The 121853-nt window shown below is 31.9% G+C and overlaps 5 protein-coding genes and 1 long non-coding RNA gene across 8 annotated transcripts; 3 read left to right on the plus strand and 3 right to left on the minus strand.

Moving 5' to 3' along the window:
• The first annotated feature begins 2857 nt into the window (after nt 1-2857).
• LOC132727880 (uncharacterized) lies at nt 2858-38315 on the plus strand. 2 transcript variants are annotated; one of them, XM_060713471.1, is made up of 3 exons: nt 2858-3071; nt 19062-19149; nt 35791-38315. In XM_060713471.1, exons 1-3 carry the CDS (start codon nt 2973-2975, stop codon nt 37107-37109), a joined length of 1506 nt encoding a protein of 501 aa, XP_060569454.1. In that variant the 5' UTR covers nt 2858-2972; the 3' UTR covers nt 37110-38315. The 2 variants fall into 2 exon arrangements, with proteins under 2 accessions (XP_060569454.1, XP_060569453.1); XM_060713470.1 differs by lacking the exon at nt 35791-38315 and adding an exon at nt 25843-30694.
• Nucleotides 13982-16467, minus strand: LOC132727862 (uncharacterized). Of its 2 annotated transcripts, none has more exons than XM_060713450.1 (3): nt 16088-16467; nt 15245-15358; nt 13982-14721 (listed from the first exon to the last, which is right to left on the minus strand). In XM_060713450.1, exon 3 carries the CDS (start codon nt 14718-14720, stop codon nt 14316-14318), a length of 405 nt encoding a protein of 134 aa, XP_060569433.1. In that variant the 5' UTR covers nt 14721; nt 15245-15358; nt 16088-16467; the 3' UTR covers nt 13982-14315. The 2 variants fall into 2 exon arrangements, with proteins under 2 accessions (XP_060569433.1, XP_060569434.1); XM_060713451.1 differs by having other exon boundaries at nt 13982-14735.
• On the plus strand, nt 16725-17658 carry LOC132727886 (uncharacterized). The gene is made up of 3 exons (XR_009625404.1): nt 16725-17018; nt 17187-17286; nt 17496-17658. It is a non-coding gene; the product is annotated as an uncharacterized LOC132727886 (long non-coding RNA).
• Nucleotides 38316-47460: 9145 nt separating the features above from the next.
• On the plus strand, nt 47461-64978 carry LOC132727875 (uncharacterized). The gene is made up of 3 exons (XM_060713464.1): nt 47461-47898; nt 60331-60418; nt 63308-64978. The coding sequence occupies exons 1-3, from the start codon at nt 47788-47790 to the stop codon at nt 64903-64905; spliced, it is 1797 nt and encodes a 598-aa protein (XP_060569447.1). The 5' UTR covers nt 47461-47787; the 3' UTR covers nt 64906-64978.
• Nucleotides 64979-92541: 27563 nt separating this feature from the next.
• Nucleotides 92542-101650, minus strand: LOC132727865 (guanylate-binding protein 2-like). The gene is made up of 5 exons (XM_060713454.1): nt 101231-101650; nt 100481-100758; nt 99908-100129; nt 98574-98670; nt 92542-97412 (listed from the first exon to the last, which is right to left on the minus strand). The coding sequence occupies exons 1-5, from the start codon at nt 101640-101642 to the stop codon at nt 97090-97092; spliced, it is 1332 nt and encodes a 443-aa protein (XP_060569437.1). The 5' UTR covers nt 101643-101650; the 3' UTR covers nt 92542-97089.
• Nucleotides 101651-102132: 482 nt separating this feature from the next.
• On the minus strand, nt 102133-110612 carry LOC132727869 (uncharacterized). Its single transcript, XM_060713457.1, has 14 exons — nt 110551-110612; nt 109793-109909; nt 109513-109641; nt 109249-109329; nt 108959-109075; nt 107951-108073; nt 107639-107752; nt 107030-107152; nt 106682-106804; nt 105874-105993; nt 104780-104887; nt 103993-104180; nt 102714-102841; nt 102133-102261 (listed from the first exon to the last, which is right to left on the minus strand). The coding sequence occupies exons 1-14, from the start codon at nt 110610-110612 to the stop codon at nt 102133-102135; spliced, it is 1662 nt and encodes a 553-aa protein (XP_060569440.1).
• Nucleotides 110613-121853: the final 11241 nt, after the last annotated feature.

Raw genomic sequence — 121853 nt, forward strand, 5'->3', positions numbered from 1 at the left:
AGTTTGATACGACTGAGTCAAACATGTGACCTCTAGTGTGTTATAAAGATTTTTCCATATTTGGGCAATGTGACCTAATTTTTGACCGGACACGACCCATATTCAAACTTGACCTAGAAATCATCAAAACAACCTTCCTGACCAATTTCCAGGAAATTTGGATCAAAACTGCAGCCACTAGCGTGTTAAAAAGATTTTTCTATTTTTAGCTCCTGTGACCTAGTTTTTGACCGGACATGACCAATCTTACCACTTGACCCAGAAAACATCAAAACAACATTCTTGACAAATTTCCAGAATATTTGAATCAAAACTGCAGCCTATAGAGTGTAAACAAGCTTTTTCTATTTTTAGCTCCTATGACCTAGTTTTTGAACTGAGATGACCCATCTTCGAACTTGACCTAGAAATCATCAAAACAACCTTCCTGACAAATTTCCAGAATATTTGAATCAATACTGCAGCCACTAGAGTGTTAACAAGCTTTTTCTATTTTTAGCACCTGTGACCTAGTTTTTGACCGGAGATGACCCATCTTCGAACTAGAACCTAGAAATCATCAAAACAACCTTTCTGACAAATTTCCAAAATATTTGGATGAAAACTGCAGACACTAGAGTGTTAACAAGCTTTTTCTATTTTTAGCTCCTGTGACCTAGTTTTTGACCGGACATGATCCATCTTCGAACTTGACCTAGAAATAATAAAAACAACCTTTCTGACAAATTTCCAGAATATTTTAATCAAAACTGCAGCCACTAGAGTGTTAACCAGCTTTTTCTATTTTTAGCTCCTGTGACCTAGTTTTTGACCGGAGATAACCCATCTTCAAACTTGACCTAGATATCATTAAAACAACCTTCCTGACAAATTTCCAAAATATTTGGATGAAAACTGCAGCCCCTAGAGTGTTAACAAGCATTTTCTATTTTTAGCTCCTGTGACCTAGTTTTTGACCCGAGATAACCCATCTTCGAACTCGATTTAGATATCATCAAAACAACATTCTTGACAAATTTCCAGAATATTTGGATGAAAACTGCAGCCACTAGAGTGATAACAAGCTTTTTCTATTTTTAGCTCCTGTGACCTAGTTTTTGACCGGACATGACCCATCTTCCAACTTGGCCTAGATATCATCAAAACAACCTTCCTGACAAATTTCCAGAATATTTGGATGAAAACTGCAGCCACTAGAGTGTTACCAAGCTTTTTCTATTTTTAGCTCCTGTGACCTAGTTTTTGACCGGAGATGACCCATCATCGAACTTGACCTAGATATTATCTCAGCAACCTTCCTGACAAATTTCCAGAATATTTGGATGAAAACTGCAGCTCCTGTGACCTAGTTTTTGACCGGAGATGACCCATCTTCGAACTTGACCTAGATATCATCAAAACAACCTTCCTGACAAATTTCCAAAATATTTGGATGAAAACTGCAGCCACTAGAGTGTTAACAAGCTTTTTCTATTTTTAGCTCCTGTGACCTAGTTTTTGACCGGACATGATCCATCTTCAAACTTGACCTAGATATTATCTAAACAACCTTCCTGACAAATTTCCAGAATATTTGGATGAAAACTGCAGCCTATAGAGTGTTAACAAACTCTTTCTATTTTTAGCTCCTGTGACCAAGTTTTTGACCGGAGATGACCCATCTTCGAACTTGACCTAGAAATCATCAAAACAACTTTCCTGACAAATTTCCAGAATATTTGGATGAAAACTGCATCCACTAGAGTGTTAACAAGCTTTTTCTATTTTTAGCACCTGTGACCTAGTTTTTGACCGGAGATGACCCATCTTCGAACTTGACCTGGAAATCATCAAAACAACCTTCCTGACAAATTTCAAGAATATTTGGATGAAAACTGCAGCCACTAGAGTGCTAACAAGCTTTTTCTATTTTTAGCTCCTGTGACCTAGTTTTTGACCGGAGATGACCCATCTTCGATCTTGACCTAGATATCATTAAAACAACCTTCCTGACAAATTTCCAGAATATTTGGATGAAAACTGCAGCCTCTAGAGTGTTAACAAGCTTTTTCTATTTTTAGCTCCTGTGACCTAGTTTTTGACCCGAGATAACCCATCTTCGAACTTAATCTGTATTTCATTGAGACAAACATTCTGACAAAGTTTGATGATGATCCAATCAAAACTGTGACTGCTAGACTGTTAACAACCCAATTATTAGAGTGTTAACAAGCTTTTTCTATTTTTAGCTCCTGTGACCTAGTTTTTGACCGGAGATGACCCATCTCGAACTTGACCTAGATATCAATAAAACAACCTTCCTGACAAATTTCCAGAATATTTGGTTGAAAACTGCAGCCTCTAGAGTGTTAACAAGGTTTTTCTATTTTCAGCTCCTGTGACCTAGTTTTGGACCCGAGATAACCCATCTTCGAACTCGATCTGTATATCATTGAGACAAACATTCTGACAAAGTTTGATGACGATCCAATCAAAACTGTGACTGCTAGACTGTTAACAACCCAATTGTTGACGACGCACGACGCACGACGACGGACGCCGGACATAGCCCCATCACTATACCTCACCTTGACCACTTCGTGGTCAGGTGAGCTAAAAAATCATCTCCCGTTTGAACTTACTTCGGTTAAGCGAAACTAAATTTGGATTTTTTTGTGAAATGAATTAATACATAATAATAATACATTAATAATAATCCAGCCATTTTTTCTCATAATTTTGTCTTTATATACTACCAAAAACATAAGTCGAGCGTGCTGTCTTCTATGATACACTTTGTTAACTATTCGAATATCACTCCCATAAAAATGAAATATGATATTATAATATTGAACTAAATTATCGACCGGTGCATATTTTAAACGCAAAGCAATAGCTATTTATTGAATGTCGACAAGTAGAAATAAAATAATCGGTTTTAACGTTTTTGTAAGATAGTAAGAAACAAATTTACCAAATGTTTTAGGATTGTTATGGATTATTATATCACTGACTCGTTTCCTGAAGTTGTGTCTTGCTATGGAGGTGTTGAATGTGTAAAGTCGAGAGCAGTACAAGAAAACGATATATCGGTAATTAACAAGTTTTACATGCTTTTTTACGCTATCAAGTATTTTCAGTTTTGCCGTATTGGGATTCTTATTTCTGTTAGTGGAGTTACGAGGGGTGTTCAAATAAGAATGCAGCTGGGTCCTTTTTCAGAAGTGCTTAACAAACAGTGCCAAAATAATAACCTCAATCCTTCAAAATACTCACTACCATGTGATATACAAAGTTTTAGTCTTTTAATCCAATTTTCAAATGCGTCTTCATAATCTTTTCGAGGTATACTGTTCAGACACTGGGAAAAAGCCGAACCGGGTGAGGAAGCTCGACAACCTTGTTCCGTTTCAGATATTCTCGTACAATGAATGCTTTGTGTGACGGAGCATTGTCTTGCAACAACCTGACACCACGGAGACCAGTTGATGGTCGTCGGTTTTTGAAATATTTCTTTAATTTATGAAGGACCTTGCCTTTGCAAAACTTGGAATTTACAGATTTACCATTTGTACGTCAATTTGAATAATAGGGCCTTGATTGGAAAAGAAAATTACATACATGACCTTTTTGATGCTCATGGTGCAATTTGCTATGCAAGGTGTTTGATTTCCTTTGGTTGCCCATATTTTGTTATGTATCTTTCGCTTGGGCTCATAAAAGTAAACCCACGTCGCATCGCCAGTGATGGTATTTGAAAAAGATCGATTGTTGTATTTAGGGAATTGTTTCAACAATTGTTTGGAGATTCCCTACCCGATTTTTTGGTCTTTTGTAAAGACATGGGGTAACCATCTGGCACTTATCCATTTCATTTTAAATCATGTCTCAGAATTGTATGAGCGCTCCTAAAGAGATACCAACGCATTTAGCTATGTATTTAGTTGTAAATCTTGCATCAGTAGTACTCAAATCCTTTACTTTTTTCAACCGTTTTCGGCGATATTGCAATTTTCAGGCGGCGTGCATGAGGTGCATCTTTTACTGAATCCACACTACAATTTCTTACACCACCGTGTGACACATGCAAAAGAAAGTTCAATGTTCCCATAAACACGACATATCTCATTAAATATGTATTTCGCCTGTATATCAAGGATACAGCGGTTCTTGATATAGAACCGTATTTGCAAGTGAAAGGAAACACAAGTAGAAAGCGTTAATCGAGATACTAAACTGATTTACAATTGAGGGCTTACACAACCATCTATGCGATACATGTACATAGTTCCTGCAAAACGTGGTTAAAAGCGAGATATTGGCCTAGTTGCATTCATATTATCAAATATCATAATCCGAGGCAGATGGTCAAAAGGAACATCCAAGTGCAGCGGGAAGAACAAGCCCCGCACTTTTCACTAAAAATACAAGATCAATACATACAGGAATGTCATCCAGTGGGTTACCGTTCATGGACAGAAATTTTTCAAAACAATACAATATAACGAACAAGTTATATAAGCAATAACATGTTGATGACCGGTGATATAGTCAGTGCCCTTCTTCATTTTCTCTCTCCTTCTGAAACATGAAAGTTAATATCATTGTATGCGTTGCGAATTATGACGTTATTTTCGGAGATCTACAGTAACATTAATTTTGCTATGTCTCACTCAACTTAGACACCACACTTACAACAATCATATTGTTTTATATCCAGGACGCAAAGCTCTTTAGAGGATAAGATTAACAACAAGTAGAGATTTTGATGCTAAAGCATCAAGTCGCCGGATAAAAAATTGATTGTATTATCATAAATATAAGAAAATATAAGTTTAATGGTTCAAGTATAAAAATAAGAGGAACAATGAGTTGAGTAATGTTTGCCACTGAGGCTTGTATGGCAAGTGCTATGCTGGTAATTCTTCTTGTAATTATACCATAGTTGTACCATACATTGAAATCCGTATAGGTTACTAGTTCAGATTCAGATAATTAGTAATTACCGACAAATAATTACCGATCATCGAATATTTGCAAAGTGACTAAGAAAATATATATGTTTAATTATTACATGAAACAATACAATTTTACTGTAAAAGTGTTGTACATCATTATTATGTGCTATAGAAAAAATATATAATTTAGTTGAAATCAATACACGTATTCCAATCGTTACATACGATATATAAAATTAACGTTTAATTGCCTTTCAGTGCGATAAACTATCAACACAAAGATAGTTTATTACTTTTTTCTATGTATCTAATACGATTCCGGACCCCTGACGTCATACCGTTTTGGAAACCTGCGTGACGGAAACCGACGGAATATACCGAAATCAACGATTACCATTATATATTTCAATAATGTGCCTCTTAAGGCAGCACACCACACTAAATGAAGCCGCAGCTTCGAATGGCCAGGGAGGATTTCATGGATATAGTGACTATTGTGGATTTAAATGACTGGTTGTCTTTAAAATGCATTTTCAGCATGAAATTTGTTTTTGTGACATGTAATATGATCATTGGCAAATTCGAAAACATGGTTGGAAATCACATGCCTGATAATTATTGATGTCAAGGTCGCCATTGTTTGTAAACATTGCTTTTAAACAGCATGCTCGGTGAAAACAAGTAATTTTACAGGGGGTACAAAACTTTCAGCAATAGCAAAAAATCTACAAGGCCAAGCACCTATTTCTTTGTGATATTTTGCATGCATAGGGAGTTTGCTAAAGCAGTGACAGAGTTTTTGTAGACCGTATATTTGCAGGTATTTTTTGCCGGAGGGACGAAAAAATGTTATTTTGGGTCTCGGACCACTATAGATTTTTGGCTTTTACGGAATGAATTGGATTTTTTTTTAACTGCGTGATTGTTGCACATGGGATGATTTCATTACAGATTTGCAATGGTATGACATATATGTTCTTAACAAAATGTGTTTTCTTTTTCCAGGTTGTGTAGTTTGGGATCAGATTTATCAGACATATTGCTTGTAGGACATTGACGGCAGAAACTTGAAATTTAGTGTGGAGTGCTATCTAAGCATAATATTATTTTGGGATGTTCAACCTAAACTAAACAATTGAACTTTCTTGTCGAATGTTTGACAGAAGGGGCCAAGTTAAACCCTTTACCAAGAAGAAAGGAAAAGGTTTTGAAAATGTATTTTTAAAGTAAACAGGTTTCTCTTATGATATAAAGTATGAACCTGATTAATGAAAAATAACTTATGTAATTATCTGTACAAAATTACAATGATTTACATCTTATCAGTTACCACCATTAACAAATTACCTGTCTTATCAGCAATCTGTTACTATTAATAGATTTTATAACGATATACAACATATATAAACATGTAGTCACGTGATTCTTACGAAACACCAAGGAGCATTTGTTTATAATTAGATAAAATAATGTAATATAAAAGGTCTCATAAAAATAAACAACCAAATAATTCTAAAGAGTCATTTCAAATATCATTCATGATTTATTTATTATAAAATAGCAATGCTTGACACATAGAAAAAAGTAATAGTATCTCTAGTATTCAATGACTGATCCTTGGGGATACGTTATTGATTCATTTTATGAAAATTGTAATGTTGCTTTTTAAGACGTCAATATGTGCATATTTCATTCCACTGATCAAAGTTATCATATGTTTGATTTTTTGTGATTACTGAAAAATAATTGTTGTCTTTAATTGTTCAATGATTGATATGCTTTTATTTTCAGATTTTAAGGGCTTCTCCTACCATAGGTATAATATTAAACTATTACAAATATAGTCGCCGATTTCTACCGGCGACTAATAAATACAACTCTTACCAAATTAAACTTCTTAAAGACCAACTACGCCAAAAACGATATAACATCAAAAAACCTTTGCTTCTTATGCACATTGGTATCCAATACTGTTATATTGATCTAGTTTTTTGTATTGTAGTCAAATATCATTTTTTTCACACTCTGCTACTTGTTTGACGAATTATTAGTCGCCGGTAGAAACCGGCGACTATATTTGTAACAGTTTAATATTATATCTATGGTAGGAGAAGGCCTTAAAATCTGAAAATAAAAGCAAATCAATTACTGAACAATTAAGGACCACAATTATTTTTCAGAATCTTAAAAATTCGAAAATAAATTAACGTTGCTAAATGAAATGAAATATACAAATATTGACATCTTAAAAAGCAACATTACAATTTTCATAAAATGAATTAATAACGTATCCCTATGGACCAGTCATTGAATTTAGGGATACTTTTACTTTTTTCTAAGTGTCAAGCGTTGCTATTTTATGATTGATAAATCATGAATGATATTTAAAATGACACATTTAAATTATCTGGTTGTTTATATCTTATGACACCTATTATATTTCATTATTTTATCTAATTATAAACAGATTCTCCCTGTTCTATTGTAAGAATCACGTGACTACACGTTGTATGTTAGTGTTATAGAATCTATTAATAGTAACAGATTGCTAATATGACATACTAGTTGGAAAACGGTATGGGGGCTAATTAGATGCAAATGTATAAATAATTACAAAGTTATCTTTCATTAATCAGTTTCATATTTTATATCATTAGAAAGGATTAGTACATTAAAGAATTAAATAAATTTTCAAAACCTTTTCATTTTATCTTGGTAAAGGGTTAAATTTTGCCCTTTCTGTCAACGTTCAAAAGTTTAGTTTAGGTTGAACATCACAAAATAGATTTATGCTAAAGAGGCACATTTATTGAAATAAATAGTGGTAATTGTCGTCTTCGTTATATTCCGTCGATTTCCGTCGCGCAGGTTACCAAAACGGTACGACATAAATTATAATATTAATGAAAACTAATAAAATATCTTTTTGTTAATATTTTATCGAACTGAAAGGCAATTAAACGTTAACTATATCGTATGTAACGACAGGAATATTGATTTCAACTAAATAGCTTTTTTTTTCAATAGCGAAAAAAAAAAAAAAAAAAAAAAAAAAATAGTTTTATGAAAACTGCAAAAGGGATTTTGAAAAAAGATTCGAATTTGGCCTACTAGGTCACAACTTCGCCCTATACTTACCACCTGTAGGCCATTGAGCAATATTAATTAATTTAATATCGAGATATATACTATCAATAAAATCTTTAGCATAAATCATAATAAGTTACGTAAACTAACGTACGAAATACTTGCTTAATAATCATAGCAGTTCCTTAACAATATTGCTAAGCAAGTTTGCTTCATATATGATGTTTTATTGCGAATAAACAGTTACTCAACATAAATTGTTCCTCTTTTCTTTATACCTGAACCATTAATTAAACTGATTTTTTTTTATATTTATGATAATATATACAGTCATTTTCTATCCGGCGACTTGATGCTTTAGCATCAAAATCTCTACTTGTTTTACATTTCCCAGCAGGCACTCGACGTTGTTTCAACGTTGAAACAACGTTGAAATATGGTCGTGACGTTGTTCAACCAATATTCAACTATGGACGACCATACGGATATATTGCCAATGTATATACAACGTTGATTCAACGTTTGTTTATGGTCGAAGTTTTACATTTAGTTTAATCATTATATAAACTTTTATACCACTAATTTTGTGATATTATTCCTTTATTGAATTAGTCTGTAAGTGATTTTTGTCAGGAAAATTTGCGTTACAATCTTTTTCCGTATATTCAAAAATAGCGCTTATAAACAAATAAAGTTGGAAATAATTTTTCACTTTCTATTAACGCTTTAAATATTACTTAATATCTTTTGTTGTTTGTTGTTTTATTTTTTAGTTCTTTATGAATAATATTAATTAATAAATACCCTTTTATAAAAATAACGCTGGTCAGGGGAAGTAATTGTTGCGGTCGATGATTTTGTTTGTTGCCTATGATTATCGTTCGTGCAAATGGTGGCCCTGTTTGGAAAATTTGAAAACAACACGATTGGCAATTCATTTGGATTTTGAAGGTATTACCGTTTTGTTTTACTTTAGTTTACTGATTATTTTCTAAAATATTATTATTTATTCCATAAATTCTACTTTAATTTACTTTATGTTTGCACCTGGCAAGACTCAGCAGTTTATTTATGTCAAGATAAAATAGAACAAATACCAAATTGGATGAAAATGTCCAGGCCCAGAGGGCACTGGACTGTTTATTTAAAAAACAAGAAAGAAAGGCATATAAAGCTTATATAAGTAAAAAACATGACATAAAAGTTGGACAGCAATTCGTCCTGTACATATAAAAGTAACATGTAGTAAAACAAACAATATTAAAACTAGGCAAGGAGTTGTGGTGGGGTGGTGGCGGTAGAGTGAAACAATTTTCAGATAACAATTTTGCGTGCGACACCTAGTGGTGAAAATTTTCTATGATCCGAAAGATAGAATTACACCGAAAAGTGTTTAAAAACACCAGAAATGCCTTAAATGTGCTAAGATGTAAAATAAGATGAAACTGTACAAACATAAATCACTTTTATACTGTTCCACTATATAAAGTATAATTTTTATGTTTGCACCTGGCAAGACTCAGCAGTTTATTTATGTCAAGATAAAATAGAACAAATACCAAATTGGATGAAAATGTCCAGGCCCAGAGGGCACTGGACTGTTTTATTTAAAAAAACAAGAAAAGAAAGGGCATATAAAGCTTATATAAGTAAAAAAACATGACATAAAGTTGGACAGCAATTCGTCCACCACTGGTCCAACCAAAGAGACTTGACAGGCGCAAATTTAGACGACAAAGAAATTTAAATTGTATAGATGCCTACCACTTTCCCAAACCACCAAAAAAAAACAAATATATGTTACAGCAAAGTTCTAGAGAAAGTATATAACAATTCTACATGAGAATAATCAAGCAAAATCATAGTAGATAACACTAATGTGGAACAATTTGGAATTCCTATCAGGTTACATATATGTAGTCATAAAGTGTAACTAATTTATATATATATATATGTATAAGTAACATGAGAAAGTAAAATATTTACAGTTATAACAAAGCTATTTACAACAAAATGGGTATTAACAACTGTATTATTTTTAAGGGTAAACTTGTCACATGAGCAAAGTGCTTGAAAGTAAAAAACTTACAATATAGAAGTTAACAGGGGTAGACCCTGCCACTAGCAGGTCTATTATTAAAACACTTTCGACTAGATAAATTATTATGAGGCTTATTAAAGCGATGTTAGACAAAAATATTGTGATTTTATTTACTGGAATAATAGTGAGACAAATTGTCAGACTAGAATTATGTTGACTAGTTATGATAGTAAAAATTTACAATACATAAATATAAAAAGCAATAAAATAAATACAAAAGTACAGATCTTAGGCTCAATAAGGAGCAATTGAAGAAGCATTGCAAATGGATTTCATTTTGACTAGCAATATTTTGAGTATGTATATAGTTGTAAATAATTAGAAAATGTTACAAAAACCAGCATCAAGATAATTGTGTCACACCCCAATGACACAATAAGCAAATACATATTAACAAAACAATTGTCACTTATTTGTGTTTGCCCAATGACACAAAATGCACATACGGAGTAAAACCAAGTCCCTTTAATTGAATCACACTAATGACACACAAAGGCGTTTGTACATGAATAAAAGCAACGTTATTTGTTTGTATCACACCCCGATGACACAAAAAGAGTAATTACACAATACTAGAATAAGATTAATATGATCGTGTCACACCCCAATGACACACAAAGTCATATATATATACATGAACAGAAACTGTCATTTTATTTTGCATCACACCCCGATGACACAAAAAAGTAATTGCACAATATTAGAATAAGAAATAATATGGTTGTGTGCACACCCCAATGACACAAAGGAAAGCAAATAGACATAAAATGAAACACCCATGTTTGTGTCACACAACCCCAATGACACAGAAAGGCATTTAAATATGGGTAAGGCAGCAGATAGGATTTTTTTGATCAAGAAACAGGATTTCTTACATTAGCTAGTCTGATGTATCTTTTAAAGGCATTTTGATTTCCATCTGCCCATTTTGCATAATGGTTTGTTCGAGGGATTCCTGACAAAAATAGCTTGTGTACATGCCCCTATCCTAAAGCTGTGGAGATGATAATACTGACGGCTGAAGGGGTTTTTCATAAGTTAAGTAGGTTTTGAAAAAAAACCCCCCACCCTTTGGAAATTTTTTAAATAAGGGGAATAGAAGGGATTTTTGAATGAAAATAAAAAGAGGGGCCAATCACGGGGGCAACCCGATTTGGGCAATTAAACCTGTGAAGTGAAATTTAAAATTTTGGCAAAGAATTTGGTTTTTTGTAAAGTGACCATCAAAAATTTGGGTTTTACCTCTTTTTTTAGTCTTTTTAATTATGTAATTTTAAAGATACATGGGAAATTTGGTCAGAGAAAAACATGAAATTTAAATTTAATTTCTTTGTTCACTTTCCCTTAAAATTTCTTGGAAGAAGTTCCCATTCTAAAGAAAAACCAAATTTAATTTTACCCGTTTTTATAGCTTTTTTTTTTCAGAAAATTTTATCCTACATATTGTCCCTTTAAAGAATTTTTGGGCAACACCAACAGAATTTCTTTATGGGAATTTTAAACAGAGGGGCCAAACGTTGACAAAAAAGGGGGTTAGTTTTTTTCACCCCAGGGCATTTTTTTTTTAACAATTAAATTTTATCACAAAGGGGGGAAGGGGAACCCTCCTTGGTTTTGGGGGAAAGTTTTGCTGAAAAAGTTTACTCTAATTGAAAGTTTTGGGTTTTTTTGTTCTTTTAAAATGGTAAATAAGCCAAAAGTCAAAAAAGACCAATGGGCAGGGGAAAAAAGGGGATGTATGGTTGAATTATTTATGTTTGGAAATCAAAAAATTTTTTCCCAAAGAACCCGGTTTTAAAATTTCTTTGTTCTGGTAAAGGGTTCCCCCTTTTCCCAGGAAAGGGGCCGCCTAAACCCAAAAAACCTTTTTAAAATTTTCACAATTCCACGGAAATTTTTTTCCTTTTGGGAAAAGGGCTTGTGGGATTAGGTTTTTGATGAAAGGAACGGTTAAGGGGTTCTTTGATTTTTAAATTTTTAGATAAAAAAATTTTTACTGATTAATTTTAAATTTGATGAACTTTAAAATGTTTTTATTTAAAACAGAAAATTGTATTTGAGGGCCCTTTAAAAAACCTTAAATTTTAAACAGTTTCAAACATTATTTTTGTCTTTAAAGTTTGCTTGTTTTTTAAAGAAAATAAGGACTACAGAAAGTTTTCAACTTATAAAAAAAGAGCATTCGGGCCTGAAAAAAAATGAAACCAAAATTTTTTCAAACTTTAATGCTATTTTGGAAAAGAGGTCAAGATTAATTTTATATGGAGGTTTGGGTTTTTAAAGGGGGAAAACAGCCCCAAAGTCCATTAAATTTTAGTAAAAAAAATTCCGAAAGCCCCTTTTGAAACCCCCGGGCTGGAAATTGGGGAAAAATTTTAGTTTATTTATAAAAAATCTGTCACTCCCCGGTTTTAAGAAGAGTGCAAACATTGAGTTAATCAATTCCATTATCTGGAACAGCAAAATTGAAATATCCAGTGCCCTGGCTTCACAACCATGTTATTCATATTGTAGAATGTAAGGTTGATGTTTCACAAATTTAAATGCCCAATTAGCTTTTTATCATATAAGACAACGTCGTTAAGAAAACAAACTAACCCAGGTTTTAATTGACTTCATAACAAACAAGCAAAGTTTAAAATTGAACTCTTTAAATTTAATGAATCTGTGCAATTCCCTTAAAGAAGTAAACTTCTTTTGTTTCCTGTTATGTTAACATGTAAGTAAGGATCTTAGGGCTTTTGAACTTTGTTCTGAAGGAAGTGTTTGACTATCAGGAACTTTGGTATCAATCAATCAATTACCATGTACTTCTACACAGGTAGAAAAGGTAATACACCGTTTTTAGCAATGTTTGATTGGTAAATTCAAGTCTTTTGCCAGTGACATGAATTTATTCAATGAGTTTAAAACATTCCCCAGTATCAGCAGAACCCACAAAAATGAAATCGTCTATAATGTGTGATACTTTTTGTACTTCACATTTTGTTTTCAAAATCCACTGTAAAGAACATGAAAATTTTTTCAAAATATAGCTACCGAGGAAGAAGCTCCCATAGGTAGTGCTGTATCAAAATAAAATTTATTGTCAAATGAAAACCCCAATTTCCTGAAATCTAAAGGAGACATAGGGATAACTCTGTATGCATCTTTCAATATCAGCCTTAGCAATTTCACAATTGTAACCCGAAGATAGGACCAATTTTAGCTACATCATCAAATAGTTCTAAACAAACCTCTGAATTATCTTTGGGAATAAAATGAGTTAACTGAGGATCCCCATGAGGGGTAAGATAGATCATGTATGAGTCGAAAGGAGTTAGGGTCTTTCTTAGGGACAACACCTAAAGGGGAGCAAACTAAGTCATGGAATGGTTTAGTCTTGAAAGGCCCTTTTAATATTTTGCTTCAAAATCTCAGAGGATAGCTTGTGCGAACAAAATCAAGGTGAGTGCTAACAGAGCGGTGGTTGTTGGCTGACAATGCCGGGACATAACCGACAGTACCTAAACTAAAGCCGTAAGTAAAACCATCAATTACCGATTGTTTGAGATAATAACCATCAAGATATTGTTGTAGGGGAGGATACATTTATAGGGGTTGATACCTTAAAGCCCTTATTACTTGGCTGTGTTGTCACCTGTTTTGATGGGTTGTTTGAATTTCTTAAAATCAAGGTGGCAGGAGATGGCTGCATGCTGTCCTTCACAGTTTGCACATTTGTGACTGACAGAACAGGACTTTTTTGAGGCAAGAGGATCTTTTTTGAAATTCCCAACAATAACCTTTTCTTTGAAAGATGTGGGGCGGGAGGTATTTCCGAAAGGAAAAATGGTTGTTGTTTTGGACTTTTGTGATTGGCTGGCTTGTCAATTGAGCAAAAAAGGAATGTTTCAGTATGGATTATCCCCCATGGTTGAGGGTTGGTTGCCCTTAGCTGCCTAAACTTAGTGTCGTACAGCAACCAGTTAATCAGTAGATTGGGCCATTTTTTGAATAATAGACATATATTGGAAGAGTTGGCTACTCTCCAAAGGGTACTTGCAACAATACACATCGGCGTATTGTTGAAAGGCTCTAGACCAAGTTAGTATAGTGCTTATTTGTTTCTTGGACCCCTCCTGAATAGAGGTGACCGTTCTATTTCCAGATTCCTGGATAGTGGTGGGTTTTTGATATGTTTTTTTTCTCTAAAATAAAGAACCCCCAGATCTACAAAATTCCCGATTCCATATCTGCTGCCTTAGTTTTGAGTCTATAGGCGGATGGACTAGACTAAAAGATCCTAGATCCACCGAGTTGTTACTTAAATCGAGGGGAACAGGTCCAGAATCTATGGTGCTTAAACTAACACCATCCTCACTAGTGTCCATTTGGTCATGGTTAGTGGACATGGATTGGACATCCTGGTCTGGTTCAATTTCATAATTGGCCGTACCGTCATCTTTATCCGTGGTAGGCAGTAAATCCACAATTTCCTTGAGCACTTCCTCATCCTTGCTGATGGCAGTGGCGATGAGTTGTGCCAACTTGCTGCTACCATTTTTCTTCTGCTTCTTGCCAGATTTGGCTTTGTTTGGTGCGACTTTGGGCATTCTGAAATGTAATGTCTTACAAGAATTAATTATAGGTGGGAATATGCTGGGATATTCCCACTTTGATATGGTATAAGAATAGTCTACATGTACAATAAGTGAATATAACCAACTGGAACCAATTGTTAAACCAGTGGTAAAAGTGTACTTGTAGAAAAGTATCCAACCAGTGTTACCCGGAAAAATTCACACGCAGGTGATAAAATTAAATAAATAATGTAAATAGTATGGTATAATTGTGCATCCCCAAACAAACACACGCACGTGTAAATATCTGACTAGCAGAATGTATAAACAGGGAGCAAACCATGTTCAAATGGTCAACCATACAACGAATATCCTGGGTATCAACTGGTGGATGTGTCGGTATAAAAAATTAACAATGCCAACTCAGGGCACTAAATGTTGTTAACAGGGACCTTATTAGGATAATGGTCCAAAACTAAACAGAATAGATGAGAATTGTATGGCAACACAATTCATAAATAATGCAACAATGAAAGGCAAATTGAATTATCACTTACTTATCTATGGCAAATCTTTTAATGTTAGTTATACCAAATCAAATCTTTGCATGAAATAAATGTCCCACACAACTATCACTCATTCACTGTTTTGTCAAATTGAGTGTATATAATCTGAAACACAATGTATGAAAAGAACATGTAAAAGAAATACATATACAAATATATATAAATATATACACATGTGAAGACAGGAAATTTATTGTGATAAACATTTTTCAGCCAATAAAATGGAGCCTCTAACTGAAGCATAGTAACGAGGCATGCCCTTTTGGTTGTCAACATGAACACCATCATTTGCAACATAATCCCTAATAAAAACGACGGTTGAAGTTGTTCCGTTTGTGAGTCCAAAAATATTAGGGAAGGCTTGTCTTCACAATATGATTTCAATAACTGATTTGTTGTGTCAGCCTTGGCATTATATACATGGTCACCAGCTCTATGTAAAATTTCATAGATGACAACAACTTGACTACCACGACTAAATATATTTGAACATAAACTGATAATGCTATCCACCAACTGATTTGGCTGCAAATTTGGAATGCATAAATCATTACTTCCAATATCTACAACTGTGCAGTTTATCTCCAATTCATCTACCAAATAAACATCGCACCAAATTGATTTCGCTTTAGACTTTGACGCGACATAAGCTCCGCCCACTCCATGCCAATAAACTTGCACGCGGTCCGAATCTAAATTCAAATTCAACAAACATTTCGTACCACACCATCTCTGGAGGCGCTTTGTAAAAGAGTGGCCCAGTAACAAAACATTCATAACTATTCTCAAACAAAGAGATTAATGAAAAGGAACGATACAAATTATGTAACAAACCCACGCTATCCACGCTGTCCTAAGTAGGTCACTCACGCTCGTCGTTGATGCTGTGACAGTGTCGCCGAGAAAACTAACTGCTTTTTAACCAGAAGCTATTTGCGACTACGTGGTAGATTAAATAAGCTTCCCCAAATAAATAATTATTGAGAATAACTGTTGACGAGCAATAAATAAAATATAAAATAGAGTGAAACAATTTTCAGATAACAATTTTGCGTGCGACACCTAGTGGTGAAAAATTTTCTATGATCCGAAAGATAGAATTACACCGAAAAGTGTTTAAACACCAGAAATGCCTTAAATGTGCTAAGATGTAAAATAAGATGAAACTGTACAAACATAAATCACTTTATACTGTTCCACTATATAAAGTATAATTTTATGAAATAAATAAGAGATATAAACACATGATTGAGTTTATTTGACACGTTTTCGCGACCTAATTGAATGATTTGGGTTCGGTAGGCCTTGTAAGCATGAAGTTATTGATGTCCTTGGCAATTTATGATTTAACAAATCTTGTCTTTCTTTAATTTATTTTTCATATTATTAAACATTTGTCTGTACTATATTCTATTTAGAATTTAATCAATTTTAAAATTGAAACCTATAGAAAGTAGTTCGGCCCACTTAATTTACGTCCCAAGACGATTCGTCAATATATATAACTATGTTTATATTTTATTGATAGTATAATACAGTGTTAATTAGTTTGATAAAAACACATTATAATGATTATTGTTAAGTTAAATAACAAATTTGAGTGTTAAACTTTAAAGTTTAATAGTCGTAAATTTAAGGGGAATAATAAATCTATTTCTATTTTATTATATATTATTTTATATTCTAGATCCTTGTCCTGGCTGAAATTTATAGTATTGCACCTGTAGCCTTGACACCATACATTCAACATGAAAAGGACTGTCAGGTTTGTTAAATTGAAATTTATTCTTATTAATTTATATATTTGAATTTCTTTACTATACAAAGTATAAATTTTTCAACTATTGGATATTTATCTTGTCTTAAAATATATTTTTTTCGGAATATTCCTGTAACATTATTAATATAAAATTTACATGTTTGTTGATTTCAGGATGCTGCCTAAAATGGTCTTAGCTAGAGCCTAGAATGTTAATTTCTTGGGAATATGCTGCAAGGAACTGACGGGGAGCAGTTTTTCTTACCAATCATAGGTGAGACTTTTAAATAGCTTCTTTTTAAAAAGATTTTGTTGTCTTATATACAGTATTTGCTATGTTTCAATTTCTATGCTGTTTTATGATGTAAATCTTAGAGAAAAGCATTTTAAGATAAAGACAAATCACTAAGCTGAGTAATTATATGTATAATTTTAGATTGACCAAGTCACTTTTAACTACAGACTTCTTATTTTTATTTGCAGAAGCAGTAAGAGACAGCCAAAGAAGTACTCAAACACTTGACATACCCAGAAAGATCTAGAAGAAAAGATTGGAACAGATTGTAGCTTAATTGTTAAAACTATTAAAGTGAATTTAAGCTGCACTTGAACTGTATTTTTGAAATAAAATATCTGAAGTATTTAATATTGTCTTGATACTTTGTTAAACTTGGTTACTTTGCTTTATATCCAAAAATTAAAGTATGGTGGCTTTATATCCAAAAATTAAAGTATGGTGGGTTTTCAACGTTGAAATGACATTGAAACTTCAACGTTGTGTCAACGTTGAAGCTGCAACGTTGTATCAACGTTGAAATTTCAACGTTGTTTCAACTTTCAAATCCGAATATAAATCCAAACTTATTTCAACGTTGAAATCTGACCATAATTCAACGTTGAAACAACGTTGATGTGCCTGCTGGGTTGGTACTACTTTCGTCACATTATGAACAAGTTCTAAATCCATTGTTTGAACAAAAAGTAATGCAAATTTTGACAATTCTAATAAAAAGATAAAAAAATCATATCTAGCTAAGACTTAATGTACCTTAAGAAGTACATCAAACGCAAATACTATGTTGGCTGATTTATGCCATCGCATAAATACGAAAATACGAAGTGGTTACTTTGTGGTATTTTCGTGCTTCCGCGGTGCGTAAGCACGAGAAAGTGGCCACATTGTCGTATTTTCGTGTGTTCGTCTGGCGTCCCGCGGAGCAAAAATACATCAAATAACATCAAATAAATCAGCCACTATAAAATACATTTGTTATATCTTTTTACTACAAACAATATGTTGTTATTTTGAACGTTTTATCCGTAAATAAATGCAATATATTCATAGGTTTGCGTCTAGAAAATGACGCTATGACATATTATGCAAATTTTACACGACGATTATTTATACTTTAAGTAGCTTAATACTATCTTTTAAGTCATTTTCTACATACTATACATTTTACTGATTTGTACAATTTCAAATTCATCTTACGACAAAACACAAAACTAAAACAGAACGCTTCCTTACATAAAAGCCTTGACTTTGTTTCCGGAAATGTTTAATGTTTTGAAAAAATCTAAATAATAAGTTTATTTTTTTTCCAGAAATGATTTTCTCAAACCACTGTTTCTGAAACATCAGTATCATCAACAGGATATTGTGATACTTTTTATTGTGTCAGAGTTTGTTTGTTTCTTGTTTTATTTTCTTCCAATAAATTGATCGTTGTTGATACCAAAATGATACAATTTGAATATTTATTACAAGCATATAAAACATACAATTATATGCATATATATAGTTCCCTGAAGCATGTTAAATTTTAGCAAATAACAAACTTTTTAATTGTGTTAATGTTCACTCAACATAATGGTAATCATACATGTGTTTAGTTAACAGTTCGTGCGTTTGCTGTAAATATATATAACTGTCACATTTTTCTGTTTCCAACTTCAGAATATATCCACCAAGTAAACATAATCGCGTCACACTATGCGGTTTCATTATGTGGATTGTCTGATTTATTTAAATACATTTATCAATTACAGGACGAAAACAAGGACTGGGAGAATATTGTTTGTTGCAGTCCTGTACTAGAAGCATGGGCACGCTGGGAACCTGAACTTAAGTATTCAGGTAAATATTTCAGATAGTCAACTTTATGTTGTCGATAGTGTATAAGTTCTTGGAGGACTTATGTACCCTTTCATGCAAGAACTGAATTCATGAAACTTTTCGTGTTTTTTTTTAAATATTGGTTTACTATAAAACATTCAGGGATCTTCTAGTAAACTGTATACAATTCTTCTGAAACCAGTTTCATAAAAGATTAATTGGAAAATAAATATAAGATTACAACGCATGCCATGCGGCAAAATACAAATTATGAATTAGATTTAGAGGCTTTAATAACGGACACTCATTTTCACAATGTACAAAATAAATTTCTATGACGTTACTTTCAGGAAGTATTTGCATTTTTCTTGTTTTTGTTTACTTTTGAAGGTTGAATTGTCATGTTTGCATTGCTACGAAACAATCTGCCTGTCAATTTCTTAATTACAAACGCTAAAAGATGTTGCTTCATGTTAATGATGCGAACATCGTATTACGGATGTTAAATACATAGAGAAGCATGGAAATGATATCATAAGAGAAATATGTGATGAATATAGTTTGAATGCATTCTTTTGAAAATTATATAATCATACTTTTATTCAATTTTAAAAATAGATAGATAGATAACTTCATTCTTTAAAACAATCTTCAAATAAAAAATATAAAGGGCTTAATAAGTTAAATATATGGTAAAATTTGCGTTCGAAATATGCAAGATGATATTGGCCATGTGATTCTTCACGATATCTTATCCGCATATAATTATTTAAGATACGAAATAGAAATTGAAAAATAAAAAATTTAAAACTACAGTTTATAAGCTTTTTATAAATAATTTTTCACAAATTTCGGCAAAAAAATGACAAAACAATAATTACTTGTTACTATATGTATATAAAATTTCTTTCGTGTGCAGTCGCGATTTGGCTGGTAGTAAAAGTTGCGTTTTTTACTCGTTACAATTCCGGAAATAATTTAGCTTTGTATATGATAATTACACGGTTAAAAGGATCAAATTCTCAGCTTTCTTTTGATAGGTACTTTGCTAAATTCGGACCATAAATGACGAAAAAATCTTATATTTGTTCGAAGAGGGCATCATTATTTTTACTGAAGTTTTGACATAATCGGGAGACAAAAAAACAAAACTCTGTGTTTAACTCGTCGTAATTTTCTTCATACTAAACGCACTGAGTTATAAAATATATATTTGAAAAATTCTATCTTTCAGCTTTCTAGAATATGTTACTTTTAAAAAATTGAACAGAAAATAACATGTTGACGGTAATCTAAATAACCAAGGTCAAATATCACACCGCTTATTGATATGTAATCGTCGATAAAAATCAATAACGATCGGCAGTCTGGATGGATTATCTGCCACGACAGCATAATTTACTGTTATTGATTTACTGTATAGAGTTGCGGATACCGTTAATATACGTACCTGGTTAATGTAATAAGAAGTCTTAGGTGTACATAAACATTTTTGATATTCAATTTACACAGAGGTTACATCGGTAGAATAATAGATTCACCGCCCGGATACCAGCTCGGAAATATTGAAAATGGAATACTTTCTCTATGACAAACTTTAGATTTCGGAAAAGAGCAGTACAAATGGAAATAATCACTTTATAAATTCACTCACATGTCTTAAGTGAAGAAGAAATATACAGTACTTGAACTATATTTTGTTTACAATATTTAGATGTATGTGTATGACACAAGTTTTTCTCGTGTATTTTAAGATGTTTATATGTACACAACTACACATGTATACTTTTCTGCAGATAAAGAAACATACTTGTTTTAAACAAGATACAAAAAGTAACTATTTACTTATATTGTATATTAGAAGTCATGTAAATGCATATTTTCTTTCCGATATAAATATTTATTTGATATATTTAACATCTCTTCATAAAGTTGTCTTGTGGAAAATGATATAGTAATGAGGCAAGCAGTTGAAACAATTTGATTACCTTAACCAAATTTTGGCTCATATATTTTTTTCCCTTTATTTTACTAAAATACTGTCCCGTGTAAGACAACTCGTCAAGTATGTCTTTAAAACAAATACATTGTTGTAATGTAAATTCGTAACCATGAAGATTAAAACAAATATATGTAAACTGCTACAACTTCTTCGACATATTGAATACATGTTTCTATATAGACATACTATACTTTTTTGATAGACTTTTTTTGATTTTGTGTGTTATTTGTTTTTTTCTTTGTTTTGTCAAGTTTTGATCGCTTTATTATTTTTTTTTTAAAGATGAATGTTAAAATTAGAAAAGAAAATATTGTGTATACGAATAAAGCATCCATGAATAAATTTATTAATACATTTTACCGCTGAAGCTAACTATTGAACTTAAGGAAAATCGTACTTATTAACTTTTTGCCATTCATGTAAAAGAACAAACGGTATTTCAATATAATCTCTTTACTTATGTATTTCTATCTACTGTTTATACATCTAAGCATGATATATAAAATGTTGATGATAAAATCATTAAAAAATGAACATTATAGACTCCAGTCGGTAAACACAAACTTACAAATGAATCTTTAGTCAATATAATATGTCTTCAACTGAAATATGTACTTTTAATGTAAAAGGTTTAGCATCGACAAACAAGCGTGACCGTGTTCTGTGTTGGCTTAACCAACAAAAAATTTCAATAGCGTTATTGCAAGAAATTCATTATAACTCAAACACTGATGATACAGAAAATTGGTCGGCAAAGTGGAACGGAAAATCTTACTTAAGCGGAAATAGTACAAACAGCTTAGGCGTCGGTATCTTTATTAATACGTCTTGTAATTGTAAAATTTTAGAATATCAAGAAATTATTGTGGGCAGAATGCAACGAATTAAACTAGAAATTGAGGAAAAGGTAATAAATATATTCAACGTTTATGCTCCAAATAACGACGATATCAATTTTTTCAATATATTAGAAACCAATCTTGATAAATTTAGTGACGAAATACTACTAGTTGGCGGTGATTTTAATACTGTTATTAATCATTCTTTAGACAAACTAAACGGTAAAAGTGATACAAATAAACGAACTTCTAAAAAGGTTAATGAACTAATTGATACATTTGATCTTTGTGATGTTTTTAGACTACTTAATCCAGAACGAAAACTTTTTACTTGGCACTCTCATAATAACCCACCAATTTTCTGCAGACTCGACTATTTTCTTTTTTCCACTTATGCTCTCAATTCAGTAACAGACTTCCAAATAAAAACTGGTTATAAATCAGATCATTCTATTGTGATTATGCATCTAAAGTTTATTCAATGTAAAAAGGGCCCAGGATACTTTAAACTTAACAATTCGTTACTTTTAGACACTGATTATCAAAATAAAATAAAATCATCAATACAAGAAATAGTGTCATTTAATGACCAAGCCAATCCAAACGTATTATGGGAAATAATTAAGGGCAGAATAAGAGATGAAACTATCAAATACGCTAGCATTAAAAAGAAAAATGATCTTAGAAATGAGCATGAAATTAATTCTAAAATTAGGGATCTGGAAAAAGAAATTGAGTTAAATACAAGTAATAATATTTTAATAGAAAATCTTAAATCTGAAAAAGCAAAACTTAATGATCTTATTGACAAAAGAATTAAAGGTATCTTGCTAAGAAGCAAAGCTGAATGGGTGGAAGGGTCAGAGAAAAACACAAAGTATTTTGCTAACCTTGAAAAGAAAAATGCTGAACAAAAAATAATTAGCCAACTAAAAGATAATAGAAATAACATTGAAACGAATCAAAACAAAATTTTGACTAAGATTAAAGATTTTTATGAACGTTTATATAAAAAAGACTTACAAATAGAAGATTGCGAAGATTCTATCTTTTTCGCAAATGAAATAAATACTTTAGAACAAAATAATGAATATGTAGAAAATGGTCATCTTACAGAATACGAATGCGGAATTGCTCTTAAAGACATGAAAAACAACAAAAGTCCTGGAAGTGACGGTATAACTGCTGATTTTTACAAAATATTTTGGAATGATCTAAAACAATATCTTATTAGTTCTCTAAACTACTCTTATGATAACGGAAATCTTACGGAACTTCAAAAACAAAGTATTATTACTCTTCTTCCAAAGAAAGACAAAGACACGTTATCAATAAATAATTGGCGTCCGATCTCTTTACTAAATGTAGATTACAAAATTGCGACAAAAGCAATTGCAAATAAAATAAAAACCAAACTTCCAAATATTATCAGTTCAGAGCAAACAGGCTTTATCAAAGGTAGATATATTGGGGAAAATGTTAGAATTTTACAAGAGACAATCGAATATATTAATAATTTAAATGAAAAAGGGTTAATATTTTTTTCTGATTTTAATAAAGCTTTTGATAGTCTTGACCATAACTTTATGAAAAAATGCTTATTGAAATTTAAATTTCCTCAACATATTATAAATTGGGTTGGCCTTTTTTATAAAGATGCTAAATCGTGTATACATAATAATGGTCATCTATCCAGTTTCTTTAAAATAGAAAAAGGCGTGCGACAAGGGTGCCCTTTATCTCCTTACCTATTTATTATTTGTATAGAATTACTCTCAAATGAAGTTACCAAAAATAAAGATATTAAAGGCATTAAGATAGGAAACATTGAACTAAAACAAACACTTTTTGCCGATGATGCATGTTTTATAACTGATGGAGAAAAAAGATCGTTTCTAACACTTATTTCAACACTAAAAAATTTTTCAAATATATCAGGCCTTAAATTGAATAAAGATAAATGTACTGTTTTAAAACTTGGAAGTTTAAGAAATACTCATATCAATTTCTGCAATGACAACAATTTTAAATGGACATCTGAAAAAGCTAGCACGCTCGGTATAACTTTCACTAATAACATAGACGAAATGCTTAATATTAATTTAACACCTAAACTGAAAGAGTTCGATCAATGTTTGCATAAATGGAAACGATGGAAACTAAGTCTTTTTGGAAAAATAACCGTTCGTAAAACTTTTGCAATGCCCAAACTTATTTATCCTCTCACAGTTTTACATAACCCAGACCAAGAAATCATAAATAAAATAAAAAAGCTCATGTTTAACTTTCTATGGGACAACAAACCAGACAAAATATCAAGAGATAAGATTATTCAAGATTACCAACATGGGGGGCTTAAAATGTTAGACGTTGAAAGTTTTATATATTCCTTAAAATGCTCCTGGGTTAAACGCATTAAATTGCAGCAACATTCAAAATGGGTTAAAGTATATGAAAATATGTTAAATAGATATGGAAAACAATTCATATTTAAATGTAATCTAAACATAAAAGATATTGAAAATTTAGATATTAGATCTACATTTTTAAAAGACGTACTCAGTGCTTGATCGTATGCAAACTTTAATAAAGAAATAACTGATGTTGGTAAAGAAATTATATGGAACAACGCGAATATAAAACTAAGTAACAAACCATTTTGTTTTCTGTGAATGGATGGAAAAAGGCGTAATCTTCATCGAACATATATACGATTATAGGAAAAAACAATTTTATAGCTTTAACGAAATCCAAAACCTTTATGGCATAGCCCAATCAAACTTTTAAAACTATCATCAACTCATAAAATGCATACCAAAAGAATGGAAAATAAAACTAAAATCTGAAGGGATACAATACAAAGCTAATAACTACTTAATTGATAAATTAAAACCTCAAATTAAAACTTGCCGATTTATTTATACTATGCTTATTCAAAAGAAAGCAACAACAAACAATCATCAAGAAAACAAATGGGAAGCTGAACTCTCAGGCAACTTTGAATGGAAAAATATATTCTATCAAATCATAAACATAACGATTGATACAAAACTTCGAAGTTTTCAGTATAAATATCTTATGCGTATTTTCCAAACAATGAAAACTCTTTAAATATAATATGGTGGAGTCAATGTTATGCGATCTTTGCAACTCGGCACCAGAATCTAATGTACATCTATATTGGGAATGCTCAAAAATTCAACCATTTTGGTGTCAAATCAGGATTTTTTACAATCAAAATATTCTACAGACAAAACGTTGGTATCATACTAAACTGTCAGTTTGTGTAATGTGAATATTCAAAATAATATGATATCAAACTGCATTAACTATATTTTACTCTTAGATAAATATTTTATATTTAAAAAGAAATACCAGAAAACCGTACCAAACTTCAGTGAATTTTTAAATCTTAGATATAAACTTAGTTTAGAAAGACTCATTGCTGAAATGAAAAATAAGGTCGATGTCCATAACAACAAATGGAGCATATTCACATCATAAACATATGCGACTGGCTGGAGTCTATAAAATATTATTTACACGCTTACTATGAAACGCTTCTTTTCTATTAATGAAAACATAACTATAAATAATTAAAATTACATATATCATGCTCTAGATTACTTTTCCATCTTTACAACCATGATAAATCAGTTTAAATCTACTTAGTCTTTTATTAAAGTTTTTTTTCTGATGTAACCTTTGTTTATTCTTGCAATTAAACAATTTCTAATATGTTTGTAAATTTGTATAATGTATGAAATGTATTGTTTGTACGAGCTGGATAATAAAGAAAATTTAATAATAAAAAAAACAAAACTTTAGATACTACAATATTGCTGTTGTAACTATCAATATACTATATTTTAGTTGACCAAGCTCTTGGTACATTCTCCAGCAACGAAAGAAGAATAAAAATGATCATGAATTATATGAAGGGTCGCGGCATAGAGATCAAACCAGATGACTTGTTTGGATTGATTCGATTAGCAGATATGCTACAAGTTTGTGACCTATATAATTATTGTAAAGAACGTATATCAAATCTTGTGATCAGAAAAGACAACTTTTACAAGATACTCCACGCCTGCGCCTTATATGATTTTCAACACGGACGTATGGATCGATACATTCGAGGAAATTTAAATGAATTATGTGAAGAAGCAGATATTCTAAAGATTGACCCAGAGTCTGTGGAACTTCTTCTTACTGATGAAGAACTTTCATACTGGCCGATGACAAGCAGATTTGGGTTTATAAGAAATTGGTGTAGAGCTAACAGATGTAATAACTACTTTGAAAAATGGTTTGGGTTCTTAGATTTCTACAAAATGGACAAATATTACATCGATTATATTGTTAAAAAAGACTCCCTTGTAGGAATGTCAATCACTTGTTTGCAAAGAGTAAATCAACATCTAAGTGACAGACAAGATGCACCGTTGCCGTTTGTTTTTATCCTGGGCGATGATGATCGTACAGGATCAAACGTTGTTGGGTTGAATCTTGAAGACAAACAACTGTACAGATTTAACTTACCTAATGAAATAATGAAAACAACTAGCGTCCAATGTGTGAAATCCACTGGAAAACTGTTATTCTTCAGTCTATTGAAACGGCGGATATTTACATATGACGTAAATGACGGATTCATAACAGAGAAACGCATTGTCTGGAAGGGAAAGTATCCTGAAAAAATAAGCCATATCTTTAAAACAAACACAAGCTTAGTATTCATTTCGACGGGAGAACACAATGATGTAAGTTTACAGTATCAGAGAAAAGTAAACAAATTTACACGGGGGTCAGTAGTATACCATATGGTAAGCAAAAATGCAAAGGTTCTTAATATTGAACCGTTGATGACATTATCATTTAAAGTAAGCTGTGTGTGTTACAATCAGTCAATGATTCTGATGTCTACAACAACATATTCAAAGAGGAGAAATTTGTACTGCTTTAATATTCAAACAAACAAAATGACAGAAATTAATCTACAAATCAATGAGGAGCAAAGATACGGGCTATTTGAGCAATCATCTGTTAAATGTTTATTGCCAGTGCATGATAAAATTCTCGTTGTGACTGGAATGTCATTTATGTTATTATCATTAAATAAAGATTCAGATGCCTACACTTTAGAGGAAAGGCAATGTCCAAACTTGACATTTTGCTCACAGGGAGCCTCTAAATACGTATTTATTTCTGATAATTTGGTAGAATTGAACGAGCGATATGCACGTATCAGCTATAAAAGCAAGGAACAAACTTCTTTCCAAGATTGGCATACACTTAAATTGAAAAGAATGAAAGATCCTTACTATAAACCAATAGTGTGTGCTTATGTCGAACGGACAAAACCATTATGTCACATTATGTGCCCACATTGTGACCCTGATGCATGGGAAAAGGAAGCTGAAATGATCAGAAAAGAGGAAGAGTTGAAACGAAGAAGCATCTTCGTGGACTACAGCGCGTACGATGAAGAATCTGATGTTTATAGTGATAACCATGATAATGATTACCACCATGATGATTATAATGATGATGATTGGAATCAGAGAGAAATGTACTGGGATGCAAGTGCGGATGAGTTTGTTGAAGCTTGGTGGTAACAGAAACACAGTTTACAATTGAAACTGAATGAATATGAAAATATGTATACATTAAAAATAAGAATGAAGCCTGTTGAGAGCACAGACACTTCGGGTGTGGAGCTCAAAACGCCTTTAAAATCCAAATAAAATGCATATTTGTCAATCCCAGCACATGCACTGATCTTATATGTCAAAAAACTTAATATAAGTCGTTTTGAAAAAAAATCATATTTCAACGTCTATAATTATACACAAGATAAAAATGTTCGCCGGAAAAAATCCGCACCCCTACCGTCATAATCACCATGTATTTTATTCCATTTCCAATATTTTCATATAATCCTTTGGTCCATCGACACAGAAAAAATAATTCTTTACGATGATGGTCAATTTTTAACTTCAACGGTAATATAAACAACGCAACAGCCGAAATAAACACCAAGATTATCGCCGTTTTACTCCATTTACAAAATCTTTCCATGAATTCAACCGTGGCCCCAGCTTTGCCGTGTGCAAAATGCGCTGCGTTTTGAAGATGAGAACCAGTCGGCTATGTTCGGAGCCATTCGGTAATATGTTGGTTCCCTTACTTCAAAGCGGGGCGTATTTGTACACGGCAAAGCTGGGGCTACGTTTGAATTTATGGAAAGATTTTGTAAATGGAGTAAAACGGCGATAATATTGGTGTTTATTTCGGCTGTTGCGTTGTTATGAGAGATAATTGAATGTGAAATATCTGTCACGTATTCTAATCATCATAATCACTATAAGTGCTAGAGTTAATGGTATAGATATAAGGGTCAGAAAATATACGTGTGTGAGTGCGTGTGCGTGTGTTTATTTTACTTATATTACAGTAGTATTTAACATGTAATAGTCAGTTTATTTTGTATATATTCATGTCAAATGTATATCATATCGTACCATATCATTTCATATATCATATGATATGTAAAGCAATTAACAAAATGCATATACTGGTCGGGGAGATAACTCCGACACATAGATAACTCCGAAAATTGATAAATATAATTCTTATAATTCTTAGCTTTTCAACAAATAAACACATTGTCACCTAGTTGCATAGGAACAGGACACAATGAAATGATTTTTCTTAAGTTTGTTATTAACTGTTGAATGTTTTTCAAATAAACTTAACTTTTCATAGGCAAAAACTGCCTCAAAACATTCTTTTACCGAATTACAATAAGGTAATTAGACTTGTATTGACCACAGAACACTAACTAGGATATCATGAAAAAAATTGATGAAACATAGAAGATGTAAAACAAATAATTGGTGCTGATTTTCCAGTTATTTTTATGTAAAAAGTGTCGACTTTATCTACTGTTGTGGTGTAAAAAGACCATGTTTGGTATACCTCATTCAGGACCTTTCATACATAATTTTTGTAGTATAATGAAAAGTCTTTAAACTGAACTTTATTCAGGTGGGTCAATATTTAAAACATACTGGACGATAATTAAGACATGCAAAACATTTTGATTTAGTGTCCACCCATGCAGTATACGTGTATATATTCGTATGATTATGCTAAATAAACTTTTAAACTGTTAATGCTTATACATTTCAGATACCTATCTCTATCAAAATAAACTAATTCACCTGTTGTCCTACCATTTAAGTCTAAAAAAGATAAATATCGCCGCCTAAATCACAATATTTGATATAACCTAATGTAAATTTACATACATGGAGGTATATAAGTATGACATATATATGCATCAACATAAGAATCAAGTAATGTTCCAGAAATAATTAACCAGATAATACCAGATTGTTGTTTTTTAAAGAACATGAATGTATTTCTTGTATACATTTTTAAAGTAAACAGTGAGCCCTCCTCTATATCTATCTTTAGTAACATTTCTTGATTTATTACCACTTAAATGTTCACTAAAATACCCTTCAATGTCTAAATTTGAAGTATCTTTATCAGATATCCATGTTTCATTTAAGCAAAGTATATCAAAACTCTAACTATTTCCTCCTTTGTTTTCTTGAATGTGTCTTCCATGAAATCCTTTTTACTAACTGTCTGCAGTCCTCATCAATATGTTCTGAGACTCCGTACAAAAAGTAAATTACATTTCATTTGTCTCATTTGGAGATCTTCAATTACTGAGTTCATTTTTACAAATCTTTCTTTTATTTCAGCCGTTCCTGTAACCAATTTTCTACATTGACCGTGAATTTGTTTCAAATCGTCTTTTGTTGACTTTATTTCCTGTTTTTTACTCTCAAACATTTCTGAAGAGAATTTACATGATTCTTCTGTCTCACCAACCCTTTTCTCTAAACTTTTTAATTTTTGTTTAAAATCCATAATTTTATACTTATTTGTTTAACAGTTTTTTCCACCGCATCAATTTTATTCACCTTCACTTCAATAAAATTGATATCGTTTATTATTTGTTGTTGATTTTTGATAAATTACTGGACCCACAAAGGTGCATCAACAGACGCTATACACTTATAGGAGCCGCAGAAAACTGCATCAGTTGTGTTGGTGGGGAAACAGTATATTGACCACTATGAGTATGATACATGAACACGTTTTGTAGTGAAGACAGTACAATCATAATTCAAAATAATGGGTCAATAGCTTAACAATAATTTACCGAAAAATATGTATCTTTGAATTTAGTCCCACACCCATTCACATCCGTTTTTGAATAACGAAAGTTTGTAAGTCCGCCATTTTGTTCATTTTCACCATAAGGTGGAAAATTTGCTTTTGTTTTTCTGTTAGTTTTCTTCGTTTTCTAACTCAATCCTTTAGACTTTTCTCTTTTTTGGAGTAAAGATGCAGCCTCCTGCACACCAAATATCACCAACTGAAACGAATAAGTCCAGTTATTACATACTTAAAACACGAAAAATCGCGTCCACACGATTCAAGGGACGTATGATTTTTTGTACACAATTTTGTAATATACTATTGATCATAGTTTTTATCATATTAAATTAATAAGTAATGAATTAAACACGATCAATAAAAAATTGAATAACCTGTGTATTTAGGGATTGAAGTTTTCACACCTTTTTCTGTGCAGTTAAGAAATAATCAAGATATGATCCCTTAATCACACAGAAGATATTTTGATATATGTATATACAAAATGATAGAAAAGATATTACATTGATAAAGTGGCTTTTGATAAAGTGGTTCCCTAGTTATTGAGCGGATTGAAAGTCATTGTGACGGTGACCAACACGCATGAGCGCCCGCAACAACGGTAGTCTTCAACTCAATCAAGTTTAAATGCTTTGAGTCAAATGGTTCTTTAGTTATTGAGCGGAAACAAAGTGTTCTACCAACCGGCTGACCGATTGACATACCGACAGACCGATCGACATTTTCAAAACAATATACCACTTTTCATAATAAAATACATAGAACCTGTCATCTTACATTTGGAGCATTTTGTGTATATCTTTTCCCTTTAGCGAATTTAGTGGTTATGTGTTTTAAAGCGTAAACTGCATGTTAACATTTATTTTGAACTTAAGTTTTGTTTTGGTTTAAATCTTTATACTTCTGTCAAATATTGGCATTCCTCCAATGATAAAAAGGTTATAAAACTTCCTTGTAAAATGCAGATAAGTTTAAAGATTGAACAGATAAAACTACATGTAAGTGAATAGATAAATGCTTTACATGCAAACAGTTAGTTTACTATTTGAATTAATAAAGTAGCTTTCCCACTCCCTTGGGGTCGGTGTTTGCGTCCACATATTTTAAATAAACATGTTAAACTATTACTTTTTCTGTCCTGAGGGATTGATTATTATATTTTGATTTTTCTGCGATATAAAATAAACAGATATAATGAAAGAATTTACTATTTACTCATTTATACGAGTCTTACTTTTCATGATATAAGTCGAGCGTCTTCTCTGAAAACCCTTGTTATCTATTCACAAAAATGAAATCTGATAACAGTGAATTACAACATCGACCCGCTCATAGTTTATGATACGGACTTAAATACATTTACGTTTATTTTATGTTTTCAATGTCGACTAGCAGGAATCAAATAATGTGTTTAAATGTTTCAATAAGATAGTATAAAACAATTATTATGGATTTGTATAACACTATTTCGTTTCCTTTAGTGTCACACCTTGGAGGCTCAGAATTGGTTGCGTCAAGAGAATTGAAAGACAACGATATATCGGTAATTAACAAGTTTTTATATTTTTTCCTATTTTTACGCTATCATGTCATGCTTTTCAGTTTTGCTGTGCTGGGATTCCTCTTGTCTATTTTAGTACGGAAATCAAAGATCTAATCGTAATCCAAGGCAGGTAGTCAGAATGATAATCAGGGGTTGCGAGTTTGAACCTCGCTACTCAAGAAAATTACTGATAATTCGGATTATTTTATTCATCAAATATATTTTGTACTCACACGAATGTAGAAGCTATACTTTACACAAAACTTTACGGACATCATTCAAAATGATAAAGTTTTTGCTTTGTTTGCATATGAAGACAACTACATGTTATTTCTTACAAAGATAACCTACGTACATTTGTAAATCATTTAAGTATCAAATATGAGAGTAAATATAAAACAAGAAAGAGTAAGCCCCACATTGCTATCTACTAACAAAGACAACAAGGTCAATACATACAGGTACAGCACCAAAAAACAATACAATTTAACGGACCAGTTACATATGCAATAACATGTGCATGATCTGTTATATGGTTACACCTATCATCATTTTATGAGATTTAATATCATTGTATGTGTTTCGACTACCTGTACAAATGAGTGGTAGAAAATCACAGTAACATAATTTTCGCTCTCTCTCTCTCTCTCTCTCACAACTGATCCAAAACACAACAATAATACTGTTTTATATTCAGGACGTATAGCTCTAAAGATTAGGGTTATTGATAAATACAAAAATGAGCAACCAACTTCTTAAAGACATATAAATATTTTCTTTATTTTTAAAAACATTTCATTTTTGGTGCACTGTTCCAGTTTCTTTCCAAAAAAGTTACCTTTTTCGCAATCTGCACATTGGGATTTGGTGCGGTTATAATGATTTGTATTTTGTATAGAAGTCAAAATACCCTTTTAGTTTACATTTTGCTACTTTATGACATTTTGTTTTTCAAATTTAAGACTACTTTAATTAGCTCTAAATCCATTATTTAAACAGCAAAGAACGCAATTTTGACAATTCTAAGGTAGAAAAATTTGTTCATATAAAAGGCTTAATGTGCCTTTAGATATACACGGAATATCATGTTGCAGAAGCCTTATGAGGAGGCAGTACACAGCTTTCAATTTTACAAATTAAAAAAAAATTGAAATTAAACTGGATATATGAGCTCCTATGCTATATTTGAATTTTCTGTGGCCAGTATTGTGTTTCAATTATTAAGAAAAAATGATTTTATTTGTGTTTAACCCATACATTTTGAAGGAGTTCCTCTCAGATTCGAATTTATAATTCATGGAGCTAGCTCGGAATTCAGCTCTTCAATTTAAAGCGTACGCAGGAGAGGACTTAAAATAATGAAAAAGGAGGTGTGTAACTCCCTGTTTGGATTAAATTTCAGATTGTGCATTGTTTAGAAAGAAAGGAACACTGTAGCATGTGATTTTAATTATTGACATTGCTATATTTTTATATTATTCAAATAGGTATAATTTGCTATTTTCTCATTAATTTTAAAGACAAAAACAATGGAAAACACAAGGATATGTGCCAGAAAACTCGATGTGGACATTATCATTAATTCGTTGCTGTGAGATAAATATGTATATAAGTAGATATATGTATATATATATATATATATATATATATATATATATATATATATATATATATATATATATATATATATATATATAAAGGGAGATAATTAAATTCAATACAGTTATACTTTCCCCTGCGTGAGATCACTTAAGATACAAGTGTGCAGATAAATTGTTATAGAAATGAGAGAATATATACACACATACCACCACATCGAGATGTCAGTCCAATTACGGCACAGCGCCTAGCAGAACAGTCATGAAAGCATAGCCACTGCTAATCCACCATCACAAAAATGATGGTTTCAGAACAGCTTTATATACAGTCACAAACTGCACTACACATTGAAACAAGCTCAACATTCGTATATAGAGTTTGTTCTCTGTTATCATGTCTCACAAATCAACAATGACATTTTTATTGTCTTCTTCACTGATTGGGACCAGAGAAATATATATCTATTTCCGAAAGTCAACTGGATCCCGTAAGATCAAGTAGATCCGTAGGATACAATGAATATAGACAGATAAAGTATATATAAAGGGAGATAATTAAATTCAATACAGTTATACTTTCCCCTGTGTGGGATCACTTAAGATACAAGTGTGCAGATAAATTGTTATAGAAATGAGAGAATATATACACACATATGTAGGTATGTGTGTATATATTCTCTCATTTCTATATATATATATATATATATATATATATTTTATATATATATATATATATATATATAGTATATGTTGGTTAAGTTATTCCTGCATAAAAACAGAACAGCAACAATAGCGGCAATAATTAATTTGAACTAATTAAAGATCAATGTCTAATGTTATAAAAAAACACTTGACCTAATCATTCCTCTTCCTATGCTCTGCTGGGCAGTAAGTAAATTAAAGCTACGAGGTACTCCAGTTGTTGTGTTTAATTCATTAATATAGTTGTTTGTTTGTATATATGTAAATCAGCACTTAAAATATACAAAGTAAATAACTTTGTGTAGAAATGATTGTGACCAATTTAAAAACTGGAACTCAAGTGTACAATTTTTTTTCATTGTTAATTTTGATATTACCATATTTTATACATAAAACATGCAATGTCTCATGTCAGTATAATGGCATAATTTCTAAAGACAAGTCACCCCCTTATTACTTTTAATAACTGTTTTTATTTGTTTTATTTTCTGTTGTTCTTTTTTTTTAATTTCAATATGATAAACGATACATATAAACTCTTCCATCTCCTAGGTCTGTATCTGACATTCTGTCATCCTCTAAAGTTTATTAATGTTTGACAACGTAAAACCATATTGAATAATAAAATTTAGTAATTGTATCATAAAACTGATACACCTCTATCTGCTTGCATACAGTCAGTTATTTGCCGAGAAGCCTTGAAAACTGTGTATTGCCCCCTGGCTTTGTATATTGCTACGAGCTGTGTTTGATAATCAATATCGTCGAGCGAGATATCATTTTTCCTACGCTGCGAGTAGAAAAATACATGTCCTCAGAAAGCTACTGCAATATAATTATCCCTTTTATAAAAAACCTGTTTACATTTTAATGTAAAGATAGTTTCAATATACTTAAATTCTACAGAGACTTATATTACAGAAAATATAGCTCAGTGCCTTCTATATTAGTAATTTCAGGAACTCGAATATAGCTGTTCAGAAATGAAATTCATGAGTGACGATGATTACATTTAAAAAAAAATAGTATTGGTTCCTGTTTCCAAATGCTACGTAACACATGTACCCGATTAAGATGGATGTTTGTTGCAGTCCTGTACTAGAAGCATGGGCACGCTGGGAACCTGAACTTAAATATTCAGGTAAATATTTCTGATAGTCCACGAATTCGAATTCATGTAATTTGACTTTTACATATTCAATTACAAGAAAACATTAACCAAACTTTTTACATTTTTTTCTGTAACCAGGTTTTATAATCGGAAAGTTAAATTACAACTCGTGCCATGTCCTATGTGACATACTATGAATTTCAATAATGACCTGTTATTTTCAAAAGGTACACAATTTGTATGACGGTATCTCAGCATGTATTTGCATTTTTCTCTTTGTTTACTCTTGAAGGTTGAATTGTCATGTTTGCGTTGCCATGAAACAATCTGTCCGTCAATTTCTTAATTGACAACACATTAATGATGCGAACATCGTATTAGAATTGTTAAATAAAGAAGCATGGGAATAAATGATATCTTATGAGAAATCTGTGATGAATATAGTTTGCATGCATTCTTGCATTTAGTATTTATGAAGTCTTAGGTGTACATAAAACATTTTGATATTCAATTTACACAGAGGTAACCAGCTCAGAAATATGGAATACTTTCTTTAACAAACTTTAGATATAGAATATAGTTGTAATTATCAATATACTATATTTTAGTTGAGCAAGCTCTTGGTACATTCTCCAGCAACGAAAGAAGAATAAAAATGATCATGGATTATATGAAGGGTCGCGACATAGAGATCAAACCAGATGACTTGTTTGGAATGATTCGTTTAGCAGATATGCTACAAGTTAGTGATCTATATGTTTATTGTAAATACAGTATATCAAATCTTGCGATTACAAAATACAACTTTTACAAGATACTCCATGCCTGCACCTTATACGGTTTTCAACATGAACGTATAGATCAATATATTCGAGGACATCTCAATGAATTATGTAAAGAAGCAGATATTTTAAAGATTGACCCAGAGTCTGTGGAACTTCTTCTTACTGATGAAGAACTTTCCTACTGGCCGATGACACGCAGATTTATGTTCATAAGAAATTGGTGTAGAGCTAACAGAAGTAATAACTACTTTGAGAAATGGTTTGAGTTCTTAGATTTCTATAAAATGGACAAATATTACCTCGATGACATTGTTAAAAAAGACTCCCTTGTAGGAATGTCAATCACATGTTTGCAACAGGTAAATCAACATCTATGTTACAGACAAGATGCATCATTGCCATTTGTTTTTATTCTGGGCGATGATCGCACAGGATCAAACGTTGTTGGGTTGAATCTTGAAGACAAACAACTGTACCGATTTAACTTTCCTAATAAAATAATGGAAACTACTAGCGTCCAATGTGTGAAATCCACCGGAAAACTGTTATTCTTCAATCCATCGAAACGGCGAATATTTACATATGACGTAAATGACGGAGTTATAACAGAGAAACGCATTGTCTGGAAGGGGAAGTATCCTGAAAACATAAGCCATATCTTAGAAACAAGCACAAGCTTAGTATTCATTTCGACGGGAGTATACGATGATGGAAGTTTACGGTATCAGAGAAAAGTTCACAAATTTACACGGGGGTCAGTAGTATACCAGATGGTTAGCAAAAATGCAGATGTTCTTAATATTGAACCGTTCATGACATTATCATTTAAAGTAAGCTGTGTGTGTTACAATCAGTCAATGATTCTGATGTCCACAACAATATTTTCAAAGAGGAGAAAATTGTACTGCTTTAATCTTCAAACAAACAAAATGACAGAAATTAATCTACAAATCAATGAGGACCAAAGGTACGGGCTATTTGAGCAGTCCTCTGTTAAATGTTTACTGCCAGTGCATGATAAAATTCTCGTTGTGACTGGAATGTCATTTATGTTATTGTCATTAAACAAAGATTCAGATGCCTACATTGTTAGAGGAAAGGCAATGTCCAAATTTGACACTTTCTGCACAGGGAGCCTCTAAATACGCCTTTACTTCTGATAATTTGGTAGAATTGAACGGGCGATATGCACGTATCAGCTATAAAAGCAAGGAACAATCTTCTTTCCAAGATTGGCATACACTTAAATTGAAAAGAATGAACGATCCTTACTTTGAACCAACAGTGTGTGCTTATGTCGAACGGACAAAGGCATTATGTCACATTATGTGCCCACATTGTGACCCTGATGCCTGGGAAAAGGAAGCTGAAATTATCAGAAAAGAGGAAGAGTTGAGACAAAGAAACATAATTATGACCAACAGATTTTACGATGAAGAATCTGATGTTTATAGTGATTATCATGATTATGATTACTGCCATGATGATTATAGTGATGATCCTTGGAATCAGAGAGAAATGTACTGGGATGCAAGTGCAGATGAATTTGTGGAAGCTTGGTGGTAACAGAAACACAGTTTACAATTGAAACTGAATGAATATGAAAATATGTATACATTAAAAATAAGAATGAAGCCTGTTCAGAGGAGAATAAAATGTATCAGATCCATTAATCTGAATGAGAAAACCTACGGCTGTCAGTAGTCTATGTTTTAAGCGGCCTTCAGCTTTTCTAAAGGTTAAATATGTTATTTTTAGATTTGTCAAAATCAAAGGAATTAAGGTGGAAATTGAAATTTGCCGACAACAATATACAGTGTAGTAGTTTTCCTCGTCGTCCCTTCCTACTTTGTCAGGCATCTCCCATAGTTGTTCGATGGGGAAGAGATCTAGATGTTTTAAATTATGTTTTTATCATTTTTATATGTACGAAAATGATTAATATAATTTGAATAGGGCAAATCGTACACGGTTACCTACAAAATAATAAGTAATTCAGTTTTGCACAAACAATAACAAAAAAAAAAAAAAAAAAAAAAAAAAAAAAAAAAACAAACACACACAAAAAACACACACACTTGTTATGAGATATTATTATATGATCTAAAAAATAAATGTTGTGTTTTGTTCTTTATGGCATATTTCTCGATTAAAATATCATTACTTTACTATTATACTTAAAAGTTAATCCGCAATGATGGGTATAAACTTGAATTACTTTTGTATGCGCAGCGTTCGAGTAGTCGTTGCACGCCTAATACGTGCGTCATTTTTCCCGCGCTTCAACAAGGCAAAAAATTGTAATGTACATTTTGTGTTTTTTTTTAATTCTAAGCCTATTCATATAATAAAACAATTATTGACTAGTGAGCCATTGAATATCATGCGATATTCACCGGCAGCTGCCGGTGAATGTCACATCATATTTAATGGCTCACTAGTCAATAATTGTATATTATTGAATGTACAAAATCCGTCACGCATTCCTACCTGCTTATTTAATCATCAACACTATAAGTGTCAGAGTTAATGACAACATATCAATTCTGATAAGAAGTACGTGGCAATTCTTAACAGCTGAAAACACCATAGACCTTACCTAGTGAGCAACGAAAACAAGGAACCGGAAGAAGAAGAATATATTATATAACGTCGTTTTCCATTGGAAAATCGTGACGTTTTTAAAAGACTATATACACGGCTGCTGTGAAATTATGAAGTAATTTCATGTTTGCTGTATAAATTCGTTATATAAAGATTCTCGAAAGGTTATACATGGTCAGAGCTGCATTACTGGTACTGGTACTGGTACTGCAGTACATACTGCAGCGATTTTGCAAGTACTGGTACTGATACTGAATTACTCTTACAAAATTTTGCTACTACTGGTACTGGTACTGCATTACTGTCTTAAAAAGTGGTACTGCTACTGCATTACCCAGTACTTTTGGTTTTGATAAAATTAAAAATAACATCATTTTTTCTCATTAAATAAAGCTGTAAATTACATTAACTATATTTTATTTTTGTGAAAAAGTAAGTTATCAAATCTAAAGATAATTTGCTGCAATATTCCTTCAAATGTTAACATAGTATTCATCATAAAAAGCACCAAGACTTTAAGTAAAAATTAAATTAAGATAAACAGACTCAATAACTCTTTACCCTAAAATATCCTTATTAAAATCTTTTATTACTTTGTATTTACTAGTAAAAGAGCAAAATAAACACTAATTAATTTCTTCTATTCTAAAAAAATCCCATTTCAAGTGAAAAAAGTGATATTGTTAGCACCATAAAAAGTTGTTATTTACTTTGGTATAAATTGAACAGAGGTGTGAAGGTGTGAAAGGCAACAAAAGACTGTTGTGTTTTAAATGAAAGATGTTTGCATTGTATTTACACAGTTAACTGGTTACTAAACAATTAGATATGACATGAATATTATATGTTGTAAATATTGGTTTTGGTGAAATATGGGTTTTCCCAGCATCTGTTTGTATAGAAAGATTTAAGCCTATTCTGAAACAGAGACTAAGAGACTTTTACATAGCAGAATGGTATATAGATATTAACACGTGTCCTTCGTTATATTTATACAAGGAAATCAAACAAACTTTTGAAATTCCCTCATATCTCATAATATTGAATAACTTGAAATACAGACGAGCAATTGCAAAGATACGTATGGGTTCGCATGATTTAATGATAGAAAAGGCAAGACACTTTGAAAATGCAGTGCCGAGAGACCAGCGAAAGTGTATGCTATGTGACATGAATGACATTGAAGACGAATTCCACTTCGTTTTAACATGTAAATTATATAGAGACATCAGAAAGAAGTATATAAGTGACTATTATTGTAATCATGCAAGTGTTTACAAGTTCATTGAACTTTTAAATTCGACCAATAAAAATGTACTTATCAAGCTAGCATTATATATTCTTAAGGCTTTTAGAATCAGACAATCATTTTTTAGAGAGACCAATTAGTGTTCGAACAGTGAATGTGTACTTTTCAACATAATAGTGTCATAATAGATGACGTATTTACCAAGCTTTCTGTTTTTGTAAAAAAAAAAGAAATATATCAATTCTCGCTGTTTATTATTGTGTGTAGCCGTTGTGTTTTGTGTTTTGTGTATAATTAATGTGTTTTTTTATTTCTGTAACGCATGCTACAAATATGTGTCATATTGTATGTAAATGTCGATGAGCTGTTAATGTGCTTAAGACTAATAAAATATATGTTATGTTATGTTATGTTATTGTTTGTAAAAAGTATGTTAAAACTATAAAGTTGTAAATATGTTATGTTAACTTTAAAGCAGCATGCCTCCAGATTCATCCTAATTTTCATGAAAATTTTGAAAATGTATTTAAAGGTAAAATATTGTTAAATGAACAAATAAAGTACTTGACACATTACAATCGGCACTTAAAATCCACGTAAATTACCAAAAAGAGGTCAAAACATGCATAAATAGCCCCTACTGCGTTAGTAACGCAGTAGAAATATAGTGATAAATACTACAAAATACAGTCATTAAATGCACATAAGATATAAATTATCACTTGAATCTTTAATTTGTTTACTTTTCTCAAAGTTTTAGTAATTTTTTTCCAAGTTTAATTTTCTTGAAATATTTTGGGTCATTTGGAGGCATGCAGCTTTAAAGTAAATTATGATTTTATTTCTTTGCTGAATAATATTTGCAATTATTTGTTTGACACTGTATTTATTCAAACTTTGATGAATATATAAAAGTAATGGTACTGATACTTAATTACCTCACCAAAAAAAAAGTATTGGTACAGCAGTACCGAGCTAAAATCTAGTACTGGTACTGGTAATGGTACTGCATAATTTGCCAAGTACTGGTACTGGTACTTAAGTACTACACCCTTAGTACTGATGCAGCTCTGTACATGGTATGACAGTATATAAACGAAAGTGTGCAGTATAACCCTTGCCTAGTGGCTCGGGTTATTTATTCAGACAGCCGTTTATATAGGGCAATATAACCTATAATTTTTATAACTTATAATATATATAATTTCCGTATACTTTACTCGCGTTGTATTAGTATGTGTTTGTTTCACTTGTTGTGAGTTTACTTTGTATATATTTTTCATTATATTGCAATCTCATTGGTCCAAACAGTAGTCAACAGAACTTTTTATAGAATCATATTCACTGGGGGAAATATCATATTCAATGGCTGAAGTGGATTTTCCCAGTCTAAAAATAGATTGTGACTCAAATCCCATGACCATACAATGTCGTCTGTTAATTACTCGTGCTTATTAAAAAATAAATATCAGTTGCTTTACTATTATAGTTAAAGTTTACTATGAACTTGCGTAGTTGTTGCACGTCTGACACTTCAACGAATATTATACAATTATTTACTAGTGAGCCATTGAATATGATGTGATATTCACCGGCAGATGACATATTGACCGAGGTGATAGCCGAGGTCAATATGACTTTGTGCCGGTGAATATCACATCATATTCAATGGCCCACTAGTCAATAATTGTTTTATTATATGAATAGGCTAAGAAATAAAAAAAATCACTAAAGGTACAACCTTATATACATGTACAAATTTTGCCTCGAAAAAAAGACGCACGTGTTAGGCGTGCAACGACTACGCGAACGCTGCGCATACAAAAGTAATTCAAGTTTATACTTATCATTGCGGTGTAGCCTTTAAATATAATAGTGAAGCAATGATATTTTAATCGAGAAATATGCCATAAAGAACAAAAAGCAACAATTATATTTTAATTAGCACGCGTAATTAACAGTCTACGGTGTATTATCCTCAATCTATTTTTAGCCTGGGAAAATCCAATTCAGCCAGTGAATATGATACTACACGCAGTAAATATGATTTTATAAAAATTTATAGTTGACTACCGTTTGGACCAATGAGATTGCAGCTATATTTAGATCATATAATAAATATATTTGTTCAATGCCTTACAGATATATGGTGCAATATGATATACATGTGACATTATACAATTATTAAACACTTGAATCTTTAAATTTTGATGTTATTTCAAATACTGAAATAACTTTTTAAACATAAATCAATCAATATATATTAATGTGATTATGCTATTGTTAACGGCGTTTTGCGTTGATACCTACCTAAAAATGGTTGAATTGTGATCTATATATAGATTCTTCATTTTTGGAAAATAACTTGTAATTCACACGGTTGTAAACTATAAAACACACAATAGATAAAAAGTAGCAGAGGGGTATATTTTACAGACACGGACGATAAATGCGAGTTTATTTTTTGTTAAAATGGATTTAGAAGACACTTATTCGTATCCATTTGTTTGTGACAAGATATCACCGGACAGCGATAGTACACAATATATCATTTCCACGAAATTGCTAGACTTCCAAATATCGGTAAAGTATACGATTTATTTTGCTCTCATGTTTCAACATGTATTGAAGAATTAGCTTGCTCCAACGAAAATAAATTATTTATTTTATTTAAAAGCTATTAAGCATAATAAACGAAGAGATTAGCCAATTGTATTGCTTTTTTAGATCGGAAAGTACAGGAATAAATTCAAAAATAAATCATGCCTCTTCGCACTCCATATAACTTGAATGAAAGCATCACCTGTTTAATATAATCCATCAAAATGAGCTTCTTCTTTTTGGGGTGGGAGGATGGGATGGAAAAATAAACATGTAAACAAAGCAATACAGTTACCTCGAGTGATTTTATAAGCCTTTTGATAAGTTTATAGTAATCTTATACGCTTAGTTGATGCACGAAAATATCATGCAAGACAATATGTACACAGTTACTACATTACAACATTGTTCAATAGTTGTATCAAGAAAAAATACATTTATTTTCTAATTCGCTTGAAAATGAAATATTTATTCTCTTTAAAAGCTATTAAGCATAATAACAAACGAGAAATATAAGAATTGGCCAATTGCATTGGTTTTATTATATTGAGCAAATAGAACAGAGAAAATAAGAATCCCTAAAGAAAGCCCAACACGGCAAAATTGAAAACTCGGTTTGATTGAGCCTGTTCATGGACGGTACTGTCAAATGCAAACTATCGTCCACGCCCCCTAGCACCGGCTTAAGCAGAATTCAACATTTAACTTGTACTTGTACAATTTTGAATGTTGAAGCATCTGTAGATGAACGGGAACATAGTCAATTACCTTATAATAGTCTAACAGTCAGTGAAACAATTTACAAATCATACCATTGGTAATCAAATATTCATATTTTTACCTCAATTTTTTGACACTAAAAGAATTTTACTAAATTCATCTTTAATATAACCGCCAACGGCCATGTCTCTGAAACAAACGGTCCGGAATAAGTTAGCCGCAGCTGTACCACCACCAGACCGAAGGCTATTAATCCCATTTTTTCTTGTCTAAAACCAATTGCAGAAAACGTGTTAAGTACAATGTTCTGATCCTATCATATAACAATTGATTGACTCCTTTAATTTATAAGAATTTCAGGATTTACGGAAAATAAAATCGTTAGAACCAACCGTGATATTACTCATATCTATAAATCTCACTAAAACATGTCTCTTTATCAGTCCTAGCTATAATACATTTTTTACCTTCATGATACATATCCGCTTTGCTTGACCGGAAAAAACTGAAGAACTATAATTGTCTTAGGTCGTTTAACCCAGGAAATTGTAAAAACCCTGCATAAGCTACAAAGCACATACATAAATTCCTCAAAAACATTTAATTTTAATCTTCACTTCCAAACTAGGCCATAAAAATTATTTAACTTTAAAGGATTCGCAAGTTCTTTTTTCGACACAGAATGTCCCAAAATCTTATGTGCCGCTTCCTTGATTGATATAGCCCAAGTAGAATCCCAAAGGTCGAATCATGAGCCTATTTTACAGATTCTCCAGCAACGAAAGAAGAATAAAAATGATCATGGATTATATGAAGGGTCGCTTCATAGAGATCAAACCAGATGACTTGTTTGGAATGATTCGTTTAGCAGATATGCTACAAGTTAGTGATCTATATGTTTATTGTAAATACCGTATATCAAATCTTGCGATTACAAAATACAACTTTTACAAGATACTCCATGCCTGCACCTTATACGGTTTTCAACATGAACGTATAGATTAATATATTCGAGGACATCTCAATGAATTATGTGAAGAAGCAGATATTTTAAAGATTGACCCAGAGTCTGTGGAACTTCTTCTTACTGATGAAGAACTTTCCTACTGGCCGATGACACGCAGATTTATGTTCATAAGAAATTGGTGTAGAGCTAACAGAAGTAATAACTACTTTGAGAAATGGTTTGAGTTCTTAGATTTCTATAAAATGGACAAATATTACCTCGATGACATTGTTAAAAAAGACTCCCTTGTAGGAATGTCAATCACATGTTTGCAACAGGTAAATCAACATCTATGTTACAGACAAGATGCATCATTGCCGTTTGTTTTTATTCTGGGCGATGATCGCACAAGATCAAACGTTGTTGGGTTGAGTCTTGAAGACAAACAACTGTACCGATTTAACTTTCCTAATAAAATAATGGAAACTACTAGCGTCCAATGTGTGAAATCCACCGGAAAACTGTTATTCTTCAATCCATCGAAACGGCGAATATTTACATATGACGTAAATGACGGAGTTATAACAGAGAAACGCATTGTCTGGAAGGGGAAGTATCCTGAAAACATAAGCCATATCTTAGAAACAAGCACAAGCTTAGTATTCATATCGACGGGAGTATACGATGATGGAAGTTTACGGTATCAGAGAAAAGTTCACAAATTTACACGGGGGTCAGTAGTATACCAGATGGTTAGCAAAAATGCAGATGTTCTTAATGTTGAACCGTTCATGACATTATCATTTAAAGTTAGCTGTGTGTGTTACAATCAATCAATGATTCTGATGTCCACAACTACATATTCAAAGAGGAGAAAATTGTACTGCTTTAATCTTCAAACAAACAAAATGACAGAAATTAATCTACAAATTAATGAGGACCAAAGCTATGGGCTATTTGAGCAAGCAGTCCTCTGTTAAATGTTTATTGCCAGTGCATGATAAAATTCTCGTTGTTACTGGAATGTCATTTATGTTATTGTCATTAAATAAAGATTCAGATGCCTACACTGTAGAGGAAAGGCAATGTCCAAATTTGACACTTTATCCACAGGGAGCCTTTAAATACGTATTTATTTCTGATAATTTGGTAGAATTGAACGGGCGATATGCACGTATCAGCTATAAAAGCAAGGAACAATCTTCTTTCCAAGATTGGCATACACTTAAATTGAAAAGAATGAACAATCCTTACTTTGAACCAACAGTGTGTGCTTATGTCGAACGGACAAAGGCATTATGTCACATTATGTGCCCACATTGTGACCCTGATGCCTGGGAAAAGGAAGCTGAAATTATCAGAAAAGAGGAAGACTTGGGACAAAGAAACATAATTATGACCAACAGTTTTTACGATGAAGAATCTGATGTTTATAGTGATTATCATGATTATGATTACTACCATGATGATTATAGTGATGATCCTTGGAATCAGAGAGAAATGTACTGGGATGCAAGTGCAGATGAATTTGTGGAAGCTTGGTGGTAACAGAAACACAGTTTACAATTGAAACTGAATGAATATGAAAATATGTATACATTAAAAATAAGAATGAAGCCTGTTCAGAGGAGAATAAAATGTATCAGATCCATTAATCTGAATGAGAAAACCTACGGCTGTCAGTAGTCTATGTTTTAAGCGGCCTTCAGCTTTTCTAAAGGTTAAATATGTTATTTTCAGATTTGTCAAAATCAAAGGAATTAAGGTGTAAATTGAAATTTGCCGACAACAATAGATACAGTGTAGTAGTTTTCCTCGTCGTCCCTTACTACTTTGTCAGGCATCTCCCATAGTTGTTCGATGGGGAAGAGATCTAGATGTTTAAAATTATGTTTTTATCATTTTTATATGTACGAAAATGATTAATATAATTTTTTAAGATAAATCGTTTCATATAATTGTCAAAATCAAAATAATTAAGGTGTAAATTGAAATTTGCCGACAACAATATACAATGTAGTAGTTTTCCTCGTCGTCCCTTCCTACTTTGTCAGGCATCTCCCATCGTTGTTCGATGGGGAAAAGATCTAGATGTTTTAAATTATGTTTTTATCATTTTTATATGTACGAAAATGATTAATCTAATTTGAATAGGGCAAATCGTACACGGTTACCTACAAAATAATAAGTAATTCAGTTTTGCACAAACAATAACCAAAAACCCCCCCAAAAAAACAAAAAAACAAAACCAAACACACAAAAACACACACAGTTGTTATAAGATATTATTATATGATCTAAATATAGCTGCAATCTCATTGGTCCAAAGAGTAGTCGACGGAACTTTTTATAAAATCATATTCACTGGGTGTAGTATCATATTCACTGGCTGAATTGGATTTTCCCAGTCTAAAAAGTAGATTGAGACCCATATTCAATGACAATACACCGTAGACTGTTAATTACGCGTGTTAATTAAAAAATAAATGTTGTGTTTTGTTCTTTATGGCATATTTCTCGATTAAAATATCATTACTTTACTATTATACTTAAAGGTTAATCCGCAACGATGGGTATAAACTTGAATTACTTTTGAATGCGCAGCGTTCGAGTAGTCGTTGCACGCCTAACACGTGCGTCATTTTCGCGCGCTTCAACAAGGCAAAAAATTGTAATGTACATTTTGTGTTTTTTTTTTAATTCTAAGCCTATTCATATAATAAAACAATTATTGACTAGTGAGCCATTGAATATCATGTGATATTCACCGGCAGAAAGTCATATTGACCTCGGCTATCGCCTCGGTCAATATGTCATATGCCGGTATGTCATTTGCCGGTGAATATCTCATCATATTTAATGGCTCACTAGTCAATAATTGTATATTATTGAATGTACAATATCCGTCACGCATTCCTCCCTGCTTATTTAATCATCAACACTATAAATGTCAGAGTTAATGACAACATATCAATTCTGATAAGAAGTGCGTGGCAATTATATTATGATACTATTATAGTTAAAGTTTACTATGAACTTGCGTAGTTGGTGCACGTCTGACACTTCAACGAATATTACACAATTATTAACTAGTGAGCCATTGAATATGATGTGATATTCACCGGCAGATGACATATTGACCGAGGTGATTAAATATTAAATATAATAGTGAAGCAATGATATTTTAATCGAGAAATATGCCATAAAGAACAAAAAGCAACAATTATATTTTAATTAGCACGCGTAATTAACAGTCTACGGTGTATTATCCTCAATCTATTTTTAGCCTGGGAAAATCCATTTCAGCTAGTGAATATGATACTACACGCAGTAAATATAATTTTATAAAAATGTTCTTGTTGACTACCAAGATATATGGTGCAATATGATATACATGTGACTTTATACAATTATTAAACACTTGAATCTTTAAATTTTGATGTTATTTCAAATACTGAAATAACTTTTTAAACATAAATCAATCAATATATATTTATGTGATTATGCTATTGTTAATGGCGTTTTGCGTTTATACCTACCTAAAAATGGTTGAATTGTGATCTATATATAGATTCTTCATTTTTGGAAAATAACTTGTAATTCACACGGTTGTAAACTATAAAACACACAATAGATAAAAAGTAGCAGAGGGGTATATTTTACAGACACGGACGATAAATGCGAGTTTATTTTTGTTAAAATGGATTTAGAAGACACTTATTCGTATCCATTTGTTTTTGACAAGATATCACCGGACAGCGATAGTACACAATATATCATTTCCACGAAATTGCTAGACTTCGAAATATCGGTAAAGTATACGATTTATTTTGCTCTCATGTTTCAACTTGTATTGAAGAATTAGCTTGCTCCAACGAAAATAAATTATTTATTTTATTTAAAAGCTATTAAGCATAATAAACGAAGAGATTAGCCAATTGTATTGCTTTTTTAGATCGGAAAGTACAGGAATAAATTCAAAAATAAATCATGCCTCTTCGCACTCCATATAACTTGAATGAAAGCATCACCTGTTTAATATAATCCATCAAAATGAGCTTCTTCTTTTTGGGGTGGGAGGGATGGGATGGAAAAATAAACATGTAAACAAAGCAATACAGTTACCTCGAGTGATTTTATAAGCCTTTTGATAAGTTTATAGTAATCTTATACGCTTAGTTGATGCACGAAAATATCATGCAAGACAATATGTACACAGTTACTACATTACAACATTGTTCAATAGTTGTATCAAGAAAAAATACATTTATTTTCTAATTCGTTTGAAAATGAAATATTTATTCTCTTTAAAAGCTATTAAGCATAATAACAAACGAGACATATTAGAATTGACCAATTGCATTGGTTTTATTACATTGAGCAAATAGAACAGAGAAAATAAAAATCCCTAAAGAAAGCCCAACAAGGCAAAATTGAAAACTCGGTTTGATTGAGCCTGTTCATGGACGGTACTGTCAAATGCAAACTATCGTCCACGCCCCCTAGCACCGGCTTAAGCAGCATTCAACATTTAACTTGCACTTGTACAATTTTGAATGTTGAAGCATCTGCAGATGAACGGGAACATAGTCAATTACCTTATAATAGTCTAACAGTCAGTGAAACAATTTACAAATCATACCATTGGTAATCAAATATTCATATTTTTACCTAAATTTTTTGACACTGAAAGAATTTTACTAAATTCATCTTTAATATAACCGCCAACGGCCATGTCTCTGAAACAAACGGTCCGGAATAAGTTAGCCGCAGCTGTACCACCACCAGACCGAAGGCTATTAATCCCATTTTTTCTTGTCTAAAACCAATTGCAGAAAACGTGTTAAGTACAATGTTCTGACCCTATCATATAACAATTGATTGACTCCTTTAATTTATAAGAATTTCTAGATTTACGGAAAATAAAATCGTTAGAACCAACCGTGATATTACTCATATCTATAAATCTCTCTAAAACATGTCTCTTTATCAGTCCTAGCTATAATACATTTTTTACCTTCATGATACATATCCGCTTTGCTTGACCGGAAAAAACTGAAGAACTATAATTGTCTTAGGTCGTTTAACCCAGGAAATTGTAAAAACCCTGCATAAGCTACAAAGCACATACATAAATTCCTCAAAAACATTTAATTTTAATCTTCACTTCCAAACTAGGCCATAAAAATTATTTAACTTTAAAGGATTCGCAAGTTCTTTTTTCGACACAGAATGTCCCAAAATCTTATGTGCCGCTTCCTTGATTGATATAACCCAAGTAGAATCCCAAAGGTCGAATCATGAGCCTATTTTACAAAATAATAAACTTCATCAACAGAAACTGGAGAATTTGATCTCTGAATAACTGATCTGATATGAGATATAATGCCAAACTAAAATCACTAGCTGGTATAAATTCGACACCATGTTTCCGTGCCCAAAAACACCAATTTCCAAAAACTCTTTGATATTTTTTCACAGTGTTAGAAGCTTTGGATTTCAATATGACATTTTGTAATTCAGCAGCCAAGGAGAAAACTGCGGGCCTTGAAAATGAACTGGGTTGACCCTTCGAGCAATCAGATCTGTAAAATGTATAAAAAGAAAACACAATAAAAGGTGCGTCCTAATAAAAACTGTGATACAAAGCACATTGTATTACATAAAATTTAAGTAATGATATTAGCTGTGCAAAATGTTTACAGCCAACCAGTCATGACTTTTTCCTTTCTCAACAATAAACCAATAAAACAGTACATGTAATATTGGGCTAACCTGTCTATGGCAGAAATCAATCTATAAACACAAAATATTGCAACTGCCGACCTTTCAAGGGCAAAACACATATAGTATGATTAAATTGACCTGTCAATTACGAATACATGATAGCACTCATTTAAATACTCGATCCCACTTTGGTCTAGCCCGTTTAGTTTACGAAAATTAATATGGAAGATATTAGTCATGTGTTGAAAGTCACACAAGCTTAATGTGAGGTCTTCGTTACACTCACAATAGCACAGTCGGTTAAGTGAATGCCTGATAATCGAGAGGTCTGTGGTTCGATCCATACGGTTGCCATTGTTTTAGACCTACTCTTTCTTTATTTTTGCAGTATTTTTTAATGGAATCGATTTGCATTGCGTTTTACGGCATTGAAATGACATTCATTGAGTTTAATCCGAATAAATTTTAAACATTAATTATGAAACCGTGTTCTTTAAAAAGAAATAGACTTTACAAAGTTAAGTATAACATAATAAAACAAAACGAACAACTTGAAAATAAGCATATCTTCAATAATATTGAAAATATGAATAAGAAAAAAAAACATGAACCTTTGCGGTCTTGAACATACTCCATTTAGGGCACTTATATTATAAAACCGTATTTTACCATATTGCGCTATAACGCTGAGTACATATACTTCATAAATACAAATTTAATTAAATTATGTCGAACAGCGAACATCTCAAAATCGATCGAAGATTAATATATTGCGTGCATTGACGTAATTGACAAGTTAATAAAATCAAACAATAAAAGAAATATAAACTACCGATATAAATAATGTGGCCATACCACGTGACTTTTCTGGTACGGTACACGCATAAAGGTGTTTTTTATCAATAACTTTGCTGTTTCTCAACCGATTTTGATCGGATAAAACGCAGAGTACCCGTAATTTATCAGCTATTGTTTGATTTTATTAACCTGTCGATTGCATTCTGACTATACGATTAATGCACACAATATATTAATCTTCGATAGATTTTCGGTAAGTTCCATGATATGTTCGCAGTGAGATGATGTGATATACTGAGCGTTATAGCGCAATAGAGTAAACTACGGGTCAATCTAGGTGTTGTAAGATCGAGACTGTGAAGGTCCTTGCTTTTTTTCTTATTTATATTTTCATCATTATCGAAGCTATGATTGACTTTTTATGTTGTTCTTTTTGTTTTAATATGTTTTGCGCTTATTTTGGTAAAGTATACTCTTTTAAAATAAATTCATGTAAGAATTATTATTTAAAATCCATTCAGATTAAAATCAGTATGTGTCATTTTAATACCGTAAAATACAAAACAAAACAGTTTCTAAGCAGCTTCCGTGTAGACGGAATTATGAATTATGCATATCCGTGTAGACAATTATGCTAACTCGGCCATTTCCAGTAAAATATTCTGAAAAAAATAAAGAGTAGGCCTAAAACAATGGCAACAGTAGGGATCGAACCACAAACCTCCCATATATCAGGCAACCACTTAACCGACTGTGCTATTGCGGATGTAACGACGGTCATTACATTAAGCCGGCGTGACCTTTAAAACATAAATTTTATACTCCATATTAATTCTCGTAAACTACACGGACATAACCGAAGTGAGATCTAATATTTAAATTTGTGCTATAATGTATTCATAATTGACAGGTCAATAAAATCAGACTTATACCCACGGTAAATCAAAATTTTGAAAACTATTGAATGCTTTTTGAGAACATACGAGTACAGATTTATTTTCATAGCCGGTGCTGACGGGAACAGTACACACTCATTTATCACAACAATCGATTTCTAGCAAGTCGTCCGTTCTTTTAGAAAAATGAATGCTTAATCTAAAAGATTTACAATGTCCAATGTATCTAGTGAATACAGTGATGTTTTCGCATATTTTCGTAAAGATATGTTGAAATGGTACGGAACACACTGCTATTTTAAAATATACGGTACACACATTTTAGTCTTTTTGAAATGAATCTGTACAAAATTGCTTCAACTTATAATGTAAGTGTCTTTTTTCTTCGATTTTCATATTTTATTTAACCCTACGTGAACCCTGGGAACAGTTTTGCAAGGTATCATTACATGTCAACATGATTACTTAATGATTAATAAATTTTAAAAACAAAAGAACATTTTGATAGAATGTCGTGCACAATTCGTTTATAAAATGTTTTGCAATTTATATTTTGATTGTAGCATGCTAATATTACAATTAAGTTATTGTTGAAAAAGATATCAGTAGGAATTTGAGAAAACGAAAGAAGATATTTGAAACCTTACTTTTTCACGAAATGCGTTTTCATATACACTTAAAATGTTAATAATGTTTATGTGTGCATTAATTGTTACGAGATCAGGCTTAAGATTTACGTTCTTTATGTCATTGCCATGTTGAAAATCGACTAGGATATGCTAAACGCTTTGATCTTCACAGGATCGTGCGCTTGCATGTAAACAGCTTGTTCTATAGTTGCTGTTGATAGAAAAATATGTTAACTGTTTTATTTTGCCATTTCAATTTTCAAATCACGTCATGAAAATTAATTTTCCAAGCGAAAAAGCGTACTCTTGTATATCTATTATCATTTAGAATTAAATGTGTGCATTTTCCTGATATTTACTCGCATTTTTTCCTATATATTCTTTATATCTTATATGAGGTAAAAAAGACGCAATATGTCAAAACTTTACTTGTAATTTAATGTCTGAATATTTCATGTCCGAACAGTGCGAATGAAATAATGTACATGTAATAATTATATTGTATTATAGTAATTACATAATTACTATATACAATCAGTCGAAAATCAATATATGGTAAGAAATTTCTCTTGAATGAATCTTGAATGATTTAATACCTTTATATTCGAAAACCTAATAATATTTTTTTCTCATGCCAGTGACCAACACATTGACAAATGAGAACGTGTAGCGTTCAATGTTAACAAAAGTACAAAAAGAAATGCCTTAAAGAGAGGTCCCCTTGGTGTTCAAATTATTGCCAACATTTAGAATGTGGATAGACTGTGAATAACAAATAAAGATATTAAATATACTACTCGAAACTTAATCAAGTTTTGAACTTATGACTGAACTTTAAAGCAAACCGAAAAAGCATTTATAAGCCAGCTGTTGATTGACACATAAATTTATGTTACTTGTACGAATATTATAATATGTGCTAGGGTCTAGGGACTTAAAAGATGCGGAACTCCCAGGGTTTTCACCATGTGATCATCCAATACGAAACGTTGTCGGACCAAATGTTAACTATATAGCCTTTTATTATTCTATATATCTTTTTAGTGAAAACATCTCTAGTTTATGTAGCCCCGTTTTGATTTTCGAGCATTTTGTCAACTCCATAATGTATTTATTCTGATTTTTTTTTATTTTCCAGACTCAAAGTATATGTTATATTTATAAAGGAGAAAAAGTGGAAGATATAAAAAATAATTTCTTGAAGAAAAAAAAATACGATAAGTAAAAGTAACAAACAAAAAAATGTAAAAAGGTAAAAAAATACTAAAACCATTACCCTGCACTATATTGCCAATCATGAAAGAATCAAATATGGTATCCTATCCAGCTAGCTTACGGAACGCCGGTGGTTCTACTCAGGTGCCCGTTCGTGCCTGAAATAATGCACGGAAGGGCACCTGAGGTCTTCCTCCACCAGTAAAGCTGTAACGTCGCCATATGACCTATACTGTGTCGGTGCGACGTAAAACCCAATCAAACAAACAAACAAATATGGTAGCAAATCTATCACGAGTACAAGAAATAACAACAAATTATGTTTGAAAGCCAAACGTCACAAGTATTCCAACGTATGGAAATGCCGAATATTTTTACAAAGAAAAAAATAGATAATGTTATAAAAAATAAAATGTAACCACAGAAGAAATCACAGCACAATTATAAAAAAAAGCATTCATTTTTTATGAAACAGTGAAAAAGAACGGACGACTTGCTAGAAATCGCTAGAAGTCCCCTCGGCCCCGGCTATGAACACAAAACTGTACTCAAATGTTCTAAAAAAACATTCAAGGCTTTTCACTGTGGGTAGCCGGATACTCTGCGCCTTATCTGATCAAAATCGGTTGAGTATTGTTTGATTTTATTAACCTGCCAATTCCATACTGATTATACGGTCAATGCAAAGAATATACATGTATTAATATTCGATAAATGTTCGGTAATTTCCGTGAGATTTAAGCAGTAAGATATGATTAAATACATCTGGTTTCTATGAATAAGTTATACTGACCGTTATAGCGCAAAAGGGTAAACTACCGGTATATTCTAAATGTCCTACGTGTTGTAAGATCAAGACCGCGTATGTCCAGGTTTTTTTTTCTTATTCATAACTATTTTCAACATTTTTGAAGTTAAGGTTGTTCTGTCTGTTTTAATAGGTTTTGCACTTTTTTGTTAATACTATAAAAGTATATAACATTGTTAAAGAATTAAAATTCAAAATTCATTCGGATTAAGATCAGTTAATGTCTGGACATACGCTGTCTCGATCTTACCGTAAAATACAATACAAAACGTGACAATTCAGTGTTTCTTAGTTGTTTCATATCTGTGTAGAAAATTCTGAAAGCGCTTGACCTTTTTCATTATAATATGCTTAAAAATAAAGAAAAAATAAATCTAAAAATAAGTGACGTCTAAAAAAAAGTCAAAAGAAGGGATCGGATCTCTCATACATTAGGTAATCACTTAACCGACTGTGCTATTGCGGATGTTACGAGAACCTACATAAAGCTAGTGGGAGTTTTCCAAACGTTAGCTATATACTCCATATTAATTCTCGTAAAATAAACGGGCCAAACGGAAGTAGGATCGAATATTTAAATGAGTGCTTTAATGTATTCATAATTGACAGGTCAATAAAATCAGACTATAACAGCAAAGTTATTAATAAAAACATACCTTAATCGGTGAAAAATCTGTTTGTATTGTCCAACAATATTGACGTGGCACTTCATTAACTTTCGTAAAGGTCATCTGAATAAACACTGACCATGCAGTATCTGTCGAATATATCGATATATTTGCTAACTGCACTTGTCAGTGATGTGTGGTGTATTGGTATAGATGTCGGACTACCGATATGAAGGTCTCTGGTTCGATTCCTTACCAATTCTACGTTATGATATTTTAAAAAATTTACTTGCAAAATTTAATTTGAAATCATTTTACTACACCTGGTTTTAGAATACCTTTTTCAGTGGTATTTTTTTATACACAATTACGTATACATTTTTTTTATTTCATTACAGTATATTACGGCTCTTTTTGTGACATTATGCCATCTAGGCTTTAGCGCATACACGCTATATTATTAAGAATGCTACACAGATAGTACACACAACAAAACTGGTTTGCAATAGTTTTAGTAGAATGGCATTGTTTAAAATTAAAATAAAAAATAAATCGATGAAATAGGATTCGAACCAACCAGTAAAATCTTCTACATTCTTCAAGTGAAACCCCTTTACCAATTGCGCTGAGAGGGATACTTAATTTACACCATTTTAACAATTGAATATCAACATTCATATCGATTTTACAAGTAGATCGTAACATTTACGAAATATACCGAGTACAAGGTCAAATGCATGAATGCCAGGTCAATGTTGTTGGAAAATACCGAACCCGAAATGTCACGTGGTATGGCACGTTGATAAATAATCATTAAAACACTGCAATTAAAAAAGCATGTAACACTTCAAATTTATATCTCTGGGAACTAAAGCGACATGATGTACTAACCAGTTATTTTCATAAACCCAGTTTTCAGAAAAAGCGTCCACTTTCTCAGTTCCCGGAACCATAACTTAACTGTTAAAACAAACAATTTTTCGATTATAATGGTGATCAAACCGATCTACTGTATGAGGCCCCCACATCAGATCAATAAAAAAAAATCTCTCCTGAGCCCACTCATCAACATCACATAATTTACTATAATAATCAGCCAAAGCATTAGACTCTCTGGGACACCATGTCATATGCAATATAATCTGATGTTTAATGTATAATTCAAATATATCTAAAGCAATCTTCTTGTGGAAATCTTATTTCGTACTTCCCAATGCAACATTATGAACACAGTTCAAGTTATCGGTACACCAACTTAATGCCCGCTATAAATGGTAAAACGCTTTTTAAGGCAAAAAAATAACAGTTAACTCGTGTCAAGTAGAACTGGTGTCCCTTCAGACTGTGACCAATACCTATGACAAATTTGATCACTACAACCTTCAATATAAGCAGTGCAGGCTGTTTGGCTAGTATTTTAATAGACTGTTACCTACTCAATACCAGTACTGAACAAACGTCTGGTTGGTTTACTTATTACTTTCTTTTTCTAGGAATAGCTCCCCCAGACCGGTTAATATCTAAACGGTCCTCATTTCTAGATGCAAATGTTTTGTCATTATTTTGCAAATATAACAGGCATTAAGGAAATTATTTTCCCTGTGAACTTTGTTATTTCTCTTGCACTTAGAAGAGGAATTTTTGCATAACATACATAAAAGCCCCAGCCAATCAAGAATTTGTACTTGTTCACACATTCGTTCAAATTAATAAAAAAAAACCTGACCTCATCAAAACTGACTTCACAAACATGACGTCATTCTTAGCTAACCAACTGAAGTGTTTTATTCCCCCAGCCGTCATCTAAAAATAGTACAAAAATATACTATTTTCCCTGATATGTTTAACAATTGGCCGCAAACACTCAGTCCAGATAAATGGAGCTGATGTCAGTCAAAAAAGATAAATTAGTGAAAACATAATATTTTATAAACCTTTTTCAATCCACGAAAACCCTAAACATGTTTGCTGAAATGAATCTATATCTATATTGTAATTATCTGAGGTTACGGGAGATGCTTTGGTAGTTTAACGCGGAGGATGGTAGTCTAGTACTGGTGTAACTCTCCAGGAACGATGGTTAGGAAACTACCCGCCTATATGACTGAAATACTGTTGTGAAAAGGCGTAAAATGAAACAAACAAACAAACAAATTGACCGACAATAACAACGGATTAACTGAATAAGGAATAAAGTAATTTCTAAAACACAAACAGAATGAACTAGGTCAATGATAGTACTCGAAACAAAATCACAATGTTCAAGAGCAGATTTTTCTTTTAGAAAAAAAAAAACTAACAGGAGTTTCATAAATAGGAATAATATAACCGGTTTGAACTACATCAATTACATAGTCAGAAAGTTTTAAAATACTTTTCCAAAAAACACGAGACCGTAACCAACCCATTAACAGACTAATTTTTGCTATGAGGAAACGTCATTTTGTATTCAAAATACTTAGTTTGTGCTAAAATATTGTCCTCTGAAACACAGTTTGTGATTAGCAAATGTAATCATTTGAAAAATACTCATCTTTACAATAAAAATCCGGTAACAAAGTGATCCCTCGGAAGCATTAATCACAAAAAAATACAAGAGAAGTGCAGACTCGGTTTGATTGAGTCTGTACATGAGGGATAATGAATACGTGCAACATCCCTCACGTGATAAGCCGGGTCTTGGTTCAGTTGAGGTTCGTGTTGCTTCCTCGAGACTGCTTGCTGCTGATTGATCTTGACTGGTTGACTTTTTGTTGACTTTCTGGTCCCTTGTTGTTTTCTCGTCTACGGTTAGTATCTTCCCCATTACCCCTAGGTTTTATTTCTTTGATTAACCCCCCATCCCCCGGTCTCATGTCCCCTTCCCCTTTGACTTTGTGGGCCTATTATTCAATCATTTATTTGTTTTCTTTGAATTCCTAATCAATTACAAATTATTTATCATTTAGTGATTAACCTGTCCGTGCTCTGTCTTTGCCCTGTCCTGTTTTTGTTTGGGGTCCGCCTTGGCTCCTTGCCACTGGTTCTTGTTGCTGGGTCATATGGGGGTTGCGTTCATTGAACGCCGCCCTTCCTTGTTGATCTTGTTTATCATATTTTGTAAAGGGAAGGCTTGACTGGTTGACTTTGTAAAGGGAAGGCACTTCCGAGAACGGGATAATATCCGACTCCTTGCAGTTGAAGTAATCTTATGCAGTTCGACTGGAAGTGACCAAATCCACCGCCGCAGGCATAACACTAGATAAGGTGCTTGTTGTTTCGTCTGAAAATACGAAACGAACTGAGTACATCCATAGCAGTGTCCTCACCATAACCCGTATCACGTGACGACTCTAAGAAAATAACTGTGCAGGTTGCAAGATTCGGACTCGAACGAAATGTTTTCTTTGCCAAAGCTCGCTTTTCGCCACGTCGAATCTTATCATCCTCGCTATCGCTTGCAATTTCATCCGATTCATATTCAGCAACCGTATCCCAGACGCCAGTACTTTTATCAGCTTATTCAATAAGTTTATTCCTGTGATTCAGGCTTTTAACGATTCAAGCAACTTTATCTAATGATATGTGTTCTCCGTCGTTCTGAATAAAACTGGAAACCGACTCTAACTGTTCAAGTAGTTCTGAGTTAAATTCAATCAGTTTCCGGTTTTTGTCCACTTTAAGTCCCTAGCAAAAGAACTTTCTGCCATTTCTTTTTAACTGCTTGTCATTGGACACTAATCAGTCGTCGCTTAATTCACGATTAAGCAAAGGAAACTTTTTGTCTAAATACTCCAATAATCGACCATAGAATCTGCAGAACCGCCTCTATCTCTGCCACCCTGCCACCCTGCATTTTCGCTATCACTATCCGTTTAAGATCGAAAATAAACATGTGGACGCAATACAATTACCTCGAGTGATTTGATACGTATTTAGATACTTTATATAGACATCTGATATGCTTAGTTGAAGCACGAAAATATCATGCAAGACAATTTGAAAACAGTAATTGTATAACCATATACCTTTATAGCTCTACCAGGAATAAATATATCTACTACATGCAGTTTTGAATACCAACGCTTTCAGAGTTGAACAATAAAATATATTACATTTTGAGCTCTACTTTTTTCGAAGAAAAAAAATAGAGGTATTTTTACAGTCATGTCGGCGTTGCCGTCCGCAAACTTTTACGTTCATCATAAGATATGAAAAACAGAATCAACAAGGAAAGGCGGCGTTCAAAGAACGCAAGCTTACTCAATCCAGCAACAATAATTAGTGGCAAGGAGCCCAGGAGGACGCCAAACAAAAACAGGGTAAGGCACCAGGCAGAACACGGACAGGCTAATCACTCAAATGATACTTAAAAAGAACTGAAAGTTACCGACAAGGTAGTTTAAGAAAAATAATTGATTAATTAAAAGGCCGACAAAGTTAAGGGGCACAGGGGAAGGGGATACGAGATTCGGGGAAGGAAGGGACAAAATTAAAAAAAAAAATAATTAAAACTAGGGACAAAAGGGAAGATATTACCATAGACGAGAAAACAACAAGGGACACAAACAAAAGTGTCACCATGTCAGTCTTAAACGACAAACACATACATCATAGGAACACAGAGGGGCGCCACCTTGGAATGGTCAGCAGCATAAGTACTGCTAGGGAATTTAAACCGGTTTAAACTTTTTAAGTTCTTTATTGAATTTAGATAAATTATCATCATGTTGTTATTACTGTCCTGATTTGATTTATACTTGGACAAAACAAGAAAGATGACTTGCTACTAACATATTGAATAATTAAGATGAGACCTTGACCTTTAATTGACCCTGATCGTCAAGGTCAAATAAATGAACTTCTCTTGTTAACTGGCTATTACTTTGTTATTTATAAATGGATTAACGTCATATTTAGAAACATCTTTTAGGTCAGGACCTTCATGTATATCAACTTCAAATTGACCTTGTTCAAGGTCAGATTATTGATTTTTTTAAGTTGTCATTATTTTGTTATTTATGTAAGGATTTAATTCATATGTGACAAGACAGACATGTTGAATAATTCACCTTTATATGACATTGACCGTCAAGGTCAGATGATTGAATTCTTCTTATGTATTCTTAACTTTTTCACACATTTATTATAATGATTCATACTTGGACAGAACAACAATTGTGACTAGACAGATTATTATAAAAAAGGAAAAAATATTTCTATTCTTTATAATTCTTTTTAAAGATTTATTTAAACCGTTTATTTGTTTGCTTGTAGAAAAAGTAAAAAAGTCGAGCGTTGCCCCTGTCCAGCCATGGCTCTTGTTTAGTTAAGAAAACTTTGCTAAATACTTGCACTTTAACACTGACATGAAATGTTTATTATATAGTTCCACTCGTTTCTTTCTTTATTCGGTGTATAATTAGTTACGGAGTTGAAATGCATCTTGTTAATTTATACTTTTCATATTAAGGACAAATTTCATCCTAAATCAGAAGATCACAAGTTTTGTACATAAAGAAAACTAAAGTAATAATAGCTATCATTAAACCTAAAGGATGCTATCACTTTTTTCAATAACAGGAACCAGGCGGAGAATGGGAAAGTATTGCATATAGCAGTCCTGTTTTAGAGGCATGGGGACGTTGGAATCCTGAAATAAGGCATTCTGGTAAATATCTTGAAATAGTCTTTTACAACGACTGTAGATTAAATGATATTATTTCAGATAAAAAAAATACAGGGCTGGGAATCAGAACTGCATCGTATCTTACAAAATGTAAGCAAAGGCCGCAATCTTGGAAAGAAAATGGCATGTTTTTTGTTTATTACTCTTTTTGTTGAAAATGGCTGAAAACCAGATATATACATGTATTGATACGCTCCACCTTTTCTGCTTCGTACGGTTATGTTGCTTGCACAAATATTTTGTAAAGCAAAAGGTTATAGCGAACTTGCAACACGAAGCGGGCCAATATTTTTATGAAATTTTGTGGCTACGACGCAGTCATATTGCTTTGTCCATCGTTTGTTTCCCTTCAAGTCAATTATATACTCGTTTCAGAGTTTACCATAAACTTAAAAATATAATTTTGCATCATTTGCAAAAAAAATTATTAAAAAGATTTTCCAAGAAAATCATGATCTGTACGTAATGATACGACGCAGTTAAGTTGAAAAATAAATATGATACGACGCAGTTGAATTTTTGGCAGTCTTCTAAACAGGGGATAATATTGGCAGTATAAGTCTATTTTACCGAAAAACATTTGCCCTTGATAACCCCCCCGCTAGATCATTCACGGTTTATATCAATGTTTTTTTGCTTTTGAATATTTAGAATACGTAGTTTCATGTCCAATATAACATTTATTTTGAAAGTTTAAATTACGGAAGCTACTTTTCAGATAAACATAAACATGTTACTGAATATATCATATATCTGAAATAATTTCTTATATTTTCCCTTATGTTCAATTATATCCCTAAATGTTTGGCAAAATATAGGAGTCCATTAACTCAAATCACAAAATTCATTTTGGCTAGCTACGCTCTTAATAAACAGTAGTTCTACATGTTCTAGACAATGACTGCTTCTTTGTGGTTTTACATGCATTTACTTGCATTTTACATCCTAGCTTTTACTGGTGGCAATGACCTCAGGTGCGCCTTTGTGCATTATTTCAGACAAAATTTGCACATGCAGAGAACAATCGATATTTTGAAGCTAGCCACATGAAAAATCAAAAGTCCCTGGTGGTTCTCGAGTTCACAGCAGTTCGGGGCAAGTGATTTGAAGTCAATAAACACACCTGTCTGAATTTTTTTTTTCAACTAAAAATTTGGTAATTATAACTTTAATGTCAGCTGTACAAATAAGCATTTGTTTTATAAACTTCTGGTATGAAGTTTCAAATAATAAAGCGTATCTGTTCTCATCGATTATTTAGGAAATTAATAATAAAATCGGCGCGTAAAAAAGACATATTAAGTACTAATATAAGGGAATTATCGAAAATTGTTGTTCGTAGTAACGGTAGGCATGCAATTTGCGCATACTTCTCTTCCGATAGCAAGATATTTTTTTTTAAAAATTTGTAATTCTTTTGTTTTTTTTTTAAAACAAAGGTCATTCCAGATTGATAGAGCGTCCAGGATAGGTTACATTTGTAGCACAAAACTGCATATGAAAAAAGTAACCATCCCCATTAGTTACAAACTCACGAGAACAAGTTTACAAGCATGCTTATGCAACCCTAGAACACGTTGTCATATGGGTGTGCGATCACGTGTTTCAATGTTATTTTTTTTGCATTTGATATACTTTTTTTCGGAATTTGTAGATGCTTTTGACAGATGCTTCAAAAGCGACCAAAAATATTAAAGATCCTGTAAAACAACTTTTTTTATGGTTTTATATATTATTAATATGATGCTCAAATTAAGATTTATCAATTTTGTAAGTTCCAAAAAAACATTATTTATAAAGATATTACCGAATTTAACATTTCATGTACATAAAGAGAGGCAATAAAAAATATTTTCTATAAAGACTAAGTCAAATTTTCCAATAAGAAATGAATGCATATGTGTTAATGATTACATATAATATGTACAGTATTTGCAGTGCATATTTTACATATTCTTCGATGTTTGAAAATTGTTTTATAAGCATAATTATATACATATATATAATTTCATTTTAGTGTGGTATACAACCTTAATAACAACATACAGGATCTTTAAGCGCGATAGAACTTTAATTTCACTTCCATTTTCGTGGGAATCAATGAGCGACCTCTGCTATTGTTTTAAGGTCCTTTGTGCGCGTTCATAATGATAAAATCATCATACATCGCAAACAAGAAATGTTGCTGGACGTTACTAGCATACTTAGCCTACAATTTATAAGCCGAACCAATATACAACCTACAATGAAAATACAATTGCGTCATATCATATTTTCACGAGTATATACATGTAAATGATTTGAGGAAAAAACGATGGACAAAGCAATATGAACTGCGTCGTATCCACAAAATATCATAAAAATTCAGGCCCGCTTCGCTATTACTTTTGTTTTACAAAATTGTTGAGCAAGTAACATACGGCGAACGAAGCGGAAAATAGTGGAGCGTGTTAATACATATATCTAAATTCCAGTGATTTCCAACAAAAAGAGTAATAAACAAAAACCTACCCATTTCGTTCCAAGACGGCGGCGTTTGTTTACATTTTGTAGGATACGACGCAGTTCTGATTCCCAGCCTTGAGTATTTTTAACGGAGATGTTTCTGTGTCCGATATGTTTTTTGTTTTCAATTTAAGTCTGCATTGGAGCTGCCTTTCCATCAGTTTTTTTTAAATATCTCTTTAATTCTTCTGTAATAAGTATAACTAAGTGTTAATTTGTTCTGTACATGCAACTTAAATATGGATAATGTATCTATTAGGCAGTGAACTATAGGAAAATCGTGCTTGAATACAATTTAAATAGAACATGTGAGATGATTTTCTTTTTATTTAGTAATGTTCTCACTTTCATGCTCATATTTTTAAGTTGACGAGGCTCTCGGTACCTTCTCCGGCCGTAAAGAAAGAATAGAACAGATCGTTGACTACATGACAGGTCGTATGATACAGGTAACATCAGAAGACTTGTTTAGTTTAATACGTCTAGCTGACATGCTGCTAATTGATGACCTGTATATGTATTGTAAAGAACGCATAAAAAACCTTGCACTTACTAAAAGCAACTTTTACAAAGTACTCCAAGTTTGCTCTTTATACGGATTCGAACATGAACAGATTGATGAATTCATTCGATGTAATCTAATAGAACTTTGCAAGGAAACAGATATCTTAAAGATAGATCCAGCATCTGTAGATATACTTCTGACCGAAGACGATCTGTGTTATTGGCCGATGCAAAGCCGATTTGAAATGGTAAGAGACTGGTGTGATGTTCATGGAATTGATGCGTTCTTTGAACGATGGTTTGACTTCTTAGATTTAAATAAAATGGACGGATACTACTTAAACAAAGTTGTCAAAAGAGACTTCTTTGTAAGGATGGCACCTAAATGTTTACATAGAGTAGAAGATCATCTTACTTTGAGGAACGATTCACCTGTACCATTTGTTTTTACCCTCAATGTCGAGCAAACTGGATCAAATGTCGTTGGATTAAACCTTGAAGATATGAATCTTTATAGATTTAACTTTCCAGACAAAATGATGAACGCTACTTGTATACCATGTTTGGGGGTATCTGGGGAAGTGTTATCCTTTGAAGAATCAAAACGGCGCATATATGTATATGACATTAACAGTGGTATTTGTAAAGAAAAGTGCATTGTTTCCAGGGGGGATTATCCATCTGATATCAGCCACATATTGGAAACAAACAATAGCTTAATAATTATTTCAAAGGGGTTGTGTTCGAAATATCATGGTAGTGCAAGGTATCCAGGCATCAAAGAGCATACAATGGGCTCAGTATTGTATCGAAGCGTCAACGACAATGGAACGATAATTGAGATAGAACCACTAATGTCATTAGCATTTATTGTGAGCTGCGCATGTTACAGTCAATCAATGATTGCTATGACAACAGCGACATATTCAAAAAGGTCAAACTTGTACTGCTTTAATCTTGAAACAAACAAAATGACGGTCATTAATCTACCTTTCTATGAAAAAGAGAATTGCAGATTATTCGAGGCCACAATGGTAAAGTGTTTGCTACCTGTGCATGACAAGATTCTTGTTTTGGCTAGGATGACTTCCATGTTGTTGTCAATTAACAAAGAAACGGGATCCTACATTGTTCTCGATAGAACCTGCACAAATTTTACACCATCCGAACATGAAAATCCGAAATACGTGGTTTTGTCAGATCTTTTGGTAGAATTATATGCAAGAATTGTGCGCCTTTATCGTAAAGATAAAGAAAGGTGTTCTTTTGAGATGTTGCGAGTTTTTAAAGTTGATAGATTAAACTTTAATTTTAAACCAGTAACTTGTGGCTATGTCAAAAGGACAACACCAGTATGTCACATATTGTGTCCCCATTGTGACCCAAATGCCAAGGAAAAAAAAGAAGAAGACAAACGCGGAATGAAGAGGAGGAAAAGAAGAGTCAAAAGAACAGAATAGTGGTATAGAATAGATATGACTCTGGTGATTTTAATGACTCTTATGATGATTACAGTGATGACTATTACAATGATTTCTTATTTAAGGGAAATGGGTTTTGATGAAAAGGGGAGCCCAGTTTTTTTTAAACTTTGTGGGAAACAAAAAAAACTTCCCGTTTGAAATAAAAAATAAAAAAATAAATAATATTTAATGGTGAAAACAAAGGGAAAAAAAGAAAAAAAAGACAAATGATTTTAATTTCATGTTTCCCAAAAATGAATATATTTTCAAATTTGGGGGGGATTAAACTTTTTGTTGTAGGAACTCATTTATACATGATTTTAAATGAATATGGTGCATAAAAATTTGCTTTATAGAGGATATTGAATGAGTGTAAGTTCAATACTGAATTTATTGCACGAGTTGAATAAAATTATATTATGCGAGCCTTTGGCGAGCATAATATTATTTTATTCAACGAGTGCAATAAATTCAGTTATGAACTTACACGAATTTAATATTCTATTTATCGCATACCCAAAATCAAGACCGTTTAAAGTAAAATAAGAGTCATTTTTCATTGACGCGCCTATAGTTTAACGCTAACATTTAGCGCGTCTTTACACTATGTTTGTATAACGCTAATGACGTCACGTCAAAATATATGCACGGCCGTGCAATACCATATTTACGGAGTCGCAAAATCGGAACGGGTGTGTGATAAAACTTATTAATTCACCTTTGTGTACATAATATTTTATTGTCCTTTATAACAGTTAATTTAGGTTAGACAGTCTTACAGAATGACTATCACCTTTATTTTATATACCTTAACATTTTTAAAAATTACATGTATAAAGGTTCAAATCAAAATGGACCATATAAAATAATTACTTCTTGTTTCTTTCTAATGTTTCATTGGATTACCAGCGAGTGGATGTTGTATAATTGAGATAAATGTTGTATGTACATCATATTATTATAAATGACAAGTCGACATGACATATAAATATACTTTTATGCTTTTATTTAATTTCGCAATTCATGTATATCAAGGTGTACAAAGTTCAAATGTCAGAATGATAGATAATATATTTGAGAGTACAATGTATACGTATTATGTAAAATCTAGGTGGAAAGCTGTTATGTAAAAAGACGGATTGAAGAGTCCAGTTGGTCAGTTTTTTTAGAGTTTGGGTTCGAATTTGAGACTTGTACATGTTAAACACGTATGTAGAATTAAAATATAAAAGTTTTAGTTGTGCGTTTCCTTGCTACTATACGACAATTACATTACATTTAAACAGGTATATATTAGGAGTGGACGCTGATTTAGGTTCTTCCCATGTTTATATGTGTTTTAAATGACCATCTCATATGATCCATGTGCATCCTGTAATGTTTTCATTTGACAAAGGAATATCTGTTTTTATTGTACCTGATAAGCATTTTATTAATAAACCTCATGAAAATTACCGTTATATCGTTTTAAGGCGTGTCCCGTATCTGGCAGAACTGTCCCCTAAATGATAAATGGTAAAGGTAATTGTGGAATATTCATTCGAGTAATAGCAAATGTTGATTCAACGCTTATCGATGTAATTGCGATAATTTTAGAGTATATTGTATTAATTGTAAGAAAGAAGGTTCTTTGGAGCAGATATGGTGAGAATTAACTTGTATTTGTCCTTAAACAAATACATTCTTAAAACTTTAGAACATTTTCATAGATTTTTTAGTCAAAAGGGATATGACTATTCATGCATCTGCATATAAACTATTTTACTTTATATAGATACTTAATATCTGTTTCAACAAACATACTGTACAGTTTTTTTTGCAGTTAAATTATAAGATAATAGTAATAAGATTGATGTGTCTCGTAAATGACCAAATGAAAAATAACTAGATAACAGTGATTTTCTCAATAAAAGTGATATTTCTATGAGAAAAAATATTTGCTTTGATTAGTACTATTGTTATTGTTTACACTTACTTAGATGTATATGCATATCTTGCAATTTTGTTGAACTTCTCAGACCATTAATACAATTTTTACTCAATTTTTGACAATTTTCAGTTCAATTGTTTAAATATTGTTAATATGGTTCAATATTGCCAAAAGAATATGCACATTTCATAAATAAAAGAAGTTAATATTAAATCATTATAAATATATCATTCGAAGTATTAACATCCCTTTTTTAATCCATAGCATCTGGACATTTACGGGACTATTAAAAAATCATTTACGAGTCCTTAATGAATTGTCAATATACTGAGATGACGGGGATTATTTCACATTTGACAGTTGAATAATAGATATGTATGCATTATCAAGAATTCGTCAGTAATTATCACATTTTCATAAGTCCATAGTATATTTTGAAAATGAGATTTGAGTACAGTCGGTACAGTGGAAAGTACATTTCCACGAGTTGTTTCAAAAAGATAGAGTTTTTGTCAGTTCAATGATTGATTCCAATTCCCAGATGTTCATATAATTAGATGATAGACAATTTATTCTTATTGACAAAATAAACTTGCTATACCAAATGCATAATTAAAGGACCGTTGTCTCAAAAATGACGAAATTTATTTTCTGGTTCTATCTAGAAACCCTGTCATAGGGAAAAAATCTAGGATGTCGATTTAAGATGACGAGATACTTATAATTTTGAAACGTAATAGAATTTAAATATACAGTTCATTTTTCAGTTCTAGAATTTATGAAATGTCGTACTTAAGTGAGAATAAGAGTTTATAAAATGCTTTATAGCTTTAGCTCTTACATTTGGTTTGCTATATTGCTGATCATGGTCATGCAACTACATAGTTAGGTAAAGAAGCAGACGCTTGTTTTGGTTGAGTCTATTATGTTTTGTTTAGGGGGTGAGTTGTCATACACAAATTTACAATTAATATGCATTTATTTCCAATGATTGTTATTATCTTAAATGCTTCTGGGATTTTTGTTTTATCAATTCATTTGTAAATAACATTGTTATATGTCTATTAACGGAATAATTTTAATGAACACGAAATTAGTTCACACCTTTATGTGTATTGATAACGTGACGGTTTAAGCCAATGAAAACACATCAATATTATTACAATCAGGCAGAGAAAAAGTTTGCAAAGAGTAAATCGATAATCTTTATGTAGCAAACAAACTTTGAATTGCAAGTACTTTTTTCATATCTTTTCGGCAGGATAAACTGTCCGAGGAGGGCATCGTAAAATGGCTGCCATTTACAGTATCAAGTGATTATCCCAAGCACCATCGCGACTAAGCGCGGGAATTATAAATAAAGCTAACCTCGGCGCGTCGCATAGGATGGAAAATACCTTTTTCATATTTTATTGTAATAAATATTTACAAACTGTGTTTTTCGGTTTTTTTATCAATATATAACCAATAATGATGTTAATATGAATAAATAATCATATCTCAAATCTGTGACTATGACTTACAATGAAATTCTACCTTTAGTGTATTAAAAAGGTTTTTAATTTCCTGTATTTTTTCTGTGATTATGCTTCAAAGCAGTCAATTGACCGTGAATTTTCTTTTCATATTTTGATTTCCTTGAAATCATTTTTCTCATCTGAAGGCATGCAACTTTAATATGATGATACATTAATTACATTCCATGAAAATGTTAAAAGATATAAAATATCTCATGACATGTTTGTTCATTTTACATTACACCTTTGATGCAGCAAACATAAAAAGTCTTCACAAAAAGTAGTATGAAATCGTACCTATATTACATACGATTGTAAGAGTAAGAGTAAGATATACATATACGAGAGTGTGAGCGGAGGTCTGGTCACGTAAAATGACCTCAAAGTATCGGATTTAAAATAGTTACCATTGGAGTAAATTGGTGTAAAATGGCTTAAAACATTCATGAAAGTTTGCTTTACATGAGGGTGATGTTGGATAGTAATAACATTTTTTCGTTTGTGAGGTATATGTAAAAATGTTCGAAACAATGGAATAACAAAGAAAATATAACCTGTAAATTCACGGTCTCTACCTGTGAAAAGTGGCCCTCGGGCATCTATTGGATATTTCATCGATATTGACTCTGATTGTTACACTTGGATATTTATATATTAACATATTATATATAAGTTACCATATTTGACAGTATTAAACTGCTATAGTAGACGCTGGCGGTGTAGTAATACGCGCTCGTGCCGGTCTACGGTATTATAGACTTATCACTAAACATTTTAACTTTCATACAGTTTCATACTGTTTCATACATTATCCCGACATTATCCGGACCATCAAGTAGACGCTTGCGGCGTAGTAATACGCGCTCGTGCCGGTTTACTTTATATGATACTCATCGTTAATGGGCAGGAAAGATAAATCTCGTAATAAACTGAAACGGTTACGTAGTAGTGAATCGGACAGTGAGAAGCAGTTGCACAAACAACACAAGCTGAGCGTAGAAGAAGCACCAAACGGTAACATTTACGAAGTTTTAAACCAAGCAAATAGTATTTTGTATGGAGACGAGGCAGACTCTAGTTTACTAAATACGTCCTTTACCAGTAACGGTATCTCTGACAATCCAGTATTCCCCATTGAGAAGTCTGACTTACAAATGAAAAGTCCAATGAGTAGTTCTAAAAGCAGTCCCAAAAGTAATCCCACCCCAAACATGGCGGCGCCAAATTCAGCATCTAGCTTCACTGACTCTGAAAAGTTAGATATGATATTGAAGTCGATAGGTGCTCTACAAATGTCTTAAAACAGCATGAGGAGCCAGTAAGAGAGTAAAATTGATAAGTTGAAAAATGACATGAAAACAGATATTGACACGAAAATAAAATCGTTGAAAGATGACGTCTCGTTATCGATGGGTCTACAAGCCTCTAGAATTGATAAAGTTGTACAAGAGATACAATCTCTAACTAACAGAGTCAGTGATATGGAACTTAATGGAATCTCAGCACGAGGAGTTCAAGATGGTGATCATGTAACTGGTACTCACGCGCAGGCCTCGTTTAGACCAGAAAATGCGGACGACTCGGACATATCCGTATCGCATATGGCGTCACTCAGGAACCAGAGGAAACACCCGAGTGTCTCATACGCAAGGCACAAAATATCATTGACACGCTAGGGAACGGAGTCGGAACAAATGTATGTATTCAAAAGATCGTGCGATTTAAAATCCGGGTCGCTGGAAAGCCGGGTCTTGTTAAAATAACACTTAGCAAACCTGATGAAAAAGTGCTTGTTTTGCGCAGTAAATGGTCGCTGAAAAATTCCAGGGATTATACAGAAGTATTTCTACAAAGTTGCAGGAGTCGCGCCGAGCGAGATATTGTTCAAAATGCACGCGCCGTACTACGACAACTGCCCGACGGCGGGAAAAACTTCCGTGTAGATGGTAACGGACGAATCGTCCCTCGACGTGCACGTGACGTAAACTCGGAACCAATGGAACAACATATTGACTAGGGTATTTCCCGACCTAGTGACAAAATCCGTTTTGTACATTTGAACGTATGTGGATGGACTATAGAAAACTCTAATTTGCGTATCTCTATTGTTGAAAGTCTCAATGCGGATATAATCTCTCTTTGTGAAACACATCTTGCAAACGATGCAGTGATCGAAATGCCAGGCTTTGTATGGTATGGATTTAATAGACGTGAAATCCATCGAAATGCTCCTAAAGCCTCTGGAGGAGTCGGATTATTAATAAAACAGTGTATTGTTGATGCATTTAATATTGAAATCATAGACAAATCATTCGATGGAATATTAGGACTGAAATTTGTCAATAAATCGACCGAAATGAACTTCATAGTATATTCCTGTTATTTGCCACCTGAAAATTCCGCCAGGGGAAGGGACGCCCAATCGTTCTTTTCTCACCTACTGACCCAGATTTACAGTAATTATGAAAGTGACTATATCTTTGTCGGGGCAGATTTAAACGCTCGAATAGGGAATCTATCGGACAACATTGACTTCTGTGATCTCATATCGCCTCGTGAACCGTTAGATCTCAATGTTAATCAGCACGGTCGTGATTTCATTGACTTTCTCATTGACTCGAAATTTGTGGTTTTAAATGGGCGGTTTAATTCTATAAATCTGGACAATTATACTTCAATTAGTAGTAAAGGCCGCGCAGTTGTAGATTACTGGTTTGTACCGCAAGACATTCTTACAAAATGTACCAATTTTCGCGTTACAACAATGCAAGAGATCTGCGATCAAAATCTACTATAAAGGTTACTTGGCGAACGCTCTAGGCTACCTGACCATTCGGCCATTTTCATGGAATTTGACTGTCACGGTTACGTGCATGCTAGCCTATCAGACCCTTTAAGCACAAATGCCCACGAAAGGCGTTTTAAATTATGCAAAATACCCTAAGATTTTATGAATAATGACTGGGCTAGAACAGCTATCGATAATTTAATATCAGAAATTGAATTTTCACGGGAAAATCAAATCGACATTGACACTGTATATGATAAATTGTGTGACACAATCATGGACGAAATGATTAGGGTTGTCCCAATGTGCAATAGTACAAATAAAACACGAAAACGCCGAAAGCAAGGTAAACCATACTGGAACGATGATTTGCCAAACTGTTGGAACGAAATGCGCGCCAAAGAGAGACAGTTTTTGAAATATATCGGCAATAATCAACAAAAACGTTATTTACGCAGTCTTTACATCGAAGCGCGAAATAAGTTCGATAAACTATTGCGGCAAACGGAAAGGGTATATCGACAGCTGCAAGCAGTTGAGTTGGAGGAGATATCAATATCGAACCCAACAGAATTCTGGCTTAAAATCAAAAGCCTTGGACCCAGAACCAATAAAACAATACCAGTTGAAATTATTGAAAATGACAGTGTTATAAGTGAAGAGAGGCGTGTTTTAAAAAAATGGCGAATAGACTTCAAAAACCTGTATAACCGATGTGAAAATAGTGATTTTGATGACGTGCATTATGACCGAGCAAAATTAAATAAACAATTACTTGAAATGAACATGCACGACCCATTATATGAAAGCAATAACCAGCTAAACGGAAATATTACAATGACTGAAATTTCAAATATAGTTATGCAAGCGAAAAAGTACTCATCCTGCGGCCTTGATAACATACCCTATGATGTTTTGAAAAATGTACCAGTTATTGCCACTTCACAAAAACCATTTCAATTGATCTTTGACTGTAGCATCATACCGTCTCTCTGGCGTAAGGCAATAATTTGTCCGATATTAAAAGATCAAAACACAGAAAAAACGGATACCGTTAAACTATCGTGGGATAAGCCTCTTGTCAAGTATTAGTAAGCTAAACACCTCGCTTGTTAATAAAAGAGTGACTAAGTATTTAGACGATAACCAATTGCTTGCAGACGAACAGAATGGCTTTCGGTCAAACCGTTCCTGTGAAGACCACATTTTTACGTTACATAGTATAATAAAAATAACCCAAAGGTGTTTTCCTCCTTCATCGATCTAAAAAAATGCTTTGACTTTATTGACCGAGAAATGCTACTTTACAAACTATTGCTGCACAAAATTGACGGAAAGGTGTATAACTCAATACGGAATATATATGCAAACTCATTATCATGCATTCGGATCAATAATAAACTTACCAACTGGTTTCAATGTGAAACAGGTGTAAAACAAGGCTGTCCACTCTCGCCTACATTATTTGCAATTTTTGCTAATGACTTAGTAAAAGAAATAAACGATCTGAATATAGGCATTAAAGTAGGTGACACATCTGTTTCCATTTTGATGTATGCAGATGATATTGTGTTGCTTGCGGACTCCGAGGAGAAACTTCAGACCATGCTAAACACATTACACAATAGGTGTAAACGCTGGAGGGTTTTAATTAACACCTCGAAATCAAAATGTATGCATTTTAGAAGGGGTAGGGCACAGAAAACCAACTTTGAATTCAAAATTGGTGACAATATACTTGAACTTGTTGACTCATACAAATATTTGGGTGTAATATTCAATGATAAGAATGATTACCGGCAAAATAGTGAAGCATTAGCGAAAGGTGCAGGTAGAGCTCTTGGTAGATTAATAAGTAAAATTCATAATCTTTAAGACCTTCGTTTCAGAACATTTGAAAAATTGTACACTTCTTGTGTCGTCCCAATTTTGGAATACGGTGCATCCGTTTGGGGCGCAAAACAATACCAGGCTATTGATAATTTTCAAAACCGTGCGCTAAGGTACTTTCTAGGAGTTCACCGCTTCACACCGATACTCGCCCTATACGGGGATACCGGGTGGCTACCAACCAGTTATCACCGGTGGATATGTATAATCCGTTACTGGAATAGACTTATCAGTATGAGTGATTCCAGGTTAACAAAAAAAGTGTTTATTCATGACTTCAACCTAAAGAATAACAACTGGTCAAGCGACGTAGAGCATATATGTGATCAGTTAGGTCTAAGAGATAATTTTGAATCAAAACGTGCAATCGATTTAAAAGTTGTGACAGAATTGACGGTAAATATGTACAGTATAAAGTGGCAAAATGAAATCCAAAATATATCAAAGCTACGGACATACAGACAGATAAAATTTAACTTTGGATGTGAAGATTATTTAAATCTAAACCTGGAGAAATTCGAACTGTCGATGTTATCCCAACTAAGAACTGGCATTCTCCCTCTTAGAGTTGAAACGGGACGTCATATAGGTGAACCAGTTGAACAAAGGATATGTAAATTGTGTCAAACCAATGTTGTTGAAGATGAGAGGCATTTCATATTATATTGCAATTTGTATGATGACATCAGACAAACTCTTTTAACTGACATAATCACACCTGATGCCTATAATGTACTATCTGATGAGCAAAAACTTAACGTCATTATTAATGACCACGCTAGAAAATGTTCAAAATTTATTCTACAAGCATACCTCCGCAGAAGAGGTATTCTTTATTCTTGAGACATTTTTAAATGTATTGGTAAATCATTATCATGTTGCCAGCTACCACTCATAACTTACTGATTGAACTGTATACATCAATCCTCTAATTTGTTGTTGCAAAATGTAGTATACATTATTCCACTTTTCTTTCTCGTTATATATATGTATCAATTAACCACTGTCTTATATATTTTGAATTAATGTTAAGGTCACTTATAGGCCCATTGGGCCGGGTACCTATCAATTGTATGTATAAATTGTTGAAAATAACTTGTAAATGTACAATGTGACTATAATAAACCAATTTCTTATCTTATCTTATCTGTTGGTTTCTTACCCTTGACATTGATTTTCAATGTTTGACTATATTTAGTTCAAGTACGATTTACAGTTGTGGTTATTTTGCTCTCTTACCTCGACATTTAAGTTTTAATACTATTTAATATCCAGCGCAAATCAACCAGATAATAATACATGTATATATAATGTGTACATTTCAAACCTTATAAAACATAACTATAGCTAAAAAATAGGGTGTAAAATAGAGCTGTTATTACACTTGTTTGAGAATAATACTGACTCTAGTGGATCAGTACACAGCTTCAAAACCTATACCCAGTTATCAGACTCGACTAGAGTCTCGTCCTATATAGTTTTTCAGCTCTGTACTTGTCCAAAAGATTTCAGTATTGTACTCAACAATGTTATAATCTCACTGTATGTCTCTTTTTCACGTTTATCACATGTATGCTAGTACGATTATACAAAGGTTATCAAAGTGTTAGGAATTTTGAATAATTAACTTTTGGGCTAAAAGTTGCCAAAACGAGTCGATCTCAAACTGAAGCAGCGGTAGCAAATATTACTATACAAAAACTCTCCAGGAACAATGGTTAGGAAACTACCCGCCTATATGACTGAAAAACTACTGTTGGAAAATGGCGTTAAAAGAAAGAAAAAAAACAAACAATTGAAATTAATCAATTATTCACTGAAAATATTGTAATACAATAATGTATGCACATATATTGTAAATGATAAATCTATTATTAATCATAAGCCCAATAAGTTTATAAAAAATATTTATTCATAAAGTAATTGTGTTTCAGGAACAATCAAAAGAGTGTTAACCATCATCTGTATCGGGGCAACAACCAGAGATTAAATCAAAAGAACTCCTTGATGAATATGGTAAAATGCTAGGTAAACCTCTACACTTGAATGAAGAAATCCCGAAAACACTACAAGAAGGAAGACTTTTAACAAAATCAGATCACAATGAAGTCAAACATACATTTGAAGAAAATGATGCTAGGCAAGTTCCAGAGGAGTCACTTTCGCAAGAGAGCAAACCATTGTCTCGACGCACTTTACTGAATTCTAAGTCTTCAGAGCATTCGAAAGGAGATCCGAACCTTCCTGGTGAAATTTATAAAGAAAGTCAACCTTTACATCGGCGTGAATCAGTAATCTCCAATTCTTCAAAGTACCCTATGATGCATCGGCGTTCGTGTCTGTCAATATTACCACTGCAAAAGTTAGAACCGAATATTGAAAAATCATCCATAGGCTATGAAAATAACTCATTTGATAGTTTATCCTTAACAGAAGCAAATATGACAAAATCGTCGCAAAAGCTACCAACCGAATATCATTTGTTCCGAGATCGTTCAAAACAAATCGCGAATTCAAGAAAAAATTCAATAACTGGGTCCGAAAAAAATGAAAATCTATGGGGTCGAAGGAAAATATCTGTTCACAACTTAATGGATTTTTCATTGATGATTGCCAATATTGCCCAACTTAAAGCTGTCTTATCAGATGAAAATAACCCAAATAGAATGTTTATACTCATTTGTATCATAATATCTATGACTTTTCAGATCATTTTTGCAGTTTGTATGATAAGACGCCAAAACCTCAACAATAAGATCAATAAGGCTTTTGATGATGTAGAAAAAAGAGAAGAGAAATTCGAGCCAGTAAAGAAAAGTAGGAGAGTAAAGAAATTTCTGGATGAGATTGGGAACTATCTTGTCCTGTTCATTCTTGTTGCCAATGGTCTTATAACTGGATTTGGCTTTATGTAAAGATAAAGTGATAATGCTAAAATGAAATTATTATGATTATATAATGTTTCAGCAAAAAGTTAATCTGTTTAAAGGAATATTTGCAGTTTATATTCCATACTTGCATAGACAAGTTTTTGACAGTGATATTTGCTTTTTTCATCTCTAACATGTTCATTTGTGTTTTATATTTACTATTATCTTATAATTCCTGTTGATATTTAACTAACGAGCAGCATTTCAATAAGTATTCGATCAAAACATTTGTGGAGCTTCACATTATTTAACTCATTCATTATCTGATATACGCAGCAAATTTCAAGATAATAATATATGCAGGACATATAACAGATATCGTCAAACGTTCACCGACGCAGCTTACATAATGAACAACGACGTCAAATCAACATTATCAAAGAACAAAACTTCTGTACAGCGGTCAAAAATTGACATTTTGAAATAACTTAAGTTACTTTTTTCATATATAACTTAAGTTTCTTTTTCATATATAGAGGTTAGTGAATGAGCATGGTTTAATATTTAATGTACTGAACAAGTTGAATAAAATCATATTATTCGAGCCTCTGGCGAGCATATTATTGTTTAATTCAACGAGTTATTTAATTTAACATCAAACAGACTGGCTTTATTTTCAAACGACTACACATTTTTTTACATGCAGCTTTTTGATACTATCGATCAATATACTGTCGCTTTCAAGTCACACACAGGTGATCCAAAATAGTTCAAGATGATAAAATATGCAGAACATATAACAGATATTATCAAACGTGCATCGACGCAGCTTACATAATGAACAACGACGCCAAATCAACATCATTTACTATCAAAGAACAAAACTTCTGTACAGCGGTCAAAATTTGCCATCTTGAAATAACTTTAGTTTCTTTTTTTATATATATAGAGCATAGTGAATGAGTATAGTTTGATATAAAATTTATTGAACAAGTTGAAGGATATCATATTATTCGAGCCTCTGGCGAGCATAACATTGTTTTATTGAACGAGTTATTTAGTTAAACATCAAACAGACTGGCTTTATTTTCAAATGACAACACATTTTATTACATGCAGCTATTTGATACTATCGAACAAATTTTCTTGTCGCTAAGTACCTTTCAAGTCAAGTGAAAAATAGATAAACAGGTCATATATATCTTCAAAGTATCAGTACTTCAAAAAGTATTGACACCATGCCTTATTATTTTACGTTGTAAAATACAAATACTTTTTTTGCTAATGGCTTGATATTTATCAACGAACTATTTTACAAGATGACTTAGCATAAATCTTTTCACTATTAAGATCTTATTTTAAAGGTATCAAGTACAAAACTTGCTTTTTAATGCATATACGTAAAGGGTTTGTCAAGCAAGAAAATTATTTCCCTTTTTTGTGTTATCCCTGGTATTTGTGTGCCTTTTTTTATATGATTTTGAAAAAGACGCATCATTTACTGCGGAATGACACGACTTTTTTGCGACTTAAATAAAAACTACATTGAAAACATTCACATACACCAGTTATATATTTCGGGACCCAATTTTGAAATTTTTGCATTATGGCATAACATTTTTATTTTACATTTTCTTCAAATGGAAGGACAATGTTTTCTTTTATCACATACTCGTGCCGATTTTGCGACTCCTTATATATGGTATTGCACGGCCGTGCATATATTTTGACGTGACGTCATTTGCCTTATAAAAACATAGTGTAAAGACGACAAAATGTTAGCGCTTATACCAAAGGTGCGTCAATAAAAAATGACGCTTTTTCACTTTAAACAGTCTTTATTTTTGGTATGTGATCAATAGAATATTAAATTCGTGTATGTTCATGACTGACTTTAATTGAACTCGTTGAATAAAAAATATCAAAAATGCCAAAGGCTCGGATAATATAATTTTATTCATCTAGTTCAATAAATTCAGTATTTAACTTACACTTATTCAATATCCTCTATATCTCCAAATACAAGAAATGGACTGTACAACTGTCTGATTTAATGTAATAAGGATAGATTACCGAGACTTAATATCGTAGAACCAGGCTAAAACTAAATCAGGCGTCAACACGGTTTTTGTGCTTTATTGTTGATCCTTTGCTTATAAAAAGTTCATATATCGTTTAATATTGAGATAATGAATTCATGTCCAATGGCATTACGATAAACCATTACCGGCTTGACAGCACTGTCTATATGTAAATAAGACACGTAGTGTCAGATTCCTGGCTCAATAATTGGCAAGCATTCCCTATACGGCATTGCCTTAAGAGAAGCGTACCCATCATGTGACAGTATAAAACGAGAACTACTATAAAGGTAATTGAATTTAATTTTCGTGTCGTAAAGCTTACCCTTTAAATTCAATTATTACAACTTCGTACATCTAAACAGACATTTGTTTCGGTAGTTTTTAATTAGCTCTTCTCAAGGTTTGCATTCCACAGCTGTCGATTCATTTGCAGCCATTTAATGCGCTTGTAAAATATACATATGATTTTAAAAAGCCTGAGTGTTGTTTCATGTACCTGTTTTTGCATTGTTTGAAATGTACGTGTATATTTTAACGAAATATATAGATAAATATATTTGTCTAAAAAGTCAAATTGGTTGTGCATTTCATTCAATATCAATTTATAGCTTCATTAATTTATCATTTAGAAAAACGTTATTTGATATAGTTTTGATCTTATTCATACTCCATATTACATAAACACTATTTTAACCAACCAAATGGTAATATTGTTAAATCTTTTGAGTAATTATTTAGTTTGCTTTTGTTTTATAAAAAAAAAACATTTTGCTTTTTTTTTATAAAAGCATACCACTTATGAAATTAATGTATCGTATATAGGTGAAATTTTAATTTTTTATTGCACAAAAAGTTTTTTAAAATGTGAAAAAGATTTCTGTTTTTGTGCAAAAGTACATATTTTTGTGAAGAAGCACCAGCTCTAGATATGAGACAAGATTAATGGACATGTTTAATGTTGCAAAAAGGAACGTTTTTTTTTTCTAAATCGTTTTAATCTTACGTATCTACGCTTGTACTTTATTTAAAGTGTTAAAATGATTTTGCAAATTAGACAGATAATCATTTTAAAGATTTCAATACAGCTGCAAGAGAATTTTAAATAATAAGTTAAAACAAACTTCAATTTCGTGTAATTATAAATGTAATATCATTTCTAAAACATATCGCCATTTGTTACTTGTGATCCAAATTTTTTTTAAACTAAGTAATTCAAATACTCATGCAAGTGCAAAAATATAGGGAAACATTTATAAGCATCTGACATATTATGCAGAATGTAACTAATATCAAGAATACTTATACAATTAAGATAACTGAATAATAAATAACTTTTTTATTCCATTTAATGATGGCTCAACGTCAAGCAACAACGCATAAATTGACAAATACATATTTAGTTACTTTTTGTAATTCAATTTCATGGTAAAAGTATAACAAAAACAACTAAAGGCATTAATAATTTTATTCCACATTTCGTCAACTCTAAAAAAACACAACCATATTATAAACTCTTATAAAATCAAAGGGCTGCAAGCTCTGTGGTATTTTCTGATTTTTGCAATCTAAATCATACTGACTATCTGTATGTATTTTCCTATATAGGTTTATTTCTATATACTAAAATTCATCTTACGCAGCGACTGCGTTAAGATTTTTTTTCTATAACAGCTTGAGATCGATACATATCTAGAGTTGCATCAAAAATCATTTTTTATGACACACTTTATCCTTGCATATCGTGGCTACTTCCTTAAAAAAGGCACTTCAAAAAAGTTGCATCGACTAGGATTTGAACCTTAGGCCTCTCACACCCTAAACGAGCGCGATACGAGCGCGATACCCCTGCACCACGGTGAAGTACTACGTAATATGTAGCCTGAATAATAACAAATACATTGTAATTCTAAATTGAGAATTTCCATTTCGTGTTTGTAATCCTTATCAATTTCGAGGTATTTTGTTCACGATAAACCTGTTTAGTACTGATAAAAATAATTTAGCGAAAATCTTCTCGCCAAAACAGTCCGACATGTATATATTCCACTTCTCGGCAGTCAGATTTATTTGTATACTACGCCCTTGAGTATTCAGTAATCGACATAGCTAAAATAGCATTTTCATTGATTAAAATGATATTCATCCGCGAAATTTGTGATTGTAACCTCATATTTCTATTGACTAATCTGAACTTTCAATGTACTGTAATTCGTAAAATGCCTACATTAACAATAATTCTGTCTTTTAAATTGCTGGTTTTTAAGCAGTTTTGAGTGAGAACTACTTTGCGTTGTTAGGTATGTTAGGAAATTTTGTGTTAGACCGTGGATGTTAGCTATGTATTTACTGATCTTGCGATCAGAAAATACAAAACCATGTTACGTTTTTAGTTGTTTGTAAGATTATAAAATATTCTAAACAAATTGTACCTGAAATTCATAACATAGGTGAATAGGTGAATTTAACTGATGCATTAATCATACATGATGGAAAAAACGTATGCTTTTAATAACCATTTTATACATTGGTCAACAAATAAAAATATTGAAATTATGCATATCATAGTCATATTTCAAATAACATTTTATCAGTGATAAAACACAATAATGAACAAATTACGTTACACAGTTAAACATCTTTTTGAACAAGTTTCTGAACAAATTTTTTAATTTTCCTTCCTTTTCTGTCCAAGCAATCTTTGTACATTCTCGTTTCATTAACATGCTCAAACTTTGCATAATAAACGCATCTCTTTTATCGACGTATTCCAAATTGTTTGTAATGAGCTGTCTCTAAAATCGTCGCTCCTATTCAACAAAAATATAATGTATGTTTGAAATTTGCTTAACAGAAAAAATGGTTATGTTAAAGTGATATAATGCACATCTATGGCATTGGTAGATATGGAGTGAACAGGTGAAAGTCAAAATTTGTTAACACTTTCTTGAAATTCCTTTCAATCTATAATTAACTTCACATGAACAATGAATAACTCACTAGACCTTTGAAATGTGTTTAATTTCCCGACATAATGTATTCGTAACTTTGATGACATTGTAATTGATCTTTCTAACTGCCATGATGTTTTGGGGGTCTCACGGGAATTTCAATTGATGTTTATGTCTGTTAATGCTTTTGTAATAATGACATGCAAATTTTGCGTCCTGTGACCTGAAACATAGTGAAATAACTATTTCGTTGATAAGGCTAAAACGTTATCTTAAGTTACACATGTTTGAAGTATTGACGCAGGTAAATGTTTAAAAAGTATTCAAAATTCAACATTGCGTTAGATATACGATAAATATAAACTGGTGTTAAATGATATATATACTGGTAACGTGTCACAATTACACTGACATAAAAACCTCAAAATCAACGACAAAAAAAACATTAGGGTATATGTCTTTGTCATGACCAACCTCCGCACCACTACAGTCAAGGACTGCAGGCTAAATAGATCTTAAGTTACTAGTTGGACACGCAATTAGTGGTCAAGGCCATTATGAAAAGTCATTTTCAAAAACTTAACACAAAATCTTAGCACTGAAGATCAAAGCGTTTTCTAGACAGACAAGGATAAGGTGACATACCTACAGACGGACGACCGAAATGACCCCATCATAGTATACTTCCATTTGGAAGTGGGACATGGATAATATTGATAAGATGTCCGATAAGGTTACTAAAACTGTTAAAATTTAATAAAGCAAATATTTTAACCTTTTCAACATCCAAAAGAGAAGCGTCTTTAAGCTCAAGATGTGTTGATGCTATAAAGTAATCTGGAACAACTTTGGACGTTTGTCTGTCGTCCCGTGTCTAATAAATGCTATTTGATTTGCATGTGAACACTTACATCATAAATCTATGTCGAATGTTTGTAGTCGATCCCATTAGTAGAGTATAGCACTGCTCGTCTGCATCTGTTTTGCATCTGTTTTAAGACTAGCCAAAAATGTTTTCTCTCTATCCTTTGAAAGTTTCTTCACTATTTTATTAAAATATTTAATTCGATATTCATTTCTCCTCCGATCAAAATTGGTTTCCCTGTTTCTGCAATACAGCTGAATACGAGGTACCATCAGCTTATTAAGGTCTAAGAAAGACGGTTTTTCAATTGAGTTCAAGCTTTTTGATTGACTCATTTGATTGAATAATTTGTACTCTGTTGATGTCATATAAGAAAACTGTTTCGTCACAATGCTGAAGACCATAACCCCTTATAGTGTTGAGTTTTGCAGCTTTGTTGTCTCCCGGAAAGAAACATATATACTGTTTTGAGCCTGGACATTGAAAAATATTGTTCAAATATCCTGGGCGTTGGTCAGGTGATAGTGTTTGAAGCCCCTTTCCAGAGTTGTTGAAACTCACAGTAGAGAAGACGTCGTTTTCCATGATTGCCAATTCTGAAATGGTAGGACGACACATTTCAATTAATCGTAATGGAAAGAAACGAAGAAAGAATACTTTTCATTCAATGATTTTTGTGTGTGTTTCTTTTGATTTTAAACCATATAGTAAGCATAGAATGAAATGACTTACCAGTGATATCTAAAATCTAAGTCTCTTTAAAATAAAACACAACGATATATTTAAGATATCTCTACCTTTCTTTGCAAATGTGCTTGTCATGACTTTAGACGGGCTCATTTATACCTGTAATGATCGTTCTAGACCATTAAGTTATGCATAATTTTCGAAGGAGGATTTAATTAATTTCCCATCATATCATTGTCTAATTATAGACAATTTGACATAAATTGGAAACTAATTAATATTTACAAATTAAGAATGATTCGTGTATAATTATGCAATTTGGTTATTTCAAGCAACTTGCTCATTTTGTTCTCAATATACACGTGTATTATTGGCTATTGTCTTTCTGACAATCACAATTTATTCATTGATATTGGCCTACGGTCCATAACAACAATATATACATTATATAATTTCCTGACTGGTGCAAGTACAGATACTAATCGTTATCAATGATACCATGTTTTCTTTGAAAAAATACATCATTTTAACTTGGTTTGGAGTATATTTTACCGAAGACTGATATCACAAAAGTTATAAACAATCCTTGATAATATAGTTTGGAATGAAGTTATAATTATCCAGTTTGTAGCTTTACTAAGCAAATAATACCTTTTCAACTGACAATAAAATAGTTCAACTAGAGTGCTGGTGGCAGACAATTACTCACGAGACAAAAGTAAATTTACAACATTTCTATAAGACATTAATAGATAAATACTTTCGTACCATTCCCATCAAAATATATCATATTAACTGGAATATAACGTTTGAATTTGATAAACCATATGATTATTAAGTATCATGTGAAGTAATATTATATTTGATATATAAACCCCTACTAGTTTAATAAGTCGTTTAAACGTTTGACCTTAATCACTGAAGTTTTTTTATGCTTTTCCAAATATGTCGTGTCTATCTGATAAACACTGCACGTGTCATCGAAAAGTAGGTCAAAGTAAGTTTGACGCAAAAAATAAACACGTCTCTTCTTTTGAGCTTAATCTGTTCATTGTTTCATATCAGGTTTCAACTATTTATTTAATTGACCTTTTTTATTTCACATTTGTACTTTTGATAATTATTTCAAACTAAAGTTAGCGTAACAGACTATTCAAACATTTCTATTCCTTTAATTTACAGAAACCACCTGATCTTATTTCCTTCTTTTCATATATAAATAATGTTATTGTTATGTAAATAATGCATATGTGCTGTATATAGCTTATTTATGCATTTGAATACTTTGACTATAAAATATTACTAGTAAATTTAAATCACTCATCACAAAATTAAGAAAATTGAATGTCCATTTTACAAGATTAAATAACCCTCATTGTCACCTGAAGTGAAATAGTTGCTATTATTTTTGCGATTAACTGTCTTTTCTATAAGTGCAGCAGAAATATTAGGCAATAATCTACTTATTCGATATTGATTTATTGATCTGGATCATTGAGCCAAAATACATTGTTTCTGAATTCAACTAAAGTCGCTTCTAGAGGGCGTGAGAGATGTTGCACATTTTATTAAAGATCCTTTCACACATTTTTTATGGTTTTGTATTATAGATATGATGCTCAAATTAAGATTTAGCATTTTTGTAAGTTCCAAAAAGCATTATTTATAAAGATATTACCAAATCTAACATTTTATGTAAATAAAGGGAGATAATAAAAATTGTTTTTTTTTTTATAAAGTTTTAGTCATTTTTTCCAATAAAAAAATGAACCCATATATTTTAATGATTACATATAATATGTACAAATATTTGCAGTAAATATTGTACACATTCTTCGATGTTTGAAAATTTTATAAGCATAATTGTATACATATTTATAACATCAACAACCTCAATTAAAACATACAGGATCTTTAACATTATTAACAAACTTAGTTGAACGTCGTTTCTTGTTTCCTTGGGTTTTCATTGCTTGCGGAATGATTTTTTGTCAATATGAGAATATATGAGGTATAAGATTTATTGAAGGCCAGGGTGTAATTTTAAAAGACAAAATTGAAGTCGTACCGACGTAAAAAGACGACTTACATTAATGCAAAAGATATGATAATCCCCACGGAAAATAAATCCTTTTTCGGAAAGTCAAAATATATGGTAATCCCATGGACTTAACAGAGAAATGAATAATCCATTTTCGAAAAACTGTCGTAAAAAAGATTTATTCAGAAGTTTATCCTTGATAAATGTGTACCGGTGTTGCATACCCGTGTCAAATTATATCTGTATTGTAACTTGTTTAAAGCACTAAACAAATACTATACAGCTACTTGACAGTTGAAATGTAGTCTAGTGTTACATAAGTTATCAATTTGAACCCGTAAAGAAGTCGACCCACATTTATGTAAAAGCGTTCCTTTATGGCAGAAAGCACAGACAATTTCCATAAAACGTTCACTAAAATAAACCTCATTATAATTTTCGATATTTTTAGATCTTACGCAATTCAGAAATAGGTAAACGTTTGATTTTTTATATTATTAAATATTGTAACGTTTTGACATTTTTACCAAGCTAGATTTTATTAAAGATTATCGTTTGCTGAAATGATTTTAGTGTAACTTTACTATTATGTTAATTGTTTATGTTGCGACAATGTATTTTAGTTTACGGTACTTTACAATATACGTTTAGTATACGTATTTTCAATAAACGTTTTATATCATATAATATAATAATCGTCTCAGTGATAGTGATCATTCTAATCAGCCAATGAAAATTAAGTCATGCTTGAGCGATCATCTCAGCATGTATAAATACGGCGATTAGATCAAAATCATTCAGTCTGCAGAGGATTTCACCGGGACCAGGTTATTCTATGTAACTGAAGCCTCGCTTCATACATAGAGGATAATTTCGTCAACCTAACTGAAGCCTAGCTTCATAGGAAGAAAAGTAGAATTGGCCAAAACTAAATACCTTTGTTATCCAATTGAAGCCTAGCTTCATGGATATAGTGTCGTTATAGTTTAGTTGTGAAATTGTATTTGACTCTGGGTACTTATAGACCTCCAAATTTCCTGAAAGCCTCGCTATCAGGGAATTGGTAACATATAGGTATTAAAAATCCAGAGGTATACTAATAACAAATAAGTTTGTATAGATAAAATAGTTGGAACTTTGTTGTAAATCCCTGCCAGCAGCTTATCTATCTATCTAAATAGAAGCCTCGCTTCATAGATAGGGAGGTGGTTGCTGGACTATAGGAAATTATCGGGTTGCAACGTCATATCTATAGCTTTTGAATTATTTCATTGTGTTATAATTACAGTATTGTGACTTTTGATAATTTAATAGTGTCTTACGGAATGTTAATTCAAGCTGATTGTTTATAATATTTGATCATTTAAGAATCATTTGTATCTAATCAAACGGCAGGTAGCCCAAAGAAAAATTTATTATACATATCTAAATATTCGCTCGGTACACGTTACAATATCAGTTGTATGCGTCATGCATTAAACCCAACTTGCTTTAACAAATATGTGTAATATTTTGAAGACTTTTTTTGAAACTTTTAATTGCAAGCAATATCGATAATAATAACACACAATTTCACAAATACAGGTAAATCAAATGTGTTCCGTACGAACCATCACGTTTTCTCGCTCTCACTTCCTTATTCACCAGATTTTGACTCACAAAACAATATTTACAACAAAGATACCCAATCAAACAAACATCAAAAAGTACACAAGCACATAAAAAGAAAGAAAGAACGATCACAAAACAATGTCATGAAGTAATTACTTGCTGACAAGGATTGGCAATGGCATTTTCACTTATGGTTATCTTTCATTACAAAAAGAATTTGCGCATTAGTAAAATAACATTGTAACGATAATACATGTATTTCCCAAATTTATTTGATACAATCTAAATACCTTAGTAACTGTGTAACTGACAAAGTTGGTAGTTTACATAACATTTTAGGTTCTGAAACTTAGTTCATTCATTTTTATTTCCATTGATCAATCCTTTTATAAAATGATTGGTTCCAAGTATATACTGATAAGAACTGAATAAATTAAAAATGCTTTATAAAAATTAACATTTTGCACGTTCAAATTTTATGAAACATCTCTATATCTTGTTTAAAGCTGTTTTAATCGTTTCGCATCAGGCCTTGGTTAGAAACAGTTGTGTGAAAGGTCCATTGATATTTAATTGTGTACATACGGGTCAATAATTGTAGTAAAATGTGCCATTAGTTTATTTTAGAAATGATTCAAATAAGCGCTTACAGACGACACTAACATTATGAAGAGAAAAACAGCATAAAACACACAAACAAATCATTTTCTTAAACTGTTATACCGTAATTTACCTGAAGTAAAATAGATACTATTTAAATATATACAGGTAGATGTTGAGTCAGTTCTTGTTCTATGTCTTTGTCTCTCTCCGGGAAAGGCAGGATACCATCCAAAGATATTTATGGATTATATATCACTCCGGCGTTTTCTTTGCTAAGATTGATCGCGTTTTATTATCGTAATTTGTCAAATTTATGGCTTCGTTTTTTCGAAAAATTTAACGCCGTCAATCATTAATTAATTAATTTATCTATTAATTATACTATAATGACACAATATTATCATGTTGATAGTTTATTGTGTACATTTAATGTTTTATCTAATACTCTAATTTATTGTTTACAAATATTCCTGAGGCCCCTTCAGAGAAATATGAAGACGCAGAAAATATATTAAGACAATTTATGGTAAAAGAAATGAAAGTAGCTCAGGACCTCGTAGACAAAATATCCTTCGAACGAGTTCATAGAATGGGCAACAAAACCAATGGTCGCTCTCGAAACATTGTTGCCAAATTTACCCTGTTCAAGGAAAGAGAACTTGTGAGGAAACAGTGGAAAGCCCTGTCCGGTACACCATACTTTGTTAACGAACAACTCCCAAGGGAAGTATTCGACAGACGAAGGAAGCTTATACCGAGGATGAAGGAGGCGCGTGAGCAAGGTAAAACTGCATGGTTAACGTACGACACGTTATACATAGACGGCAAACCAGTTAAGGGCTAGGAAATTGCGGGGGATGAACTGAAAATTATATCTTGGAATATAAATGGTTTAAGTAAATTTAAAAGAGACAACAACGAACTTTTGGGTATAATTACTAAAAATGACATCATTTTTTTGTATGAAACATTTGCGTGTAAGAACAGTGTAATTGACATTTCTGGATATAAATCCCATAATTTCTATAGACAGTTCCAACACCGAAGAGCAAAAAGATCGAGTGGCGGAGTCGCAATATATTATAAAGAAACAATATCACCAGGTATTTCTATTGTTGAGAATAGGTTCGATACATTAATTTGGGTTAAACTCGACAAATCTTTTTTCCATACTGAAAATGATATTTACTTATGTGGTGTTTATTTGTGGGGCGAGGACTCCCCAGCATATAATACTGTAAATGTGGATTTATTTGAATATATTGAAAATGATATTAACCATTTTGAATCTTTAGGAACTGTATATTTAATGGGAGACTTCAATAGTAGAGTTGGTAATAAATATGATTTTATAATCTTTGATTGTATGAATAAGTCTTTTGATGACGAGTTATATGTTCCCGATAAATTTATTGACCGGGCCTCCTTAGATAAACCCTGTAATAACTACGGTGTAAAATTAATTGATCTATGTCGATCAACAAATCTCCGTATTGTTAACGGAAAGTTGCATAATGATTTTAATATTGGTATGTACACATACGTTTCACAAACTGGAGCATCAGTTATTGATTATGTTTTGACAAATGCAGTTAATTTTTCAAATATTACTTCTTTTGAAATACAATCTGTAAGCGAATTTAGTGATCACGCTCCTGTAAGTCTATCGTTGAAAACAAACGTTTGTTTACCTGTCCGTAAAGAAAGTAGCTATGTAAAATATGTATGGGATAGTAATCTGGAAAATTCATTCAGAGCAGGATTAATCGCAAAATTACCGGAATTTAACCAACTTTTGATTGGTATTGATTGTGGTGACCGAGGTTGTGTGAACAATGTTTTAAATAACTTTACCTGCTTACTAAGGGGCGTGGCTGACCCATTTTTTGAGAAGAATTATAAACAAAAACATAACGCTTCATTCACTGATAGTTTTACTTCAAATAATGCAGACTGGTTTGATGATGAATGTAGATTGTTGAAAAACCGTTATCTAGATGCTTTGAATAATTTTAATTATTGTAAAGATGTAGAAAGTAGAGAATATTTTGTATATGTAAAAAAGAATATAAAAATTTAACCCGTAGGAAAAAGAAATCATATATAAAGAGGAAATATTCTGAAATTGAAAAATTACGATTTAAAAAAAAATAAAACATCTGTTTCAGATGACATTTCTGTAGAAGATTTCAAGACATATTTTGAAAAGTTATCTAACAATATTTTTGAATAAAAAAATTTAGAGTGTAAAACGTTTTGTAATGAACATGATTTTAATTCAAGTGATTGTAGGTTTGATGAGTTAGATATACCCATTACATGTGAGGAGATCCGTAAAGCTGTAAAATCCTTAAAACAGAATAAAGCTTCCGGATCAGACTATTTATTAAATGAGTATTTTATAACGTCCATAGATATTTTATGTGGACATATATGTGATTTATTTAATATTATTTTAGAGTCTGGTTTTTTCCCAGATAAATGGACAGAGGGTGTTATTGTGCCTGTGTTCAAAAAGGGTGACTCAGGTGACGTAAAAAATTACAGGGGAATTACTCTCCTAAGTTGTTTATCTAAACTTTGTACTACTGTATTAAATACTAGAATTGAAAATTTTTGTTCAAACAATTGCATTATATCAGACTGTCAATTTGGTTTCAGGAAAGGAAAATCAACTATAGATGCCATATTTATTTTACAAAATGTAATTCAACACTATCTTAATAATAATAAAAGGTTATATGTAGGGTTTATTGATTTAAAATCTTGTTTTGATAGCATATGTAGAAACTCGCTTTGGTTGAAAATGTATAAGTGTGGCATTCAAGGTAAAATATTGCGAATCATTAGAGATATGTATAATAAAGTTAAGTCATGTGTAAGATGTTGTAATTGTTATTCTGATTTCTTTAAGTATGCCGTAGGCTTAAGACAAGGGGAGGTAATTTCACCAATACTTTTCTCCATTTTTGTAGAGGATTTAGAGTTACATTTACAAAGCAACATAAGTTCTGGTTTGTTAATTGACGACATTATATTAATCTTGTTACTTTTTGCAGATGATATGGCTATTATAGGCAAAAGTCCGGATGATTTACAAAAAAAGCCTTGATTTATTGTATACTTATTGTATAGAATGGGGATTAGAAGTTAATATTGAAAAAACCAAGATAATGATATTTAGAAAAAGGGGAAATATTTTTAACAATGAAAAATGGTTTTATAACGGACAAGAAATAGAAATTGTAAACCATTTTAATTATCTTGGCACGGTTTTCAGCTACACTGGTAATTTTTCGTTGCACAGGGAACATTTGATTGGTAAATCTTTGAAAGCTTTAAATATGTTATTGTATAATTGTAAAGATTTTGATTTTAAGCCTACATTATTGTGTCAGCTTTTTGATGCATTTGTTGGATCAATTTTATCATACTCTTCGGAGATTTGGGGCTATAATAAGTCCAAAGACATAGAACGTATACACATGAAATTTTGTAAAAGAATTTTAAATGTTAGACAAAATACATGTAACGCAAGCGTATACGGAGATTTAGGTAGATATCCTCTTTTCATAAATAGATATGTTAGAATTATAAAATTTTGGTGTAGATTGTTAGTTACAGATAATATTATCTTGCAGAAGGTTTATGAACAAAGTTTATACGATTGTCATAAAGGTTGTAATAATTGGGTTACTGATGTTAAGAATATGCTTGATATGTATGGGTTTTCCGATTATTTTGTTAATATTAATAAAGTTGATTGTAAAATTTTTCCAAGATTGTTTAAACAAAGACTGTTGGATAATTATAGACAAGAATGGAATACAGCGATTGAAAACAGTTTAGTATTGGATCTTTATAAAAGTTGTAAAACAACACTATTATATGAAAATTATTTAGATATTTTACCAAAACACTATAGATTTTTTATTACAAGAATGAGAATGTCAGCTCATTCACTGAGAATTCAAACTGGAAGGTATGGTCAAAATAGATTGCCACGTAATGAACGATATTGTCTTTGCTGTAACAATGTTGATATAGAGGACGAGTACCATTTCATATTGATATGCCCATGTTTCTTAGAAATTAGAAAAAAGTTTATTAAAAAATACTACTATAAAAGGCCTTCCATGATAAAGTTTATTGAACTACTATGTAGCAATAAAAAGAATATATTATTTAATCTGGCAAAATATATAAAAGAGTCATTAAATTACAGAAATACTATTGTTAATTCTGTCAGATAAATTTGATTTATGAATATATATGTCTTATTAAAGAAATTCCATTCAACATTTTTATGTATAGATTTTTTCTGAAGATATGTCTGCTATGTAAACATGTATATTTAATTATGTTTAAAACAGTTTATCCTCAACACTATAATACCAATTTTTGTTAATTTGAAATAACATTCTAGAATAATAACTAAAGTAACGTGACATTGTCTTTAAAGTTTGTTTTAATGCATTGGAAATTAGTATTGAAAATGTATTGTAATGTATTTCAATGTATTATCACACTATGTATGATTATGATTATGTACTATGTACAAGTCGAAATAAAATAATGTTCTGTTCTGTTCTAATTTTGCTAAGTATGCAAGTGTCATTGAAAGAGATTATATTTAAATGACGCTGGAATGTGATAATTTTGACTATTCAATGTATAAAAACAAAAAGAATTTGATGAAAGTTGAGAAAAAAAAATTAGCACTAAATAATTTCAACGAAAAAATGATTGAAGGGAGAAATCATACGGTGTCAATTGTTACTGCTGTAAGTAAAAATATGAAGTAACAACTTTGCTAGGACATAAGATTGACGTGACTTAACATGTACTTGCCATTTATGCACCATTTTGCGATTCGTAACGCTAAAAGAGATCAAAAGCTGACTTGCCATTTCCTAACAAATGCTTTATAACTCTTCTTTTGTCATCGCCCTATTTCGTCATAAGACACCAGTACTGGTTAATACTTGGAAACAGGGTCTTTCTAATATAATACCATTCTATAAAAAAGATCCTGTTGGAAACGGACTAGAATGTTGTTCAAATAATATTCCAGTTTTCATCACAATCGAACAATAAACAGACAAAAATACATATTGGGCATATATTTTGCACGTTTTCAAGAAGAAAAATCAAAACAAATAGAACATGGACAAAATTAAATTTTTAATTTGAAAAGGCAATATCACAACTCCATATAATCACTCATATTACAGAATGTCACGTGACAATGATGTATGTCGTTATACACACACTTGAAAGAGAAATGTCGTTATTTTATATGATAACATGCTTTATACTAAATGGCTAGTTTTTCAAAGGCACTTTGAAAAAATAAGCATAAAGTTTGTACATAATTTCATACCTTACGCATCAGTCATTTTCTTCCTTTTACCGAAAGATAACAGACATTCGAATTTATAGCCAGGAAAATAAAAAAAAATAGACAATGTTCTTAATGTTTTAATATAATATAATAAAGTACGTAAAAGCAAATCGATGAAAGAAATATCGTGGGTTACTATGCTGCTTATTAAGTTATTTGCCCCTAAAAGGGAGTTTACTTTACTCGTTCAGATTATTTTCAAGAGCCGAGATTTCTAATACAGTATGGTTTACCGTATATTAAGACGTAAATCCTAGCATGTAAGATTTATTTAAGTGTGAAACTAGAGTGAGAATATGTTACCTGAAGTCCCTTGTTAAGCTGATCATTTCTGTTTCTCTTTATCAGTGCCCTCAGCATTCTGTTCAAATTTGTAGCATAACATAACCATATCATTTTTCATTAAATTCTAAACAATTTTCTAATGATATGACAAAAGTACATTTGAATTTGATATCATTTCAGGAATGAGAGTGTGTTTGGAACGTGTTATACGATACAATAAAGCTAGCTTACGGAACGTCGGTTATTGTTCTCAGATGTCTGTTTGTGCATGAAACAGTTTTGCAAAGAGGGGTACCTGAGGTCATCCTCCACCAGTAAAGCTTGAACGTCGCCACATAACCTATACTGTGTCGGTGTGACGTAAAATCCAATTAAACAAACAAATACACATTAGACCTAACAAGATATGTTTGTAAAACTTGTATGCCCCCTATCGGCAGCCAATTAGTCATGTGATTTGGTTATTATGCATGACTTCTGGCCCAGTGAACAAAAAAAATTATAGGGGTTATCTACTGGTCATGACTAGTCACAATGTAATACTAGTAATAATTGTGACCCCATAGGTTGTGTGCATAAATTTAAGGTATTACAAATCTTAACAAATAATATATGCATCATTTTTATGAATCATGTAGGCCTCATTACTGACATCCAAGTTGTTATATTACATCAGACCTTCAAAAGTGTATACCATAAGCATTTTTAGTTAAATATAAAAATATCAACCATGGCAACTTGAGTTGTTGAGTTATTGGTCAGAAACCGTCTTTAAGTACAAGGTCAATATGTCACTGACACCTTGACCCAAAATCAAAAGGGGTCATCTGCTGGTCATGAACAATCATCATACCAAGTTTAAGTTCCTAGGCCTAAACCTTCTTTAGTTATTGATCGGAAACTGCTTTTACCTACAAGGTCACTGTGACCTTGACCTTTTACTCCTTGACCCAAAATTTAATAGGGGTTATCTGCTGGTCATGACCAATCATCATACTAAATTTGGAGTTCTTCTGCCTAAGCAGTCTGTAGTTATTGATCGGAAACCGTTTTTACTTACAAGGTCAATGTGACCTTGACCTTTGACCTCTTGACCCTAAAATCAATAAGGGTCATCTGCTGGTTATGACCAATCATCAGACCAAGTTTGAAGTTCCTAGGCCTAAGCGTTATTTACTATTGATCGGAAACCGTGTTTACCTACAATGTCACTGTGACCTTTGACTCGTTGACTCCAAAATCAATAGGGGTCATCTGCTGGTCATGACCAATCATCACACCAAGTTTGAAGTACATTGGCCTAAGCGTTCTTTAGTTATTGATATAAAACCATTTTGACCTTTGACTCCTTGATCCCAAAATTAATAAGTGTTATCTGCTGGTCAAGACCAATCATCACACCAAGTTTGAAGTACCTAGGCTTAAGCATTCTATAAGTATTGATCGGAAACCGTTTTTACCTACAAGGTCAATGTGACCTTGACCTTTGACTCCGTGACCCCAAAATCAAAAGGGGCCATCTGCTGGTCATGGCCAATCATCACACCAAGTTTGAAGTACCTTGGCTTAAGCGTTCTTTAGTTATTGGTCGAAAAATGTTTTTACTTACAAGGTCAATGTCACCTTGACATTTGACCCCTTGATCCCAAAATCAATAAGGGTCATCTACTGGTCAATACCAATCATCATACCAAGTTTGAAGTTCCTAGGCTTAAGCATTCTTTAGTTTTTGATCGGAAACAGTTTTTACTTACAAGGTCAATGTGACCTTGACCTTTGACTCTATGACCCCAAAATCAAAAGAGTCCATCTGCTGGTAATGACCAATCATCACACCAAGTTTGAAGTACCTTGGCTTAAGCGTTCTTTAGTTATTGATCGGAAATCGTTTTTACTTACAATGTCAATGTCACCTTGACATTTGACCTCTTGATCCCAAAATCAATAAGGGTCATCTACTGGTCATGACCAATTACCATACCAAGTTTGAAGTCCCTAGTCTTAAGGGTTCTTTAGTTATCACTCGGAAACCATTTGGTCTACGGACAGACGGACCGACAGACCGACCGACCGACAGACAGACAAATGCAAAGCAATATACCCCCTCTTCTTTGAAGTGGGGGCATATTAACACATCGGTGTATGCAAATTTATAATCTAATGTCAGTGCTTAAAATAAAGTGATAAAGAACGGATTTTGTTCTTTTACCTACAAATGATGGCCTATTTTGCTGAATTACATAAATGAAGACAAAGTATGAAAAAAAGATTGCCTCCTCTGAGCTTATAACTTGCACCAAAACTCTGTGTTCTCATTGAAAATGAAGACTCTTTCAGGAATAAGAATTTGCATTAAGCATTGAATACTTCATATTCATTTTAATAAGATGTTTACCTATTTCTTAGCGGGACCCATAAGTTTTACCATTATTTTGTCAGCTGCAGAAAGAGCAGCAGAGTACCAGAAGCAGCAACAGAGAGAACAACAACAACAAGTATAGGCAATTGCAATATGACATTGACTTCAAAATGTATGTCAGTTAAGGGGTCAATATTTTAAAGATGAAATAGGGGTTAAAATCCGGTTAAAAAGGACCCCTTAACAACTTGTATCAACTCTACTCTAAGTGTCAGTTAAAATACTGCGCAATGTTTCTTAATATTAATACATTATGATTTTATAATGCAATTAACATTCCTAAAACTTATAGCATTTAAGAATGTATTTTATTATTATTACTTTTTATAAATGATAGACTGTAAATATAATTAAGATTTCAAATTACAAAAATGTAATATATTGTTATCATTTATAAGTGCACCTAACATATAAATGTATAAAAATCTTAGATAGATAAAACATCATAAAACCATGAATAACTATTCATAAAAATGTAAGAAGGATAACTTTACAGCACACATTACCGAAGTTTAAATGCATTGCATATAAATCTCTCTTATATCTACATATCGCCATGTCTTTTTAAGATAATTTTATCTTTGATTTGATCTTTTTAATTTTTTTCATCATAGAGTTATGTACATCCTTTCCTAATAGATTAGCATATGTGTAGCGTGTACCGAGCGGTCGGTTATTTAATCTATAGCTACAAAATAAAATGATTTAAAATCACAAGATTCCCAAATGCAAATATATAATTTTTCTCGGGATGCCTAACCTTATGATTGGAAAATAACTAAATAAAAATCGTTGACTGCAAAATAACAATCTTACTCCACTTCTTAAATTATTCAAAATGAACACATCTGCGGATGTTTCTAAATTCAAAATTTTACTATTTCATGTTTAAATGTTGAATTCTGCTTAAGCCGGTGCTAGGGGGCGTAGACGGTAACTTGCACTTTCCAGTACCGTCCATGAACAGGCTCAATCAAACCGAGCCTGCAACATTTTCAATTTTGCCGTGTTGGGCTTTCTTTAGGGATTCAGTATTTATCTATTGTATAGTCAAAAAGAAACAATTTATATTCTTAAAAACAATTCTCAAACAAATACCAGTCGAAAGCTAAACCTATCCTTCATTCCCCTTCTTTTACATTTCAACAATCTCTTATCCTACATTCCTTTCTAAAGATTCAAACATTGATAACAAAAAATTCTTCAATAATCATTTGCCTTATAAATATATAGCATCCTTAGTACCAGATATCCGAGATTTCTGTGTACTAGTAACTATATATATAGCTTTAACTTCAACCATAATATTTCTAATCAACCGTTTGCCCGAGATCTTACTGAAACAATAGAACATTTCAGTACCAGATATCTGAGATTCTGTGTACATGAAAATGCTACTATCATTACGATCCAACTCTTACAAGGACATAACCAAACATATTTCAAATATCTATTCTCTGAAAATACTTAAACTAAACAAATACTCAGAGATTTGACAGATATAGTAAAACGTCCTTAGTGCCAGATATCTGCGATTTCTGTACACTAGTATGTATTTACTACGTCGTTCCCTTCTATACACATACATGTTCAAACCAACTTAAACTACCCATTTCTTAAACTTTCTTTTATCGAACGTTTGTCCATGAGGTTTCACAGAAGCAGCAAGATATTTTTAGCACCGGATATCTAAGATGCATCGGTACTAGTAAATATAATACTGCTCTGATCTGCCCCACGGACGAAACCAAATTGAATCTTTTGCGCTGCGAATGCTCTATTTATACTAGTGATTGAACCATCTCTGCAGTGAATAAAAACAATGATTTTGATTGGCTAATAAAAATAAAACGTTTCTTGATACTGATTCTAACAAAATCTTATAAGCGTCTGTTACTTAAAAATATTTCTCTTATGAATTACTGTGAACAATATATAAACAATTTCAAATACAAGCACTTTGAATGATACCCTAAAGTTATACAGATTTTAAAGTTAAAATGATTAAAATACTTACTCTTTATACCATGACAAATTTACAAATACATTATTATATTTTTCCAATACAAATGGTGAACTTATAGAAAGGGGAGGCAATAGAGTTACCCATCAAGTACGTTTCCGTCAGATATGTATGTACATGTATCTTTTACAAACGAATTAAAAGACATTTTCAGTTGACAACTTAACATTCATAACGCAAAAGGTAAGCAAGTTAAAAAATTACGATATTACAACATTATGATAAATAACACCTTTTACTTTGTTCATATTCCCTTTGTCTTATCCTTTCTTTCTCAGCTCTTCTTCTTCTTTTTTCTCGTTCCCTTTCTTTCTCATCTTCAAGTTCCTCTTCAAGTTCCTCCTTCATTCTTCTTAGCTCTTCTCTATGCTCTGCAGCTTTTCTTTTTTCTCGTTCTTTTTCTTTCATTTTAGCCTTTTCCATTTTTTCTTCGAAAAACCTGCGTTGATCATCAAGTTTTGTCTCCAGTTTTATTCTCTCATTTTCTTGTGACTGTATCAACTCAGTTTTCAATGTGTTTAGTTTTGTAGTCATAACATCTATTGGTTATATATGGATAACATTAAGAACGTAATGGCATCATGGACAAAAAAATAAATTAAAAGAAAGATTAGCAGATTATTATAAATGGCCAAGATAATGACTTTTTTAAAAGTGAATATTTTTCTAGGTAAAAAGTTAACATATTAGTTATAGAATATATCTGACCCTTATGATTTGTTTTCATATTGATATAAAGATTAATTAAAATCAAGGTTGCTATTACCGGAGTGCGGAGAAAATCAAACTTGACAAGTTTTTTATTCGAATACATACTTGCATGCCAAACACAGTTAATTCAATAATTTCACAAAATATTTCGCTGAAAACGGGACATAGTATTACCAAGAATCAACTGATTGCAATGAATATCAAATGTAACTTGTGTTTTGGTATAAGAAACTTGCATGCCAAAAATAAACAGAAACATTGAAATCCTATAAAAGTTTTGATGAAATCTATAATTTCACTTAAATATTGATTACAAAGGAGCAGAACTTTATCAACAATGAATTGATTGCAACAACAATTAAAGTTGACCTGTGTTGTAATATGAAATAATTACATTCCTCAAATAAAAACACAGTTACTTAAAATCTTTTAAAGTTATGCAGCGAAAACCAATAATTTTACAAATAAAAGCTTAAAGGGGCATATCGCTATTATTAAAGAATTGATTGCAGCCAAAATCAAACCTACGTTTTGATATAACATACTTACATGCAAAATATAAACACAGTCATCGAAAGCGCTTAAAAAACTTTGTGCTGGGGAAACCAAAAAAAATCACTGAAAAATTCTTAAAAAGGGACATAACTAATAACAGCCAAAATCGAATAAGATAAAACAAACTAACAAAACATGCTGAATATAAACACTTTCACTGAAGTCCTTTAAAAGTTTTGCTACGGAAACATGTTAGCTACGGACAGACGGACAGACAACGCCATACAATAATACGTCCTGATGGTCTTCGGTCGGATAAAAAGAGTACTATTGATTTGAAATAAAACACAATTTTAGGCACAGTATTGCTAGAATGTTTTTGAATATTAGCAAATACTTTAAATATCTTCAGGAAATTGAAATGAGCATCGTAAAATATATCATTAAGGAGAATAGACAAAAAAGTAAACATCAGATATAAAATGGTACTATACCTTTTGACTCTTTCTCTGACAACTTTTTATCCTCTGTCATCATCAGCTTATTTTCATGTATCATTTTGCTTTCAAAATCGTGTTGTGCCTTTATTCTCTGCAATTAATATATGAACAATAGACTACTTCACGCAGGTCTTTCAATAGTCTTACAGTTTAAAAATATGAAAACAAAGATCAGCAAAGATATGCAACTTTCACTGCATGTAGCCCGAAACATAGGACCTTAGGCAAAGGACCCATTTGGGCACCAGACAAAAACAGAACTCAAATTGAGTTTCATATTCCACGCATTCTATAAAGTTTAAATGAACTTATTAACCCCGAAATCCCATATCTCGCTTTCTGTGCCCTTCTCTCAATTTGGCATTTTCCCGGTGCCTTACCAACGAAACTTTTTCAGTTTTAAGCAGTGAAAAATTTAACTCCGCCGGTTTTGTTTGCCCACAGCTACACGACATAAAATCCTTTTGTTTTTCGTGATAACCAGCTCAACCAGTGACTAAGTATTATCCATTTGTAGCAATGGAATAGCCAGTCAGCCAATTTGCATAAATTTGTATAAGCTTGAAATGTACATGGTCCTATATTGCTGAATACTGTTGTGAGCTGCTTTCCATGAACGTTTTCCTTCCTTATTGGCCTTTGCTGTTATATCATTACAATTATTATACACAGTCAAATTTATCAGACACTGTAATAATATTCATTTCATTTAAAGCAGAAACAACACAAAAACATATTAAAAGTGAATCTTTTGATCAGATGTAGTAAAATAAGAAAAAATATCATACTGCTAAAAACGTAAATAAATGACTTGAAATGAAGATAGTAAATTAATTGCGTATATATTATTTGACTGTAAACGTAAAAGCCCGCGAATAAAGTGCTGGATTATGAAAATAGGCTTAAATAAAGAGAAATAAAGATTCCTTGAAGAACATCAAAAGGGCAATATGAAAATATTGCTGGCTCGGTTTGTTTGTGCCAGCTTATGCATAATTCATATATAACGTAGAATGGTAAAAGTTTGTCATGGAGACTTCAATGTGACACAGTAGTGCACTTCCATGAAAAGCGGTGTATGGTAAAAAAATTGATATCGCCCTAAACGAGAAAAGTAGTGGCGAAACTAAATATATTATATTGGAATTTAAATTAAGCTTACGTATCACAGATAAGCTGTCAAAAGACAAATTCAAAAAGTAGGTACCATATTATATAATTATACATAAAAGTGACGAAAACTGTGTCCACGTAACTAGAAGTAAAAATCAAAATACCAACAAAGACAACAATTATTTTCATGATCGGAAATTAAACCGAAACAATACCTCAGCGATGTCTATGTTTTTTAGTTCTTTATTGTATTCATCATATAGTTTATGCATGTCTTGGTCGTAGACATCGTGGCCACCAGAGGTTGCGTACTTTCCCTTTTTAATATTTACTTTCACAGTTTCCTCGTGCATCTTGTGGAGTGTATCTATACATTTCTCATATAAAAGCTTTGAATTATGCTTTTCAAATTGTTCATAAAGTGTTTGCATTTCAGCCTGCAAAAAAATAATGTATAAATGGTTGGAGAAACAATAGTAGGAAGATTTTGTTGATATAAAATTTTCGCTAACTTATATTTTATAACAAACTTGTATCATTTCTTAAAGGATATAAATTGAGACTTAGCTCAGTACGAGTATAACTAACCATATGTTCTAGCTACAATTAAAGTTTATAAGGACAACATTGTTAAATGATTGAATCCGTGATGTTCCTATGTGGTTAAACCATTTTAATTTAACATAACAACGAAACAAGAATATAAAGATATGTTCTCCATGTTTAATTGTTATCAAATTTGTTATTTAGATAAACAAACTCTTTACAATGCGAAATACTTATTTTACCTCTGTTGACTTTTGGAATTTGCTGTCTGTATCAAACATCAGTTTGGACTGCAGACTTGATAACTTCTCTTTTTTGAACTTTATGTGAGAATCACACAATTCGTTTTTGTCATATACCGGAATCTGTGTTTGTTTCAGAAATACTTTGTACTCTTCGACAGCTACATTTGCATGCTTTCCGTTTTCTTGTCTTGCCATGATCATCATAGCATCTTCGACACATGGTACATTGCCATCACTTATTGTGGTTACATATTCTCTTAGAAGTTTAGCTAACACTATAATAAGAATACCATTCATAACTTTCAACCAGATCTTCGCTTAAACCAAAATGCTTATTGTTGAGAAAGAGCTAACGGAAGTCACCAGGCCAAGATCAAATAAATTACTGATATTGTCTCCTAAAAACTCTTTAGAGTTAATTTTAAGTTGCATTACACGATTTATTAGATTTTCAATTTTCAAGTTTCTACCTAGAATACTTACACTAAGACATATATTATTTGATACATCAGCATAGAACAAAATTAATTATAAAACATTTTATAATATCTTAAAAATTACTTCATACAGTTAATATTTGTGTAGTTTTCACTAACTATTCTGCTTCATCAAACTCTTACAGAAACAAATATTTATGAAGATATATACAAATAATTAAATGACTATAATAAAGAAACGAAAACGTTTATTTCAATATTTTCTCATATTTATATATAAGCTTATATTTAATGATATTAAACTACTTACTGCTTCCTGTTACGGGCGATTTATTAAGAAGATATTTTCCTGGGCAAGTATAAATATATGCCAAGAATTTCTCTGTTTCATGTACAAAATCCTCGTTAAGGTCTTCTTCTCTGGCCAAATCTAAAGTTCTCATTACTTTTCGACCAGCTGGTCTGTCAAATGTAAACACTTTCCTCCGTGTGAAGTATCTCTTAATACATTCTCGTGGTCTGTTATATTTCTCATCTTCTTGGGTCTCAGCGGTTTTTGTTTGGAGGCACATTTCTAGATATTCATCGGCCGTCATTTCTTCTCCATTGTGTTCTAGTTCAAGATTGAAATCTCGGACACAAAGTACAAATTGAGGCATAATACTTTCTAGACCGTCATTAGACGAATCGTTTGCGGATACTTTTATATTTTGTGACAGCATGGTGACATATATTATAAGTTGTTAAGGTATCAATTTACAAAATTGAAAAGAAGTACGCGAGATCTTTCTGGTGCTATTTAGATTTAAATGTCTTGTGTGTATAAATGGTTAAGTTTCCATCAAGTAAAGAAGTCATCTACATAAATATGAACTGTCAAAGCTATCAAACGTATCAAAAATTATGGAAAAGTTTTATTTAAAGTATTAACCAATGTATTGGCAGCATATTCAATTATGAGAATGTGCTCTTGTTTCTGTTCAAGAAACTTATTAAAGTCAGTTTAATTGGATAGTAATTATTTTCCACAATTCATAATTCAGATAACATAACACTGATTCTATTTATAAATAATTTTAAACATTAGTTTCTTAAACAACTTACGAGTATAAGTTCATCATTTATTTCATTTATTCTAGAAATTCATAGTAATATTTTAGAAATTCAAAGTAATGTTTGTCCATTACAGCAAACTATTCACATATGTTAATATCAAAGCAGAAAAGGATACGTTAGTTTCTCAACTGCATCTTGATTAAAAGCTGACATCACATTGTATACTAACGTGCTGCTGATTAAAGTAGTCAGAGTAAATATTTTATTGTCATGGTCAATATCACCCTACAAAGACAGACAACTATAACATACATATTTTTTTGTCATTTCAATATTTTCGTCAATATTTTCGAACAATTACAAAAATCTTTACAAATGTGTCTCATGTCAACATACATATTACAATCAATATCAGATGCCATTTAAGAAAATGAAAATAACTGCCTGGAAAGACTCTGTCTGTCTCTGAAGTAATGGATCGTAGGTTCGAGCCCTGTTTAGGCCACGACCATAACTCCCCAAGTTGCACCAGTTCTTGTGAGTTCTAGCAGGCGGTCCGACAAAAAAGGCTCCAAGCCAAGCGAGTTAATATATAAAAATTAACAGTGTATCGTTTGCAAAACATTATGGCTGCACATGCCGAATCTAAAACAATGATAACTCTTTAAGAATTAAAACATATACTAAATATTTTCATTTATTATCTATCTTTTTACCAAACACTTGGTATAAATCACCTTTGTAGCATCTCCTAAACCTTCAGTATCGAGTAACAATAATACTTCATTTTGCTTTTTAGGGTGTGGTCTGCACCATGCCCAAATACCTTTAGTACATGAATCTATTGAGCTACCCATCATGAACCCTAAAATTGTAAAAATATCTTAATGTATTATACACAGGATCAAAATAGTGTCATTTTATTAAATATAACCATGCATCCGTATAATGCATATTGAATTATAAGAATGTCTTTACAGTAATATAAAATAAGAAAATGAAAAAGGTGTAGCATTTCGGTAAAAAGTAATGTTGATAACATTTTGTTTTTGTTTTTAGATACATTTACCCGGAATACACTTGATCTCACTCTTCCACATTTAAAGATCCTTTATGTTATAATTAAGGTTGTTACCGCACTTAAGTGAAATTTTATATCTGTATACAATTATGCTTCTAAAACAATTTTCAAACATCGAATAATATGTAAAATATGTACTGCAAATATTTCAGCACATTTTATGTAATCATTAAGATAAATGCATTCATTTCTTATTGGAAAATTTGATTTAAACTTCATAGAAAATACATTTCTAATTATCTCCCTTTATTAACATAAAATGTAAATTCGGTAATATCTTTACAAATAAGGCTTTTTGGAACTTACATTATTGAAAAATCTTCATTTGAGCATTATATTTATGATATTAAGCCATAAAAAATGAGTTACAGAATCTTTAAGTACATACTATCAATGGAAAGACCTCATAAGATACTAGTAAACACACCAATGCAATGTTCTATTTCCTATATACCGGTATATGTCTTATATAGGTTTACATGTAGATTCCTAAAGATTTGTAAGAATCATTATCAACTTTCGTGTTTAAGATAATATATCAATATTTTGATGGGCTGTGTTAAATGTTTGACAATGAACAAAAAGTAAGAGACTATTCAGTTACGAGGTTTGCTACTTTTATTAAACTCGACTACAGGACTAGATATCGATAAACTTTTTAACCTTGCATTTGAGTGTCATTGTTAGACGTAATCATGCTTAATCTATCATGGTAGAAACGCTGAAAAATGTTTATAATTCAGCCATGAAAGGTCTTTATTTGGTTTTAAAGTTTTGTACCAACAGTTCTTTATAATGAGTTATGAAAGGCCATATTCTTACAGCATGGTAATTCATCCATGGTTTACAAAAATAGTCTAAGGTAAACGAAAAGCAAACTTATATATAATTTCAAAGACTTTTATTTCATCGAATCTATGATTAAAACCACCTACCAGAGTTTCTTCCAGCCAATCGATTCATCAGGTAGGATTTACCTGTTCTGTAAAGGCCCGCTATAGCTACAACATTTAATGGCATCTCAATTTTCTCTAACGCCCTCACTGTGTCGTCTACAACTTCAAGAAGTCCATTGTTGGATGATATTAAACACATCGGCTTTTCAAATATCCAATCTTGTTCTCTACAAATATTTATTTCAATTTGAATGTAAGATGATATTAGACACATCGGCTTTTCAAATATCCAATCTTGTTCTCTACAAATATTTATTTCAATTTGAATGTGAGATGATATTAGACACATCGGTTTTTCAAATATCCAATCTTATTTTCTACAAATATTTATTTCAATTTGAATGTGAGATGATATTAGACACATCGGCTTTGTTCTCTACAAATATTTATTACAATGAAAAATCCCTGACAATGTTTGTTAGATAAGCATTAATCTGTAGGCAATGATATACGCACTGCTGAAATAATGAAACTTTATTTGTATTTGTTTTAACATTTTGCATAATCTTTGTTTCATGAAATAGGGTTACCAGTTGTATAGTTTGTAACGGAAAGAAATATTTTTTCGAAAAAAGGAAAACAAAGCTCAACAAGGCAAGGTGACAATCATAAGCTATTAGAAACTTCTACATACATAATATGTATTAGAAAATTCATATGTATAAGATACATGTATCATACTACATCGTATAGTTTACTTTTCAAGCAACATATATCTATTCCTGTATATGATTGAACATATATTAAATTGCTTTTGGAATCATACCTGTCTTTGTCAAGCTCTTCTGACATGATCATTTGTTCGGTTTCAGTTTCTACCACATTTGTGCCAGCATTGGGTTTTTGTTCATCATTACGTCCCACCGAGGTGGTACTGAAAAGATTTCATAAAGCCAATATAAGTCAACATTATGCTCTGATAATGGAATTTAAAAAAATAATATAAAATGTATTAATACTGAAATAGGTCATCACGACGAAAGTAAATGACACAAAAATAACAAGCAAGAAACTTAAAAAAGTAGAAAAAACAAGAAACAACAACAACAAAAAAAACACATACAAATACAAATAAAACAAAAAACATGAAAAAAAAACACAATCAAAACAAACAAACAAATAAACAAACAAACAGCAAACAAACAAACAACAGAAACAGATGTAATTTTGAGTTAAGAGTTACATTGTTTTTCAAAATGGGTAATGTTGTCAGTATCGGGTTTTTCTTTCTCATTAAGCGTCCTGAAACGATGTTAATACTATAAATATTAAACCACCTAACGTTCTTAAACGATATGTTTTACAATTCACCATTTTACCAATTGAGAGTCCTTAAACTACGAGTGTCTCGCATCGACACTATAACGAAAATTTTAAGGCCTCTCAACGTCCTGAGATCATATTATAGCATTACTTATAGCTATAAATGTCTTAATTCTTGAGACAACGTTATAATAAATACAAAACTAAGACCCTCAAGCCGCCAAAGTATCCTAAAACGATACATGTAAAAACATCATTTTATTGATATACAAATCAATTAGGTCGCCACTTTAAATAATAAATAATATTATATTATTGGCTGATGACATGTCCGGTGTATGTACTCTTAGTGCCTTAAAGGGCGGATGCCCCTCATTGAGCATAGACTACCGACAAGCCCGCAAATGATGTTATAATAACATGATTGATCTATACAAATGTCCAGAAACTATGTAATTATGCCATAAATAAGTTAAATATAACACATCATGGTTATTACAATGTACTGTTTCATACAGGAGAAAACAACCACAAAAAATGAGATAAATATTTCTTAAAATACTACTTAAAATTCTTGAAAGGTTCTTATTATTATACCTATTCTTATCAAGTTTTTTTGAAAGTATCTTCTGTTCAGTTTTGGATTCCACACCTGTTCCAGAATGGCCATGTGTGTCAGTATCAGAACTCTGTTTAACATTAGGCCCATCTGAAGACCTACAGCGATAATGACAATAAAACAGCAGCATTATTTTTCATATTAAATAAGGGCTTTCATACATTTAGTGATTTTTTAAAAAAATCCCAACAACATTTATAAAAGTGTGAATAAGATATCGTGTTACTTTTAAACATCAAAGAACTATCAATAACTCAAATACAGTACTGTATTCCTAGAAAAGATTTCGCGCGTTTTAAGTTAGCGCTTTTCGCGGTAGGCATGATTCCGCGAATCTTTATTGTCGCGATTATGTCACTTATAACAAATCTGCGATGATTTCTAGCTTCAACCAAATAAAAACATAAACATGCAGAATATTTATTATAATCTACTTACACAAGAAACATATAAACACAGGTGCTATAGAAATGTTTAAAACATATGTATGTATGTTATAGATACCTGTTTGGACCCTGAAAAAGTCAATTATTAGTAATTATCATGCTTATTGAAGTTATTCGCTAGTCGTGGCGTAAACAATAATATTTACAGTTTGCGTACATTGAATGATTTTATTTGCTTGGAGAAAGTGTAATCCTTTGTTAAAAGTACAATAGTGATCAAGCGCTACATTGATAAACAGCTGTTATGTTGTTATAATGAAAACGATGTACTGTCCGATACTTTGTATTCGCGAACATTTCTAGGAATACAGTATTTCTTTTAATGTCCTGGATCTCATACTTGTCTTGGTAAAGTTTTTCTGCCATTATCGCCGGTTCAGTTGTTACAGTTGTTTCCATTATTTCAGGATGTACATGTATGTTAATATCAGGTTTTTGTTCATCATTACGCTCCACAGGAGTGCTGAAACAATGTTATAACAACGCCATTAATCTACACAAAACCTCTTCTTAAAGTATCTTCTGATAATTAAAAGCCCAATGACAATTTATGAACGATGTATTTAAGTAATATTGATCCCAATACCAAAAATCAACTTCTTTAATATTTTTTCATAATGAACAAACTCCAGTTACAGAAATGAAGTGTTCAATTGTTAAAATGTCTAAAATGTCTTGAATGCCATACCATACTTCTTTATCAAGCTCTTCTGAAACTATCTCATGTGCAACTTGAGGTTCTTCATTTTCTTCAAAATGGGCTAGTTTGTCATCATCGAGATTTCCTTCCTCAATAGGTACGACTATATCACTAGAACGACATTTTTTAAAGACACTATTTAACCAAAAATCTGGAAACAAAGTGATCCCACGGAAGCATTAGTCTTCAAACTATGTTATTACAATGCCATCGTTTAACCATGTTTTAACAACAACATTAACCCAAACAATTGTCTAGAAACGATTATTTGATTTCCCATTAAGTCTCGCAGGTGTTCAGAAAAGATTGTGTTATCCCTCTAATTGATACAAATAAAGTTTTCAATACCTGAAACAATGTATTAATGATAATAGCAAGTTTCAAAATTATCTTGAAACGATACAAGGATAACACTATAATAAGACTTCCCCAAAAAGGCCCTAAAATGAAAAGAGATAATTTGTCGGCAATTGTTCTGAAACTTTTATATATGACAACAGCATTGAATCCCATATTATTTATATATATTTGTTTTTTTATCTATAGAAAAAGTCCAATTCTAAATTGATACTTCTTAAAATTCATTTAACGTCATACCTATCTTTACCAAGATCTTCTTGCATTATCGTTCGCTCATTTTTTACCATTATTTCAGAACGGACATCTGTGCCAGTATCAGTTGTTTGATCAACATCAAGCCCCAACGGAGCCCTAAAACGAGGTTAGAATGACAACATTATACTTTGTCACGTGATATAAGGTTACACACACTTTAATGTACTTAATTAAATCATACATAATGTTCCATACATATGTAAAAGTATCATTTTACTTTTTTCATATATAGAAAAACGATTTCAAGAACAGAAATTTATTCATTGATTAAATTGAATACTGGGTGTGTCATACCTATCTTTGTCAAGCTCTTTTGACATTATCGTCTGTCCAGTTTCAGTCTCACCGACTATTTCTGAATCGACATGTGTGCAAGTATTAGGTTTATGTTCATCATTTAATCCCTCCTCTATGAAGCTGAAACGATGTTATTGATACAATAATAATCTATTTATACGCTCAGGAACTACGTTTTTACGCCTACATAGTGCCCATTAACGACACATTATTTTCATACCACTGTGCTTTATAATTCCCATACCGTTCATATAAAAAGATCAAAGCCACAGAAACAAACTTAACGTTCATGAATATTTTTTTAAATGTCTTGGACATCATACCTTATCTTACATAATTTCCAGTGGAATTTCAGTTCCTACATGTTTTTTGAATACGGAAAAGGTTCGACCGGATCGGATTTATGTTCTTCAATAATCCAATTTCAGTTACGAAACAATGATATTAAATACATCACTTCGGTCCTTTAACAATATCATTATGATATCATTATGTAACCCATTCAAACCCATCCGTAAACCATGTTAAAATAGGAACATAAAGCCCAACGCGTGCCTAGAAACGATAGTTTAATGCAATATGAAACCCTTTAACTATGTAAATTCAGTATATTTTTTATTAATGTCCTTTGTCGAGTTTCCACCTATAAAGGTATGAAGAACTCAGGTTCCCCTCCATGCATTATTTCAGATAAGATTTGATGTCTGATAATAAGCACCAATGATCCATTATCCATCTGAATAGCTTTCTAACATGACGGAATTCTAGCCTACAGAGGTGAGAGGCAAGTGGTTCAAAATTAATCTAAAAAATATTCTCAATATTCATCTCTGAAACATTGTTGAATGGTAACAACATGTTTTACAATTGTCCTGAAACAATACAATAATAGCATCTAACAAATCCACATAATGGCCCTGATTTTTTAAAAATAAATTCTTTGATTTTGCTACAGCGCGAAAATGTATCTATTGATAAATACTTAAAATGTTTTGAGCGTTATACCTCTTTTTATTAAGCTCTTCTGGTGTTATCGTCTTTTCAGTAACAGTTTTTGCTACTGTTTCGAAATGGACTCTCGGGCTAGTTTCAACTGTTTCTTCAACATTAGGCCCCACCGTCCTGAAACAATTTTATAAACTAAATAAATATATTCCAAAAACTATAACAGACATATTTATTAAATATCATGTAACCTTGTCTTTTATCTTTTCGTATAAAAAATATTTTCAACAACAGAAATATATTCATAATTCAAATTGAACACTTATTGAAATGTATTTGTTTTTTCGTACCTATCTCTGTTAGGTTCTTCAGGTGTTATCGTTTCTTCAGTGTCTGCTACTTTTTGTTCAACATTAGGCCCCGCTGAAGTCCTGACACGATTTAATGAAATATATGAACCCTTTTTATCTAAATATATCTCACAAACTATGACATAGATGTTTATTGAAAATCATATAAACTTGTCTTTTACTTTTTCGTATAGAAAAACATGTTCAACAACTGAAATTTATAAATGTTTGAATACTTATTGACATGTGCTTGGTTTGTCGTACCTCTCTCTGTCAGTTTCTTCTGACATTTTCGTCTGTTCAGTTTGAGTTGCTTCCATTATTTCCATTATTTCTGACCGAACATCTGAGCAAGTATCCGGCTTTTGTTCATTATTAAATCCCACTGAAGTGCTGAAACGATGTTATAGTAACAACAATAATACATAATAACAACATTTAGTCGCACACTTCTTTTCTTGACGTTTTCTTAATGAAAAAATAAATCCGGTCGCGATAATAAATGCACTAACAAATACTTCTTAATATGTCTCAAGCGTAATACCTATCTTTATCTAGCTCTTCAGGCGTTATTGTTCTTTCAGTTTCGGATTCAGTTTCAGAATTGACATGTGTGCCACATGTGTCAAGATTTTGTTTAACAGTAATATCCACTGGAGTGCTAAAATGATGAAAAAATGTTGTTAATCATTGATATTATATGAACACTTTTAGTCCAATAAGCTTCCTTAAAACTCCATTCCTTTGCAACAATTGTCCTGAAACATTGTTATAATAAGAGATTTTATTTATATTTATGTTCTGGTTCTAAATATATTTCATAATAATGCAAAATGAAGACAACCACCGGTATGTTTATGTACATCATTTGGCCTTATAAGCGTTCTTAGACTATGTTAAAACAATACTATTCATCCCAAACAATAGTCTTGAAGTGATATTAAAATAACATTTTTATTCCCATTTTTAATCTTCTTTAGACGTCTTATTATCATAACAACATTAAACCCCACAAGCTATTTGATATGAAATAATTCATAAATCAACAATATACAACATACTAGTGTCCTGAAATAATAATGATATTACAAATATTGTCCGGCCTGAGTCCTGAAAAAAAACCTACTCCGATTACTTGGTTTGTAAATCAAAATGTCAAAATGTAACATTTTGTTTCTTATATACATGTAGTTAATGTTGGGCTTTTCTTGGTGCATTTATAGGACACACACATTAGAATGAAGATATTCCTCGTTAGAGCGTATTATAACGTTGCTTATTTTTAACATGTCCCAATTTCACGACATTGTTTCATGTCCCCCAGATGTAGATGGAGAAAGTGATACACCTCCATGCAGCCACATTATGGGCTTCATAAGAGGATTTTAGTATCGCCAGAGTATACACTTTAAAGTAATTTAGAGAAACACGGAATCTCTAAAAACGCCAAAAAGCATGGTCGACTTTAATGAGCCTGTTAAAGAACGGTACTCCCACTAGCACCGGCTCAAGCAGTATTCATCATTTATAAATGACAATCTTAAAATTTTGAATTGAGATACATGTTCATCGGTAGACGTGGAGTTGGTGCACGAGTGCAATAAAACGTAGCAAAAGAAAAAACCCCAAAAAAACAACAACAATGTAAACAATAAATTAGATAAAATGTTAATTATACACAACCCTCTACACCCGATACCATAAACCCTAAACAATGCTAGAATAAAACGATATTTTACTTACTGGTCTAGTCTTATCACGTCTCACAATGGACTCTGGAATTTATAGAGTTCGCTTTTTCCTATTTCAATTTAGTATCCCCTTAGTAGCTATATCTGAAATATTTGAAATGTTCAAAAGCTATATAATTATCACAATGTAATCAAAATATGATCATCAATTCATCAATTTGATTTTACACATCATCACAATCACAATCACAATCTATCATTACCTTTCCATACACCAAGGCTGGAGTATTTTACTGATTAAAATTTAAAAAAAACAACAACAAATACACCCAAATATCCTTTAACAATTCATTACCTGCATTCATTAGTCAATGACAAATAAACACTATGATACACCACATCAACACGGTAGAACAAATAGAAAATGAACAATGTTCTATTCCCATTTATAACGAAAAACTTGATTTTTCTCGCTTAAAGATATCCTTGTATAGCATTAATAATTTACTGTTTCAATCAATACAATCTATATCTGTTCTTCTTTGCATGAAACGCGAATCAAATGCTAATACGTTCCAATTACTAGTTTGTTAATCCATTAAAAAATTTGTATTGTTTAAACATTGTTTAACAAAAGTGGTTATCATTCGATTAGGAGCCTTATACTATGTTCCGTTGAAAAAAACAACAAGTATGATCGGTGCAATACGGTTTTCGGAAAATTGATTTTATTTTCAGTATGTGAGAAAATCAATATTGATTGATTAAATGTCTTTACTGTCATTTGATATACAGATAGTTTAAATATGAAAATCTTTACCTATAGAATTTATATTGTATTAGTTTACTAAAAGCCCCGTATACTTGATCACAATGTAAATCATTATCACGAGGCCTGCCTACCTGATTAAGGAAGTCCGACTTTATGGAGTTATTATAACAAAAAACGTTACAAATCTATCAGGATGAAAATGCATAATATAAGTATGAGGCCATCATACGGGGGTTCAGAGGGTTTAACATTATAAGACAAGCCTCCATAGTTTAGGTCAAGATGTTTAACATTAATATGAGACAACTTTACCTTATTTGAGATCTATAAATAAATTACTACGAGGCCAATTTTTCTTTTTAAGATTTAATTCTATTCAATAACTTCCAGATCAGTTTTCTATATTTAAGATGCATTTCTATTCAATACCAGATTTTTCATATTTTAGATGTATTTCTGTTCAATAACTACCAGATCAGTCTTCTATAACTAAGACGTATTTCTGGTCAATAACTACCAGATTAGTCTTCTATATTTAAGACCTATTTCTGTTTAATAACTACTTGATCAGTCTTGAGTACCACTCAAGCCGGTGCTAGGGAGTGTGAGGGATGTTGCACTTATTCATTATCCCTCATGTACAGACTCAATCAAACCGAATCTGCAATTCTTATGTTATTTTGTTGTGATTAATGCTTCCGAGAGATCACTTTGTTTCCAGAATTTTATACTTAACAACAGCAGGTGTCAAGTGCCGTGTGGCAGCCGTAAAAAGTTGCCCTGTACTTTACTTCAGTGTTGTTATATTTTCTGCTCCTTCGGGATCATTGATGCCAACACTATAAAGTGTTGAGAATTGAGTACTGCTCAAGCCGGTGCTAGGGGGCGTGAGGGATGTTGCACTTATTAACTATCCCTCATGTACAGACTCAATCAAACCGAATCTGCAATCCTTATGTTATTTTGTTGTGATTAATGCTTCCGAGGGATCACTTTGTTATCAGAATTTTGTTCTTCACAACAGCAGGTGTCAAGTGCCGTGTGGCAGCCGTAAAAAGTTGCCCTGTACTTTACTTCAGTGTTGTTATATTTTCTGGTCCTTCGGGATCATTGATGCCAACACTATAAAGTGTTGAGAATTGAGTACCGCTTAGGCAAGTGCTAGGGGGCGTGAGGGATGTTGCACTTATTCATTACCCCTCATGTACAGACTCAATCAAACCGAATCTGCAAGTCTTATGTTACTTTGTTGTGATTAATGCTTCCGAGGGATCACTTTGTTTCCAGAATTTCCTATATTTAAGATGTATAACAGAAACATTTCTAAGAGAACTATTTCCTTTATTCAAGATTTATAACTGTTACCAGTCTTTCTAAGACGAATAACTATGAAATAACTACTAGACATGTTTACCTTATTATGCCCCCACTTCGAATTAGAGGGGGTATATTGCTTTGCACTTGTCGGTCCGTCGGTCCGTCCGGTCTGTCGGTCCGAGCTCACTGAAATGACGATGTGGGGTGAATATCCATGTTCAATCCGTACAGACGGTACTTGTGAGGAAAAAGGTTGCTTATGGGGTGCAAATACGTTGCTTATGGGGTTTTAGAGATCAAAGGAGATCAAAGAAAAAAACCCATAATGTCAACTCAGTAGGAACGTCCGTCGGTCCGTAGACCAAATGGTTTCCGAGTGATAACTTAAGAACAGATAGGCCTAGGAACTTCAAACTTTGTATGGTGATTGGCGTGACCAGTAGATGATCCCTATTGATTTTGGGGTCAAGGGGTCAAAGGTCAAGGTCACATTGACCTTGTATGTTAAAACGGTTTCCGATCAATAACTAAAGAACGCTTAGATCTAGGATCATCAAACTTGATATGGTGATTGGTCATGACCAGCAAATGACCCCTATTGATTTTGGGGTCAAGGGGTCAAAGGTCAAGGTCACATTGACCTTGTAGGTAAAAACAGTTTCGTTTCCGATCAATAACTTAAGAACCCTCAGGCCTAGGAACTTCAAACTTGGTATGGTGATTGGTCATGACCAGCAGATGAGTCCTATTGATTTTTGGGTCAATGGGTCAAAGGTCAAGGTCACATTGACCTTGTAGGTAAAAACGGTTTCAGATCAATAACTAAAGAACGCTTAGGCCTAGGAACTTCAAACTTGGTATGATGATTGGTCATGACCAGCAGATGACCCCTATTGATTTGGGGGTCAAGGGATCAATGTCATAGTGACCTTGTACTTAATGACCGTTTCTGACCAATAACGCAACAACTCAAGTTGCCTTGGTTGATATTTTTATGTGCTTTTGGTATACACATTTGAAGGTCTTATGTAATATAACAACTTGGCTGTCATTAATGAGGCCTATGTGATTCATAAAATTTATGTATATATTATTTGGTAAGATTTTTAATAACTTAAATTGCTGCACACAACCTATGGGGTCACAATAATTATTACCTTGTGACTAGTCAAGACCAGTAGATACTAGATAACATTTATTAATTGCTTGTTCACTGGGTCAGAAATCATGCATAATAACCTGATCACATGACAAATTGGCTGCCGATAGGGGGCATACATGTTTTACAAACATATCTTGTTTAAAATATGTTACTGATACATTATTACAAGTAAAATTTTCCTAATCTACGATATATATCATTATAATGATACCAATATATTTTTTCTACGATATATTACATTATTACGACACCAACCAACCTTGTCGACGACGCATTACATTAGCATGCGACCAATTTATCTAATCTAAGATCCATTACATTATAACGAGATCAATCTTCATAATCTACGATGTAAAAACTTGTAACGATATCAATCTAATAAGTATCTGATCTACGATGTATTACATTATTACGATTCCAATCTACATGCTCAACGATTTATTACATTATTACGATACAAGTCAACCTAATTAACGATGCATTACATTATTACGAGACCAATCTTCCTAATCTACGATGCATAACTTGTAACCAATCTATCTGATTTACGATGTATTTTTTTCGATACTAATCTACCAAATAACGATGCATTACAATATTACTACACCAATCTACCTTATCTACGATGTTTTACATTATTACGACACCAATCAACCTAATGTACGATGTATTACAATATTACCATATCAATCAACCTAATCTACGATGTATTACAATATTAAGATACCAATCAACCTTATGTACGATATATAATATTATAACGAGGCCCGTTTTCTTAAGAATTCACAAATTAATTAATATTTTTAGTGTGCCTGAGTTGATAAAAAATGTTAGAGATTAATACCTTTACAGAATTCAATAAAATTTTTAAATAACCTCTTATTGTTACGTAATATAATTATGATAAGTAATCATTTTCCGACCATCTAACACTGAGTGGATATCAGCCTCCATATTATGCCTGTTAAATAGTTGTGGTATGACTTACTAGGAGTTTCAATTTGGTAGTTAGTTGTATATTTAAATAACCAACTACCTACTGGCTGGTAGTTGGTTATTTGTTAACTACTTAACATATGTTCGTTGGTAATGTAAGCCACTATCACCATCACTCAAATAGTCAAATACATCATACATTTTTAAACACAGAAAAAAAGAAGGGATCTAGTTGGTTATCCGCTCGAATCCCCAACAACCTACCCACAGGTTATTGATAATTTCAACTTTAAAACTGGAATGAACGTCTTGTCTTCTTATGTCCACCAACCAGACGCTGTTAAATATTTAGCCATTGTGAATAACCACCACCAATCAGGTAGGTAGTCGGTCAGTCGAATATCCAACTACCAACTTCCAACCAAACTGACGCTCTTAAATGGTCTATATAATGTTCAGAGGCTTTCGGTTATGCTTTCTTATTCCTTAAATGTGATGTTACACCAGCAGTTTTAACTTAAATTACAGTTACATGTATATAAAGTTAAAGATTACAATGTTATAAAAAGATAATGATATATGACATCCCTTGATATTTGCATTTACTTTATAAAAATAGTTATGTCTTATTTAAATTCTTTCAAGTTCAATTTGAAATCCCTGAAGTGAGACATGCTATTTTGTTATATAACATTTAAGGTGATCAAACGCTTTAAATATAGCTTTAGATATTAAACTTAAAATGTCATCAAATGCTTATCATAAAAACACAAAGAACGCGATATTTGTTGCAATATTTGAATTTTGTGCAAATAAAGTAATCTAAGTCGGGACGATATTGTACTAAAATGGTATGTCATATTTTCTCTTTTTGTTTCATACCGAAACAATTCTTTTGTTTTCCTCCAGGTGTATAATGATAAATACGATTTTTTCTTTATTTTGTTTATTTTACATTTCATTGTTTATATGTCGTGATTCATTATCATGTAGTATATTTTGTTTTGTTTTATTATATGACATTTGATTAAAGGCACATGTTAAAGGGACGTAAGTGACGTTTCTTTGATATGACGGGACTTTGAAAAAAGTTCTATCATTAACTTGTGTGCAAAAATTCAGAACATTTTAGTCACTTTTTCCCAGAATAATTATTCAAATTGTGGAAAAATGATCCAAAATTGGGAAGCCTTGCAACTTTTTTGTTTAAATCGTACTAACAAAAGTTCTAAATATACGATTTTCTTTTTCTTTTCTGAGCATATTTCTTAATTAGCTTTTACATTTCTTTCTTTTTAAGTGCTCAGACTAATCTATGTAAAACTTCAATTTACTTTGTTTTGGATATTGCACATCAGTGGGATTCCATTAAATATAGAAAGGATTGTGTTTATGGTCAAAGATAATATTTTTTTTGACTTTTACGGAATATAATTCTTGGTCTATATTTCTTATTGAACTTATTTGTTTAAAGAATAATAAAATCACTTAATAAGATCACTGATTAAATGTTGCATGTAATATGTGCATTAAAATTGTGTATCAATGCCATAGTTTCTGAAAAGATATTCATATTTTAAACGGGTTCTATTATTTTTTTTTAATGTCGTAATAGTTATTTCCAACTGAAGTTTCTATAAATCTTCGGGTAATATTTAGTTGTTAAAATATTGTCAATTTTCTTCCTATTATCTTTGGTTTATACGAGTACATATCCACAATAGAACACCTTGGCATTCTTCAAAACATACTTTTTTTAATTGTCACGTTTCATTTTTTTTTCTTCAGCCATGACTTTGATCTTCAATGTTTTATTATATGTTTAGTTCTAGTGTGATTGGCGGTTATAATTATATTATACTCGTTTATCTCGATGTTAAAGTGAATACAATATTTAATGGGCAAAGCAAATCAACCATATTAAAAGTGATGGTATGTGTCTATTTAAAACTTTAATAAATATAAACAATACACTGAGAGCTTTTCACCACGGATGTTCGTATAAAAGTCATTATTGGGTCCAATTTCATAAATTAAGCATCATTTTCATTTCTAAAGTCCAGAAAGTCCACACAAATATATATCGTACCCCTAAAGCTTCATGTTCTTTTTCTAAAGTTTTTTCATATCAAATCCATATCGCACAACATCTAGTCTGGGTTTTATTTTTTCGATTCTCATTAACCTATATCAAATCCTTATTGTTATTGAAGTAACAAAGTTCTGTCAAAATGGCAAAAAATGTCAGATAGAGATCACTAAACATGACCGAGAACAAGAATGAATTTATCGGACTTGTATACACAGCTGTAAAACAGTTTTGATAGATGTGAACATATAAAAATATTTCAGTATTGCACTCAAAAATGTATAATAACCTCACAGTGCTTACCTTAATTGCGTTTATCATATGAGTATACGAATGTCAACAAAATATTTTAAATTTTGATATTGCTATAATTGATGGATTACCTTTTGGCTTGTCGGGATAGCATAAAATTCCCAAAATGAGTGAAAATTATACTTTAAAAAACAACAACAACAGCAGCAATAAAAATTGATACAATTTACATCTTCATTTTTGTTTCAGGAACAATCAAAAGATCGTAAAGTATCATCTGTATCTGGACAACAACCAGCGATGAAATCAAAACACCAAGGTGAATCTAACCATTTACAGGTTAAAAGGCAAGGTAAATATTTGCATTTAAATGAAAAAAACACTACAAGATGGATCAATGCCAGGAAGTCCTTTAACGATATCAGATACCAATGAAATCTAACCTTCTTTTGAAGGAAATGATGCTAGGCAAATTCAAGAGGAGTCACTTTCTCAAGAAAGCAAACCTTTGTCTCGACGCACTTCACTAAATTCAAAGTCTTCAGACCATTCTAAAGGAGAGTTTTGGTGAAATTTATGGAGAAAGCCAAACATTACCTCGCCGTGAATCAGTTAACTCGAATTCTTTTAAAGATCCTAGGATGCATCGGCGTTCCTCTTTGTCAATATTACCGCAACAAAAGTTAGAACCGAACGTGGAAGAATTAACAATAGGATATGAAAGTGACTCGTCTGATGTTCTGACCTTAAAAGAAGCAAACATAATAAAGTCGTCGCAAAAGCTACCAACCGAAAATCATTTGTTCCGAGATCGTTCAAAACAAATCGCCAATCACACGCCAGGTTCTAGAAAATTCAATAACTGGGTCCGAAAAAAATGAAAAACTATGGGGAAGGAGAAAACTATCTATTCACAACTTAATGGATTTTTCTTTGATGATTGCCAATATTGCCCAGCTTAAAGCTGTCTTATCAGATAAAATTAACTTATACAGAACCTTTATACTTATTTGTATAATTATATCTATGAGTTTTCAGGTCATCTTCGAGGTTTGTATGATAAGACGTCAAAACCTCAACAATGAAATCAAGAAAGCTTTTGACGATGATTAAATGAGCGAAGAAAAATTCGAGCCAATAAAGAAAAGTAGGAGAGTAAAAAAAGTACTAGATGAGATAGGAACTATCTTGTCCTATTCATTCTTGTTGCCAATAGCCTTATAACTGGATTTGACTTTGTATTAGGGGATGGATAATCTCGTAATGTCAAAATGATATGTAGTTGTTTCACATCGATTTCTTCATTTTGTGCACACAAAAGAGTAAATGACATAATTACTGATGTTATTTTTTGAAAAGAATAATTCTAATCCATGACGTTAAATGTAATTTTTATGAAAATATTGAAAGGGAATATCTAATTCAAGAACAGTAAATAAGGCACATGATTTGCTTTATTTTCGTAGGAACGTATTTTTAAGGTGTAGATAAACTTTACTGTTTGTAGTTTGGAGAATATAATCTTACTAATATGCACAATTCTATACATGTCATAGTAACATGTTTAAAAATATGCTTGTTCTGAGAACCTTTGGCGACGTATTTGGAACGTTTAAACATTTTAAGGTAAATAGACATAAAAGATGTAAACATTATAAATGTGTAATACGGTACAGGAAAGTATATGGACAAGAGAAATTTGACCACTCAGTCTGGAAAATGCTTCAATAACATGATGTTTTATTTAGTTCGATTAAAAACCATATGATTTTTAGCATACAGTTAATCTACTTAAAGAAAAAAATACAATTTATTATCCATACTTACAAAGCCTAGTTTTCATCAGCGGCATTTTGTCTTTTTTTATCTTTAACATGTATATATGTGTTTAATGTTTTTGGTATCTGACGTCGTGTTGTTGATTCTTTACAAACATACGACATTTAAATGAGTATACGAAAAAAACCTATGTGGACAATCACAATTAAATCGAGCCCGCTAAAGCCTCACTTTATATGTTAAACATTTTTTGTCTAAATCAGTATCTGATGTACACAGCAAATTTAAAGATAATGCAATATGCAGAACTTATAAACATATACCAGATAGTATAAAACATGCATTATGAACAACAGCGTATAAACAACGTCATTTCCCTATTAAACTACATGTACAATACTTCTGCACAGCAGTCCGATAAATAAAGATACCTACAAATGAATTAAGTTTCCTTTTTCTTATAAAAGTAATACGATATATTGACATTTTTCCAAGAATCGAATGTTTTTGTAGTAACTTATACAACATGACATACATATAGATAATGAAATAGACAATAATTAAAAGAACAGAAATTGTGTTATCATTACAGCGAAACGATCAATGTACTTTCGTTAAGTACTTTTCGAGTCACAGACAGGTGATCCAAATATTTCAAAATGTATGCGCTAATAAAAAGATAAGATATATTAATTCAAAGTATCAGTACTTTAACATCATTGCCAATTATGTTTTATTCCCTGCGGTCTGGAGACCGCAGGGTATTGGTACACGTTTAACTTTATAGGCATGGAGGAGCACGTGACCTGTTTTCGGTACATGGAGGAGCATGTGATCTGTAAACCGTATATGATTGGTTAATTGACCTTTTCGAAAACCCAGCTAAATACTGTTAGCCGGTACGTTACGGATTCACCTGTAGGGAATTAGTCCGATTATACCTAATTGAGAACAAAAACCTATTACGTGATATTTCTAATTTTCTATAATTATTTTACCGTTTAAGGTGGAAAAACTTGAATGATGTATTTGAAAATTATCATTGTTTCTTTAATATCTATCTCAAATTTTACAAACAATAAATTGTTAAACTGAAAATCTTCAAAATTAAAATATTCGTAGTGGCATCTGCCATAATAAATAGAGATATTTTCTGCGTAAACTTGTGTGTTTACTTAATTTATTATTTGCTCGGAATTATTCATAAAATGGAAGGCCTATTTTATCATTTTCTTAAAAAGAAATAATTGTTTTATGTTCTTCAACGTTCACCAGTTTCCAAATACCTTCTTCTATATTGATCGATTATTGTCAACTTTATTCCTGATACAAACGTTTATCCCCCCCCCCCCCAAAAAAAAGAAAAAAGTTAAATGAAATATCTTTATATCATTAAAATGTTCACCGCAGGAAACAATTTTACTTGTTACCTTATATTGTAGTTTAAAACGAATTTAAATATGACTTTTATGTGTATCCATAAATATATATTATTAGATGATTTAGCATAAATCTATTCACTAGAAAGATCTTTTTTTAAAGGTATCAAGTACAAAACTTGTTGTATTTTATCCATATACTTACAGTGTAAAGGGTTTATTTCAAGTTTCTTTCATAATCTTTAACGCAAACAAATTAGTAAATAATATAACTACACCTCGCTCGTTAAATCGATCTCGTTATAAGTGGAGTAGACTGTATATCAGGAAGAAAATTATTTCCTTTTTTTTGTATTATCCCTTGTATTGGTACGCATTCTTTTAACTTACATATATAATTTTATATAGCTTGTCTGTTGCTTATGCATCTGTTTTATTGTTTTATTTTAAATGTATGTATACACTTTTGCCGGAATATTTGAAAAAAAAAATATATATCTAAAAAGTCAAATAATTTATGCATTAAATTCAATATCAGTTTATAATTTTCAAAACGTCACCAATATTTTTTGTTAAACTAAATGGTAAAAATGTCAATTATTTTAGTTGTACTTTTTTTTTCTTTTTTATTTTGTAATAAAGATGTTTTCTCTATAAAAAATAATTGTTATGTAAAAAAATATACAACGTGAATATGCAATAAATGTATCTTATATAGGTGAAGTTAATCTTTTCCATTGCACAAAGCGACTTTTAAATCTGAAAAGATTACTGTTTATGACTGTGAAATTTTTTTATATGAACGTATAGAAGTTAAAGTTAATAAACCCGTTTAATGTTTAAAACTTATGAATGTTGATAATGTAAACCCCATTTTACGCTAGTATTATAGTTGATATGATAAAAATGTTTTTGTAAAGCCAACAAAGATTTTATAAGATTTTAATCCAGCTACAACAGAAGCTTTAAATCATAAACAAACTTTAGTTTCGGAAAACATGAATCACAATGAAGGCAGGGAAAAAACTGTGGCAATCAACTCCACATGCAATGATCTGAATTTAAGTCAGATTGAAATACTTATAAAGTTAAAAGGCTTCTAACTTGTAAACTTAATAATTAAATTAATATACCGTTTTATGATGGCTCATCATCAAACAATAACGCATTAATTCAGATATATACATTAAATAAGAATTTGTTAATACAAGTCCATTGTAAAAGTATA

This window comes from Ruditapes philippinarum, unplaced genomic scaffold, assembly GCF_026571515.1.
Source record: "Ruditapes philippinarum isolate M1 unplaced genomic scaffold, ASM2657151v2 ctg84_1_1_1_1, whole genome shotgun sequence".
Lineage (NCBI taxonomy): Eukaryota > Metazoa > Mollusca > Bivalvia > Venerida > Veneridae > Ruditapes > Ruditapes philippinarum.

Excerpts from the sequence above, each read along its gene's own strand:
- LOC132727875 (XM_060713464.1), top strand. The coding sequence starts at position 47,788 with ATGGATTTAGAAGACACTTATTCGTATCCATTTGTTTTTGACAAGATA. Across the intron at positions 47,899-60,330 it reads TGCTAGACTTCGAAATATCG|GAACCAGGCGGAGAATGGGA; the intron begins GTAAAGTATACG and ends TTTCAATAACAG. Across the intron at positions 60,419-63,307 it reads TCCTGAAATAAGGCATTCTG|TTGACGAGGCTCTCGGTACC; the intron begins GTAAATATCTTG and ends CATATTTTTAAG.
- LOC132727869 (XM_060713457.1), bottom strand. The coding sequence starts at position 110,612 with ATGTGGCTGCATGGAGGTGTATCACTTTCTCCATCTACATCTGGGGGA. Across the intron at positions 108,074-108,958 it reads GAAGAGCTTAATAAAAAGAG|CTTCATAGAGGAGGGATTAA; the intron begins GTATAACGCTCA and ends ACATCGTTTCAG. Across the intron at positions 104,181-104,779 it reads GAAGAGCTTGACAAAGACAG|AGAACAAGATTGGATATTTG; the intron begins GTATGATTCCAA and ends AAATATTTGTAG.
- LOC132727862 (XM_060713450.1), bottom strand. The coding sequence starts at position 14,720 with ATGCCCAAAGTCGCACCAAACAAAGCCAAATCTGGCAAGAAGCAGAAG.
- LOC132727880 (XM_060713470.1), top strand. The coding sequence starts at position 2,973 with ATGGATTATTATATCACTGACTCGTTTCCTGAAGTTGTGTCTTGCTAT. Across the intron at positions 3,072-19,061 it reads TACAAGAAAACGATATATCG|GACGAAAACAAGGACTGGGA; the intron begins GTAATTAACAAG and ends TATCAATTACAG. Across the intron at positions 19,150-25,842 it reads ACCTGAACTTAAGTATTCAG|TTGACCAAGCTCTTGGTACA; the intron begins GTAAATATTTCA and ends ACTATATTTTAG.
- LOC132727865 (XM_060713454.1), bottom strand. The coding sequence starts at position 101,642 with ATGCTGTCACAAAATATAAAAGTATCCGCAAACGATTCGTCTAATGAC. Across the intron at positions 100,759-101,230 it reads ATCGCCCGTAACAGGAAGCA|TGTTAGCTAAACTTCTAAGA; the intron begins GTAAGTAGTTTA and ends TTCTTATTATAG. Across the intron at positions 100,130-100,480 it reads AATTCCAAAAGTCAACAGAG|GCTGAAATGCAAACACTTTA; the intron begins GTAAAATAAGTA and ends ATTTTTTTGCAG.